The sequence below is a fragment of the Mauremys mutica genome, chromosome 3 (genome assembly GCF_020497125.1).
Source record: "Mauremys mutica isolate MM-2020 ecotype Southern chromosome 3, ASM2049712v1, whole genome shotgun sequence".
Classification (NCBI taxonomy): Eukaryota; Metazoa; Chordata; order Testudines; family Geoemydidae; genus Mauremys; species Mauremys mutica.
The window spans coordinates 6,011,799-6,151,437 of NC_059074.1; the positions used below are offsets into that span (position 1 = coordinate 6,011,799).

At 55.6% G+C, this 139,639-nt stretch overlaps 4 protein-coding genes across 6 annotated transcripts; 3 read left to right on the top strand and 1 right to left on the bottom strand.

The window, feature by feature from the left end:
• The first annotated feature begins 15,440 nt into the window (after window positions 1–15,440).
• SLC35F6 (solute carrier family 35 member F6) lies at window positions 15,441–32,463 on the top strand. The gene is made up of 6 exons (XM_045011219.1): window positions 15,441–15,602; window positions 23,796–23,868; window positions 24,400–24,571; window positions 26,417–26,629; window positions 26,866–26,976; window positions 27,724–32,463. Exons 1-6 carry the CDS (start codon window positions 15,526–15,528, stop codon window positions 28,203–28,205), a joined length of 1,128 nt encoding a protein of 375 aa, XP_044867154.1. The 5' UTR covers window positions 15,441–15,525; the 3' UTR covers window positions 28,206–32,463.
• A 1,566-nt stretch (window positions 32,464–34,029) lies between these two features.
• Window positions 34,030–42,207, top strand: LOC123365935 (protein SPT2 homolog). The gene is made up of 5 exons (XM_045008972.1): window positions 34,030–34,584; window positions 37,132–37,215; window positions 38,799–39,036; window positions 40,228–40,434; window positions 41,212–42,207. The coding sequence occupies exons 1-5, from the start codon at window positions 34,054–34,056 to the stop codon at window positions 41,427–41,429; spliced, it is 1,278 nt and encodes a 425-aa protein (XP_044864907.1). The 5' UTR covers window positions 34,030–34,053; the 3' UTR covers window positions 41,430–42,207.
• A 577-nt stretch (window positions 42,208–42,784) lies between these two features.
• Window positions 42,785–60,300, bottom strand: CLU (clusterin). The gene is made up of 9 exons (XM_045008973.1): window positions 60,175–60,300; window positions 54,466–54,590; window positions 52,933–53,081; window positions 52,383–52,553; window positions 51,385–51,838; window positions 47,776–47,889; window positions 45,035–45,261; window positions 43,894–44,075; window positions 42,785–43,025 (listed from the first exon to the last, which is right to left on the bottom strand). Exons 2-9 carry the CDS (start codon window positions 54,548–54,550, stop codon window positions 43,019–43,021), a joined length of 1,389 nt encoding a protein of 462 aa, XP_044864908.1. The 5' UTR covers window positions 54,551–54,590; window positions 60,175–60,300; the 3' UTR covers window positions 42,785–43,018.
• Window positions 60,301–71,152: 10,852 nt separating this feature from the next.
• Window positions 71,153–102,121, top strand: SCARA3 (scavenger receptor class A member 3). 3 transcript variants are annotated; one of them, XM_045011813.1, is made up of 6 exons: window positions 71,153–71,590; window positions 81,858–81,914; window positions 83,386–83,505; window positions 92,607–92,705; window positions 93,445–94,488; window positions 100,414–102,121. In XM_045011813.1, exons 1-6 carry the CDS (start codon window positions 71,584–71,586, stop codon window positions 100,842–100,844), a joined length of 1,758 nt encoding a protein of 585 aa, XP_044867748.1. In that variant the 5' UTR covers window positions 71,153–71,583; the 3' UTR covers window positions 100,845–102,121. The 3 variants fall into 3 exon arrangements, with proteins under 3 accessions (XP_044867748.1, XP_044867749.1, XP_044867747.1); XM_045011814.1 differs by having other exon boundaries at window positions 81,861–81,914; XM_045011812.1 differs by lacking the exons at window positions 71,153–71,590; window positions 81,858–81,914 and adding an exon at window positions 81,929–82,082.
• The last annotated feature ends 37,518 nt before the right edge of the window (window positions 102,122–139,639 follow it).

Sequence of the window (139,639 nt, forward strand, 5' to 3'; positions counted from 1 at the left end):
ATTTAGTTGGGGTTGGTCCTGCTCTGAGCAGGGGGTTGGACTAGATGACCTCCTGAGGTCCATTCCAACCCTGAGATTCTAGGATTCTATTATTCTATGGCGGTGGCGTGGACCCTGGGGCGGGCTGGCATCTTCACTGCTGCTTTGAGCTGTGGTAGCTGGATGCCAGCCCAGGCATTGTGGACAGACCCTCTGATGCCTGCGGTTACTACTGTAACGCTGCCTGCGGTGACTCGAGAGCAGGGCACAAACCCCAAACTGGCTGTGAGTTCTGTACTCCGATTTCCCCAAGTGTGAACTCCCCAGGCACTGTAACAGCCCAAGCATGGAGTCCCAGACAGTCCCCTTGGGCACTCAGATCTGGCTTGACACTCAGGTGAGCCTGCCTTTGTGATGGATGGTCCCTTATGCCAAGGATTGCAGCTATATTCAGGTTACTCCCAGGCCCAAAGGATCAGTCACTTACCCCAGGTCAATTGCACCTTAGATCTCAGACCAAAGGCAACACTTGTAGCCAATCCTGTAATCAACTATATACAGATTTATTAAGTAAGAAAAGGAAACCAAGGAGTTGTTTACAAGGCGTAAGCAGGTAAAGCAACACACCAATGAGTTATCATCTTACATTTCAAAAAGTAATAGAAGCTTCTATAATCAGCAAGCGCTATACGACCTTTAGAGCTAATCCAGGCCAAGCAGCTCATAGACTCACAGACTTTAAGGTCAGAAGGGACCATTATGATCATCTAGTCTAACCCCCTGCACAATGCAGGCCACAGAATCTCACCCACCCACTCCTGTAACAAACCCCTAACCTATGTCTGAGCTATTGAAGTCCTCAAATCGTGGTTTGAAGACCTCAAGGTGAAGAGAATCCTCCAGCAAGTGACCCGTGCCCCATGCTGCAGAGGAAGGCGAAAAACCTCCAGGGCTTCTGCCAATCTGCCTTGGAGGAAAATTCCTTCCCGACCCCAAATATAGCGATCAGCTAAACCCTGAGCATGTGGGCAAGACTCACCAGCCAGCACCCAGGAAAGTAACTCAGATCCCACCCCATCTAACATCCCATCACAGACCACTGGGCATATTTACCTGCTGATAATCAAAGATCAGTTGCCAAATGAATTGCCAAAATTAGGCTATCCCATCCCCTCCATAAACTTATCAAGCTTAGTCTTAAAGCCAGATATGTCTTTTGCCCCCACTACTCCCCTTGGAAGGCTGTTCCAGAATTTCACTCCTCTAATGGTTAGAAACCTTAGTCTAATTTCACTGGGGATCTCTTGCTTATGCCTAGTAAACCTGGACCCCCAGAGTCCAAGCAGCTTAGCGATCCAGGTCCCTCTTGTTAGGAGTTTTTGTCCCCCTCCTCCCTTGTGCTCTGAGCTGCAAATTCAGCTGACAGGAGGAATCCACTGGCATGACTCATCTTCACGGCGGGGAGAGGGCAGAGCAAGCGATGCCTTTTATCCTCTTTAACACCCCACTCTAGTCTGTCTGGTGTCGATGGACCTTCCCTGTGGGGCAGGACATTACGCCTTCTGTTAGAGATCAGCGCTTCACACTAGTTTATGTCTCTCTCTCTCCTGTTTGGCGATTTATGCAGTCACAGAGGCTTACAATACAACCGCTCAGATACTACCTTGCAATATGACTCCTGAGGGCATTCTGCGCCCCAAAATTTAAAATTCTGCGCGCAATATTTTAAAATTCTGCAAATTTTATATGTCAAATAAATGGGGAGGCTCCAGCCTGGCACTGGGGAGCACAGGCCATCGGCTGCACGGAGGTGGGAGATCACGGTGCAGATCCCTCTCAGGACACGGACTCAGCAGTGAGGCTGCACCCAACCCTGATGCAGCGCAAGGACCGGGCCTGCCCCAGAAACACCCCAGGGCCTTGTCCCTCCGTGCCAGGTGCACCAGGTGTGGGCAGGATCCAAGTGTGGAGGGGCTTAGTGTGGGGGACCCAGGTGTGGGCTGAGAGGGTTCTGTGTGGGGCAATCCGAGTGTGAGCAGCTCAGTGGGGGATCCAGGGGGGGATATGGATGCACAAGGGTTTGTTGGGAGGTTCTGGATGCAACAGTAATGGGACTCTGCAGGGGGGGTCCAGGTGAAGGTGGGTTGGGGTCTGGATGTGGGGAGCTCAGTGGGGGGTCCAGATACTGGGGGAGTGGGACTCAGTGGGGTGGAGATCCAGGTGAAGCTGGTTGGGGCTTGGTGGGGTGGGGATCCGGGTGTGGGTGACTTGGAGTGGTCCAGGTGCAGGGGGTGTGGGGCTCATCAGGGGGGTTCTGAGTGCGGGGGCAGGAGGTGAGGCTCAGTGGGAGGGTCTGGGGATGAGGGGGTCTGGATGCACGGGGGTTGGTCAGATGTGGGAGCAGCTCCCCGTACAGGGATCCCTCCCCCCTGCAGCTGAGGAGTGATGGGTGCAGGAAGTGAGCAGGGGAGTTTGCAGAGCTTCCTGCAGCCGGGGGAGAAATCTGGGGGTGGGTCTGACCCAGCCCCGGATGCCGTGCAGGGGAAGAGGAAATCGCGTCCACCCCAGCCCAGCCGGGACTAACAGCTAAGCCCAGCGCAGGGTAGGAGCCACCAGTCGGGTCTTCCCCAGTCCTGGCCCCGCCCCACAGTGATTTGCCTCTCTGCCGGCTGCCCTGGGCACCCAGAACACACTGCTGGGGAGGGTCGCATGACCGCGCTTGGGGATTCCCTTTGCTTCCCCATCTGAAAGTCATTTTTCTGTGGGGAAGCAAAGAAATCTGCGGGGGACACAAACTCTGCGCATGCGCAGTGGCACAGCGTTCCCCCAGGAGTACAGTATGGGGCACAGATGTTGTAAGTGAGAGGAATTCAGGCAGCCGCTGACAAGCATTCAATAAAGTCTAAACACTAAAAACAGTCTTATAATTCTACCACCTGTTTTAACACAAGTGAGCCAGACTGACTCCAGCTAGGTATCTGTCAGTGCTCCACTGAGCTTGTGGCATGAGCTGGCACCTGGTCTGCCAGCATCACAGCTACCAACAGTCAGAGATGTTAAGGTAAGCGACAGTGCTGGCAAAGCCTAAGACTCAGTTGTCACTTTTTTGTCCCCTACTGTTGCCCCTTTGAACTTTCAGGCAGCAACAGGGACCAGATCTCGCATCCTCCTGCCCCCAAAGCACATAGTTTAGCTCAAGGGAAATCTCTGTTAGCAGTATAGGGCATATGACACACAGCTGAGCAGTGCTGAATCTCTGTAGTAGAAGGAAGTGGTAACACACATGCAGGGGCCAGTCCATCAGGGTATTTTTAGCAGCTGCTTTCCCTCACAGATGGCTGCTCTGTATTTTTATAGCTCGCGCAAGACAAACAGTGGAAGCTATAAATAAACACTAGCAGCCCGGGTTACTGGAAAGCTACTAACCATGTGGCGCAACTGCACACACATTCCTGTAGCTAACCAAACCATTGACCTTTCTGCCTCTCATTGCGGTCTGGCCCACCGGCTTCTTGCAAGCCACGGTCCCCACGGGAGCTCTCTGCTCTGTTCTCTCCAGCTCAGCTGGTGCTGACTGAGGCGGGAATCTGTACAGGTGCCACAGTATGTGGCTAGGCTACCAAAACCCAGGCTGGATGGCTCGGCTACCTAAGGTCTCCTACCTGGCACTGCCAATGGAGCCTCAGTGCCTATCAACCCCTAGTGGCTAGGGCCAAAGATGTACATCACCGAGCTAGAACATAGCATCTAAGCATTGTGTCGGTTCTCCCACCCAGCCCCAGCCCCCCGAGCTTTGGAATAAGCAAGCCGAGCGCCCCAGGTGGCAGAGCGCCCCCTCAGCGCTAGAACGGCAGCTCCTGGGTTCCTATATCATCCTCTGTTTACACATTTTCTAAATAGAGCCATGCTGCCACTTCTGGGCTATAAAACCCAGCGCTTATGCAGTGCTTTCCACATTCAAAGCGCCCTGCAGCCATCAACATGACCCGCCTCCCCTCCCGGAGCCGGGCGTAATTAATTAACGCATTCACGTTTTCATACGTGGTGAAAATTCACCCCAACCTAAGCAAATCCATCTCCTGTTACGGTGAACGCCCTCCACTACGTAGTCTCTAGCCAGACTGTGTGGAATAAACTGAGGCAAGCGTGTGTTACTATTGGAATAAATCAAATCTGCCCAGCCGTGTTTCATATGCCCTGTACTGCTGATCCCAAGTCAGACCCTGAAGAAGGCACCAGACTTGGAGACTGGGATTCAGCTCTTGGCTTTGCCACTGACTGTGTGTGGGGGATGTAGGGTAAGGCCAGGCCTGGGTTTTCCCTCTGCAAAACAGGGATGTGAGCACCAACCTCCCTCAGCAGGGTGCTCTGCGGCTCAGTTCGTTAACGTTTGTGAGGAACAGACGCTGCGGTGGCAGAGAGATGGATGCCCATGTGCCAGCAGGGTCTGTGCTTCTGGAACGGGGGGGCTGATTTTTCACCATGAAGTTCCACACACAGCAACGCGACAGCCGTGAAAGCCCACGGGCCACAGCTTTGGGATTTCCCCTGCCTTTCCCAGAGAAGACGAACCGGGGGCCCCGAGCCAGGCGGCTCGTGCCCCTTTGGACGTCGATCAGGTCCAGCATCGGCTCCACCCTAGCCGCACGAAATCCCACCCCTCTCGCTGTCTGAGCAGCAGGTTTTAATCAAGTCGGAGCTAATGAAATCCCTGTGCAAACACGTCGCTAGCTCCACCTGGCACAGAGCAAACAGCCACGCTTTGCCTACCAGACCTCCCCTCTCCCTGAGCGCTTCGTCCGCCGCCGGCTCCCCCCACCCCTCTATGGATAGCGGAGGGACCAGGGCTGATCTTATCAGCTTGTTATTTTCCACTGGTTATAAATCTCTAAACCCGCTTGTCTGTGTGTTTGTCTTTCTGTCTCGAGTGAGAGATTATGAAAAATGAGTGTGCACTCGGTGTCACCAAAGAAGGAGAAATCAATGAGGCTACAGGGCCAGGGAGAAGCCGTGAGCTGGAGTGGGGGGAGAACACCATACATTTTGATTGGTTTTTATTTCATTTTCACTTTCCTTTAATCCACACACCGGGATGCGGCTGGCTCTGGGGGCAACTGTCAGAGTCCCATGCCTCGAGAGAAGCACAGGGTCAGCAGCTGGGCCTCAGAGCACCCCAGGGGCCTTGGAGATTGGATAGGGACTTGAGAAAGGAGCAGAGAACGACCCAGTTCAGCAGGAGAAAGGGGAACAGGTTCGTGGGGTTTGCCTAGAACACTCCCGCCCTGTTAGCAAAGGGTTTGGCCCGGTGGGAAAGGGTTAAATGGGTTCTGTTGACTCCCTGAGGCAAGTGGCCTGGAGATAAGGGAGGGGGGAGGGGTCTCTGAGGGAGAGAGGATCTAGGGTGTGGGCTGAGTCAGCCCGAGTGAGGAGCAGTGCAACCCAAGGAGACAGTTTCAGCTGAACTTTATGCAGTTGTTACTTTCTTGGTTAATAAAACCAAACCCCAAGACCTGAGCACAAAGCTGGGCCCTACCTAGCACCTGGCTGCAGAGCAAACTGGGAAGAAAGGGCACCACTCAAACCAAAGCCAGGCCACTCCCGTGTGATGTCATGGCGCCAGCCCAGCAGAGCTCCACGGCTTCCCCCACAGCACTGTGGCTGGCCCATAAGAACCACGACCACGGTGGCTCTTTGCTGCTCACGCAGCTCCCTCGTTTCGTAGCATGACACCTGCTGGGGCTCTCGTTTCGGAAGGCACCTCTGCTTGGCGTGAGAGCGGGAGCTCCCGGCATATTGGAAAAGGCAGCCAGGGCATGTAAGTAGGGCTGTGCAATAGGGCCATTTAGCCTGTGAGTCCCTGGAGACGTAGTTTTCTGTGAGTTTTGTACAGCGCTGAGCACCCTGCACTAAGTGGTGACTGGATGGCCGTGTGGGAACGTGTTGGTTCCGCATTGCGCACACAGGATCACGGGGTCAGGCCAGGTCTGGACAGCAGCAGTACTGTGCCACTAAGGGCTGGGATCACTGCAAACCCTGGAAGTGGAGAGAGAGACCTCCAATGAAAACCCAGGTGCTGCACTGGAGAGCCAGCAGGGGGCGCTCTTCACTCTGAACCATCACAATGCCCCATCATGGTGGTAGGAGGTGCTGTGGTGTTGGAGGTGAGACATGAAACCAAAGCTGTGACTCTCTGCAGTTGTTAAAGAATAATCGTATTGTTTAACATTTGGATTGCAGTGGCAGCTACAAGGCCACAGCCAGACTGGGCCCTGTTGTGCTAGGGGCTGTACAATGAAACCTGGGGCTTTTATCAGGGAGTTAGCCCTGCGTCCTGGCTCAAGTCTGGTGTGGCCATTGCACACTGCCTACCAAACCTTTGCTTTCAGGTTCACCTGTATACAGTATCCTTTTTCATGTCCTGTTAGCCTCTTAGCCAGCGTTATTGTATGCGGGTAAACAGCTGCCATGCTCCACCCTAGAGGTGGCCGCATTTCAGTGGCAGGCAAAGCGATCTGTGTAAGTGAGCAAAGCCCGTTGGGTGATTACATTCTGCCTCCCTAAAATCTCCCCTTCACTTCCTGTCCTGCACAGTCACTGTGAGACAGCTGCGGCGCCAGTGTCCCAGCCCAGAGGTGCCGGATCCCGGGGGCCGAAGCACGGCAGGCAGAGGGGGAACGCCGTGTCTCACTCGTGGGCCTGAACACGCCTGCTGCAGCAGGGACCCTCACTCAGAACCTGCCGCGCTGCCCTGCCAATCGCTCCTTTCGCCGCTGATGGAAGCCAGGGAATGAAAATAACCTTGGCAAAGGCCTTTTTAGTGTTTTTTCCATGTTTTTCCCCCTGGCCTCCTGCAGGTCATGGCCCAGGGAGGCTGACGTTGGATGGAAAAACAATTTATCTCTGGGCTGGTGCTGTCGGGGGAGGTAGGGGGGAGTGTAAGACAGCAGCGCAGTTCCAGGGGGTTAGCTGCTTGGCTGGAAAAATCCACACCAGGTGCAAACACAGCCTTCCCAGGCCCCTGGCGCGTGAAATACTCCGGATCCCAGCTCCAGGGGGGTCTAGCTGGAAGCCAGGGGATGAGACTGAGCGGAGGAGAAATCTACACGGACTCGGAGCAAATGTTTCCTGGCAATGAAATCTGCTAGGGGGCAGGATGCTGTCCCGGGGCGAGAGCCCCAGTGCACGGGTCCTATAGAACCACACTGGGGGAGGATGAGCCGAGGGGGAACTTGGCTGTAAAGGGTGATCCTGCCCCCCCATCCCGTGGGAATGGGCTGGAGGGGGTGAGCCTGACCCCCCCTAGGGGAAAAGGCTAGAGAGGGTGACCCTGTCCCCCCAGGGGAATAGGCTGGAGGGGGTGATCCTGACCCCCCCAATGGGAATAGGCTGGAGGGGGTGATCCTGTCCCCCAGGGGAATAGGCTGGAGGGGGTGATCCTGACCCCCCCAATGGGAATAGGCTGGAGGGGGTGATCCTGCCCCCACAGGGGAATAGGCTGGAGGGGGTGATCCTGCCCCCCCAATGGGAATAGGCTGGAGGGGGTGATCCTGCCCCCACAGGGGAATAGGCTGGAGGGGGTGATCCTGACCCCCCCAATGGGAATAGGCTGGAGGGGGTGATCCTGCCCCCCCCAATGGGAATAGGCTGGAGGGGGTGATCCTGCCCCCCCAGGGGAATAGGCTGGAGGGGGTGATCCTGCCCCCACAGGGGAATAGGCTGGAGGGGGTGATCCTGACCCCCCCAATGGGAATAGGCTGGAGGGGGTGATCCTGACCCCCCCAATGGGAATAGGCTGGAGGGGGTGATCCTGCCCCCCAGGGGAATAGGCTGGAGGAGGTGATACTGCCCCTACCCCAGTGGAATAGGCTGGAGGGGGCTGTTCCCCGTGCTGGCATGGATGACAGGGGACCGGGCTGTCCTCTGCAGGCAGAAATTCTCATGCAGCCGTTTGGTAGCTTGGGGCATACAGGTGGGCTCGTTGGGGGTGTGATCCCATCTTGCAGGTGCCAGACCCAGCAGCGTGGGTCAGTGTTCGAATAGGAAACCACGGAGAGAGATGCTGGTGATGCCATGGGGAGGGGTGTTCCTGGCCACTCTGAATCGGCGTGGAATTGACACCCGGGATGGTGCCATGTTGCAGAGATTAGTCCCGAAGGGGCCAATCTCAGATCTGGCCAGGGGCGGCTCTAGCCATTTTGCCGCCCCAAGCACGGCGGCCTGCCGCGGGGGGCGCTCTGCCGGTCGCCAGTCCCGCAGCTCCGGTGGACATCCCGCAGGCGTGCCTGCGGATGCTCCACCGGAGCCGCGGGACCGGCAGACCCTCCGCAGGCACGCCTGTGGGAGGTCCACCAGAGCCGCCTGCCGCCCTCCCGGTGATCGGCACAGCGCCCCCCGTGGCATGCCGCCCCAAGCACACGCTTGGCGTGCTGTGGCCTGGAGCCGCCCCTGGATCTGGCATTAGAGCACCGTGATTCTCCCCCTCTGGAGAACTCCCCCCCACACACCGAAACAGCATGCTCTTTGGCATCTGTGGAGCCCAGCAGAGCACGATGCAGCGGTGCTGGATGGAGATGGATGGCAGGAGAGAGATCACTTGATCACAAGTCTCCTGTATCCAGTGCATTTCTTAAAATCCCAGTTTCTGGAGGCCTGAGATTATGGTAGAATCTCAGCTTTCATTTTAAAGCAAATGCCTAACCCTGCTGGTTGCATGGGGAAAACCTAGGGAAAAGAACACACACACACACACACACACACACACACACTCACAGACAGAAAAAAGAAAGCAAAGAAATAGAACTGATGGTTATTATTTTTTAAAAAAAATCATGATTTTTAAGCCAATCTCACAATATGTTGGGAGAGGCGGGGAGAGGGGATGGGCTGATTTGTGGTTTGCGAATGCGATACTCATTACTCCTTTTCCTGGCAGCCCAGATCCTGAGCAGCCCGCTCTATAAAGCAAAAGGGGGTTTGCTGCTGTCTGCTCTCCAGCCAGCAAGCGAGGAAATAATGACTTCACAGCAGCAGGAGAAAGAGATCAGCTCTGGACCGCAGGGCTGGCTGCTCCCAAAGCTGCTGCAGCAGTGCCATCTGCTGGGGTAGAGAACACAGGGGTGGAGGAGAAGCCAGCCAGGGCCTTAAAAACCTCCATGGATGGAGATTCAAGTACCTCCCTAGGGAACCCAGTCCAGTGCTTCACCACCCTCCTAGTGAAATAGTGTTTCCTAATATCCAACCTAAACCTCCCCCACTGCAACTTGAGACCATTGCTCCTTGTTCTGTCATCTGCTACCACTGAGAACAGCCGAGCTCCATCCTCTTTGGAACCCCCTTCAGGTAATTGAAGGCTGCTATCAAATGCTGCCCTTCACTCTTCTCTTCTGCAGACTAAACAAGCCCGGTTCCCTCAGCCTCTCCTCGTAAGTCATGTGCTCCAGCCCCCTGATCATTTTCGTTGCCCTCCGCTGGACTTTGTCCACATCCCTTCTGTAGTGGGGGGCCCAAAACTGGACTCAATACTCCAGATGTGGCCTCACCAGTGCCGAATAGAGGGGAATAATCACTTCCCTTGATCTGCTGGCAACGCTTGTGCTAATGCAGCCCAATGTGCTGTTCGCCTTCTTGCCAACAAGGGCGCTCTCCAGCCAGATGCCCCGGCATTAAGCCCAAAGGGAGGCTCAGGCCAAGCTGTGTGTCACAGGCAGGCGAAGGAGGTGACCAAGCGGGTACCAACACCCCCGGTCCCCTGCCAGGGCAGGTGAGACATGCTGGGATCAGGCGATCCATGCTCCATGCTGTAGAGGAAGATGAACCCCCTCCAGGACCCCTGCCAGTCTGGCCTGAGGGAAATTTCTTTCCTAGCTGCACGTGTGTTTTTAGCCCTGGAGCAGTTGAGCGAGATCCACCAGCCAGGCATCGAGGACTAGTGCCCAGCACATGGCACAGAACGAGCCCGCTGACCAGGAGGATGAGATAACTGGCTCTGTGGGTATGGGGAAAGCGGTGGATGTGATATATCTTGACTTCAGCAAAGCTTTTGATCCGGTCTGCCACAGTATTCTTGCCAGCAAGTTAAAAAAGTATGGGCTGGATGAATGGACTATAACAAGGGTCGGCAACCTTTCAGAAGTGATGTGCCGAGACTTCATTTATTCACTCTAATTTAAAGTTTCATGTGCCAATAATACATTGTAACATTTTTAGAAGGTCTCTTTCTCTAAGTCGATAATATAGAACTAAACTATTGTTGTATGTAAAGTAAATAAGGGTTTTAAAATGTTTAAGAAGCTTCATTTAAAATTAAATTAAAATGCAGAGGCCCCAGACCGATAGCCAGGACCTGGGCAATGCAAGTTCCACTGAAAACCAGCTCGCGTGCCGCCTTTGGTGCACATGCCAGGGGTTGCCTACCCCTGGACTATAAGGTGGATAGAAAGCTGGCTAGATCATCGGGCTCAACGGGTAGTGATCAACGGCTCCATGTCTAGGTGGCAGCCGGTATCAAGCGGAGTGCCCCAAGGGTCGGTCCTGGGGCCGGTTTGGTTCACTATTTTCATCAGTGATCTGGAGGATGGGATGGACTGCGCCCTCAGCAAGCTCGCGGGTGACACTACGCTGGGGAGAGAGGTAGAAGCTGCACGGTGTGGTTAGCAGAGTGTTGAGCTCTGGGGCTGTGTCCTGGAGTTGGTTCCCAAGAACTTCCTTTTGGAGCCCAGTTCATACAGTGAAACTCGAGTCCTGCTTAGCTCTACCGTAACCCATCTTTTTGCTAAAATATTACTCAACAATTTTCTAACCAGTCCTAGCATATTGTAAAGCAATTCTTTAACCAACCCGACCCCACCACCTTTATTAATGTGCACCTAACAAAACTAATTACGTAACAGACAGAAACAATCGAAGAACCAGACTGAGACCAGACAGATAAACAATAGAGAAGTGGGGACCATACGGACAAAACAAGAAAGAAATGAGGATGTCACAACCATTGATAAGTGATTCCTTGCCAGACCGGATGCCGTCAAACTAAGTTTTCTTTAACCATCTTAAGATCGGTTTCTTTATCTGGTGAGGGTGGGGTGACAAGGCACCTTCTCGGGCTCACCAGCCTACACGGTGTTTAGCCCTGGTGAGACAAGCCTGGGTAAAACAGTCCCTCCTGGTTGCACAGGGGAAGCCCATTCCTTCTCTCCACCAGTCTTGTGGGCTTGTTTTTCTCCCTTAGGAGAAGGAATGCAGCCTCCCCTCCTGGTGAGGCTCACTGCTCCTAACCTACCGGCAGCATGGCTCCTTCTCTCTCTCCCCCTCTTCACCCAAGGGGGGGGGGGGTTGTTAAAAAGGTCTCAGGCAGCCCTTAGTTGGAACCAGCTGATCCTAAGTGACCTCAGGTAACTACCTCTCAACTGATCCTAACTGATTCTCTGGTAACCCCGTCTCAGCTGAACCTGACTGACCTGTAGTTACCCCTCCTCAGGTTTGTTTTGTTTCCACAGGTCCATGTATTTAAATATACCAAAGCTCTATACATGGGGGTGTAACATACCAACCAGCTGAGGGGGAAGGACACAGAAGCGGGGCTAGGGAGCAATCCGGCAGTCTGTTTTCAAGTAACAAGGATGTGAGGCAAGACTGTGGAGGGTGTGATCCTTGAGGTGCAGTCAGGGGAGACGGGGGTGGCTTCAGAAATCCACATGGGGCAGAGAGATGACCAGCTCCCCGCGCTGTGTTCTGGGTCTAAAGGCAAAGGAGCACATGGATTTTTGGCTCTTGAGGTCTTTGGTTTCGTGTAACTGAGACGAATCGCACCGCTGCCCTTCGATAAGGCTGGGATGTTTAGAAGAGGTCACCAAGGCAGTAACCAAGGGCGCCTCTGGGCTGATGTGTAGGTTCCATTCAGGTGGATCATTTGATCCAAGACACAGATCTCTGGAGAGCTGACGGCTCACCGAAGTGCTCTGCTTGGCTGCCCCTCCTCAGCTGATCGGGAGGGGGCCCATTTAACCTTCTGGGACTGTTTCCTCCCCCCTCCCTCCCGCCCTTGCAGCGGTCTGTCCTGAGTTCATCACAGGACAGGAGAGTCTCCATCATGGCCCAATATTACATTGTTTGAATGTTATTTAGATGGAATCTGAGGCTGTGACTTTCTGCTTCTTGCCTGATAGCTGCTGCTCTCTAATGGCTGCAGTCAAAGGCCTCAGGCCTTGCAATATGGCTGCAGGAAAAGGCCTTACCCTTCCAGTACCCCATTGTGCTAGGCACTGTGCAAGCACAGGACAAAAGGACGGTCCCTGGCCCCAAAGAGCTGGCAGTGGCAGTACCGTATAAGACAAGAGGCATCAGATGGAGGCAGACAGATGGGGGAGTACAAGGAAGCAATGAGACACTATCGATCCCACGACAGGCCATGGTCTGGGCCCAGCAGCGGCCTGTCATGAGGTTTTCTGCAGGCATCGCGGCCCAGGAGAGTTCTGCAGTGGAGGAGGAGAGCGAGGTCGTTTTGTGGGTGTTTGTGGGGAGCTTGTCCCAAAGGCGAGGAGCAGCAGGGGAGAGCTCGTATGAAAACTGAACAAGTGGGCGGTGGACCCTGGCATCATGGGCTAATCGGAGGTAAGAACATAAGAACGGCCACGCCAATGGTCCACCCAGGCCAGTATCCTGTCTTCCAACAGCAGCCAATGCCCAGTGCTTCAGAGGGAATGAACAGAACAGACAATCATCAAGTGATCCATCCCCTGTCGTCCAGTCCCAGCTTCTCGGGACTCGGGACACAGAGCATGGGGCTGCATCTCTGCCCATCCTGTCTAATAGCCATTGATGGTCCTATCCTCCGTGAACTGATCTAGTTCTTTTTTTAACCCTGTTATAGTCTTGGCCTTTACAACATCCCCTGGCAAGGAGTTCCACAGGTTGACTGTGCGTTGTGTGAAGAAATACTGCCTTTTGTTTGTTTTAAACCTGCTGCCTATTCATTTCATGTGGTGACCCCTAGTTCTTGTGTTATGAGAAGGAGTAAATAACACTTCCTTATTCACTTTCTCCACCCTAGTCATGATTTTATAGACCTCTATCATATCCTCCCTTAGTCGTCTCTTTTCCAAGCTGAAAAGTTCCAGTCTTATGAATCCCTCCTCAGATGGAAGCTGTTCCATCCCCCTCAACATTGTGTGGCCCTTTTCTGAACCTGGCTGGGAGTCGATATCTCAGCAGTGAATGAGAAAAGAGGTGGTGAGGATTGACCGTGAAGATATGCTAGAGAAAGAGGAGCCAAGGGAGGGCTGCACAGCGATGAGCTGGGGAAATGATTTTGGCAGCAGTATTCTGAATGGGCCTGAGTAGGGCAAGCTCGCGTCTGTCAAGACCAGAGAGGAGGATGTTGCAGCAATCAAGGTGCAAGAGGATGAGCTGGGATGAGAGCAGTAGCTGTGGGCATGGATAGGAAAGGCCAAACCTTAGAGATGTAATGCAGAAAAAACCCAGCAAGATTTAGAGAGAGTCTGGCTGTGAGGGCCTACAGAAAGGTCTGAGCCAAAGATGGCAGCCAGGTTACAGGACCGCGATGGTCACTGGAACAAACAAAGGAAGTTTGATGTCTTCATATCAAGACTGAATGCCTTTCTGGAAGATATTTCCGGATAAATTGCTTCCAAGAGTTGTCAAAGAGCTGGCTGAGGAGCTCACTAGGCCATGAATGATGAGTTCCAGTAAGTCCTGGAACACTGGGACAGTTCCAGAAGACTGCGAGAAAGCTAATGTTGTGCCAGTATTTTATAAGGGACAATAGGATGACTCAGGTAGCTACAGTATGGGTGTGTCAGCCTGACACTGAGCCTAGGCAAGACAATGGACCAGCTGATATGGAACTCAGTTGCTAAATAATTAAAGGCGGGTGGTGTAATTAATGACAATCAATGAGGGTTTATGGAAAATAGATTCTGTCAAACTAATGGGAGATCTTTCTGATGAGATTACGAGTTGATAAGGCTGATGTAATATACTTGGACTTCTGTAAGGCATTTGACTTGGTACCACATAACATTTTGATTAAAAAACTAGAATGATACCAAATTCACATGGCACACATTACATGGATTAGAACTGGCCAAGCGATAGGTGTGAAAATATAATTGTAAATAGGTAATCATCACTGAGCAGGTGTGTTTCTAGTGGGGTCCTGCAGGGATCAGCTCTTGGCCCTGTAATATTTAGCATTTTTATCAATGAATGGGAAGAAAGTGTGAAATCACCACTAGTAAAGTCTGCAGATGACACAAAGATCGGGAGAGTGGTAAATAATGAAGAGACAAGGTCGCTGATACAGCGAGATCTGGATCACTTGGTAAGCTGCCAGGGGTGGCTCCAGGTCCCAGCACGCCAAGCGCGTGCTTGGGGTGGCATGTCACAGGGGACGCTCTGCCGGTCGCCGGGAGGGCGGCAGGCGGCTCCGGTGGACCTCCCACAGGCGCGCCTGCAGGAGGTCCACCGGAGCCGTGGGACCGGCGACCGGCAGAGTGCCCCCCATGGCGTGCCGCCGTGCTTGGGGCGGCGAAATGGCTAGAGCCGCCCCTGTAAGCTGCTAAATGTAAACATGTACATCTGGGAACAAAGACTGCAGGCCGCACTTACAGCATGGGGGACTCGATCCTGGGAAGCAGGGACTGAAAAAGATTTGGGCGGGGGTCATGGTGGATAATCAGCTAACCCTGAGTTTCCAGTGCAGAGCTAATGCGATCCTGGGAAGCATTAACAGTGGGATCTTGAACAGAGAGGTTATTCTGTCTCTGTGCTTGGCACTGGTGCGACCGCTGCTGGAATCCTGTGTCCAGTGCTGGGTGTCCATAGTTCAAGAAGGAGGTTTATTAATTGGAGACAGTTCAGAGAACAGCCCTGAGAATGATTAAAGGACTGGAAAACCTGCCTTGTAATGACAGCGTCAAGCTTAGCAAAGAGGTTCCAGAGTGACTCGCTCACTGTCTGTATTTACCTACCTGGGGAACAAATATTTGTGCTAAGAGAGAGCTCTTCAGCCTAGCAGGGAAATGGCTCCCACGAGCCAATGGCTGCAGATGGCCAAATTCAGAGGCAAATACTGCAAGTGTCAGTTCATCAGAGGGGGAGTGTTTAACCACTGGACCAATTTACCCCGGGCCTGGCGGACTCTCCCCCACTGGCAGGTTTTAGAATCAGGACGGGCTGTTTGCCTAAAGGATCAGCTGCTGGAGGGATTATGGGGGGGCAGGTTTCTGGCCTGTGTCGGCCCCCAGGGGGGCCCGGCTCCTCGGCGCAGGGCCCCCCAGGCGAGCCTGCTCCGGCGCACCCCATGGCCCGTGGCCGGGCACCCCCCGCCCCGCTGCTCTGGGGGGCCGGGCGCGGCAGCCGGATCGGGGCCCTGGGGGCGGGGAGCGCGGGCTGGGCGGGGTCTCTCAGCTGACTGCGGTCATGTGACCTCCCTTCCTCCTCCAGCCCGGGGCTCGCTGGCTCCTCCCTCCCTCCCTGCCGAGCGCTGCGGCCGGGCCCGGCGGGTGCGGAGCGAGCCCGGCCCCGAGCATGGCCTGGACCAAGTACCAGCTCTTCCTGGCCGGCCTGATGCTGCTCACCGGCTCCATCAACACCCTCTCGGCCAAGTGAGCCGCCTGGGGGGGGGACTCCTGGGGGGCTGCACCCGGGGAGCAACCCGGGGGGGCGCTGCTGGGGGGGGGCTGCACCCGGGGAGGCGCTGCTGCTGGGGGGGGGGCTGCACCCGGGTCCCGGGGAGCAATGCGGGGGGGGGGCTGCACCCGGGTCCCGGGGAGCAATGCGGGGGGGGGGCTGCACCCGGGTCCCAGGGAGCAATGCGGGGGGCGCGGCTGGTCCCGGGGAGCAATGCGGGGGGGCGCTGCTGGGGGGGGGCTGCACCCGGGTCCCGGGGAGCAATGCGGGGGGGCTGTTGGGGGGGGCTGCACCCGGGTCCCGGGGAGCAATGCGGGGGGCGCTGCTGGGGGGGGCTGGTCCCGGGGAGCAATGCGGGGGGGGTTGTTGGGGGGGGCTGGTCCCGGGGAGCAATGCGGGGTGCCAAGCGCTAGAGGGTGCTTCCTGTGGGCTGCCCGCCCCCTCGGATCTGTCTGGTGACGGGGGGGGGGGTTAGGAGATGGGCTCTGATCTGGGCCCTCTGTCTCCCTCCAGCCCTCAGTAAATGCGGGGGAGGCTGGGAGTCGAGGGGACCCTATTTCTCCTGGGAACAGGGTTGGGGGAGCTGGAGGAATGTCCCTCCCTTCCCATAGGGGGCGCTGCGGTGGGATGGGCCCTTTTCTCCATGTTGAGGGGGGGTTGTGCCCCTGTAACTACCCCAGTGTGGTTAAAGTCCGGCTGCCGTGCGTGTGGACGCGGCCCGTTCGGTGCCTCAGTTCTCCACCTGCTGCGCCGTGTCTGGCCGGTGCATAGCCCACTGGCATGTGTGTGGTGTGTTTGGCTCCACAGCCGGATGGCTCTCGGGGGTGGGGGGGGGGGCGGCTCTGGCCCTGGCCCTGGAGAAACCTGCCTGCTCCACAGGGGCACGTAGCCATGCCTTTGATGCGGAGATAATGGTTGGCCCAGAACAGCCCCCTGCCAGGCTCAGCAAAGAGAGTTAACCGGTTGCTGAGTTCGAATCCTGACTGGGTTGGGGTTCTCCTTGCACAAGAAGGCTCAACGTGAGGAGTAGCGCCCGCAAACAGAACAGTCCCTCCTCTGAGGCTGGCTAATGCCCGGTTCTGCAAGGGAAGCGGTGCTATCCCTCGCTGGGCAGCGGTGCACCATTTGAGGAGGGGAGATTTCTTCTAGCCATTTCTCTGCCAGGCCACTGCCAATCCGGTATGTGCTGAGATCGCTGAACCCGGGCTGCACACCTGCACCTGTTCAGCTCTACAGCTACGACTTACGCAGAAAAGCAGGAGACTGAAAGAGCCTCGTCTGTCCATGGGCTGGTCCCAGCTGTGGGGTCTGACTCTTCACCAAGCCGGAGTTCATTCCCGCCGTGGGGCCGGGTGTAAACTCGCTGTTAAGTCGATACTGGTCCCTAGGCTTTGCAAAGGGTGCAGTGCTCTAAAGCCAAGGACATGCAGTAGGTTAGAAATGGGGCTTCCTTTCCCTCTGCAGCCAGTGACGGAGCTGAGAGTGGGGATTCGACCACTTCCCTTCCTGCAAAGCCCGCCTGCAGAGGGAAATAGGAAGCCAGCTCTGATCTCCCGGCTTCTTTTGCCCTCATGCGAGCAGGGGGACGGAGCGCTAGCTCTGAGCGTCGGCTGTCCGCTCGTCTGTGCCCCGTCTTTGTTGTATCCAAGCGCTTTGCCGCAATTAATGAAATACCAGATGGGGAAACTGAGTCACGGGGAAATTAAAGCAACTTGCCCAAGGGGGCCCAGGAAGCGACCCCCCCCATCTCCTGAGTCCCTGCCTTGACAAAGGTCTCAACAGAAACCGCTGATTAGCCTTTTTTTTTTTTTAATGCCTCTTGCAAAATGCAGAGCTGAGTCAGTGTGGTGGTCAGCTGGGCTGGGTTGTTGGTGTGTCTGGTCATGTGGCAGGTGAGGTCAGGCTCTGCCCTGACTTGTGCAGAAATTCTGCTGACTTAGCATGAAAGACACGAGCAAAGTCAAGAAAGCGGCTTCTGCTCTGTGACGTACCGGGCGCCTTCCACCCCACGTCCCCGCCCTACTTCAGGACTGTCTGGGTTGTGACCTCTGCTCCCTCTAGGTTTTCCTGCTGAGCTTTGAGGCTGAATTTTACATGTTCCCAACACATCCTTCCTGGTGCCCAAAGCACGAAGCAGAATCCTACCTACTTTCATGGTGCAAGATGCAACCCCTGCTCTCTGCTTTCCCACAAAACATCTTTGCCTCTCCTGATTTCCCCACCCTGGTTAGAAGTGACCTCAAATCCAAGGGCAACTTAATTTGCATGGTAGATTTTTAAATTCAGGCTGGTGGCACATGTATCCTGCACAATGGAAATTCCAAAATATTTCCTCTTGGGAGCAGTGAAACCTGCTTTGGATCCCTTTCACTTTCACACAAAACTATAAGAAAAAGCCTCAAATATCATGACTATCCCTATAAAATCGGGACATCTGGTCACCCTAAACGGGTTTGACTTTTTCCTGTTTGGGAAACTTGGTTGAAATCCCCTTGTTTCTGTGCTGTACAGCAGATGCTGGTTAGTTGCAACTGCTCCGTTCCCAGCAAAGCGTTGTTAGCCGGAGGTTGCCAAGGAGTGAAAGGCCCCTGCCTGGGACAGCAGATTGGGGTGGCAGGGGGCCTGCCACCTGCACAGGAGGTAACGCAGGAGTCCTGTCACTGTGGATTGGGAGGGGAGGCCAGGGGGGTGGGGGGCTGCAGCCTCGATACTGGGGCTTTCCACTGGGGATAGGGGTGCTGGGGAATGTGGGACTGCATGGTACCTCCCCTTGTTATCTCTGGGCTGTGCCCTGCCCTGGCAACTGGCTGCCTAGGCTTGGCCTGTTCCAGAGCTTCCTTCCCTGGCTGCAGCCCTACAATCCTGCCTGCAGCTGGGGCTTTCAGTGGGGAATGGGGGCCCGCGGGCCTGCACGGCACCTCTCCCTGCTCAAAAATGGTGCTAATATCTGACTCCTGTTAAAGTCCATGGGACGGGATCAGTTGCTACTAGCAGAAAGCTGTCTTCATCAGCATTGCCAGCGCGAGGCCCACTCATGCCAAAGCCCCAGGCCTCACTGAACGCTGACAAATGCAGAGCTGGAGGCCAGATTGATTTGCTCGTCTATTGGCTCAAAGCGACTGTGTTTGGTTTATAAACTTCCTGAAAACTAGTGGGATGTTAGCTGCGTTCGTAGGCGCCAACTTCCTCTCTACCCAGGGGGTGCTCCCCACCCCCCCACACGCCACAGAACAGCTGATTGCAGCAGGTGAGGTGGGGAGCTTGGATGCTGGTGGGTGTTAAGCCCCTGCTTATTTTTGTGTGTAACACTGACAGAACCTGGACGTTGGCAGGTGGGATCGAACCTGGGACCTTTGGAGCTAAATGCATGAACCTCTACTGCATGAGCTAAAAGCCCCATGGCTCTTAGCTCAGGCTGTAGCGCAGACTCATTAACCTCTCTCTAAGTGGTCTCAGTGCCACTAGATGGGACAGGACTAGGGTGACCAGATAGCAAGTGTGAAAAATCGGGACAGAGGATGGGGGGTAATAGGAGCCTATATAAGAAAAAGCTCCAAATATCGGGACTGTCCCTATAAAATCGGGACATCTGGTCACCCTAGACAGGACACCACACCCAGCAGGTGTGTGGGTTACAGGTGCTCAGAGCCGGTGCCTATGCCGGTGTTGTTTTCTCATCTCTGTCTCCCATTATAATGGCGCAGCAAACGTTTCCACGGCACGTACCCCTGTCACTAAGGCTGGGTCTACACTGGCAATTGAACAACCAAACTTTTGTCTTTCAGAGGTGTTAAACCCCCTCCCCCGTGAAAGACAAAAGTTTTGCCACGACAAATGCCAGTGTGAACAGCGCGTGGTCGGCAGGAGAGCCGACAAACACCGGCTCCGCTGCGCGAGCGGCTCAGACCCAGCCATGTCCGTGTCGCTAAAAGCTGTGTAGTGTGGACATCCCCTTAACCTCTCAAAGGAGAGAGAAACCTTGAGATGCAAATGAAGAACTTCAATGGAAATGTCACTTTCAAAGCACGTGGCCATTGTGTGTGATGATCGGAGATAAGAGGCTAGATGCATTTCTCACTCTCCTTCCTCAGAGCCCACCTGTGGGTAGCGACCCTGGCGGCTTTCTTTCTGGGAGAAGTGTGAATTCAGGGAAAGATCCTTGTCTCTGGGCTGTTCGGATTCTAAGGGACGGCTCGAGGCGAGGGAGAACCCCAGAGTTATTCTGGGTAGCTCTGAGCGGCTTTGGGGGAACGGGCAGATTGCTACAGCTCCACTACCATTTGGAATGATAGACTCTGACTCGCCTGTGCATGTATTGTACCTGCTTTAACCCCTCAGTAACTCACCTTTTCTTTGCTAATAAGCCATTAGTTAGTTAACACTGGGAGCCAGTTCCCGGGTAGTCTTTGGTGTAAGATCTGTGGTACCAAGTGCCTGGTCTCTTCGGACTGGGAGCAGCCTGCTGGGGTGTGGGTTTTGGTGTAAGCAACCATTGATCACAAAGGCCAGTTTGTCTGGGTGGCGAGATGGACTGGAGAGGCCGAGGGGCACGTCTGACTCCGTGGTGAGACCGGTCTGGTGACCCAGGAGTTCGGATTTCCCCACGCCAGTAACTAATGTGATTACAGACCACCCCACCCGTTTGGGGGGTCTGCCCTGTTTTCCGACAGTCTGCCCAGAGGTGGGCACTCGGCCGCTCCAGACAGCACGTAACCGGCATCCACTGCAGGAGCCTGCACGTGTTTTCCACAGACTAGGAAGGGTGAAAACATGTGTAGCGAATCTTGGGCTCTTAAAGATGCGGAGGGGTGTGGAAAAGATGGGGAGGGGTGTGGAGAAGATGGGGAGGCTGGAAGCCGGGTACTGAGTGTTTGCCTGCCACTAGCTACTACCCTTGTTTTGTGGATAAAAGGGCCTTGGCGTCTCAGGCTGGTAACTCAGCTCTTCCCGGCAGCTCAGCAATCTAAGATCAAAGCCCTGGAAACATCCCCTTTCCCCACATATCAAACCTCCCTTCCCCAGTTAGGCACTCCTGAACCTCCCTGCCTCTGTGTAATGACCTGGGTTTTGACCGTGTGAAATCCTCAGCTAAGCTAGCCGGGTTTATCTTGGCTCTCTGATGTGCGGGTGTCTTGAGGGTGGAGTGGGGCTGTTAGGCGCACGTGGGAACTAATTAAACTGCTGGCAAGACAGATCCATCCCTAGACCCATCACCCACCTCTCCTGGGCTCCATAGTCTAGGAACAGACTGGGAGTCCCGCAGAGGCAGGCCCTAAAGCACGTCAGATCACAGGATAGAAAGTTAGTTGTGAGACCTTGGGTCTGAATTGCAGCCACCTCTGGGGTGGAGGTGGTTGTGCCAGCGTTGGAGGGACAAGGGAGACCATCGGCTTGAAGCAACCTCCTCCACGGAGCAGGTAGAGCCTCGAACATAAGACCGGCTCGGCCCTGCGTCTTTCCAAGGCAGAGACGTCGCAGCAGCCAGGATTCTGATCTGTCGCATGGGGCGAGGCTGAAATCCAGAGCTGGTGCCTAGATCCCATAGCTGTTCCCTCTAGTTTGGCGTAACTGGATGCTGGGCCGGCAGCTCCCACTGAGCAGCGCCTGCTGGCAAGGGAGGCTGCAGCCGAGCGTGGACGTGGCATAGAACGAACGTGCTCGGGGAAGGAAGCTAATCACGGGCCCTTGTCTCTCCCTGCCCGGCATCTGCGTAACATGGGTGTGACCGCGCGGGGCGGGGGGAATCGGGCCCAGGATCAGCCTCCGCCCATCTCGCATCCCGGGGCAAAGGCAGTGCCGTTTCCTAGGGGAAGAACGCTCTCCCCTTCCTGGCCCCTGCCTGCAGCTGATGCAAACCTCCGGGGCAGCCGATGGCGCGGGTCTGAAAGCTGCCCTTGGGCAAGCAGTGCTGGGCTGGGGCTGGTCACCCTGGGGCAGAGGAGTGGCCCCTCGAGCTCGCTAGCCTGTCTCTGCTGGATGCAGAAACCTGCCTCCAGATGGGTTAATGTTGGGGGGAAGGGGTGGGGAGGTGGCGGCACCCCCTTCACCTCCCAAAGGGCAACGCTGCCATTCCTGCTCCCTCATCTCCGTGTGCACAGGATCGCCTGTCTGCAAGGGGGGTGCTGCTCCCTGATTCGCGGGATCCCCCGGCTCTCACTAGACACCTCTCTTTCCACGACTGATCTAGTGAAGATTAATGCTGGGCTGACATCTGATTCCCAGGGGCCGAGGCTCCCTTACTCTGTCTGTTACATAGAGGTGTCCGGTTCGCCTCACTGTCACTCCCGGCCAGGGAGGGGCTGGAATCGGTGCCAGGAAGCCTAAGGCTTTGTGCTAATCACTGGGCTTGCAGGCAAGTCTGTGCAGCGACTGGCCAAGTGACAGCACTTGCGTCTGCAGGCCCCTTAGAAAGCAGCCTTTTCCTTCCTGGGAAGTATCTGCTGCTGGGGTGGTCTCCAAAGAGCACTTTACCTTGGCTGCATGTCAGGAGTTTTGTAAACTGTAACACTGGCTGGGAACTCTTTGACAAATCCCTTTTTGTCCAAAAAAAATGCTAATTTGTCAAAGCAGAAAGGGGTCACAAGACAGGGCCAGCTTGGACGAATCTCCCAACCTGGGAAAAAAGTTGCAGAAAAGTTTGGGAATTGTTCCTTTCGACCGCAGCAAGTTTCCCGTTCAAAGCGACTGTTTCAAAACGTAAGCTCGCTAGGCTGAAAAGAAAAAAGAGAGACGATCAAAATGAAACACTTGGCTTGACCCCAACAAAAGTCTTCTGACGACTCGTTCGGCCACAGACGTTGTCAAGATCTTTGTTGCGGTTCCAATTCGGGATGGTAAAAAAAATGTAAAACTCTTGAAAATATTCCTGGGATGGGAGAAGCGTTCCCCGCTGAGTGTGAACTGCGAGACACCTGCCCCCTAAGGCCATGGCTGCCAATCAGCAGCCCCTCTGCCAGCTTGCCCCAAGGGAGGGCAGGAGTGGGCAGCCCAGCTGCGGTCAGTCTCAAAAGCACCGACAGCAGTGTAGGAACTTGGGGCACTGTGTTGCCCACTGCTGGGAGGTGGCCCTGATATTGGGTGTCACGGCTGGGGGGGATTTGAACCCGTGACTCTGCTCAAACAGTGTGCTGTGGCTCACCTCTGCTGCTAGAGCTCGGACAGCGTCTCAGAGCAAGACTCTTCCCTTCGTTCCCCACCGGACTGAGCCCACTGCTGCTCCTAACTGCTTCCCCAAGTCTGCAAGCCCGTGCAGCATGCCCAAGGGCTCCCATCGAAGAGCTCTGAGCGTCACTGGCCCAGACTAGCTGGAACAGCTCCAGCCTAGTGATCCTGCCCGAACAAGCTGGACTTACTCTCCAGGAACAGAAATCTGGGCAGCCAAGGTGGCTGGAGTGAGACAAACGCAGTCTCGTTCTGTTCTGATTCATTGCCCGTTTAGTTCCGGTGACGTACTAGGCTAGATAAAGCAGCAGTATGTGTCCAATAGGCCAGGCCCTGTGTATTCTGCGGCAGACTCCTCAGTTGCAAAATCTATCCTTTGCTCCAGAATTGCGAGTGGCTGGTATTTATGGCTGTCAAGTAAGCCTTCCAAATGCAAACAGATGCAGTGTCGTCTTGCTGGGGTGGCAGCCAGGTTGAAACACCCCCTAAGGGAGGGGTGGATTGCCCCCTTCAGCTTGACATGTTAACTCTGAAACCTAGTGATGACCGTGCCGCTTAAATTGCCAACTGTTTCACTGCTGATTGCTTAAAAGCCATCCAGCTGGTGGGTTTATCCTACACTCTCAAACTACTAAAAGCCCCAGCTGTTCCCTCCAAAAACCTCTAGCCTTCCCCCTTGCAATCTAATCTTCAGCAATGTGAGGTTTATGTTGTCAGTGCACGAACACGTAACGCACGGAGAACTTGGGTGCAGCTTAAAACACATAATGTCAAAACACCTAGTGCAAAGGACATGCACAGATTGGATTAATCCCTTTAAATTCAGTGCCCTTACCCCGTCTGTGTCCCCCCGCTCCTGGCCCTGGCTTGGGGGGGGGGGACCCTGGCTTAGCGGTAGCTGGGGTCACTAGCACGTCCCTGGTTCGTTGAAGAAAGGGGAAGCGCCGGGTTTCACTCTCTGCAGGTTTCCCGTTCTAACGGCAACCCCCGCTCTGTCTCGGTTCCAGGTGGGCTGACAACTTCACCGCGGGGGGCTGCGGCGGGAGCGCAGAGCACAGCTTCCAGCATCCCTTCCTCCAGGTACGGCCCTGGGTTTCGCCCGGGGTGTGGGGTCAGAGCGCGTGCACACCCCGCTCGTGGCGGCTCTCTCCTCCCAGCCCCCCGGGGGGGAAGGGAGATGAACCCAGCAATACAGAGCCCCAGGCCAGCGTGTTGACCATGCGTCCTCCCTGGCCCGCCCTGATGGCAGTGCCGTTCGGGGAGCAGAGGGGGTTATTCTGGGTAAGAGGGGTGTCCTGTCCTCCCCCGGCCTCTCCACCCCTTCCCGGATCAGCAGGTTTGCGTAGCAGATCGTGTAAGATTTTACGCTCTGGCCTGGCCTGCCATCCAGTGGCTCCGGGATCCACTGGCCCAGCTGGAGGGGAGGCTACACTTTGGGACTGAGGGGCAGGGCTGGAGCTGTGGGGCGACAGAGCTTCCTGGGTCTGCCCCGCTCCAGGGAACGGTCACTGGGTGAGGAGCTGCGGTTGCCCCCTGAGATACCAGCGCCAGCCTCTGCCGAGCCGCCTCCCCAGGCGCTGTCGTTACAGAGCGGCTGTGTCCGTGTTTCAGGCCGTGGGGATGTTCCTGGGTGAATTCTCCTGCCTGGCTGCCTTCTACATCCTGCTCTGCAGGGACCGGCAGAGAGCAGAGCCCAGCCTGGCCCCCGCGCAGCCCTTCAATCCGCTGCTCTTCCTGCCTCCGGCGCTGTGTGACATGACCGGGACCAGCATCATGTATGTGGGTAAGTGCTGGGGGCTCCGACGCAGCTCCGGGCTTGGGGGGCGACAGTGGAGTTGTCTTTAAAACTCTGTGAAACGTCACGACTTTCTGCAGGGGGTCCTTCCTGGGGGGTTAACCCCCCACCGTTTGGTTTTTTAAAAAGGCAAAGAAAACGCCAGCTTTGAACATGGCTTAAAAGTGACACTTTTCATTTGGAAACTACCCCGTTACTGAGCCAACCAAACCAAATTGGCAAGGGGGGGAGGGGAGGAGAAAACCCCTGATTTTCCCCACCACCACCCCTCATTGCTCATCTGTTTTGCAAAGAGAACAAACCAACAGGCCACCAAGCAATGTATGTTCCCCTGTCAGCTCTCCAGAGATTGCGCCTTCTCTCGGAGTGAGGCCTGCTGCCTGTAGGGGGCGCCCTCTCCTAGGTGGGCAGAAACCGAAGTTATCTTAAGTACGTGTCTGACCCCGTTACTGTAGTGTCTGAGCACCTCACACTCTGGAATGCCGCTTTCCTTGCAACCCCTCTGTGAGGCAGAGCTAGTCGCTCTAGTGTACAGAGGGGAAACTGAGGCACAGAAGGGCAGCGACTTGCCCACAGTCTCACAGGGAATCTGGCGGAGCGAGGATTTGAACCCCGGCCTCCAGGTTCCCAGGGTAGCCTCTTAACTTTATCACAGTCCTTCCTCTAAGCTAGCCATCCCCCGAATCATCTGCTTTGACCACTTCCTTCCTCCAACCAGTCAAAGGGAGGCCAGACGCCCTGTGTCCGCAAATGGCAAAGAAGCTCTGACGGTCCAATGTCCTTTATGTAAATAATCAGTTTTAATAACCCCCCCTAGAAACTCAGGGCCCGATTCCCCACTGCCCGGCACCTTGGTCATCCTCATTCGCCCCCGGGCAGAGTGGGTGGGAAATCCCGTGAGGTGCGCTCGCTTTGCCCAGCTGTAAATAACACAAGGAGGGTGGGGGCACGCATCTCTTTCTGGCTACTCCTGGACCGAGTGGCGTGAGGAGATTTTTGGCCCGTGGCACTGACCCACAGCCGTGAGAGGAGGCTCTGAAAGGGGTTCTCGCTCAGCTGGTGCGGTCACGTTTTATTTCCTGATTTTAACCGTCCACCACAAAATGTGAGCTGTCCTGCCCACAAGCAGAGGGGGTGGGGCCCTTTCCACAAGGCCTCAGCACAGAGCTCACAGCTCCAATTAAAGTCACCCCCAAAAACTCCCTGGCTGGGAGCGACCCCCCCCCCCATGCGCGATGGATGAAGCGCAGTTAATTGTGAGCACATCAAAGGAGACGTCACTCAGACTGATGCTGATTAAATCCTATTTAACGACCGGTTGTTGTGTTCTCCGGCCGCATTGTCCCGCAGGCGGGAGCCGTTCGAGGGAGGGGGAGCGCGGGAAGCTTTGAATGCAGGCTGGGAAGGATGCCATGGCTGAAATATTCTGCCTGGGCACAGTCGCTACCTCTATCCCTCCCAGATTTAAAATGCCTCATTGTGTTTGGGGGACTAGAACCAGGACCCTCAGCTGTGATAAACCAGAGCTCTAGTGCCTGAGTAGGAGGAGACGCTCCGCAAGCTGTACTGGTATAAAGGCTTTTAGCCTCTGGGCTTCCAGCCACCAGAGGTGACGTAGTCACCCACCCACGAGCTACTCTGCAGGGGTACGAGTCCCTGGCTTACTGGGCTCCTAAAATGGCCGGGTCTGGAGACAGCTGGTGGGACAGGACTAGCAGGGGGGCTGGGGTGCGTCTGGGGGGGAGGGGAGGGGAGGAATGGACTAGCTGGGGGTCAGAACTGAGGCGCGTCTGGCCCGGCAGCTCCACCCACAAGCACGTTCTCTCGCCGTAGCCCTGAACATGACCAGCGCCTCCAGCTTCCAGATGCTGCGCGGGGCGGTGATCATCTTCACCGGGCTGCTCTCGGTCGCCTTCCTGGGCCGCAAGCTGGTGCCGAGCCAGTGGCTGGGGATCCTGGTCACCATGGCCGGGCTGGTGGTGGTGGGGCTGGCGGACATGCTCGGCACCCGCGATCAGACGCACAAGCTGAGCGAGGTCATCACAGGTACGTGGGGGGTGTCCCGGAGTAAGGCTGGGGGGAGGGGACGTCCTGGGAGGGCCACGAAGGAATCTGAGAAGGGGCCGTCGCTGGGGATAGATTTTCCGAGTGGGACTGGCTGCGGGGACGCCGGTCCGGAATGCAAGAGGTTCCTGCCCCGGTTACGCCGCCCGGCGGGTGGGGGGTCTGGGACGGGGCTGCGTCTGGAGACCCCCACGTTCTCTCTTCCCCGCCCCCCGCAGGTGACCTGCTCATCATCATGGCCCAGGTGATCGTCGCCATTCAGATGGTGCTGGAGGAGAAGTTCATCTACAAACACGACGTGCACCCGCTGCGGGCCGTCGGCACAGAGGGTAGGTGGCAGCAGGGGGCTGGGGCCGGGTGGGGGGGACCCCATACCGGGTGCACGGACGGGGAGGGGGAAGTGTCTCTGATGCCCTGTGGGCAGCTCTGGGCTACTGACTCCGAGCAAGGAGCCTGTGGCGGAGTCACTCACGCTGGGAGATGCGGCGGGCGGCCTCCTGCATCCCAGCCTCCGAGGCTGGCGCTAGGCTGCGGGGGCTGAAGCTTTTATGGGGGGCACCGGAAGTGTCCCTGTCCGCTGAAGACACGGGGTCCGGGGTCTGCGCCCAGGCAGCAAGGGCAAACTGGCAGCTGGCGGGAGGGGAGCCAGGGTCTCTTTGCTGGGCACGCACCCCTCCAGTCCACGTGAATGGGGCTGGGGGGGCTGGGAAGAGCGGTCTTTAGCCAGGCTGCTTTCCGTGTGTGTGAGACAGCGGCGGGGGCAGATACTGCGGCAAGGGGCCGGAATATAGCGACTCGAGGGGAGGCCCCGTGGTTCATTGCCCACCCCTGCGGCTCTCTTGTGCCTGGCCGGGGGGGGCGACTAGATCCTCCTGGCCCAGGACAGCCTCTGAAACACTGCAGCTTTCTCCCGAAATCCGGCCCCCAGCAAAACCCGGATCCAGCGTTCAGGGGTCTGGGGCAGGAAATGCCACGTGTTGGGGAGGGGGACGGACGGACCATCTTCCGGGGAAAGAGCCCCAACCAGCAGCGCCTGGCTTTTCTGCACCGCCACCCGCTGCCTTGCTCCCTCCCAGGTTTCTTTGGCTTCGTCATCCTGTCCCTGCTGTTGATCCCCATGTACTACATCCCGGCGGGCAGCTTCAGCAGCAGCCCGCGGCAGGTGCTGGAGGACACGCTGGACGCCTTCTGCCAGATCGGCCGCCAGCCCCTCATCGCCCTGGCCCTGGCCGGCAACATCAGCAGCATCGCCTTCTTCAACTTCGCCGGCATCAGCGTCACCAAGGAGATCAGCGCCACCACCCGCATGGTGCTGGACAGCCTGCGCACCGTGGTCATCTGGGCCGTCAGCCTGGCCGTGGGCTGGGAGACCTTCCACGGCCTGGAGATCCTGGGCTTCCTCATCCTCCTGACCGGCGCCGCCCTCTACAACGGCCTGCACCAGCCCCTGCTCGCCAGGCTGCCCTGGCGCCGGCCCCCAGCGGGTGCCCTGGGCTCTGAGGCCGAGAGGGAGAATCTGCTGGGAGGAGGGAGGGCACCCATCAATGCAGACGGCTGAGGAGCCGGACCCCACGGGGCATGGACGCCAGATCCCAGCACCCCCTTGTCCCCTGGCACGGGCTGGGACACCGGAGCCTGCCTCGCTGTACTCTGTCGGCTCTCCAGGCCTCAGGCGTTCTGGGCACGGCTCCTCTGGGGCTCAGTCCAGCTCCTCCGGGATGGGAGGTGGGATTCGGAGAGCGGAGGTCACTAGAGGTGCTCCCCTCCTGATTAAAATGCCTCTGCCCACCCCCAGAGGAGGCCCTGCCATGTCACTGGCGCACACGGGTTATCCACCCCTTTCTCCCAGGGGGTTGCAGTGACATCCTGTTCTGTGGGTCCCCCCCACCCCGACCCCTGCCGCCTGCCTGGCTGCACGACCCAGGGCTGTGCCAGGATGGGTTTCTGGACCAGCACCGGCGAATGCACATCAGACCGATGCTGGGAGCTGCTGCCTCTGAAGGAGACACCTGGGCTCAGGGCCGTGCATGCACTTCCTGGTGACCTTCATCGGGGGGCATCTTTACCTTCTCCCCTGCCCCCCAAGGAGGAGGACTTGCTCTACCCACCTAGTTCCTGCGCCACCTGCAGCGTCTAACAGTGTAACTGTTCCCAGGCTGGTGGGACAGGCCCACGACCCCTCTTCTGTCCCGCGTGCAGATGGAGCCTGGAGGAGCACTGGTTACGGCCGTAAACCCTGGACGCTCTTTGCCTCGGCCGTCTCCTTGCGCAGAGCTGAAGCCGTCTGCAGGGTGGGGCCCTGTTTGCTGCACCCGGGGTGGCATTGGGGGATTTTAATGCTGCCCGTTGCCTCCACCGGCCCCTGGGCTGCCGGGGGCCAGTGGAGCATATGTGGGGGGCAGGGTCGCGCTATGCCATGTGCAGTAAAGTGTGAAATTCCACACCTGCCTGCAAGGCGTGACCTTGTGCAAACCACATGTGCAAGGTCACGCTGGGCGCAGGGGGCCATTTTGTTCTACAAAATGGCGTCGTCCCTGTGGGGGCTGGGTGGAATCGGCCATAGGGCTGGGGCATGCAGTGTGTGCATAGGTGGCTGGTTCACTCCCTGCTCCCGCTGTTGATGGGACGCTCCGTGGGCTGTCACCTGGCAGGGAGCAATGGAAGCTGCTGGACCTGCATTACCCGCCCTGCAGCGAGGGAGATATGGGCCTGGCCTGGCTGGGGGGGGCGGGCACGTGCTGCCACTCTTGCCTTGGAGCACTGAGCAGCCTCTCTTGTAACCAGTAAAGCACAGTCCCCTGGGAGCCGCGTCTGCAGCAGCTGCCTGGGGTCGGGGGAGAAGCCTGGGCCTTGTCTCCCTCTTACCTGAATCGCTCACCCTCCTGCTGGGGCTTCCTGGGCCTGCTGCAGCCAGGGGGGTTCTCTCCTCCCAGCCGTGCCTGGGCCTGCCTCCTCCTCCCAGGCAGAGCTGAGCCTTTACAGGGGCTCCCCGGTCCCTCCGTGTGCTTGAAGTGGCCCAGGGCCTCGCCACGAGGCACCGCCCCGTGCCCTGCCCCTTCCAGCGCAGGAGGGAGGTGGTCCCGTTTCACAGCCACCGCGCCTGTATCCCCCCTTCGGCGAGGACACCCGCGCTCAGCCCCCGGCTGCTGCCGCTCTGGGATGGAGACCCCTCTCCCTCCCTTCTGGCCAGGGTTCCCTGGGTTGTGCCTGCACAGCCAGGCTGCCCGGCCAGGCCTGCCTGCTTTCCCCTCTGAGCCAGTTCCCAGTGACTGGCATAGGTCTGGCACCCCTCCAGCACTTCCTCTGCCGGCCTAGTCTATGGTTCAGGTAAAGGCACCGCAGAGAAACCGTTACAAGCCCCTGCATGCACAGCTCACCCCACCCCTCCCATGGGCTCTGGGTCCTTCACCCCCCCACTCCAGGGGTTTCCAGGGCGGGGTCCAGCTCGTCACAGCTTCAGCTCACAGCAAGCCCCCCATCTTATGGGGCCTGGTCCTCCCACCCCTTCCCTGAGGATAGGGCCTGCTGTGGACCAGAGGTCCTGTCTGTGCTGACTCAGGAGGAAGGCCCCGCGTGCCTTTAAAACCAGGCTGTTTATCCAGAAATCCTTTCTTTGGGCCCTGGAGAGTGGAGTTTGAACTTGTGTTTCTCCCCGGGGGCTGGCTTCAAAGGGCGGATAACCGGAGGAGCTAGGGAGCATCCCCCCTCCAGCTGCACAATTGCATGTTTGACACAATGGACCCCGTGGCATTAACCCTCCTTCACTGCCGTTTAACTCACTTCAGTAACGTGAATCTGACTTCCCCGAGGCTTGTCCAGGATACTGCAGAAGGGGATCAGGCTGGAGGGAGCTGAGCCTGGGTTCTCGCTCTGCTCTCTGCATTTCTCCTCCCCAGCTCGCTAATTCCCTCCTTCCCCTGCACCCTCCCAACCTCCAATAAACTTGAGAACTTTTCTCCCTTACATAATGGAGTGAAAGCAGCCCCATTTCTCCCTCTATCCACTAGCATGTGCCCCCTTTGCCCACCTGCTTTCCTGTTCTGTTTGTAGGGCTCAGGCCAAGTATGCACCACCTGGCTTCTGCCACCAGGCCATGAGCTGGTCTGCCCTGTTGCAGTGTGGGATCCTCCATCCGCAGGCCCCAGTCAGCTCTGGTAGCAGATTTCCTTCCAGGTAGCCAGCTGCGTGCAGTCCCCTATGTACACCCCATGCCAGCAGCATGGCAGGCACTGGTACCAAGAGGACCATGCCCATGTTTGGGGCTCCTATGATGGATGTTACATCCCTCAAACCTTCCAGCTCTGTGGACATGCGCACTTCCAGCGCATCCCCGGGGAGAGGAGGGGGCGAGAGACCTGGGACAAGAGGGGTAGAGAAGCTGCATGCAGGGGCTGCTGGGCTCCTCTGATGTGGAACTGCAGCCTGGAGAAACTAGCGTCCTTGGAGCCGATGCTGAGGCAAAGCACCTTCTGGCTGGGTTGGCAGAGATGCCCCCCGTTAGCCTGCAGAGGTGCCCTGCCCTGTGTACCTTGGCTGGACAGGGCACTGGTGCTGCGGCCCCATGGCACCACCTGGGGGCACTGCACACGGGGCCTGCAGCAGGTGCTCAGATGTCAGGGTGATGGGCGGCTGTTGAAGCTCCTAGGATAGAGGAGGCTGCAGCAGAGGGTCCTGGAATGTCCCTTGCAATGCAATGCAGTGCTCTGCACAGCAGTGTCGGGGCCCTTTCCCTGTATCAGGGACACCCCCCCCAATCTCCTGCAGGTGGTGCTCCCAATCAGACACCACTTTCCTCCCAGTAAGAAGCGTGAGGAGGGCAGAGAGGAGGTCATGACGGAGCTGAGGCCTTGGGCTTCCTTGCAGAGCTGTGGGGGATGCACCCCTGCGTGCAATGGCTCATGCCGGGGGCGGGGGGGAATTTGGCCCTGGGGAGAGGGCCAAATGAGGGCAGATGCACATATTAAGTCCTGCTTAGGGGGCTGCCTTGGCCTTGCACTGGCCCTCAACCCAGGGCTGAATTCCTCCCCTTCCCCACAGAGGAACCCCCGTTGCTAGGTGAAGGGGGAACTTCTCCACTGACCCTGAAGAAGGTGCCCCTGCCATGCCACATAACCCCCTTCTCCTAGGAACGCCCTCTGCAGTGTCTGCAACGCAACCATTTACACACGCGCAGGTGGTGCAGCTTACTGGGATGGAGCTTGGAGCATCTATCAGGATCGTGGCCCTGTTACGCTAGGTGCTGTACAGATCCTTAGGGAGAGAGAGACCCTGGCCTGAAGTGCTCAAGCACTAAGTATAAGGTAGGAGGCAGCAGGCAAATACAACGATCAGGTGAGCAAGGAAACCATAAGCTACTTGTGAGAGGAAGGATGGCTGAGGGGTTTGGAAGACAGGAGTTCAAGTCCACTCTGACATAGTTTCCCTGCAGGCACTTAGCCATTCTGTGCCTCAGTTTCCCCTTTGCAAAATAGGCGTGATTGCACTTTGCCCTACCTCACATTTCAGTACAACAAGGATTGTGCACATGGGCTCTGGTTTAAAGATCATGAGATACTCATGCCGTGGTGGTGGGAGCCTTATAAAATAGGTTTGGAAGGGTTAGTTTATATTGGCAAACATCAGTTTCACCAGACTCACACAAACTGAGCAAGCAATGTTTTCATCAATCATCAAAATTTACCCATAGTCAAAGTAAGAAAAATGCTGCTTGAAAACTCAATTTGAGTGAAAATCCAGTGCTGCAGAGTTCTGAATTAGGCTGGTTACAAGTGGCCATGTGAATGAACAATAAAACCAGATTTGCTTTGTTGATTTAAGGGTAGTTTTGATGTGTATTTTGACCTGTGACATTGACAATTTGGGTTTGAACAGTTTATACAGTTTTCACTCCTTGAATCTTGCTGTTAACTGACATTAAATAATTGCCAGCCCCTCCCCTCCCCCCAATGATTTCCCACAACTATGAACATTTAAATTGATAAACATCAAAAAATGCTTCAGAATAAAACAGAGATTAGCCAGTGAAAATAAAAATCTGCCACACCTGAGAATGTTTGTGGCACAGATGTAGCTGTGTTGGTCCCAGGATATGAGAGAAAGTAGGTGAGAGAAAATCTTTTGTTGGGCCATATATTGGGAAGTACGAGCGTCTGGGCTTCCCAGAGCTCTTGTCCAGGTCTGGGGAAGGGAACCGGCGGGTCTGAGCTAAATCCAAATTGGGACAGATTATTAGTTCACACGCTGTAGGACAGCGGTTCTCAACCAGGAGCCCATGGCCCCCTGGGGTGGGGGCGTACGAGCCGGTTTCACAGGTCCATGGGGACCCATGGCTGAAACCTGAGCCCCAGCACCCCCATAGGGCTGAAACCGAGAGCCTTGGTGTCCCTCAGAGAGCTGAAGCCACAAGCCCTAGAGTCCCCCATGGGGCAGAAGTCCCAAGCCCTGGTGCCCCTATGGGTCTTGAGCCATGGAGCTGAAATGGGCCTCTCCACTTCATGGGTCTAACGCTGGGGAGCCCGGTGCCCTGCGATGCAGACGCCTGGAGTCCCTTTCCCCTCCGCCCCAGAAGCTGAAGCCCTGAGCCTCCAGTCCTGCAGGGCTAAAGCCCTAAGCCCCCCACCTGCTCCGCAGCTGAGGCCAGGTGTTTTTATAGCATGTTGGGAGGGTCGGAGACAGGAAACGGATGAGAACTGCTGTAGGAGAACACAAAATTAAGTGGACAATTGAGGGTTGGACTGTTAAGATCTGAGTACCTTCCCAGAACTGACTGTAATGGCCATATAGGGTCAGTCCAATGGTCCATCTAGCCCAGTCTCCTGTCTTCTCACAGTGGCCGGGGCCAGAAGATGCTTCAGAGAGAGTGCACAAAACAGGGCAATTTCAAATGATCCATCCTGTGTCGGCCAGTCCCAGCTTCTAGCAATCAGAGGCTCTAGACAACCAGAACATGGAGTTGTGTCCCTGATCATCTTGGCTAACAGCCATTGATGGACCTGTCCTCCAGGAACTTCCCTGGTTATTTTTTTTTTTTGAAGCTCAGTGGTTTGCGCATTGGCCTGCTAAACCCAGGGTTGTGAGTTCAATCCTTGAGAGGGCCACTTAGGGAATCTGCGGTAAAAATCTGTCTGGGGATTGGTCCTGCTTTGAGCAGGGGGTGGGACTAGATACCTCCTGAGGTCCCTTCCTACCCTGAGCTGCTATTCTATGATACGTTTGGCCTTCACAACATCCCCTGGCAATGAGTTCCACAGGTTAACTGGGTCCGGGTGGGTGTGACCAGCTCCCTGGTGAGATTACAAGAAGCTAAAGCATCACCGCCTGTTAAAGGCTCAAAGGGTTAATATCTCAGGGCGACAGCTCCAGCGTCCAGGAGTCTGCTGGTCTCTGCCTGAGGCTTTGCCGGGCGCATGGAGGGGCGGCCCCACGCGAAATCCCCGGCCGGCCGGGGGAGGAGCCGGCGGGCTGCGGAGAGCGGGGCTGGGCGCGCCGGCCCGGCTGCTTTCGCTTTCGGTTCGCAGGAGATGGCTGAGAGCGGCGAAGGGGCGCGCCGCACCCCGGCGGGGGGACGGGAGGGCGCCCGGGAGTCTCCCGGCGGCGGGGCGAGCTCCGAGCCGGGGCAGCGCGCAGGGGCCGAGCCCGGGGGCTGCCGGGCCGGTGGCACCGGGCAAGGGGCGCGCCGCACCCCGGCGGGGGGACGGGAGGGCGCCCGGGAGTCTCCCGGCGGCGGGGCGAGCTCCGAGCCGGGGCAGCGCGCAGGGGCCGAGCCCGGGGGCCGCCGCGGGCCGGAGCTGGCGCAGGGGCGAGGCGCTGACCCGAGCCCCGCCGAGTGGAGGGGACCCGCCCTAGTGGCCTGGTTACTCTCCTTAATTGCGAAGGGCCCCGAGGCGTCCAGCCGCAGGGACCCGCCGGCCGGGGAGCCGGACACCCCGAGGCCTCAGGTGAGGAGACCCAGCGTGGCCCTGGTTGTGGGGCTGGGGGGGGCAATGTTCGTTCCCCGTCTAAATAACCTCTGGGGACACCCCCCCCCCGACCCTGCCCCCTTCTAGACGATGTTTGCAGTGAGCTCCCCTTGCACCTGGGTTTAGTGCAGTCTGTGGCTAAGGGGCGGCTGCGCTCCACCCCAGAGCTGGGCGCATTGCAGGGCGGGCTGGGAAGGCAGAGTTAGGGGACCGGCCCAGCCCAGGGGTGGTGGTTCCGCTGCCAGCGGCGCTGAGATTCTAGGATGCTAAGATGCTTTGTGTGAGCACTGCAGCCCTGGGGGAGAGCCCTGGCAATAGCACCGGGGTGGGGGGACCTGTTATTTGAGAGGTGCCGAGTCTGAGCTGGGCGACAGGAATAACAGGAGAATGGGCTCCCCCTCTTCCTTCCCCCCACCCCACCTTTCTCCCTAGTTCACTAGGACTTTAAAAAAAAATAGCCAAGTTTAGATACTAAGGCCCAGATCCTGGAAGATTTTAGGCTCCTCCCCTCCGATTTTGATGGAAGAGAGGAGCCTAAATACCTTTGAGGATTTGGGCCTAATTCCCTTGACATCCAGAAATCTCAAAGAACATTATTTCATTCCAAGGCCAGAAGGGCCCATTGTGATCATCTAGTCTGACCCCTCCCCCCCCCACCCATACCACTGGCCAGAGACCTGCCTCCAGACTAATTCCTAGAGCAGAAATTGTTGCTAATTACTCTTACCATTAAAAACTGATGCCTTATTTCCAGTATGAATTTGTCTAGTTTTAATTTCCAGGCATTGGATCATGTTACACTTTTCTCTGTGAGATTGAAGAGCCCGTTATTAAATATTTGTTCCCAACATAGGTACTTATAGACCATGATCGTCACCCCATCTCCCAAAAGATACATTGGAATTGGAACAAGTACAGAAAAGGGCAGGAAAAATGATGAGGGGGATGGAACAGCTTCCAGATGAGGAGAGATTAATAAGGCTGGGACTTTCCAGCTTGGAAAAGAGACAACTAAGGGGGATATGACAGAGGTCGGTATAATCATGCCTGGTGTAGAGGACGTAGATAAGGAAGTGTTATTTACTCCTTCTAACACAAGAACCAGGGGTCACCAAATGAAATGAATAGGCAGCAGGTTTAAAACAAAGAAAAGGCAGTATTTCTTCACACAATGCACAGTCAACCTGTGGAACTCCTTGCCAGGGGATGTTGGGAAGGCCAAGACTATAACAGGGTTCAAAAAGAACTAGGTAAGTTCATGGAGGGTAGGTCCATCAGTGGCTATTAGCCAGGATGGGCAGGGATGGTGTCTCTAGCCTCTGTTTGCCAGAAGCTGGGAATGGGTGACAGGGGATGGATCACTTGATGATTCCCTGTTCTGTTCATTCCCTCTGGGGCACCTGGCACTGGCCCGTTGGAAGACAGGACGCTGGGCTAGGTGGACCTTTGGTCTGACAGAATATGGCCATTCTTCTGTTTTCTTTGCTAAGCTAAATAGACTCAGGGAGCTCAATCTATCACTACAAGGCAGGTTTTCTAATCCTTTAATCATTCTTGTGGCTCTTCTCTGACCCCTCTCCAGTATATCAACATCCTTGAATTATGGGCACCAGCATTGGACCCTGTGTTCCAGCAGCGGTCGCACCAGGGCCGTATAGTGAGGTCAAATAACCTCTCTGCTCCTACTCGAGATTCCCTGTTTATACATCCCAGGATCACATTAGCTCTTTTGGCCACATCATGCTGGGGGTTCATGTTGAGCCAAGTATCCACCACGAGCCCCAAATCTTTGTCAGAGTCGCTGCTTTCTAGGATAGAATCCCCCATCCTATAACTATGGCCTGAATGTACGTTTACACTGGGCCTGATTAAAATGCCGCTTGTTTGCTTGTGCCTGTCCTCTTCGTTATTTACCATTCCCCCAGTTTTGGGGTCAGCTGCATGTTTAGGCATGTGAATTCATCGAGGATTGCCAGGAGGCAAAGGAAGTACCATAGTCCCCTGTTATAGATGGGGAAACTGAGGCAGAAAGAAGGGATGTCCACCAGTGACAGAACCAAAGATAGGATCCTGGAGTCATGACTCTCAGTCCTGTTCCTTAACCGGTAGATAGGCTCCCTCCTTACTCACAAAAGTTAGACACAGAAAAGGCACATTAGGTCCCTCTTGCACACCCGCGTCACTGCAGCTGTGTTCCAGGGCTGTGGGTCGTTCAGATATCTGCCCAGTGGGAGACTGTCCCACAGGTTGATTCATTGGTGCTGGAACAGTTTGTATAGTGAGGGTGCTGAGAGCCATTGAACCAGACTCTAAACCCTGGATATGATAGAAACCACTTCAAGCCCGGGGGTGCGGCAGCCCCCCAGCACCCCTAGTTCCAACACCTGTGGGTTGACTGAGCCCTTGATTTGAAGCGATCCGCCGATGTCCCCTGAAACTCATGTGATGGCAAAGGACAAAGAGATTGAAACCAGGCCAAAAGACTGGGCATTATCGCTACTGTTCGATTGTCTCTTTGTCTTTAAGCTCGGCGCCAACAGTGCCCGGGGTGCAGCTGGAACGGCACAAGAGGTCCGGAAGACAGCGGAGAGGCTGCAGGCTGAGCTGGAGGTGAGGGACTTTCTGACCATTCAGATTCACTGAGACTTTGTCATCATGATCAAATCTACACATGGCGGCACGTATTAGAGACAAACCACTGTGTACCTCTCAGAGTCAGAGACACCCAGGGGAAAGTTACCCGCTGTCTCTGGGGCTCGAGCCTGTGTCCATTTGTCACTGAGCCAGTGATGAGGATGAGTAATAACGAGTAAATACATGAATCGTTTATTTCTAATATGGTAGAGCCTGGCAGCCCCAGTCCTGGGCCAGGATTGTGTTAGGTGCTGTACAAAACTGTGGTCCCTGTCCCAAAGAGCTGGTGATTGAAGGACCAGGTTGCTGGGTAGTGCGAGATCCCGTTTCTTTCCTCATCGCTGTCTGACGATTCCCGGTGGTTTGTGGGATCACTTTCTCCTGCTTCCCTGCACTTGGGACGCTCGGCTCAGGAAGCGTTTCTGTGCCTCATGCCTTGTCCGAGGCAGATAGGAGTTGTACCACATTAACTACTCCGGTCTGGTTCGAGTGGTACAACGCCCCCTAGCATGGACACAGTTATGCCAGTACTGTATAAAGGTGCTTATACCGGTATAGCTAGCTCTGTTCCAGAAGGGGTTCAGAGATTCCAAGGCCAGAATGGACCACTGTGATCATAGAAGCTCAGGGTTGGAAGGGACCTCAGGAGGTATCCAGTCCAACCCCAACTAAATCATCCCAGCCAGGGCTTTGTCAAGCCGGGCCTTAAAAACCTCTAAGGAAGGAGATTCCACCACCTCCCTAGGGAACCCCATTCAGGTGATCATCTAGTCTGTCCTAACACAGGCTGCAGCACTTCCTGGGATGAATTCCTGCTTGAACTGGAGTGTTGCTCTGAGAAACACGTAGGCTCCTAGAAATGTAGGACTGGAACGGCCCTCGACAGATCCTCTAGGCCAGGGCCCTGCACTGAGGCAGGACTAAGTGTTATCCAGCCCAGCCCTGACAGGCGTTTGTCTGACCTTGACTTCAGATTCCTGGGGAATGAGCTCTATTGATATCTGGCACCTTTATCCCGGGTTAACTGGGTCCACACTGGGGCTTTTATCAGCATGACTCCGTAAAGAATCAGCTCTGTGTCCCCCATAGTTCCAGGAGTACAAAACCCGTATGTAGGGCAGGCCTCAGCTGCTCCTTTGTCACGTTGGTTGCCCCGTGGCTCCCCTCTGGGTTTAGACAGTACTTGCTGCCTCCCAGTTTCCATCGACCTGAGCTGCTTACCTGGCCGTGGTCCCTGAGCACCTCACAGTGTTTGATGTATTTATCCTCCTAACACCCAGTGGTTCGGACGTGCTATTATCCATATTGTACAGCTGGGGAAACTGAGGCATAGACACACCATGGCACTGGGAGTTAGGCACCTAAACACCTTGGAGGATCTGGGCCTGCCTGAGTGACTTGCCCAAGGTCACGCAGCGAGTCAGGGATGGAACCCAGGAGTCCTGGTCCCCAGTCCCATGGTCAGACCGGGATATTGCACCGTCTCCCTGTGTCTCTGGCTGGTGCCTGCCCCTGTGCTGGGATGTTGAATAGCACTGAGCCCCTTCCACTCCCCGCAGGCTCTGAAAGGCTCCTCGGACCCCGAGACACTGGAATTCCTGCAGGCACTAGAAGCACCCGTTAGAATCGCCAGCCGCGTGCTCACTGAGAACCAGAGGCTACGGCGGGAGTTGGAGGAGTTGAAGGGCAGGTTGGCAGCCCCACCACCCCTGGAACCAGCCAGCCAGCCTCCAGCTCCCTGGGCATCATCCCCCTGGACCTCCCAGCCATCGCCCCCGTGGGCCACCTGGAGCACAGGTAGGCCCCGGCGCGCCCTGGGCAGGCACTTCCCCTGACCGGGTTAACACGGGGGAGCCTGGGTAGGGCTGGAATGGGGGTTCCTTTCCCTTGTGAGGAGCAGGGACCAGAGCCAGGCAAGCCGAGGGAGCAGTGGGGCTGGGGTCGCCTCCATTGATTGGGGCAGCAGTGCTCTACCTTGACTGGGCTGCGGCCCCCAAAACGGCTGAAAGACCCTCCTGCAGCCCATCCTCCCCCCATGACTGTCTTTACCCACAATCCTGTGGGACTGAGGCCGCAGGACGACTTTCCAGCCATTGCGGGAGCTGCAGGTGGAGCAGGGAAGGGTTGGCACTGTTGGGTGTGTATGGGGGGTGGGGGAGGGCTGGTGTTGCTGGGTGTGGTGGGGGGAGGGCTGGTGTTGCTGGATGTGTATCAGGGGCAGGGAAGGGCTGGCGCTGCTGGGTGTGGGAGGGGGCTGGGGGGAGGGCTGGCACTGCTGGATGTGTATGCAGGGGAGGAGGGCTGGCACTGCTGGATGTGGTGGGGGAGGGCTGGCGCTGCTGGGTGTGTATGTGGGGGGGAGGGCTGGCGCTGATGGGTGTGTATGGGGGGCAGGGAAGGGCTGGTGCTGCTGGGTGTGGGAGGGGGTTGGGGGGAGGGCTGGCACTGCTGGGTGTGTATGCAGGGGAGGAGGGCTGGCACTGCTGGATGTGATGGGGGAGGGCTGGCGCTGCTGGGTGTGTATGTGGGGGGGAGGGCTGGTGCTGATGGGTGTGTATGGGGGGCAGGGAAGGGCTGGTGCTGCTGGGTGTGGGAGGAGACTGGGGAAGGCTGGCGCTGCTGGATGTGGTGGGGGGAGGGCTGGCACTGCTGGATGTCGGGGGGACAGGGGCATATCTTGTGCTGCTAGGTAAGTGGGTGATGAGTGCCAGCGAACTCCTATCATAGCCCCAGCTTTCCCCACCGAACCCACCTGATCCTTGAGAACAGCTGGATGGATTTGGCAGGGTTAGAACAGCCAGGCCCCTGCAGCCCCCTTGGGGACAGTCAGTGTGGCAGGGGGGATTTGCCCTGACCACTAGCAGTAGTAGGGCGTATACCCCTCTGGGTTTGCAGCCACTAGGGGGCAGCGTGCCCTGCGCAGGACCAGGGCTGGGCCTCCATCCCGCTGGCTGAGCCGTGTCGCTAACCAGCCCTGTTCCCTGCCAGCCTTGCCCCTGCAGGTCTGCGTGAGCGGGAAGACGGCTGGCTGCGAGAGGCAGTTCTTGGAGCAGGTGGCCCAGCTCCTCGCGGCCCAGGGCATCTCCCTGCAGGCCGGGGAGTACGAGCCGCACTCCAGCCGCCCGCTGCTGCTCTTCTGCCCGATCTCGTCCCGCTCGGGCACAGACATCAGCAACGCCCTGGAGGGGATCCCCGGTGAGTGGCCCTTTCAGCTGCATGAGCTGAGCCGTTCTCCAGCCAGGGGCCCCTGCCGCCTCCACTTCCCTTAAACTAAGTGCAAAGCCCGTTCAAATGGGTGGACCCAAAGCGCCTGCCTGGTGCAGGCAGCGAACGGCCAGGGACTTGCCTGGCTCGTGCACCTCAATCCCGACCCACAGCCCCAGGCTCCCCACCCCAGCTGTTGGTCCTCAACCCTGCTCCTCTTTTTGTGCTCCACCCCCTAACTTAGCCACTGGGCTCACAGGCCCATGCCGGGGGGGGGGGGGTAGCACCCCGGAAAAAATCCACCACTGCTAGCGGATGCCTGGAGCCCTGGCTGCCAAGGCAGGGGGAGTCCCTGCACCTTGACTCCACTCTGCATCAGCAGCTACCAGCTTGGGTTGGGGAAAGCCCCTTCCCGTGGCCTCCGGACCCTGCCCTGCAGCCACTGCCCCTGGGCCGAGGAAGCCCCCCCTCCCTGATCCCTGCCTCCAGCAGAATCACCAGGCAGGAGAAGCCCCAGCGCCCTGACCCTGCTCCCCACAGAAGTGCTGGGTGGGGCAGGGGAAACCCCAGCACCCAGACCCCCACTGCAGCCTGGGGCTGGAGATTCTCTGGTCTTGCAGCTGCAGGGGGTGGGGGAGGAATGTGGGGGACCCTGTGTGGAAGAGGGGCAGGCCTGGGGAAGGGGCTGTAGGCAGAAGGGATGGGGAGGGCCCCAGGAACCCTTGATCTGCTGCTGCCCTGACCGCTGTTCTCTCCCCTCCGGCCCAGCGGCGAGGAAGATGATCCTGGTGGTGCTGCATCACCAGCCCAACGAGCGGGCCGAGCTCTACGCCAGCAGCAGGCGGGAGGCCCAGCACCCAGGGCTCCTGCACACCGTGGACGGCTGCTTCTCCACCCATTCCGGCTTCTACCAGTGCCAGGCCAACGCTGCTGCCGTGGCCTCTGTGTCTGCCGCCCTCCAGCAACTGGCCCTGGCCGGCCACTAGGGGGCAGCCCCTGCAGGAGGCAGCGGGATCTGTGAGCTGGGACATGGCGTGTCCATGGGGCTGGGTTACGGCCTGGTGACTGTACTGTCCTGACCAGTCCTAGCTGGGACTGCCTGGGGGGCCCCCGCCTGGGTGGGGCCAGTGCTGTAGCACATTGGACTGTTACCCGTAGGAATGATCTCTGGGCTGGAGCTGGTCCTACCAACCTCTGCTCCCCCTCCTGCCCCCCAACTACCCTCGTGTCGGTCCCTCCCCTTCCCTATCACACTTAGGGTAACGCTGTGCAGATGCATTAGTTCCTGCCACGTTATACAGCTACCCCCTGCCTGTGCTATGGGCCTTGTGCCTGGCTGTATCCCCCCCTGCTGCCCCCAGCCTGCCCGCGAACACTGATCAGTCCCCACAGGGATCTCGTGCGAGCCGTGTGATGAGACAAGCTCTGGCTCTCTTGGATTCTGTTACAGCTGCTCCCCCTCCCTGTGGCGGGGGCCTGGCGGGTGTGGAAGCGCTTCGGGCTGGACCCGGGGGCGGGAGGGCAGCCGCTGTGCTGGGCACCCGTCACTCCTAGCACAGTCAGGGCTGCAGCAGGAGACCAAGGGAGGCTCCGTGGCCTGGCGAACGAGCGGTATGCTCTGGCGAAGGTGCTGGCTTGGCCTGTTCTTGGCGATGGGCTGCTCCTCGGCCATGGGCCCCTCATCTTTCAGACTCCAGCCTGAGCTCGCTGCCTGGACCCCAGCGGGCTGTGGGGGGGGAGGGTGGTGTATGGCCAGATCGGTTGCAGGTTGGGGGGGGGGGGGGGGAGATTTGGATAGTTCTTTGATTTTCCACTGGGGGGGTGACAGCCTCTGGCTAGAGCCAGCCCCAGAGGGTGTTCAGGTGGCTGGGGGGGGGGGGGATTTCAGAGAGCTGTCCTAGCCCGCACTCCACCCACCCCCAGCAGGGCTGCTGCGGTGCCCATGAATATGCTACCTCAGGGCTTCTCTGTGCCACAGGGGGGCTCCTAGCTCGGCCCTGGAGGGCCCACATCTGATGCTGCTGCCGGCGGTTGGTGGAGCTCTGCCACTGCAGGCTTGTGCTTTTCAAACGCACAGGCCCCATGCTGGGTTCCTGTCTGCGACCCACCTACAGGGAGTGCTGCATGTGGAAGATGTGATAGATCTGGGCAGAGCGCGTGGCCCATATGTTGGAATATGGACCACACTGATATGGACCGGGGGTTGGAATGCCCTGTAGAGCCCACCTCACCTGCAGCCTCCTTCAGCCACTACGGAATCACCGCGTTTCCCTCACCACCTGCTCCTTGTGCCTTTTTGGTCGCTGAGGCCAAGCCAATAAACCGCACCAAGCCAGGCAGCTTCTCCGCGTCAGATCTAATTTTATTTCCCCTTTTGGGGCCCTACAACCCAGCAGCAAAGTGCAGGCAGTACAGTGTTTAACCTACTAGTGCAGACAGCGAATCAGGGCTGCGCGCCAGGCCGCGGGCTCCTCTGCAGCGCTAGGGGGTCTATGCAGCATGGAGAAGGGCGGTGCTGAAGGCTATGGCTTCTCTCTTCCGAAGACAAGACGGAGGCTCAGGGCAGACGAGGGCGTCACTCGCTGGTGGCAAGAAGAGACAGTGCACGGAGTTTAGCACAGCACAGGTTATGGGGCAGCGGAGCAGGGTGTAGGGTGGCATGGGGCCAGGAGAGGGCTGAGGAGATCCTCCTCAGAGGAGAGCTGGCCTGGTGATAAAGGCCCTAAGTCTGGGGCTCAGCCCTAGGTTTAAATCCCAGTTCTGCTACAGGCTGCATAGCTAAGCACTGAAATAAATTGCCCAGGAATAAACTGTAAAATCTCAATCATTGGAGGGTTTTAAGAGCAGGTGCGACAGACACCTGTCAGGGATAGTCTGATAAAGCTTAGTCCTGCCATGAGTGCAGGGGGACTGGACTAGATGACCTCTCAAGGTCCCATGAATCTATGGGCAAGTCATTGAGTCTGCCTCAGTTTCCCCAACTGCACAGCAGAATAGTTCCTTCCTTCCCCCTCATCTTGTGTCTGGTCTGTTTAGAGCATGAGCTCTTTAGGGCGGGGATGGTCTTAGTGGGCTTGTGCAGTGCCGCATACAAAGAATAATATAACCCAGCCTGAGTAATGGGGGAGGTTGGATCAGAGCACTTCAGGGGATGAGCAGGGTTCCTTTTGATGGCAATTGGTCATTTCTCTGGCCTTTTCCATCCCATGGTCATTTATGAACCTAACAGTTGCAAACCTCTGCCCACCTGCCACTGAAATGCAGCCATTTCTGGAGTGGAACACAGCACTACACAACATAGGGTGGGAATGGGAGAAGCAGCCGCCTCTAGCTGTTGAGACTGGGGGAAGGAGTTTAGGGGAGAGGAAGTCTGACCCTGCTTAGCTTATGAGCTCTGACGAGCTAACACCCCAAAGCGCCATGGCCTACGGGCCGCGGCTGCGAACTCACATGGTATTCTGCTTGTAGCGCTTCAGAGCCTCGTCTGCCACCATCTCCATGAACTTGGGGTCGTCCCAGGGGATCTCGCCCGGCACGGTCAGGGACAGCGGATCTGAGTCGAAGAGCTGCACGGTCACCTGGGTGTCAGAAGGGCTGGAGGAATCCTTGCGGTTGGGGGTCTTGGAAAGCACCTAGGAGAGGAAGCGGGAAGGAGCCCGTTAGCACAGACTCAGGGCTTTAGGCATCCGGCACCAGGGGATGGGCAACTTGGGAGCTCTGCTGGTGCCCTTGAATCCCATCCCTGCCAGTCCAGCCCTGAGCTCCACCAGATCCACCAGGACCCCTCACTCCTGACCCACAGCCTGGAGCCCCTGAAGCATGGTGGACTCTGTTCACTGGGCTGGTGGCAGCAGCCCTGAGTGACCCAGCTGTGCCCCTGCCCACAGCTGCCCCTGTGCGGCTCAAAGGCTTGTGTGAGGCTGTCAGGGCAGAGAAGCACTTTTGTCCCGGAGACAATAGCCCAATTATACACATCCTGCTCCTGACCCACTCTGCCTCTTCCCGGCTCTCTGCTATTCTGGGGAGGGAACGGGGGGAGCAAACGTTTGCAGCTGAGCCGAACTCAGGAGCTCCATGCCCAGCTGGACGCATGGGCATCGTGACACAGGATCCATGGGGTGGGGCTGTGGGGAATGGGTCAGTCTTGGCAGCAGAGCCACTCAGATGTCTGTTTCCCCAACAGGCTTTGATGCCTTATTCATTTGGGTGGCACGAGCTGGTGCCATTTGGGTGGCACCCAATGCGAGGCTCCAGTGAGCCACCCCGCACCCTAGTCCAGAGCATGCTCCCACCCCACTCCTCCCCAGCCCCTGCTGCCCCATTCCCCTCTCCCCCTGCTCTCTGGGGAGCATCTCCCAGCCCCCTGCTCTGCCCCACAGCTGGTCCCTCCTGGCCGTCAGCTGCCTCCAGTCCAGGCTCTGTGTGACAAAGAGCGAGTGTCACATGCCCACCGGCTCTCCGGACACCAACAGGAAGTGCCCCATGGGCCAGCGGAGGGAAGTCAGTGGACAGCGTGGGAATCAGATCTTGGTAGCCCATGGCTCCATCTTGGTGCCCCCCAGGCGGCGCAGGAAGGGCAGTGGGGACCCACCGTGGTGACCTGCAGCATGCCGTCGCCTTTCTGGGTGAGGTTGGCCAGGCGGGACACCCAGCCGAACTGCTTGTTGAGCTGGTCCAGGAGGCCGGAGGTGTTGAGCATCTCCTCCTGGAAGGTCCTCAGCAGCTCGTCATACTTGCGGGTGAAGCGCTCCGCCAGGCGCAGGGCGTCCTCAAACTGCTCCCGCAGCTGGGCCTGGGCCGGGTCTGTCTGGGAGCAGTCTTCAGCCCGGGGGAGGAGGAGGAGGAGAGGGCATTATAAACACAAGAAGGGGTCAAAGATGACCTTGCCAGGATCCCTCAAAGCAGGAGGGCAGCAGGACACCTGGGTCCCTGCCCATTGCCCTGACAGTGGATCTAAACCCTGTGGAGACCCCCCCACCCAAATCCCCAAGGGATCGAGTGGGACTCTGGCTCCTTGGCTTTGTCAGCCCTCGGTTTCTCCACCAGCAAAGCCAAACCAACCAGTGCCACTGCTGGTGTTAGGACATGAGAACGTCCAGTGATGAGCTGCCAAAATCTTAACAACGGGTTCCCTATAAAAAGTTCTGATTTAACAACGGGTTCCCTATAAAAAGTTCTGATTTAACAACAGGTTCCCTATAAAAAGTTCTGATTTAAGGGATGTGCGACAGCATGTATTTTTTGTACCAATAGGGTTACCATACGTCCATATTTTCCCAGGAGGTGATTAAGAACCGAAAAGCCTGACATGTCCAGGAAAATACAGATGTATTTTAGCCCTACCTAAAGTTCTTTTTTAAAAAGATGGGGCTGAACTAGAAATGAGCTCCGTTTCACATGTGAGGGTGGTGATCAGGGACAGTCTCAATTTTTGGGTCTTTTTCTTATATAGGCTCCTATTACCCCTCACCCCCGTCCCGATTTTTCACACTTGCTGTCTAGTCACTCTAGGGTGTGCATGTGTGGGTCCCAGCTGCTCCCTGCCCCCCCCCTCATTAAAGCAGGTGTGCAGGGTTACTGCCCTGGGAACTGCAGGGCACCAGTGGATGTGGGGCTGGCTGCAGATAGGGGCGTGGGGCAGGGCTAGCTGGAGGCAGGGAGTGACACGGGCTGGCTGTGGGCAGGTGATGCAGACGGGCGGGCTGCGGGTGGCTGTGAGCAGGGGGTGGCTGCGGGCAGGGGCAGGGGGTGGCTGGGGGCAGGGGGGAGGCTGGGGGGCAGGGGCTGGCTGGGGGCAGGGGGGCAGCTGCGGGCAGGGGGGCAGCTGCGGGCAGGGGGGCAGCTGCGGGCAGGGGGGACTGGCTGGGGGGCGGCTGGGGGCAGGGGGTCAAGTATCAGATGGGTAGCCGTGTTAGTCTGGTTCTGTAGAAGCAGCAAAGAATCCTGTGGCACCTTATAGACTAACACGTTTTGCAGCATGAGCTTTCGTGGGTGAATACCCACTTCTTCGGATGCAAGCAGTGGAAATTTCCAGGGGCAGGTGTGTATATATAAGCAAGCAAGAAGCAAGCTAGAGATAACGAGGTTAGATCAATCAGGGAGGATGAGGCCCTGTTCTAGCAGTTGAAGTGTGAAAACCAAGGGAGGAGAAACTGGTTCTGTAATTGGCAAGCCATTCACAGTCTTTGTTTAGTCCTGAGCTGATGGTGTCAAATTTGCAGACGAACTGGAGCTCAGCAGTTTCTCTCTGGAGTCTGGTCCTAAAGTTTTTTTGCTGTAGGATGGCCACCTTAAGATCTGCTATTGTGTGGCCAGGGCAGGGGCGTGGCTGGGGGGGCTGCAGGTGGCTGGGGGCAGGGGGTGGGGCAGGGGCTGGCTGCGGGTGGCTGCAGGCAGGGGGGCGGCTGCGGGCAGCGAAGGCGGGGGAGGGGCGCAGACCAGGCAGCAGCAGCAGGAGCCCCAGGGCCAGAGGTCCAAAGAGCAGGAGCAGCAACAGGGCCAGGAGGCAGCTCACATGGCTCTCACAGCACAGCGCAGCGCCCCCCGGCGGCCGGGAGGAGGAATTACAGGCTTCCCAGGCAGAGCCCATCAAAGCTTCCCTCGCAGGGAAGCTAGTTAACAAGCGGTTCTAAAACCGCTTCTAAATTTAACAACGGGTTCGTGCGAACCAGCTCCAGCTCACCCCTGAGAACGTCTCCCCTAACAGCACCAAGCCCTCCAGCCCTGCTGGCTAACTTGGGGTGGGGAGGTTAACAGCATGCGGTCACCACCCGAGTCCACTCGCACCCCATCACTAAACCTGCAGCCAACCAGCCGCCACCTGCTCTGAGAACCACAGGCTTCTCAGATCGAGGCCTGAGGGCCTGGTGCAGGTGGTCTCCCCTTCCATGTTACACATGGGCAGTAACTGAGCTCTAGGGCCAGCTCTGAGGTGTTATTGGTTGGCCTGACTCCCATGGAGCTGTGCCAGCTTACACCACTGAGAACCTGGTCCTGGATCTGGTGTGGGCCTAAATGCTGGTTACACATTAGAGCCGAAGATACTGGAGCGGTACTGAAACGTGGGATATTCTGCACCGAATCTGCCTAATCTAGGAACACAAAGTACATATGGGGGGGGGTAGAAGAGATGCAACACTGCCCCCTGCTGGGGGGAAAAGGGGAAAAAAATCACATCTAGAGAAGACCCCATTTGCCCCAGTGCCAGTGAAAGGCGTTCACCAGGCAGGGATGGAACTAGAGGACGCAGGTTCTACTCCCCCGCTGGTGTGTTTATCTATGAAACTACAGGCTGTTACCAGCCCCTGGTTATACTGCGTCTCCTTCGCTCACCTACAGACAGAATTTCCTGGCATTTTTCACACTTATCCTTCATCTTCAGGCAGCCAGCAGAATTGCGGCGGATTTCCTGGCACACCATGCGGTCATCGCTGGAGTTGCGGGTCTCTGAAGGGATGAGAGAGGGAGGAGACACACCACAGTGGTATAGCTTTACTTCTCAGCACAGGCAAAACCACCCGACACTGCCGGATGCACCAGCTCTCGTGCATTCGTACAGCACCTTGCACTCCAATGCTCTTTACAAAGTACTAGTCATGTAGACAGGAAAGCCTTCCTGCCCCACTGAAATGCAGCTGCTTCTGGGGTGGAGTGTGGCAGCTGTTTGACAGAGCACAGCAACTCTGCACAACAGCTCAGGATGGGAAACAGAATACTGCAGCCATTCAGAACCAGGGAAATATCACAATTAACCAGACCCTGGAGTCTTAATTAACAGCTATCCCTAAGACACCTGCACAAGAATTTAAGGTTTATAGTCTATCCTGTTATTCCTATTAAGCCTGGCAAATGATTCAAGAGCCTGTGAATCACCTACTGAGGAGTGCAAATAAGCTTCTCATTGCTTTTGCCATAATTCCCTGGCTCTGACATGTATTTATTCTACAAGGCTTGAAAATGCTCCTGCAATTGCTTTCAAGCCAAGCCGGGATGAGGCAACACGTAACCACCTGGCTCCTGGAGGGAAGACATATACACATAATTCCAGTGGGATTGTTAATAGTCTGAAGTGTTAATACATTAACTAATCAAGTCTCGCCCACCCGTGTGAGGGAAGTGAGATGACCAGCACTGCCCTCTACTGGACAGAATCAGAACTGCCCATCTGTGTGTCCCAGGCCTTGCACTGCTACGAGCATCTCCTTTAGCTCAAATGGCCAGGGCCTGGGTTTTATCAGGGGCGCGAGGCTCTGGGTTCTAGCTTTGCTGCAAGCTTCCCGAGTGCAGCATAGAGAATCTCGGAGCCCTACGCAGCCATGGATTTGTCAGAGTCAGACCCACTCTATGGCTAGGGAACACGAGGCAGAGACATAAAGCAACTCGCCCAGTGCTGGAGCAGAAGCCAGCATCCCCCCCGCCTTGCCACCCTGTGCTCAGATCACAAGAGCAAACCTCCGTCATGGAATCCGGGGGCAGCTTGTGCGGTTTCCCTGAGTGGCGCTTTGAACCAGAACGGCCACCCCACTGCTCAGCAGGAAGCTGACCAGTGTCCTTTTCATTCCATGAGAGCTGCTGCCTTGCAAAATAAATCCAGGGATCAGAGCGAGGGGGGGGGGAAGATGGCTCCCCCTCCTTTGTTAACAGCAGATGAGAGCAAACTTGGATGCTGCAGCTCCCCACGGTTTCAGTCTGCTTTGACCATTGCTGAAAGTATAACAGGATCGGGGGCGGGGGGGAAGAAACAGGATTGGGGTCGGGGGGGACTCAGTCTTGGGCTTGCTCAGTCCAGAGACTGGAGCTGGGTGGAAACTGGACATTCCATATTGCGGGAAATTCCAGGATTTCAACATTTCTTGGTTTTCCTCCAACCCGAGACAAAAACAAACAAACAAAACTTTGTTCGAAGTTTCCCTTGAAATGGAATTTTTCCAAAATAAAAAAATTAAATTAAATTAGTTTGGGGTCAATTTAGACTTTCTTTTTTTGCGGGGGGAAGAGAAGGGGAAGAAAGAATACAGAATATAAACAAATTTCAAGACAAGTCAAAACGTCCCAACCAGAAAGCGTCAGGACGGAATGTTTTGACCAACTGCGGTGAAACCCTTCCTTGAATCCTCCCCCCCCCGCCCCCCCCCAATAGTTTTTAAACAAAACTTTGCTAAAATCAACATAGAAAGTCCCCTCTCCCCCCCCCCCCCCCTTCGCTGAACCCAAACATTTGGTTGGAAAGTTTCCCACTAGCTCTACTTTGGCCCTGCCAAGGCAGCCAGCTGGGGGGCCAGCTATGTGAATCGGACTGTCTGTCCCCAGGGAGGAGCCCTTCTCTGGGAGGACAGAGGGGGGAAGACACCACAGATTAAGGCCAGAAGGAACCACTGTTATCACCTACTCTGACCTCCTGTATACACAGGCCATGGGACTGCCCTGATTCATAGACTCTAGGACTGGAAGGGACCTTGAGAGGTCATCGAGTCCAGTCCCCTGCCCTCCTGGCAGGACCAAATACGGTCTGAACCATCCCAGATAGACATTTATCTAACCTACTCTTAAATATCTCCAGAGATGGAGCTTCCACAGCCTCCCTAGGCAATTTATTCCAGTGTTTAACCACCCTGACAGTTAGGAACTTTTTCCTAATGTCCAACCTAAACCTCCCTTGCTGCAGTTTAAGCCCATTGCTTCTTGTTCTATCCTTAGAGGGGAAGGTGAAGGAGTTTTCTCCCTCCTCCTGATGACACCCTTTTAGATACCTGAAAACTGCTCTCATGTCCCCTCTCAGTCTTCTCTTTTCCAAACTAAACAAACCCAATTCTTTCAGCCTCCTTCGTAGGTCATGTTCTTAAGTCCTTTAATCATTCTTGTTGCTCTTCTCTGGACCCTCTCCAATTTCTCCACATCTTTCTTGAAATGCGGTGCCCAGAACTGGACACAATACTCCAGCTGAGGCCTAACCAGCACAGAGTAGAGCGGAAGAATGACTTCTCGTGTCTTGCTCACAACACACCTGTTAATGCATCCCAGAATCACGTTTGCTTTTTTTTGCAACAGCATCACACTGTTGACTCATATTTAGCTTGTGGTCCACTATAACCCCTAGATCCCTTTCTGCCGTACTCCTTCCTAGACAGTCTGTTCCCATTCTGCATGTGTGAAACAGATTGTTCCTTCCTAAGTGGAGCACTTTGCATTTGTCTTTATTAAACTTCATCCTGTTTACCTCAGACCATTTCTCAATTTGTCCAGATCATTTTGAATTATGACCCTGTCCTCCAAAGCAGTTGCAGTCCCTCCCAGTTTGGTATCATCTGCAAACTTAATAAGCGAACTTTCTATGCCAACATGTAAGTTGTTGATGAAGATATTGAACAGAGCCGGTCCCAAAACAGACCCCTGTGGAACTCCACTTGTTCTACCTTCCCAGCAGGATTGGGAACCGTTAATAACGACTCTCTGAGTATGGTTATCCAGCCAGTTATGCACCCACCTTATAGTAGCGCCATCTAAGTTGTATTTGCCTAGTTTATTGAGAAGAATATCATGTGAGACCGTATCAAATGCCTTACTAAAGTCCAGGTATACCACATCCACCGCTTCTCCCTTACCCACAAGGCTCGTTATCCTATCAAAGATTTAGTTAGTTGAGTTAGTTCCGGTCTGAACTAGAGCAGATCTTTTAGAAGAACATCCCATCATGATTTAAAAATGGCCAGTGGTGATGAATCCTCCTGCCCCCATCCCTAGATGGGCTGTTCCAAGGGTTAACCACCCTCCCTGTTTATAAAAGTGCCTTGGGCACAAGGATAGTGCTGGATAAGTCATCTCAATTCCTTCCGGACTCCCCCCGGTGACCAGAGCCAGGGCCCTGCCCCCAGGCACACGCTAGTCATTACCACCCACCAGCTCTGCTGAATCTGCCCCTAGAGGCCCCTGAATATCCCCCACCTGTGGTGGAGCCTCCCAGCAGAGGGTCCTGGCTGCCTTCGAACCACTGGCCATCCCGCTCCATGGCCTTCTGGGCTCCCTCGAACATGCGCTGGGTCATCTCGAAGAGCGGCTCGAAGAGGCGGTGGAAGCCGTGGTGACGGGGTGGGGAGAAGAAGGGGTGCGTGTCCCGGACCACCCTGGCGTTTGAGTAGGGGAAGCGGAAGCGGAAGGGGGTGTGCATGGCCCTGCGGGAGCCCCCCCCAAAGGGCATGCGGAAGAACGGGCCCATGTGGCCGTAGGCCCGCGTGCTCTCCTGGAACAGGTCGTCCACGCTGTCCTCCACCAGGCTGTAGCGCTCCTCCAGGTCCTCCAGCCAGCGGCCCTGCTGCTGGTCCTCCTGCAGCAGGGAGTCGATGCGCTCGCCGTTCACCCAGATGGAGACGGGGGAGGAGCGGTTCAGGAACTCCTCCAGCTACCAGAGCAAGGCAGGGACAGGACCCGGTGAGCTGGGCAGGCTGCTGCAGACCCACCCACCACCCACCCTACACAGCGCTGGGGCCCACGCTGCTGCATCGCAGGGAGACCCGCTCCCTACCGGCCTCAACTGGGCCGAGTCGGTGACGGCTACAGACCACCGGGAACATGTGCTGCAGACCCACGCTCCATATGGACGATGTGGTGGACAATGGCTGCCAGCTAATTCCTGTTGGCTCTCCAGCGGCTGAGAGACAATCAAGGCTAGAGCCCTCCCCCGCCCGGTGCCTTCTGTTCATCTCAGAGTTGGAGCCATTGAAGAAATCTACCAAGAAAGCACTGGCACATGGGTCTCCTGGTGCCACGGAGCCCTACAGGCTCCGTCCTCAGCCACATCACCTAGTTCACGTGCTAGCCCACTCTCCCATACAAGCCCTGCTGATCTTTCACAGCATCCCACACCCTGGCGGAAAGAGGTCCTGGCTCTCCTATACCACGATGCTGAGCGCCAGAGACGGACCTAGACCAAACAGCTCACTCACCTGCCGGCCAACCAGGCCCGAGCCGCTCCTGCACGTCCTGGAATAGAACCTCATGCAGGTCTGCTTCAGGCAAGGCTTGCATTCCTCCCACAGGGCCAGCATGGTCTCATTGCACACATCCGGCTTCTCAGTCAGCTTCTTCTCCGTTTCCTTGGCTAGTTGCATGGCTTGCTGGAAGCGAATGCATTAAAACCAGGACTGTGAGGGGCTGGGCCACTAATGGGGAATTCTCCCTTAGCTCGAAAAGCAGGAGCCTGGGTCTTTAGAGCAGGAGAATCAGAGTTCTAGCCCCACTCTTGATAGGAAGTTGCTGCTGGCTAGCATGGGAAGCCCACCACCACCTAGGGAACCTCAGGGGGGCTGTGGATTCATTAGAGATTGTCCCCAAGCTCCCAACGCAGAGAGGACAAGTGACACAGCCATTTTGCCTGGTTCCATGTGAGCGTCAGCCCCGTGGCCCAAATCCTGGTGAGATTCAGCAAAAAGCTTTACAGGGAAAGCTTGGGTCCTCCCATTGGTTCCCCCGCCTGCGTTCCTGCCATTTACTCACCTCTTTCTTCTGCTTGGTCTTCTCCAGTGTGGTCAGGATCTCCTGGTGGTCTTTGCTGGTTTTGTCCATGAGGCTTTTCATCTGCTTCACCCCGTTGATGGCATTCTCGATCTCAGTGTCTATGTATTTGCTCCCAGTTACAGACATTTCTGAAGGGGGGCGGGGGGGGGAGAAATTAATTGCCTCAGGAGAGCTATGCTAAGATGGCCTTCAGCTGAGGACACCTCTTCCAAGATGGCCACCCAGACTCCACAAACACCATCTTCCCCACCCAAATATTGGTGTCTCCAAAGCCTATTTGCCCCCCCCCCTCCAAAAAGGGTCAAATCCAATTCAGCTGAAATTTCACACAAAACTTATTTGCCCAGCTCCATTCTCAGGCCTTTCAGGCCTGAACCTTGCTCAGATTTGGGCTGGGACCATGCCAGAGGGAGGTAGCCAACAACAACTGAATTCCGGTGCCAAAGATTTAGAGTAAAGACTGATCTCACCCAGTCCCCCTGAACCCACTCCCCTCTGAGCTGCAACAGCCTTCTCTCAGGTCTGCTACTCGGGTGCGCCATTTTCCGCAGGACCCTACCTAGCGAACCCTGAAGAGTTGATACTTTGCAGTGTCACCTGGTGGGGAGCTGTGGGAGACATGATCTCATGATGCAATCACCTGGCTTGGACCCACGACACTCCTGATGCCAGGAACTTTGCGGGGGGGGGGGGTAGTTTGTTTAGATGGGCCTGATTCACACCACCCAGCCCCAGATCCAGATTTCCCCAGGGCTTGGGGTCCTGGCCTCAGGGGTTTGGACCACAGATTCATAGATCCCCAGGCCAGAAGGGACCATTGTGATCTCCTATACAGCACAGGAGAGAGTACTGCCCCTCAATAATTCCCAGAGCAGAGCTTTAAGAAAAACATCCAGTCTTGATTTAAAAAACAAAAACAAAAACAAAAAATCACCGACAGAGAATCCACCACGGCCTTCAGTAAATTGACTAGGTCCGTCACAGACCTTTTGTTTTGGTTCCTGGGGACTCTTGCACCCTGTTTCTAGGTTCTTTCCAGCCTAATCCAAAGAGAAATTCAGCCAAAAGCCTGGAGGTTTGCCACATTTCAGATCTAAACCCACATCAGCCTAGCTCCCTCCCCTGCTCGTCCCACACAAACACTGGGGTCCCACACCCCGATTTAGCCCCTCATACACATGCTGCTCCCCTGACTCTTACAGGTGGTCAGTACAATGGTGATGGGAGCCATAGAATAGATCCGCTTTCTGGTGGGGGTTCTAGAAGCAACCCCTAGCAGCAAAGCCCGAGTAACAGCCGTGGTCAGTGGCTGGTGAGGCACCTGTCAGCTGAAGCACAGGTCACAAACCAGATAAACTCATCCCTGTAACAGCCTGCCTGGCCCTGCAGCAGAGCTTCATGCAGTCCGTGGCGCTGTGTAACCCGTATTACTCTGCATGTGCCGATCCCACCAGCCCCAGCCACCCGGGGAGTTTCCGCCCCGGCACACAGAGCCTCCCCAACGCCACTTACGTTGCAATTCATTGGGAGGAACCAGGGCCTGGCCTTCCTCCCAGGACAGCAGGAGCCCCAGCAAGGAGAGCAGCAGCAGCGTCATCTTCCTCACCCCCTAGCAAACTCCAAGGTTGTGTGCAGGCCTGAAAGACAGAGAGGAGGAGAAATCAGACAGGTTCCCCCAGGCCGAAGGCACGTTGTACCCACGGGGCCTACAGATCTACCCACACAGGAGCTCAAGCTGTCACAAGTATGTGGACGCTCCTAGGATGTTACAATAGCCTCAAAGGACAAGTGGTGCCGGGCCAAGGGCCAAGGAGACAGAGAGACTGAATGAATCTAAACCAAAAGGCCAGTTGATCTGATTCAAGGACAGTGTTGCAACTATGCTGGTTAGCAAACAGGACCTAGAGCCAGAAATCAGTACGTCAGAGATTAGGCCTAATTCATGGACAAAATAGTGAGGGGGGATGGGCTGTTCTGCCCATCACTCGCTTTTGGGGTCCTTAAAGCTTTTGGTCAGGCTTGACAAAGCCCTGGCTGGAATGATTGAGTTGGGGATTGGTCCTGCTTTGAGCAGGGGGTTGGACTAGATACCTCCTGAGGTCCCTTCCAACCCTGATATTCTGTGATTAAAAGAAAAATAGTTGAATGGCAAAAAGTACAAAAGGAAAGAAAAAATAAGAACAGACCAGCTACTCCAGCAAGCGTCCCCATCCCGACTGGCACCCCGCCATCCCCTAGGCCCCCTTCAGCCTCACCCTGAGGGATGTCCTGGCCAGAACAGGCCAGAGAGCAACCCAGCTGAGATCGCCCCCTCCAGATGTGTCCCAACCACCATCTGCCATGGGCGCGATCAGCATCTGATACGGGCAAAGACTGCAAAACTGGGGGCTTTTCCTTCTAAAAATGGTCTCCAGGTAAAAGGAACAAGGGATGTTGTTCGAACGAAAGCCTGACTCGATACTTGACATTTCAAAGGCTTCTCTAGATCTTTAATAGAAGGTTTTAAAAACAATTACTGGTGGGTTTGCCAGGGCGCTAAGCAGGCTGACATCTCTATATAGCAACCCCCCAGCCTGGTTTAACACTGGACAGTGACTAGTTCTGTTGACAGCTTCAGCCCTTGCGTTGCAGCTAAGTGAATACAACAGGCTGCTCCAGCCCAGCTGCCCGAGAGAGAGAAAAACGCATTCAAGAAACGGGGCTAAAAATGGTCTGGGATTTAACAAGAAATCCCAACTCCACCAGCCTGACCAGAGGCCTAGGAGCCAGGAAGAACTAAGTTCTAACTTCTGCTCTGACCCAGGCTCCCGTCACGGCCATGGGCATGTCCCTTATCCCCACACGACAGTGGAAGGCAGAGAGTTTACCTCACACAGGTGTTTGGGAAGCACCATGAAAGCCTCAGGCCTTTCCTAAGTGCTAGACATTACAGCAGCGCCTTTATCCCTCTAGCACCGTGGCTATGCCCAGCACTGACCCCGGATAAGTCCACGTATTGAAGTGATTGTTCAACCCACTGGTTCAGCGTCTGATACCTCCAGGGCTGGTCCACACAGAGGCTAAGAGCCTACTACTGCTACAGCTCATGGAGTTACTCATTTAGCTCAAGGTCCATGTTCTTTGTGCTGAAGGTCCCAGGTTCTATCCTGCTAGTGACCCTTTGGGGAGGGATTTTGATACCAGCAAGTTGGAAAAATAAGATCTAGATTCTGAGTGCTCAGCAGCGTGAGGTGTTTGGATCCAGCGCCATCTCTAGCTTTATCCGAGCCACAGAGACTTGCTGGGGTGGGTGGCTGGACTGGGGACATGGAGTAATGCTCGGGGGGAGCAGGGCTGTTCTGGGCTCAGGGGAGACTGCTCTTTGGCCACAGGCAGAGTAGGGTCTGCACCCCAGGAGTCCCGGATTCGAGTGAACCCACAGATCTCAAAGCAAGGGGACTGAATAAACGAGGACTATTCAGTGACTGCTCCAGCCACAAGCAAGCCATGCTGGAGCTCAGAATTAGGATGGCTTAGTAGAGCTTTGCCCCGAGAACCAAAACAAAAAACCGCAGGAGAAAAATGAGCTATGAGTCATTCTAATGACTCAACCCCCACCAGGGTTATCTGCTTATTTATACATGCACAAGGCCCCGGTGTCCCTACTGTGACCCAAATGCCCATGAATTTCTGGCCGGGGGGTGGCGACCGCAGCCCTGAACACAGGCCGGGATTGGATGCCAACACTTGATGTCTGGGAACGTCTCTATTGTGCAGCAATCAGAAGATCTTACATAAGAGCCCCCAGCCCACGTTGCGAGCAGCTGGAGGACAACCAGTTCCAGCACTGCTTTGGGGGCCGGGCTCTTTCCCGACAGGTCAGTGAATCACAGCGCCGTTGGCATGGGCCTGGGGAGTCTGGGGCCAGGCTGCCTCAGATTTCTCGCCCGCAGTGTTAGTGAGCAGCTCAGTCAAATCCTGCCAGAAGCTAGAGAATAAAGTAGGAGAAAAAACTGATCCGCAGAGGCCGATCTCTGCCGTCTCCAATTCACTACAGCTGTGTGGGACGCAGGCTCGGAGCATCGCTCAGCCCTCGCTCTGGTACACCCCAAATCCAGCCGGATTGCAAGCCCAGCAGCCCAAGGTGCATAACTGGAGCCCTGGAGGCTAAGCAAAGCTTCCTGTGCTTTCCAGCCAGGAGAGAACATGAAATGTTTTCCTCCACCGGCGAGAGCCCAACTAGCGGGTTTGCCTTCAAGCGTAGCGCCCGCTGCCGGATACAACAGGGGCAAGTGCGTCAGACACCGGGAGAGCGGAGACCATCAGCAGAAATAAAGTGAATGGTCAGGACCTCTGATCAGCAGATCTCAATGATGGGCTGGCAGCACGATCCCCATGCAGCGGCTGGGGAAACTGAGGCACAGGTCTCCTGCCTCCTAGCTCCGTGTTGTAGCCACTGAACGGCACTCGCAGGTCAGCGGGTAGCACGCGCTTCACTGCGTTGTCATTGCCTCCCTGGGCTTCCCTCCCAGTCCTAGGCAGCAGGGGAGGCTTTGAATTACGCCTTTGGCATAGGGGGCCTTTACAGGGGACAGGGGCTCGGGACTGTCACACCTGGCAACAGCAGGAATCAACGCAGAGTCCCTCATCAAGCGAAATGCTGCACAGGCGACCCCATTCGCCAGCAGCACCGGGGAAGGGGGGCCTAGGGTGACCAGACAGCAAGTGTGAAAAACCGGGATGGGCGTGGGGGGGTAATAGGAGCCTATATAAGAAAAAGGCCCAAAAATCAGGACTGTCCCTATAAAATCGGGACATCTGGTCACCCTAGGGGGGCAGCACCCAGACGGGTTCAGCGCCAGCTCTGCGGGGGGGCTGGACCCAGCCCAAGCGAATGACGCCAAAGCGAGAACAAGACGCTGAACGACCTTGCCAGAGACACCAGATCCCGCAGGCCAGAGGCAGCGGGATCCATCGATCGGAGCTGAGCAGCAGGAGCCACACGGCAACCGAGGGGGAGGCGGAGGGAAGTGTAGGAGTCGGGGGTGTAGCAGCTCTCCCAGGGAGGGGGGACTGGACAGGAGGACAAGGAAAGAAACACAGAGCAAGCCAGGGCGATCAGACCGTGGCCGGTGCAATGGGCTCCAGGGTTATTTAGAGCTGTAGAAAGTGAAGGAATGAAGCTACCCCATTAATCCAGCCCGCGCTCCCCACAGTGCTGCAGATGCCCCCCCAGTCCTGACCCACAGCCCCCTGCTAGTCCAGCCCTCAGCTCCCTGCGACACCTCTGTAGATGTCCCCCCCCTCCCAATCCTGACCCACAGCCCCCCTACTCCTCCCGGCGTGGCCTTCGCCCGCACAGCTCTGATGCTGCAGTCCTGAGTGAAACAGAGACCGCCAACCCTGCTGAACTGGGGGGTAGGTTTCATCTGACGTTGTCCAGCATCGAGTCGGGGTGAGGATAAGATCGGAGACTCGTCTTGCCTGTGATCTAAGCCCGGAGCACAACCTGACTGGAGCCCTGGGCATTACCCCGGCGGTCCATGGGTCCCAGGTAAATATCTTCAATATGGCTTAGGAGGGGGAACAATATTCCCCCTACAGAGCAATCGCTTCACAGGCAGACAGCGGCATAGCCGTACAGTGTTGTGGTCAGAGCTTTTTGCCGTTACCTGGAACTCCCACTCCCCATCAGCGCAGGCTCCCCGCACCAGGCGCTGCTACGGAACTTCTCCCCGTTTTGACCAACATCCATGCATTCCCCACCCCCACACTAGGCAACTAGCCAGGTGCATTGTGGTTATTCCCCCCCCGCCCCACACACACACACAGCTCAATTGGTGAGGTGCATTGTGGTTATTTCCCCAATGTTTAAATACCATGGGTCAGAGCCCCAAGAGATTAGTTTAAAACAAAATCTGGAGATGAACAAACAAACAAAAGCTGGATTTTTTTTTTATTGGCCTTCCAGGCCTCTAGCAAAGGTCCCATTTTCAAGCTGCTCTGCACCTAGGAGAGCTAGAAGTGAACTCTGAAAAGAAAGCCAGGCTGAGACTCGCTGGGGTTTTGAAAGAAAACAGCAACTATCACAAGACCTGCAACAAAACAGTCAGTGGCAGCAACATGGTTTCCCTTACTGCATTGCACAAGTGGCCTAGTGCTCTATGGCTAATTTTGCCTTCCTTTGAAGCATCCAGCATTGGGAACTCCTGGAGGCCAAGTTCCCAGGCCAATGGTCTCATGACAAGAACCAACCAAATGCCAAGAGCCACTAACTGCATCACTCTCTCTCAGTCAGGCCTTCTCTCCCATACGTTGTTTATTAGCACCTCACTTTCGTAATCAAGACATGCCAGTGAAAAGCTGGAAATGGCCATGACATGCCAATCACTAGGGCCTGTAGCCCAGTATGACATATCCACGGGCAGCCCATTCCCACCCAAGGGACTGGCCAAGATGTAGGAATTCCCTCCTGACCTCAGGTGGGGAGCCCTGAAGCATGAGGATTCAAAACCATTAAAGAATTCTCCTGCAGAGAAGGTGGAATTACAGGGGACACTGCTGCTTGCAAGGAGGCCATTGTGGGAGCTGGGAGGGGGACAGTTAAATGCCCCCACCCACCGGACCAAGCTGTGCTCAGACCTTAGTTACCAGGGCCAACTTCATTCTTCAGCAGCAATTCGGCAGCCGGTCCTTCCCTCCGAGAGGGACTGAGGGACCCGCCACTGAATTGTCGCCGAAGACCCAGACGTGCCACCCCTCTCCATTGGCTGCTTCCTGTGCTGGTGCCTAGAGCCAGCCCGGTTAGTTACACCCACCCCTCTGTCAGAGAAAGCCCTTGCAAGCCCACCCCTGCTTTGAGCTGGAAAGGGGGGGGGTGCCGGTCCTTTCCCCAGGCGGGCAGGGCTCCCTCTTCCCCTAGGGATCGCTGCATGGATCCACCCCTCCCACCCAGGACGGCTCAGGATCCTCCACACCCCCTAGCCCGTCTCTCTCCCCTCCCCAGGAGCGCGCACTGCCCCGGACGCTGGAGAAGCGCGCAGCGCCCCTCACCCGGAGCCTCCAGCACCAGCTTCGCGCCCGGCGGAGCTTTGCGCGGCGGCCCTTGCGGAGCCCGTGGCGCGCACACCCCTCGCCCCGGCAGGGCGCACTGGCAGCTGCAGGCGAGCCGCGCAGTTTGCGCAGCTAAGGGGGTCAAACGAGCCCGCCCCAGCTTCCCCGCGCTCTCCCCGCGCAGCTCACCTCTGCGGCTCCGCGTCCTGCGCTGCGCAAGCGGGGACTGCAGCGCGGGGCACCGTATTTATACCCGCGCCGCGCTCTGAGTCACGCCCGCAGAACGGCCTGGAAAGGGGCCGGCCCGGCCCGGCCCCTGCGTCTCGGCGGCAGCCAGTGGGCGCCCTTGCACCGCGCACGGCCGGGCTGCGTCCTCCCGGGGGCTCCCAGGCTGGAGGGGGCCGCTGGAGCGAGGCTGCGGTGAGGGGCGCCCCCCCCCACCGCCACACACTCTCTGGCAGCGCCATAAATGCGCTCCTGGCTGGGGCCCACCTAAGCCAGGGTCCAGGCGGCTGCCTTGGTCTGCTCCAGCTACTGGGTGCCCCCGAGGCCCTGCCCCATCCATGCCACCCCAGCGCAGCCCCCTGGGGGTCACCCAGCCCAGCACGGGGCCAGCAGCGATCCGGGGGGCTCACGGCCCCCCTTTTAACGGGCGCTGGGTCTGCTTGCAGCCCCGCCCCATACCCTGGTCTGGGAAACCCCAGGCCCGTCACTGCCCCTTTCCTCGCCCACCCTGCCCCTGGCCGGGAGCTAGGAGCTCAGATACCCCCTTCTGCCAGTGGTGCCTTAGGGGAGATTAAAGGCCTGATCCTGCTCCCCTGCAGAGCTCAGCTTTGCCTGCCAGTCCCTGTCTCCGGCTGCCGGTCTCTGTCTAGCTCTGGGGTCTCATGCAGTGACTCCGCCCGTTTGGCCATCTAGGGGTATGTTACCGGGGATGGTGCTACACTGTGCTCCTTCTTCCAGCCCCCTTCGCCCCCAACAAATGGGTCAGGAAGAGAATCCCCCTTTGGGAAGGGGGAAACTGAGGCCCAGAGTTAGTGGTAGAGCTGGAACTAGAACCCAGGAGTCCTGCCCACCCTCCATTAACCACAAACCCATTCAGGCCTCTCTACCATCTACATCTTCTCCCTTCCCCTCCCTTCTTTCTCTACCCACGGCCTCCCCCTTCTCCTCCGTCCTCCCATAGCCTCTCCATACAATGTCCCCAATGGCTCCCCCGGCCTCCTCCCTTCTCCTCCGTCCTCCCATAGCCTCTCCATACAATGTCCCCAATGGCTCCCCCGGCCTCCTCCCTTCTCCTCCATCCTCCCATAGCCTCTCCATACAATGTCCCCAATGGCTCCCCCGGCCTCCTCCCTTCTCCTCCGTCCTCCCATAGCCTCTCCATACAGTGTCCCCAATGGCTCCCCCGGCCTCCTCCCGTCTCCTCCGTCCTCCCATAGCCTCTCCATACAGTGTCCCCAATGGCTCCCCCGGCCTCCCCCTTCTCCTCCGTCCTCCCATAGCCTCTCCATACAGTGTCCCCAATGGCTCCCCCGGCCTCCCCCTTCTCCTCCGTCCTCCCATAGCCTCTCCATACAATGTCCCCAATGGCTCCCCCGGCCTCCTCCCTTCTCCTCCGTCCTCCCATAGCCTCTCCATACAATGTCCCCAATGGCTCCCCCGGCCTCCTCCCTTCTCCTCCGTCCTCCCATAGCCTCTCCATACAGTGTCCCCAATGGCTCCCCCGGCCTCCTCCCTTCTCCTCCGTCCTCCCATAGCCTCTCCATACAATGTCCCCAATGGCTCCCCCGGCCTCCCCCTTCTCCTCCGTCCTCCCATAGCCTCTCCATACAGTGTCCCCAATGGCTCCCCCGGCCTCCTCCCGTCTCCTCCGTCCTCCCATAGCCTCTCCATACAGTGTCCCCAATGGCTCCCCCGGCCTCCTCCCTTCTCCTCCGTCCTCCCATAGCCTCTCCATACAGTGTCCCCAATGGCTCCCCCGGCCTCCCCCTTCTCCTCCGTCCTCCCATAGCCTCTCCATACAGTGTCCCCAATGGCTCCCCCGGCCTCCTCCCTTCTCCTCCGTCCTCCCATAGCCTCTCCATACAATGTCCCCAATGGCTCCCCCAGCCCATCTCCCTCCCCACAGCTTGTGCAGCCAGATCCCAGCTCCTTGGGGCTAGCAGGTAACTTGTGCTCCTCCCTCCCTGCTGCCTGCCCTTGTGTATTGAGAGAGGTGGGGTGGGGGGATGACACACAGACACAAGGTCGGGGGGGGGACAGGGACAGGGACACAGAAGGGGCGGCACAGCAGCCCTTAGGAGGTGGGTGGCTCATTCCCAGGTGAGTGAAGTCCTGGAACCGCCTTCCAAGGGGAGAGATGGGGGCAAACCCTAACTGGCTTCAGGACTCGGCTTGATAAGCGGATGGAGGGGAGGGGACGATGAGACGGCCTACAATGCACCTGGCCCGTCAGCCGCAGCTAGCAAAAATCCCCAGTGGCCGGAGATGGGCCATTGGATGCAAAGGGCTCTTAGTTCCTACAGAGGATTCTTTCCTAGGTGTCTGGCTGGTGGGTCTTGCAGACTTGCTCAGGGACTGACCAATCGCCGTATTGGTCAGATCGGCCGTGATTGGGTTGTTTTTTCTTTCCTCTGTGTGTGAGCACGGGTCACCTGCAGGTTTAAATGAGTGTCAATGGCAGATTCTCTGGAAGTCTTGACCTCATGATTTGAGGACGTCAGTGACTCAGCCAGAGGTTCTGGGTCTATCACAGGAGTGGGTGGGTGAGGTTCTCTGGCCTTAAAATCTCTGTGCAGGAGATCACACTAGATGATCATGATGGTCCCTTCTGGCCTTAAAATCTGAATCTGAAGCACAGTTCAGGGTAATTTCACCTGTACTTCACCCTTATAGGCACCCACTGTTGGGCTTCTAATTCCCAGCCATCACCTCTCTTGGGTGGAGGCCCACATCTCTCACCCTCCTGACGGGGGTTTTCCCAGGCTGGACACTTCCCTGCCTACACTGCGATATCCCCAGCAAGCCAGACTGCCTAAACAGCCCAGCGTCTGCGCTTTGCACTCTCTTCAGAGGCCATAAAGAGTGCAATTGCCCCCAGTTAGAAGTGACCACCCCGCCCTTTCTAAGCAAGTGCCTTTATTCTTAAGGTGAAAGCATTACCAAGAAAACGTAGTAAAAAGACTCAAAGAACCGACACTCGTGCTAACCAAAGATCACCCCAATTCCAACCAGGGCTCCGGGAAGAGTCAGTCCTTCCAGCCCCATCACAGCGTTTTGCAAGTTTGCAACAGCCTCAACTCAGTTTAGCTGGGCCGCTCGGCCTGTTTCTTTATATCACCTGGACCTTTGATCTTTAGGAACAGGTAATCCGCAGACAATCGCCCCGCTCAGGGGGTAGCTTCAAAGCCTGAGGTTTTGCGTAACCGGAGGCAGAAATTTGCATTTGCATTCGCCTCCTGCTAGATTTTCCCCAGGCATTTGATACCCTTTGTCCCCAGAGTCCCTTTCGTCACTGTCGAGCCCTTTGAAGTTCAGAACACTTCCCAGAGTTCCCGTCCCATTGATCCCCTGATCCTCGCCCACAGTAAACACCCCCTTTGTATTTAGTACAATGGACTCCAAAGAGACTTAAACTTCGTTCAATAAGGTTTTCCAAGCAGATTGCAGGAAACTGCCCCCTTCTGTCACTCCGGGCAGGGCTGCGGACAGGGGACGCTCGGCAGATGCTCGGAGGCTGCACATGTGGCTTTTTAACCCTTCCCATCCCTCCGCTGCACCATGTATTTTTCCAGTCCTGCTGCCCTTTCTCCCTGCCCCACCCTCAGCCCTGCCTGCTTCAGGCACCTTCCCAGACCAGGAGGGCTCGGGGTGTTTGAGGCTGTTGGTAAATTTCATAATGTAACCCCCCCCCCACCCACAGGTAGACTTAGATGAACTAGAGGGTGCCCTTAGGGGGCCTGTACATTGCCTGGCCTTGGGCTAGTGAGCTGGGTTATAACCCAGCAGTGAAGTGACTGGGCCAAGAGAATAGACAGGCTCTAACCCCTCCCTAATTAGCATAAATACCACACGTGAGTGGGGCTTGTGTTATAAAACGGGTGGGGCCTGATGGTACCTGTGTATAGGCCTGTGGCGTCTAATGGTGCTTTGCGGTACAGGATCAAGTCACGTTCCGGCCAAACACTGCAGGAATCTGGGAACGCTTGGATGAAAGCTGCTGGTGAACTCCCCGGCTCAGGCCTAGAGCTGGATCCATTCCTCCAGTGCAGCTCGCCTCCCCTGGCTCCTGAGGGAGCTGGGGTTGCGTCTGGATCTCGGTCGTGGGGTTGGCTAAGCGTGCATCTCTTGGGAGATGGGCCGTTAGGGGTAGCATGCCCCTAAGTCATGGGTTCAAATCCAGCCCAGCTTGGGCCTCATGCAGCAGCTATTGATCAGGCAAAATTAGTCAGTGGGGTCTTGTTCGGGCCTAGGAGAGAGGTGTCTGAGGCCCATATCCTCAGCAGTATTTAGGTGCCTAATTTATAGAATCATAAGATTAGAAGGGACCTTGAGAGGTCGTCTAGTCCAGTCCCTGCACTCGTGGCAGGACTAAGTATTATCTAGACCATCCCTGAGAGGGGTTTGTCCATCCTGCTCTTAACATTCACTAATGATGGAGCTTCCACAACCCGCCTAGGTAATTTATTCCAGTGTTTAACCACCCTGACAAGTTGGATTTTAGAAAAATCTTTCTAACCCCCCTTCTGCCATTTAAGCCCATTGCTTCTTGTCCTAGCCTCAGAGGTTAAGACAACCAGTTTTTCTCTCTCCTTGTAAAACCTTTTATGTACTTGAAAACTGTTATCACGTCCCCGCTCAGTCCTCTCTTCTCCAGACTAAATAAACCAGATTTTTTCAATCTTCCCTCGTAGGTCATGTTTTCTAGACCTTTAGTCGTTTTTGTTGCTCTTCTCTGGATTTTCTCCAGTTTCTCCACATCTTTCCTGAAATGTGGCGCCCAGAACTGGACACAATACTCCAGCTGAGGCCTTATCAGCGCAGAGTAGAGTGGAAGAATTACTTCTTGTGTCTTGCTTACAACAATTCTGCTAATCCATCCCAGAAGGATGTTTGGTTTTTTTGCAACAGCGTTACACTGTTGGCTCATATTTAGCTTGTGATCCAGTATGACCCCCAGACCCCTTTCCGCAGTGCTCCTACCTAGGCAGCCATTTCCCATTCTGTATGTGTGCAACTGATTGTTCCTTCCTAAGTGAAGTACTTTGCATTTCTCCTTATTGATCAAACTGGAACGGGTATCAAACTTGAACGGGTACAAAGAAGGGCCATTAGAATGATCCGAGGAATGGAAAGCCTGTCGTATGAAAGGAGACTTGAGGAGCTCGGTTTGTTTTCCTTAACCAAAAGAAGGATAAGAGGAGATATGATTGCACTCTTTAAATATATCAGAGGGATAAATACCAGGGAAGGAGAGGAATTATTTCAGCTCAGTGCTAATGTGGACACGAGGACAAACGGATATAAATTGTCAGTCAGGAAATTTAGGCTTGAAATTAGACGAAGGTTTCTAACCATCAGAGGAGTGCAATTCTGGAACAGCCTACCGAGGGAAACAGTGGGGGCGAAGGACCTCCATGACTTTAAGATTAAGCTAGATAAGTTTATGGAGGGGATGGTATGATAGGATAACGGGTTTAGTCAATAGGTCAATAACATGCCACAATGGTAATTAGTACAAAGGGTCAATGATAGGATATTGTTAGCCTTTTTCCAGAGGGTCTGGCTGGAGAGTCTTGCCCGCATGCTCGGGGTTCAGCTGATCGCCATATTTGGGGTCGGGAAGGAATTTTCCTCCAGGGTAGATTGGCAGTGGCCCTGGAGGTTTTTCGCCTTCCTCCGAAGCATGGGGCTGGGGTCGCTTGCTGGTGGATTATCTGCTACTAGAAGTCTTTAAATCATGATTTGGAGCATTCAACAGCAGAGTCAAGGGAGAGAATTATTTCAGGAGTGGGTGGATCGGCTTATGTGGCCTGCATCTTGCAGGAGGTCAGACTAGATGATCATAATGGTCCCTTCTGATCTTGAATTCTATGATTCTATGAATTTCATCCTATTTACTTCAGACCATTTCTCCAGTTTGTCCAGATCATTTTGAATTTTAATCCTGTCCTCCAAAGCACTCACAACCCCTCCCAGCTTGGTATCATCCACACACTTTATAAGTGTACTCTATGCCAGGGGTCTCAAACATGCGGCCCGCGGGCCGCATGCGGCCCTCGGAGCTCTTCCCTGCGGCCCGCGGAGCTCCCCCAGTTACTTCCTGTCGCCGCCAAACTCCCCCCGCCCTCCTCCCCGAGTTATTTTCTGTGCCTAAGCTCCCCGCGCGCTGCTCCCCAATGTTTGGGGCCGGGTCTCTCCCCTGGCCCCACCTGCCGCCCCCACGCGCCTCCCCACAGTGTCTCCCGGCCCCCACTTGCTGCCCCCTCACCGCCCAGTAGCCTGCCCGGGAGCTCACGCTGACTCCACTCCTCCTCCGCTATGCCGGCTTCCGGCATCACCTGCTGCTGCAGGGTCCTAGCGCCCCCCTGCACTAGGGCCAGGGCAGGCTGCCCTTCCCCTAGTCCTGAGACTCTCCAATGCCCCGAGCCTCTCCAATGCCTCAAACCCCTCACCCTCAGCCCCACAGCCCTCACCCCTGCACCCCCTCCTATCCCCAAACTCCGTCCCAAAGCCTGCACCCCCACCCCCTGCCGCAGCCTGGAGCCTGCACCGAGCACAGAGCCTGCACTCCAGACCCCCTCCCTCACCCAAACTCCCTCCCAGAACCTTAGGCAGTAAATCTAAGTGCGTGTTTTGTCCTTTGAGTGAGGTGTGCATTACTGAGTGTATATATTTATTAAAACTGCTTGGAAATGACTTCGTCAAAAAAAAGAACACTCATGGAAGAAAAGAGAGTTTTCCAAGACAAATGGGAGAATTTATATTTTTTCATAGAGGTAAAAGATAAAATTCAATGCCTTATTTGTCAGCAAACGATTGCTGTTCCCAAGGAGTATAACGTGCGTCGGCACTATGACACGATGCACCGTGAAAAATATGATGCATTCACCAGAAAAATCCGAGAGGAAAAAGTTCAGCAACTTAAAGCAGCATTTGCCAAGCAAAGAAATTTATTTTCAGGGATTAACAAGTCTAGCGAAGATTCAGTAAGAGCAAGTTTTGTGATAAGCGAAATGATAGCTAAATCATCGCGACCTTTTACAGAAGGCTTATTCATAAAAGAATGTCTTATGAAGGCCAGTGAAATTTTATGTCCTGATAGGAAGAAAGTTTTTGAAGGCATAAGCTTGTCTGCAAATACAGTTGCCTGCAGGATAACGGATTTAGCTGATAATGTGCAAAAACAATTGATTCAAATGGCAAAAGACTTTGAAGTATTTTCAATTGCTCTTGATGAGAGTACAGATGTATCAGATACCGCACAGTGTGCAGTGTTCATTAGAGGTGTGGACTGCAATTTGAATATAACTGAAGAATTGCTAGACTTAATGCCACTGAAGGGTATCACAACGGGACGTGACATATTTCAAGGATTGGAAGAGTGCATTGAAAAAGCTGTTGGTGGCGCTTAGCACTTTCCAGGAGGGAGGGGGGAGGAGCGGGGAGCCGCGCGCTTAGGGGAGGAGGTGGAGAAGAGACAGGGCAGGGGCAGGGCCTCATGGAAGGGGTGGATTGGGGGTGGGGCCAGGGGCAGCAAGGGGGCGTGTCAGTGATGCGGCCCTCGGGCCAATGCACTAGTCCTCATGCGGCCCTCGGGGTCATTTGAGTTTGAGACCCCTGCTCTATGCCATGATCTAAATCAGGGGTCGGCAACCTGCAGCATGCGGGCTGATTTTTAGTGGCACGCTGCTGCCAGCCGGGGTCCCAGCCGCTGGCCCCGCTCAGCCTGCTGCCGGCCTGGATTACGGAACCGCAGATCAGCAGTGGGATGATCTGCTCAGCCCATTGCTGGCCTGGGGTTCCATCTGCCGCCTGCGCTGCCGGTCTGGTACGTGAAACCTTTTACTGGCACGGGAAACCTTAAATTAATGAATATTTGGCACACCACTTCCCAAAGGTTGCCGACCCCTGATCTAAATCAATGGGAGTTACGTAGGTGCCTAAATACCTTTGAGGATCAGGGCTGAACTGCCCAACCCCTTGCACCATCACAGGCATGGCGCATGCTCAGCCCTAGAGCAGGGTCCCTCCAGTGGGGAGGCCCGTGCTGCCCGCGCTGCGTCAGGGGCCTTCAGTCTGCAGAGCCATCAAGGGAGCGCTGGACTTGAAAGGCTGCGTTCTGTGCTCTCGCTTCCCTTTCCCGCAGCAGAGGGCAGCACGGGGTCCCGCAGCCCTGCTCAGGTCTGGCTCCAAGGCTAGAGAGAAACATGCAGCGACAGCATCGGCCTCTTTGCCTGGCTCCCACCCCCCCGCTAGTGTGGGGTTCCTCGCTGGCAGATGGGGTCAGGTGTCCCCTGGGACCCTGCCCGGAGCAAGGAGGGCTCGCTGTGCCCGAGGTGCAGGCCCAGAGACACCAGCACCCCAAATCGGAAGTTTAGGGTTCCCTGACTGTGGAGTCCAGGCCAGGGCTTAGGGAGACCCTGCGCGGTGACACCAGGCAGCAGGTATCATGAGTCAGAGAGAGCCACCAGGTCTCTCTGTGCCCAGCGCCCCTGGTAGAGCCATTACAGCCCAGGCCTAGCTCTTCACTGCCATGGGGGATTGCTGCCTGAGACACCCCCTGGAGTTCTCAGCCGGGTCCCACCACGGCCCGCGAGCTGCCCAAGTCCCCGTTGCCCAGAATCCCTTCCTGTTGCTGCAATACACTAGGAGCGCTGGTGCCTGTTGGTGGCTGTTGTGACGTTATTGATATAATCTGGGACCATATAGAACATGGTTGCAACCAAGGTCCTGTAGTGGCACCAAATCTTATGTAAACGGGGGTCATATAAGGTGACTAAGACCAGGTTATGGGTTGCTGGTTATGATTATGCTGTCTGTGTATCTGTATCATTTTGTAGTTGAAGTTATGAGTATTGACTCTATACTGTCTGTATTTCAAACTTGACACCGCAAACAAGTTGGTGTTAGCTCTGCCTAGCCTGCTTGATGGCCCATTAAGAACCATCAGCTACACAATTGACCCATTGAGAGAAGGCAGATACGCCTTGTAACTCAGCAAAGTATGCAGGGACGGGCCCATGTGACTCCAGACTCCATTTTGCTGTAATTTTCCACAGTAAGAACAGAGAGGTGTTCTTACACCTGGAAAAGCCTATATAAGGCTGATGCCTCATCTCCATCTTGTCTTCAGTCCTGCTTCTTACCTCGGGAGGAACTTTGCTACAGACTGAAGCTCTGAACAAAGGACTGAATGACCCATCCCAGCGGGGGATGTTCTCCAGAGACTTGATTTAAACCTGCAGTTTACTCCATCACTGCTACAAGCCTGAACTAAGAACTTTGCCATTACTGTATGTAATTGATTCCATTTAACCAATTCTAGCTCTCATCTCTACCCTTTTCCTTTTATGAATAAACCTTTAGATTTTAGATTCTAGAGGATTGGCAACAGCGTGATTTGTGGGTAACATCTGATGTGTATATTGACCTGGGTCTGGGGCTTGATTCTTTGGGATCGAGAGAACCGTTTTCTTTTATTGGGGTGTTGGTTTTCATAACCATTCATCCCTAGGACGAGTGGCGCTGGTGGTGATACTGGGAGACTGGAGTGTTTAAGGGAATTGCTTGTGAGACTTGTGGTTAGCCAGTGGGGTGAAACCGAAGTCCTTTCTGTCTGTCTGGTTTGGTTTGCCTTAGAGGTGGAAAAACCCCAGCCTTAGGCTGTAACTGCCCTGTTTAAGCGATTTGTCCTGAATTGTCACTCTCAGTTGGGTCCCGCCAGAACCGCATTGTCGTCACAGCTGTGCCATCTGGGGTCAAAGTCACAGCTAGAGTGCTTCCAAATCCGACCATTTCCCGTGGCCACGGTGCACTCGCTAGCCCAAGCTGTCGTCGACGGAGTGGTCAGACCGGCTCTGCCTCGTGAAATGCACCAGGACATAACATAGACCCCCAGGAATAACCACATTTGCCTGCATTCTTCTTCCCGGGCTTTGTGCGCTTGTCACGACTTGCTACAAACCCACAGATTGTAATTCCTGGGGGGGGGTCCCTTCGCAACCAGAAGAGCCCATTTTTAGATGCACCCTTGGATTCCGTCGCCATCCCCAGCAAGTATTGGCAGGGCCTTGGTGAGACACTCCAGACGGGGACTACTCAGAGCAGGGAATCCTAGAAACCTGGAACCACAGAGTTAGAAGGGACCGCAAGGGTCATGTAGTCAACCTCCCTGCCCCCCGAGATGCAGGATTTGTTGTGTCTGCAAGACACTGGGAACCACTTCCAAACTGGCTTGGGGGCAAGCTGCCCATTCCCGAAAAGCCGTTGCTAAACGCTGGTGACCGTGCTCCACCGTGGAGAACAGCACATGTGGGAGCTGCTCAGCGGGTGAGGAACTGCAGCTGCCATTTCTCTGCGTGCCAGCCCCTCTGTTCACGTGCTGACCAAACACCGCAGCAGCAGTGAAAGGGTTAACGCGGCTCCGCTTCCTCCGTCTTTGTGCCCGACAGAGCCAGCACCCCAGATCTGACCATCGTTCCCCCAAATGCCCTGTTGGCCCCTATTTCTATAAATGGACTGAGCCAGGAACCCAGATGGGGAAACCTGCCCTCCCCGAGCCAGGTGCCAGCTCAGGATCTGGCCCCTATGATTGGCAGGATCAGCATCACTGACCCAGCTCCCTCCCCCCTGAATTTGGGTCTGCACTGGATCCCAACGGTCCCCCGATTTCTTAGACGGGCAGACACAGCCCCCCAGCTCCAAACACTCCTGGAGTTTTGTAGATGCTCAGGGCCAACCGAACTTTGCAGCTAGTTAAACTCCAGCTCTGGGGAGGCCCATTCCCCATCCCCACCCCAGCTGCCCTCCGCTCCCCCTGCCCGGTTCCTCCCACACAGCAGAGTCCCCGCTCTTTGCTGGAGCCTGGACATTTGTTAGCAATTAGGGCTGGCGGGAGGGAGCGGGGAGCAGCCTGTCTTCTCCAGCACATACTTTGTGTGTCGTACTCCGGCGGGCGGGCGGGCGAGCTCGGGCGGAGAGAACTCCGACGCCGGCTCGCCCCAGCCAGCTCCCCAGGCCGCGGCCATGGGAGGAGTGGAGGCTGCCGGGGGAGACCCGCTGCTCGGGGTGGTTTTGAAATAGCGAGGAAGTTGATCTGGGCTGCCGACCAAGGAGCGAGAGGGAGAGAGGAAAGGGGGAGCCGGGAGGAGCCAGGATCATGCACTCGGCTCGTTGAAGCCCAGCAGGCCAGACGGGGATGTCTGTGAGGAGAGGCGACCCCAGTGCAGAGCGCTAAGGAGGAGTACGTGTCCGCAGGGAGGGGGCTGTGGGGCCTTTTCCATCCGGGGGCTGACCAGCCTCCCTCTCCCCAGACCCCGCTTGCTTGGACTCAGCTGCAGCTCCCGGCCCCTCCGTGCCCCTGGCGAGAGGACCATGAAAGGTGAGTTCTGCCCCCGGGTACTCTGGCGAGGTGCAAGGGGCCCTTTTGTCTCCTGGCAGCCTCGGGCGAGGTGGGAGTATCCAGCCCGGGGTTAAGGGGACCGGGGTGGATCCAGTGACCTGGGAGTGCTGAAAGTGGGGAGGTTGAGGAGAGACAGGCAGATTCACAGATCCCAAGGCCGGAAGGGACCCCCTGCTCTGAGCCTCCCTGTCTAATGGAGGCCAGAGACCCTCCCCTGGTCTAGACACAGCACTGAATTCAGATACAGAACTGGGGACAGCAAGGGAGGCAGCCGGGGTGGGGGAGAGAGGGTTTGGGAGCAGAGAGAGGAGGGGGCAAGGGATAGTTTTGTGGGACAAAGTGGGGAAGGGGCTGAGACACTGGAGTCAGGAGCTGAGAGGTGAGAAATCCCCTCCGACCAGCCCCTCACTGTCTGTCCCAACCCCCCTGCTCCGTCTGCCTGTGGCAGGATCCTGAAGAGGGAGCCCCCAGCACGGATCCAGGGCTTCCCCATCCCTGTGCCAAGGATGTCGTCCCCTCGGTGCAGTGCGTGTCCACGGGGACTGGTGCAAGATCAGCCCCACGAGCAGCTGCCTCCCCATCCCCCTGGGCCAGCCGCTGTCCCTCCCCATCAGCCCAGCCTGTGTGCCACCGGGCAGTGGTGAGCAAGGATGCTGCTAGCCACCCTGCCTAGCGGGATCCATCCTTCCTGGTGCGCAGGGGAGCATGTGGCAGGCTGCCAGCTCCGGGACGGGGAGTGAGAGTGAGTCTGTTCCGTGCCTGGGTACTATGGGGACGGCTAGAGATTGATCCCGCTCCCACTGAAGCCCTGGGGCAGGAGACAGAGGGACAGAGAAGGGACAGAGAACCAAGGCCAGGAGAACAGCGTGGAAGCTTCTCCGATTGCATCTTAGCTCACGGGGATTTCGGAGTGCCCGCCTGGCAGCCCCCTGCCGCCCCATAGCCCTGCTTAGAGACACTGGAGAGCATTGCGTACCCCCGGAGCAGGGTGCTTCGAGGGCTACGTCGCAGGTTTGGAAGGTCCTAAAGCCGCAGTTTCCCTGCCCAGGAAGGGTCATACAGGAGACAGGGTTAGTGATTGTAACGTGGTTGGAGGATGCCATGATAATGGGTAAGGACTTGACAGCTGCATGGGAGGGTTGGCTCAGCCTTTTGTCTTTTCAAGGCAGATAAACTGAGTTCCGTGCAGCAGGGTCCCTCCTCCCCAGAGCGGGCCGCAATTCAGGCATGCTGCCTGCCTGCATACAATGTGTAAAGCTCGCTAGGGTCAAAGGCAGAGTTTAGGGTGATGGCGGGGGCTGATTCTCATCGGAGCAGGTCCAGCCATTCCCCGCCCCCCCCCACGCACACACACACACCCTGCAGCTGTAACGCAGGCGCTTGCAGGGGATCTGAGAGCAGTGGGCACTGGCTCATGCTCTGCTGCGGGGCAATGGGCGGCAGCACGGCCATGTTCCAAACTGCCCCCCCAAATAACCACCCGAGGGCTGAGAGTTCCAGCTAAACCGTCAGCTCGCTCCCCCCACGCCGTCAGATGGTAAATATTGGAGCCGCTCACCGTGATGCTGCATGTGATGGAGAGTCAGAGGGCAGCTTTCCTGCCTTGGAAAATGAGATGTGCCCGGCCAGGCTCCGACCCGACAGCCTCTTTCCAGGACTGTTTTATTTTGGTAAAGGAGAGGGAGTTTTATAAGCTGTTGCTAAATGCGGCCCTGTCAGAGGCTGCCATTCAGGCCTCGCTGACTATCTGTTTGCAAAGCCTGTGGAGTCACCCATGGAAAACGGGGTTAATTTAGCGCTCGAGAGCATTTGCTCAGAACACCGCGAGCATTAACGAGGAAGCAGGAGCACAGGCCTGGAAAACCTGCCTTACAATGAAAGAATTCAGGAGCTCGGGCTGTTTAGCTCATGGAAGGGCAGGCTCAGAGCGGTGACTGAATGTTCCTACGCAGGGGGAAGAGCTCTGATATTAGGGGGCCCTTCAAGCTACTGGCAAAGGCAGAACAAAGTCTAATGACTGGGAGTCGAAGCTAAGGCCAATTCAAGGGTAATTAACCCCTGGAACGATTTACCGAGGGGTGTAGTGGATTCATAGAGTCATCGGGCTGGAAGGGACCTTGGTAGACAATCTAGTCCAGTCCCCTGCACTGAGGCAGGACTAAGTATTATCTAGACCAGCGGGTCTCAAACCTCTTCGCCTCGTGACCCCCTTTTTGACAATACAAATTACGACATGGAGGGGGGACCAAACCTGAGCCAGCCCGAGCCCCCGGGGGTGGCGTGTGGGACAAAGCCGAAGCCCAAGGGCGTCGGTCCCAGGCAGGGGCCTGTCATCTGAGTGCCGACGCCCAGGGCTAAAGCCCTCGGGCTTCAGCGTCGGCCTCGGACCCCAGCGAGTCTAAACCAGACCAGACCTGGTAACTCGTTAACCCACCGCTTGAGAACTGCTGGTCTAAACCATCCCTGCCACGGGTGTGTCTAACCTGCTCTTAAAACCGCCCTTGACAGCGATTCCACAACCTCCCTCTCGGGTAACCAGATGTCCTGATTTTATAGGGACAGTCCCGATATTTGGGACTTTTTCTTCTATAGGCTCCTATTACCCCCCACCCCCGTCCCGATTTTTCACACTTGCTGTCTGGTCACCCTGCCTCCCTCAGCAATTTATTCCAGTGCTTAGCAACCCTGACAGGAAGTTTTTCCTGCTGTCTAACCTAAATCTCCCTTGCTGCAATTTAAGCCCATTGCTTCTTGTCCTGGCCTCGGTGGATAAGGAGAACAATTTACCACCTTCCTCTTTGTACATACTTAAAGGCCGTTATCATGTCCCGCCTCAATGGTCTCTTCTCCAGACTAAACAAACCAACTTTTTCAATCTTCCCTTGTAGGTCACATTTTCTAGATCTTTAATCATGTTTGTTGGTGTTATCCACTAACTTTATCAGTGTACTCTCTATGCCATTGTCTCAATCATTTCTGGAGATATTGAATAGAACCAGACCAAGAATAGATCCCTGTGGGACCCCACTCGTTATGCCCTTCCTGGACTATTGGTAACTACTCTCTGAGTATGCCTTTCCAACCGGTTGTGCATCCACCTTATAGTAGCTCCACCTAGGTTGTATTTCCCTAGTCCGCTCATGAAAAAGTCACGTGAGACAGTATAAAAAGTCTTATTGAAGTCAAGAGTTATATCTCCCTCACTTGCAATTTTTCACTTGTGAGTGGATTTTTTTTAAACAGCTGCTCTAGTTCAGACAGGAATTAGGGCCTGTGTGATGCCGGTCAGACTAGATGATCACAACGGTCCCTGCTGGCTTTAAAATCTGCAATTCTCTGAGTCTAGGCAACAGCCACACCCAACCTAATCTCAGTCGTCAGGCTCACTAGCATCGGGACACAGACGGACCACTCACTCCCCCACGCTCCCTTTCAGTTCAACCGACAGGCAGCTTCAGTCAAAAAAGCGAGCACAATGCTGGGAATAATTAAGAATGGGATAGATAATAGGACAGAAAATATCATGTTGCCTCTATATAAATCCATGGTACACCCACATCTTGAATACTGCGTGCAGATGTGGTCGCCCCATCTCAAAAAAATATATTGGAATTGGAAAAGGTTCAGAAAAGGGCAATAAAAATGATTAGGGGCATGGAACGGCTGCCGTATGAGGAGAGGTTAATAAGACTGGGACTTGTCAGCTTGGAAAAGAGACGGCTAAGGGGGGAAATATGATTGAGGTCTATAAAATCATGACTGGTGTGGAGAAAGTGAATAAGGAAGTGATATTTACTCCTTCTCATAACACAAGAACTAGGGGTCACCCAATGAAATGAATAGCAGCAGGTTTAAAACAAACAAAAGGCAGTATTTCTTCACACAACACACAGTCAATCTGTGGAACTCTTTGTCAGAGGATGTTGTGAAGGCCAAGACTATAACAGGGTTCAAAAAAGAACTAGATAAGTTCATGGAGGGTAGGTGCATCAGTGGCTATTAGCCAGGCTGGGCAGGGATGGTGTCCCTAGCCTCTGTTTGCCAGAAGCTGGGAATGGGCAACAGGGGATGGATCACTTGATGATTCCGTTCTGTTCATTCCCTCTGGGGCACCTGGCACTGGCCACTGTCAGAGGACAGGACACTGGGCTAGATGGACCTTTGGTCTGACCCGGTACGGCTGTTCTTTTGTTCAGTGCACACATCAAAGGACTGAAAATCACCCTTAATAATCCCAACCTCCCACTGTTACATTAGTTAATAACTTGAGGACCAGTATTATCTTCAGACTACACTGCCAGCTTCTCCACGCCCAGCACGTGAGCCAGAGAAGTCGTATAGAGTGGCAGGACTGCTCAGCGTGGCTCACCTTAGCAGGAATGCAGGTGTCTCCCATCCAATTTGCACGAATAGTCGATATGGATTCATGGGCCCCATTTCATAGGTGTTCATAATATGCTGTCTAAGGAAATAACCAAGGAGCGAGGTCTGAGTTACGGTTGGGCGTTGGCACGTAATTTGTCACTTGCTTGCTGCTTTGCGTGTCCATTGGTACAGTGTTTGGCTTGGCCTCCTCATATGTGTTCCTGGATGGATGCAGAGAGAGGAGATAGACCTGAGAGGGGAAGCATGCCTAGTGGTTAGGCCACAGACAGGGCATAACAGCTGTTGGATTCTATTCACAGCCCTGCCATTGATCTTACTTTGTGGCCTTGGGCAAGTCACGCCCCCCCATGCCTCAGTTTCCCCATCTATGAGATGGGAACAATGACACTGGCCTCCCAGTCGTGGGCTGGGAGGCTCCATGTTTGTCGTGACAGCCCTTTGCCATCTTCCGGTGGCAGTGCTGCGGAAACGCAAAGCATTATTCTTTGTGGTGGCAGTTTGCGTCTGGGATTTTTTAGATATGAACGCTAAAAGGGACCCTTTATGATCATCTAGTCTGACCTCCTGAGAACCTCACCCAATACTTTACCCAGCCCACTACTGCTGGCGGGAATCAGCCGCAGAACCCCGCTTCTCTCTCTGGCTATGTGCGGGGAGAGCACAGTCGGAGCTCTGCTGGAAGGAGCAGGTATGTTGTACCCTGCAATCGGTTATGGTCAGGTCTTGCTGGGGCAGGGCATCTGGCGCCAATGACCAAGGCCAAGCACCAGGGTTAATGCCAGGGCAAACTGACCTCATGGCTCTCGGGTGATTACAACCTGCTTTGGCCTGGCCTGCCAGCTTGGCACCGTGCCCTGACACCACTGAGAGGTGGGGTGCGCCCATTCGGAGCTGCAGGCTGCCTTGCTGGCGTCCACAGAGGGGGGACAGGTGGTGCAGGAGCAGGACGGTTGTGCAGGTGACTGTGAGCAATATGTGCACCCTAGGGAGGTCTATGGTGAGATCACAGGAATCAGCAGAGCACGAATCAATTGGCTTTTTGATTCAGTCACAACCAGGAGACCAGACTGTCTTGCTGGGTTGTTTTGTTAAAAATACCTGACTGACCACTCATTAATATAATCACAAACAGGTTTAAAACCACAAACATTAATATCTTGTATACAAACAGTTTCCTCTCCCCTCCTGGGTGTGTTTGGTAACATTTGACCTTGCTTAGAGAGCTGGTGTTGCAAAGAGAGACGGATGAAATTTTTGTGCAGGAGCCTGTAAACGTGCAGAACTCACCCAGTTTTGTGAGTGGTCATAAAGCCACACTTGGGCTGGGTGCCCTCGCAATGTGGGTGTTATGCATCCGCAGAGGATACGCGCTTACTACTGGCACCAGATAAGGGAGTTACTCCTCTAGCTCAAGTCTGTGCTTTGGTGCTGAAGGTTGTTGGTTCAGACTAAGCTCTTGGACCATGGCGCAGGAGGCTTCTCCATCTCGTGAACCTAGACCTAGCTCAGAGCAAACCTGCAACTGATTTATGGGTTCCCATCAATTATATGGGCTTGTTCTCAGCTCACCTTTCTTAATCATTCCCAGCATTCTGGTCACTTTTTTGACTGAAGTTGCCTGTCCAGGTAGCGCTTCCAGATTCCTGCAGCGTTTGGCTACCTGGTCGGGTGGGAGAGAGACGCTGGGAGTCAGAGACCTTAAGTGGGTGCCCTCGAGGGATCCCGGAGGGGGAATACAGGAGCAGTTACCCTGAACCTGTGACAACATCCAACCAGGGGAGCATATTGTAGCGGTGACGGCACAGATACGAACTGGGCTGAGATCGCCCAGCTCGTCCTACCCAGAAGCTGACAGGAACGGCTCTCAGTCGCTCTGCCGCTGACCTGCGTCTAGAGAGGAAAGGCTCCCATTCCCTTCCCTGATCTGGACCCTATGAATGTCTCCCTGCAGGGTATTCAGTGGTGCTCTCCTTAGGCAACGTGAGGGCAGGCTGCTGGGGTGTTATAAACTACCAGTGTAGCTCTTCTGATGTCAGCGGGGTTAGTTATTCCTGAATTACACAGGTATAAGTAAAAAGAACGAGGAGTCCTTGTGGCACCTTAGAGACTAACAAACGTATTTGGGAATAAGCTTTCATGGGCTAAAACCCACTTCATCAGATGCATGAAGGTATAAGTGAGAGCAGAATCAAGCCATGTCATTGTCAGTTCTGCATGGTTCATGATTCTAGGGCCATGTCAGAGAATCACCACAGAATTTGTAAACCTCAAAAGCTGCAGGTTTGCCATTTCCTGTAGAATGAATAAAAAGTAGAGTTGGTCACAGAATGAAAACAGTAACTCGGGTTTGCGAAGTTACTCCCAGATAAACGACCGGCCTTTGTCCATAGGAAGCTATTGCGAATGTCACATTTTTCCCTCCATTATTTTTGTGCTCTTTTAGTTTTGATACGAAACCTGGGGATTTTGACAGAGTTTTGCACTTTGAGATAAGAGCTTTGGGACGGAGCCAAATGCAGATCAAAACTGCAGCAGGTTTTCATAACCCCCATAGTGCAGAACTTCCCCGGGCCATGGTTAAGGGGGAGAATCTTTTTTTAGCCTTTTCAATTTCACTTCCAAGCAGTAAATAACAAATTGTTCTTTCTTCCTGGTCTGTAGAATTCTGGCTTTGGCAGGGGATTCAGCCACTCCGCGTGAAACTGACTCTCGGCTATTTGCATAGTGTGATCCTATTGGCTAAACAGTCCTGTTTCATGGTAATTACATCAAAGCCCTGAGATGTGGCTCTTCCATGTGCTAGAGATCTCAGTGGAATTTTTTTGGACATATCTGCTAAGTAAATTTGGTTACATCTGAGGCTGACAGATGGTTCCTAGCCATCATCTGATTTCCCTGGGCACTAGGACTGATCAGGAAAATCAGTGTTCATCTAATTCCCTAATTGATTAGACACCTGTCTAGACCTTGGTAGCAAAGTGGGGGATTCTCCAAGCTGTAGAAGGACAGTGCAAATCCTAATTACTACATAAATCTCATTTAACCGCTGAGGTTTTTTTCCCCTATGCTCTGTAATTTCAAAGAAACTCCAAAGCATGTTGTTGGAGTCAATATAGCCGGCAACCTTCCTATGACTGTACTTGGGGGGAATGCCAAGAATTGGGGTTCAGGTCCAGAAAAATGTACAAACCGTGCTCCAGGTGGACGTTGATAAACGCCACTTTTTATTACCTCCCGGGTGACTTTCCAGCCCTGAAGGGGCACAGGTCATTTGTCCGCTGCAGAAACGCTCACCATCCTTTGGCTCCGTAAAGCAAAACGTGGAGAAGAAGCCTCCAGACGTGGAGTTGTCTAAAGTAAGATGCTTAGTCGGGATGAGGCTAAGCCAAAATCCTGTCTATGTTCAACATTCTCTCCCAGGCAGCCCTGGAGTTTAGTGGGAAGCGGTTTGAAAGCACAGTCGGTATTTCACAATTGGCTCTCCCGTGTTTATGACATGCCAAGGCGAAACCCCAATCCAACCACCCTCAGAACCCACTTCCGAATGTTACGGCTCAGGAAATACAGTATTTGGAAGCAAATTAGGCCTCATTAGTCCCTTTATTCAATGCAACGACTCAATGAGGAGGAGCTGAATTGTGCATATTATCTGCAGTGTCAGGGGAAATTAGACTCAGACGAGATCTGTTTTCCTCTTTCCTGTCCTGTGACCGTTCTCGTGTGAAACAAAACACGCTACAGAGGCAGCGAGCGGCCTGGATCGCTCCTTGTGTATTTCACTCTTTCCTGGTCTAATTTACCAGCCTTTCTGGGTCAAAGGGAGAAAGGAAAATGTGTCGTCCTTTCCTCGGGGTGCACGTTTGCCCGTGACAGCGTGTTGTATGTTACCAAGAGAGATGGATTTGAGGGGTGAGGGGTTCAGATACAGGTGAGGTTTAGGGAGTCCCCTGTGATGAATTCTTGCAGGATTTCGGTTCTATCTAACCGACCCTTGGGACAAGCCGGTCTAAGAAGCCATTTGTAGGGCATAGCCACAGGGACTTGACTGCATCTTCTCATTTGTGAACAATGCCACCACGTGTTCTGCCCTTCAGTTCTGGATCTGACCCAGCGGGGCTGCCCGGGGTCTCGGTCTGCGTGGGAGGACAGCCCTGCAGATTCTGAACAAGAGAGGCAGGATTTAGGGTGGGATTTTGAAAGGGGCCTTCCTCTTTCTAATGACGCTTAGAGGAGGACCCAGCTCAATGGGGCCCGATTCCTGGGGATCGGGGGAATCGCCCTAAAGCCAGCCCTGACCGTGGTGATTTCCCCAGGCCTGAGAGGGTGCAGGCGGCACATCCTCTCCCCTGGTGTTTGTTTAAATTGCAGGAGAGCCCAGGGGAATTAACGGCAAAGGGCAGAGGAGCAGGGCACTCCCTGGGAGCCCAGAGCACGAAGGGCTGAAGAGCCAGGCCTTGGGGGGGGCGGGGTCCGGGACAGGGCCCCCCTCTGACGGAACCAGCGTTCTGCACCCAGAGGGACGTCTCCTTGCAGGACAGGCTGGGAACGGTCCAAAGAAAGGGCCCTGGGGGCTCTGTCAGTGCTAGATGTGATTAAGCCAATGCTCTGCCTTGAGGGTAAAGCTCCCCCGGCGGGGGGCGGGGGGTGGAGGAGGCAGGCGCGTCTGCCTGCGGGAGGTGCCCCAGGTTCATTCCAGTGGCAAAGCGAACGTCACTCCCACCAGGTTTCCTGCTGGGCTGACCGCAGGCGAGCGGATCTCGCTCCCCCTTTGCTGTCCCACCCCGGTGACGCCTGGTTCCCAGCGCTTCAGAGCAGGGACCCGCTCTCTGCCGGGCGCTGCAGCGTGGGGCCCATTTACAGCGCTCCGTGAGGGCCAGGGTGTCACAGACTCCAGCCCCACGCCAGGGAGCAGGAGCTCCCCTTCCACCTCTTCACAGGCTCCCTGGCCCCGAGGGCTGGGCATGCGGGAGCGAGCAGGGCTCTGTGCGCCCTTACGCCCGCCCCAGAGCAGGTGGAGGGGGCGAGGCAGGGACTGGGTGGTGTCTGCTCTCTGGCCAATGCAGCTGAGCTGGGAGCTGTTAATTTACGGCTAGCGCAGACCCAGAGTAAACGGTGGATTCTCTGTCACTTGGAGTTTTTAAACCATGGTTTGAGGATGTCAGGAACCCAGCCAGAGGTCAGGGGTCTATCACAGGAGTGGGTGGGCGAGGTTCTGTGGCCTGCGAGGTGCCGGAGGTCAGACCAGATGATCATGAGGGTCCCTTCTGGCCTTAGAAGGGACCCTATGAGTGCTGCGGGAGCAAGATGGGAATAGGGAGAGGACTGGGACTCCAGAGGTATCTTAGAGACACCACGGCTCTTGGGCTACTCCTGGGCTGGCTCAGTTTCCACACTATCCCTGTGCCCAAAGGCACAATCTAGCCCTTGGTGGTTGCCACCAGGAAGAAGGGCTTTAGGACCCAGCAGATGTGTACAGGCAGAGGAGCAATGCTTTGTAACTCGTTTAGAAACAAACGGAGCTTGGAGGGTGAGTTTTCCAAAGCACCCTGCCTGGGCGTCTTCCCACCTTCCAAAATGCCTGGCCCGGGTGGAAGCCTGAGGGAACTGAGCCCAAAGGAGTTTATTGGAGAAAGGCCCAAAATAGATCATAACCATGGACCCAGCTTTGCACCTTCCACTGCCAGCCAGATTCTGCTGCCCCTACTCACCCCGAGTAGCATCTTATCCACTGGAGCTACTTGTGGAGTAAGGGGCTTCGCAGGGTGGGGGCGGGTGGCACAATCTGTCCCTCTGCCGTCACGGCTAGTGATTCCGTGGAGCAAAGTCAGGGAAAGCTCTGAAGCATCTGCCTGTCTTTCAGAAGAAGACCTCATTGGAGAGGACGACGACATGCCATCCTTCAGATACAGACCAGACGGTGAGGGCGCCGACCAGCCTGAGAAGCTCAGTGCATGAGAAGGCCCATCGGGTGTCGCCCACTCCATTCCCCGTGGGCCATTCAGGGATGCTCCCTAGATGCTCGCTCCACGTGGCAAGGCCCGAGGCTGTGAAGTGCTGTACGGGGGAGAACTTGTAATGAGCCCAGGTGCCCATAACTGGGGGAGGGAGGAAGTGCCTTATCTTGGGGAAGGGTTTGAGGAAGGCGACCGAGCAGGGTTTGTTCCCTGAATGGCGGCCTTGCCCCTCTGCTGGCAGGTGTAGGAGAGCAGAGACAGGCGTAGGCTGTAGAGACCGGAGTCGGGACGTGAAAGGACCCTGGGGTTCTCCAGCTCCCAGATTCACTCTCACAGCCGTGCCGTGGCTAAGCCCTGGCCTGGGCTAGGCAGTCATGGAGGGAGGCTGCTGCCTGTATGTCAGGGGGTTCCTGTGAAGTCCCACCAGCCTCAGGCATCTGTCAGGACCATCACCTAATGGAAGGGCAGGGGCTGTCCCAGGCCCTGTGCTCGGGGGCCCAGCCAGCTGGGTTCAGAGCCCTCAGCCAGCCATGGAGAACCCCGATCTCTCCTCACTTCGGCTAGAGGAGGCGACTGAGGAGAAGCTCGGGGCGGGCTCTGACAAGTGGGCTTGGCTCCTGTCTAGCTGGGACCCTAGGCCTGGGTTTTTAAAAGTCTTTAGGCACCTCAAGGCGCTTAAAAAAATCCCCCTCGGCACCCGGCTCCGTCTTGAGCTGCACAAAAACCTGTACAAACCCGGCCCTCGTCATGGCCAGAGCAAGTTCATCCAGGCCTAGTCCTAGGCCCCCCAGTCAGGGGGAGCCTTTCCATTACGTTCAAAGGACGTTGGCCTGCAGCCTTGTGCCCTGTCTGCCGCCAGCATTGGTTGTGCTCCGGCTGGAGGGGGCCAACGGCTCCTACCCAAAGCCTGGGCCGTGCCAACCCATGGGACTGTTATCCCCGGGTGGGTGACTGCAGGTTGCAGGGCAGGATCCTCGTTCATAGCCTTTGGAAGAGGGATGGGGCGGAGGGAATCTCCAAACGAAGGACACAGAGCCAGGAGGAGGCAGAAACGCGGTGTTTTTCCTTTCTCTACCCTCTCTCCAGCTCTGCCATTACCTCAGGCTCCCGGCCTGGCCTTTCTGCTGTCAGTACCAGCGGGGACCCAGGGAGATGCCCTTAGATCTGGTGGACAAAATGGGTTGATTTGCGGGGGAACCTCTGGAGTCTACCCTCTGCTTAAAGAGATCCACCGGATGGCGCTGCGCAGCCAGCTGCTGTAAATAGGGGTAGCTGCCCAGAGCTCACAACCGGGAGGGGGGGCGTGTGGCAGGGCGGGGTCTGAGGGATGCCCCTGGTCCATGCTCCATCCTTCCTGCCCATCCCCGGAGGGTGGACTCCAGGCCTTGTTCCGGAAAAGTCCAACCTTCCCTTCTCGCCTTTGTCCCTGTTCAGGCAGGACACGGACCAACTGCAGCCGGTGCCAGAAGAACCTGTCGCTCCAGACCTCCGTCAAAGGGCTGTACGTCTTCTGCGTCTTGCTGATCATCGCCGTGATGGTGCTGGCGTCCCTGGGTAAGCGCAGCCTCGGGGGACCCGACTCCCTTTTCCTTCCTGCCTGCCCCTCCCCAGGAAACACGAGCGGACCAGCGTAACATGGGCTTTCCCTGCCTGGGAAACCCACCTGGTCACCTGGGGGTCTGGAGGATTGTAATAATAATGGTATTTAGCTCTTGAAATCCTCATGTCACAAAGGCGGGCAGGGGAGGACAATCACCCCCATTTTACCCATGAGGAAACTGAGGCACAGAGGGGCAGTGACTTGCCCAAGCTCATGCAGTGGATCAGTGGCAGAGCTGGACTAGAACGCGGGTCTCCTAATGCCAGTGCCCTAGCCACTCGCCTGCTCGGGTTAAGTATGCGTGTGCACCCCGATACCACTAGCAGATGGAATCCAAACTTCTTTGCTGTGTGTCATAGCTACTCTACTGCTAACAGAAATTCCCCTTTAGCTATGGCAGCAGGGGCCTGGGCTTTGGAAGCAGAAGGCTCTGGGTGCTGTCCCCGCTGCCGCTGTGAAGTTCTGAGTGTGGCTGTAGGCAGCCAGTCACAAAGCCCAAGATTTGTTACAGTGTCTGTGTTCCCCCAACTGCTCCAGGAGCCACTCGTAGGTAACGGGGCTTGCTGCTGCAGGGACCTGGTATGTGCTGCAGAGCTCCCGTGCCATAGAGACATAAGAGCGGCCAGACTGGGTCAGACCAAAGGTCCATCTAGCCCAGTATCCTGTCTGCCGACAGTGGCCAATACCAGGTGCCCCAGAGAGAGTGAACAGAACAGGGAATCATCAAGTGATCCATCCCCTGTCGCCCATTCCCAGCTTCTGGCAAACAGAGACTAGAGACACAATTCCTGCCCATCCTGGCTAATAGCCACTGATGGACCTGTCCTCCATGAACTTATCTAGTTCTTTTTGAACCCTGTTATAGTCTTGGCCTTCCCAACATCCCCTGGCAAGGAGTTCCACAGGTTGACTGTGCATTTTGTGAAGAAATACTGCCTTTTGTTTGTTTTAAACCTGCTGCCTATTCATCTCATTGGGTGACTCCTAGTTCCTAACAACGACCAGCTCCAATCCGCGGCCCGAACACTCATAATTCAGTCCCACCCCAGAGCCCCCTTATATCATAAAGGCTCCCCTTTGCTGCCTACCCTCACCGTCTAGCTGTGTCCGTTCCCTCGCTGTCTCTCAACCTTTGCAGGGCCAGGAGGAGAACCCAGGTCTCCATTGCCCCGTGCACTAGAGCAGCCCCCGTCCATACCAAGCCAGCGTCCAACCCCCTCTCCATCCCCTGATTCTCAGCACAGAGCTCGTGGTCTGAGACCCCGCCAGCATCCCGGCAGGGCACCGCTCACCAGTGAGCCCGGCATCTCGGTCCTCTTGTGGCTGCTTCAGTGGGAAAGCAGCGCGGCTCCCTTGACCTGCAGCCCACCGAGGAGCAGAGATCTCGGAGAGCACAGCCTGGAGAAATCCCCAAGTCACAGGGTGGGTTCCCGCCTCTCACGACGAGGGAAGACCACCCACGGTCCCTCAGAGCCGTGCGCCAGCAGCCTTGCCCGGGGAATCTCTTGTTTGGCCTTCGTGCCAGCTAAGCACAGTAATTGGCATGGTGGTTTCCTTTGGGCTTTTTTTGCAGTTTCATTTTGGGCAGAGAGAGCTGCCAGATCCCACAGCCCTGGGTATCGGAGGAGCCTCTGTCTGAGCCCTGCTCTCTCTCCCGCCCTGAGGAGCTAAGCATGGGTGGCCTGGAACAGCCACTCCTCCTCCCTGCTCTCTGGAAGTTCCTACACAGAGCACGCGTCACACCCCGGGCTTCTCCTCCTCCCCAGCTAGGGTGGCCCACCAGAGCACAGGTCTTCTCCATGGGCCCCTGCCACCTGGCTGGCCCACTGCACCAGGGGAGTGGAGACCTGCCAGGCTGGTCCTGCAGCACCAACTGGCTGCGACGCTGACAGGGTGATGCAACCTTGCTATGCTGTGTGACAGCTGCCCGCGGAGACCAGCCGGCTGGACCTCACCCAGCTGCCCAGACACGCCCACGGCACGGTGCCGTTAGACAGGGCCTCACCCGGCACTGGGGTAAAGGGGCTTTCCCTTCCCTGGGCATCCCCGAGCAGGGGGCTGGCACGTTCCTTGGGCTCCAAGAAGCTAGCAGGAGGAGGGGCAAAGAGAGGATAAATCCATTAACGATTGTGAGGAGCCCAGATACTACGGTGATGGGGGCCCTGCGAGTACCTGCGAGAGATTAGAGAGAACAAACAAGTTGTTTCATCACAGACGTAGAGATGGGGCCAAACCAAGAGCAGGATCCAAACTCACCACCTTTGCAGCAGAACGCCAAACAGGTGGCAGCTGGGAACTCAGGCCTGGCCGGGCCCATCTGGGTCATCGACTCTGGGTCCCTGGTCTCCTGGGTGCCTCCATCCTGGAATCCCATTTGTACACTTGACGAGCTCCGTCATCAACCCAGCGACGTTGTTAATCCCGTGTCTCTGCAATAGACCAAAGCAGAACCTAGCACCCTCAGCCTGGGGGGCACCTGTGCTCAGATCTGAACCTGAACATGTTGTGACGGGTGGGATCACAGAAACCCCCTGGGAACTGCCAACTGATGTGCCAAGACTACCTCTGCCCCAGTTTTCCCTGCCAGCTCGGGAACCCAGCACCCTGTCTTGCTGAGCCAGATACTCCCGTCTGCTCCAACACAGACCCAGGGTCTGAATTACATACCCCAAAGCTGCAGGTTTACCTGAAAGCAGCTCACAGAAGTGTGCTTGTCTTTAGCACTCAGATGCCCAACTCCCAATGGGGTCTAAACCCAAATAAATCCATTTGACCCTGTATAAAGCTTATGCAGGGTAAACTCATAAATTGTCTGCCCTCTATAACACTGATAGAGAGGTATGCACAGCTGTTTGCCCCCCAGGTATTAATCACTTGCTCTGGGTTTAATAATAAACAAAAGTGATTTTATTAAGTATAAAAAGTAGGATTTAAATGGTTCCAAGTAGTAACAGACAGAACAAAGTAAGTCACCAAGCAAAATACAATAAAATGCGCAAATCGATGTCTAATCAAACTGAATACAGATAATCTCACCCTCCGAGATGCTTCAGTAAGTTTTTCCTCAGACTGGAGACCTTCCAGGCCTGGGCACAATCCTTTCCCCGGGTACAGCCCTTGTTCCAGCTCAGGTGGTCGCTAGGGGATTCTTCATGATGGCTCCTCCCCCCCCCTTTGTTCTGTTCCACCCCTTTGTATCTCTTTTGCATAAGGCGGGAACCCTTTGTCCCTCTCTGGGTCGTCCCCCCACTGGAAAAGCACCAGGGTAAAGATGGATCCCAGTTCAGGTGACATGATCACATGTCACTGCAAGACTTCGCTGCCCACTTGCCATTACACACATATACAGGAAGACTCACAGGTAAAACACAGCCATTTGCAGACAATGGTCCTAGTTAATGTGAGTCATCAAGATTCCAAACCACCATTAATGGCCCACACTTTGCATGATTACAATAGGCTCTCAGAGTTATATTTCGTATTCCTAGTTTCAGATACAAGAATGATACATTCATACAAATAGGATGACCACACGCAGTAGATTATAAGCTTTGTAATGATACCTTACAAGAGACTTTTTGCACGAAGCATGTTCCAGTGACATTATATTCACTCATTAGCATATTTTTATAAAACCATATAGACCGCACAGCGTCACACCCGCCCAGTGTCAGGGCTGAGTTAACACGCTTGAGACAGCGCTTTAGGCTGGTACCTCCGATCCAAACCCAGAACCTCTCCTGACCCCGTCTGCCCGCCAGCGCCCGTCCATTCTCCCCAGCCTGCTGAGCCCTGGTGCAGCAGTTCAACGAACGCCCCAGCGTAGGTGACCTTCCCCTGATCCGTAACCTTTCCCAACTCCTGAAGAAGGGCTGGCTTCCCTTGGTGGGTCTGATTCCAGCCCGCTCTGGGCTCCTTGCCCATCCCACACTCCAGAGCGGCAGGAGGCAAGTGTCGTTTTAGCCTTTGGCTGCCGCTCTCATTTGTCATCCCATGAAAATTGCCTCCATAATCAGGTTTGGACGGGAAGAGGCCACCACAGAGCAATGATACGGGAGAAGCTCTTGGCAGAGGGAGGTGATGCAGGCGACAGCGTTTCTGCAAAGCTGACGCAGAGGTTGGCTCACTTGGCAAGGGTTGGAAACGCCAGGTGGGCCTTTGTACAAATAGCATCCATGGGCCAGACCCCCAGCTGGTGCAAAGTGGCTGAGCGCCATCGACTTCCTCGCAGCTCCCCCCGGCTGAGTGTGCAGCCCTGTCGAATCCCACCCACCCGAAGGATTCGAGCAAACCCTTTCCAATGCTGGCTCTGCTTTCTCCTCCCCTTGTTATGCTCCAGCAATGGCCGCCGCTCCAGCGCCTTGGAAGGTTTCCCGCGCGTTCAGCGCCCATTACAAATAGTCATTCACTGGGCATGTTCGTCGCTTGTAAATTACATCTGGGAGGAAATCAATAGAGGGAGATGAATGGGAAGCTGCCGCCGCCCACACTGGAAAGTTTAAGCAGCACGGAAATGGCTCCTGCCTCCGGGGGCCAATATTCACCCCCCACCCTGCTCTGTCTTACCAGGGACGTGGTCGGGATCATGTCTGTGCTCAGCTGCGCAGATCCCGGTGCCCATCCCCAGTGGCTGATCCGATTGCAGGGTCAGACCTGCCTTAGCCATACTATAGACACACGGTAAGAGAGGCAGAGGGGAGAGGAAGAATCTGCCCCAGGTTTAGGGTTAGGCAGATTCTCATGCTTCAGAGCTTCCGCTGATCACCTGCAGGGGTCAGGAAGGGATAGTTTCCTTGAGGGAGCTCTATGCACCTGGCAAGGTCGGGACCCTAATGAACAAAGCAACAAGGGGAGAGGCCATAGATTCCAAGGACCATTGCGATCATCTAGTCTGACCTCCTGGGTAACACAGGCCAGAGACCTGCCCCCCGATAATTCCGAGAGCAGATCTATTAGGAAAACATCCAGGCTTGATTTATAAATTGTCAGTGATGGAGAATCCACCATGACCCCTTGGGAAGTTGTTCCAGTGGTTAATTACCCTCCCTGTTAAAAAATTACAGTTATCTCAAATCTGAATTTGTCTAGCTTCAATTTCCAGCCATTGAATCTTGTTAGATCTTTGTCTGCTACACTGAAGACCCCATGATTAAATATGTTTTCCCCACATAGGTACTTACAGCCTGTGATCAAGTGACCCCTTAATCTTCTCTTTGTTAAACTAAATAGATTGAGTTCTTGAGGCTGTCACTAAAAGGCAGGTTTCTAATCCTTTAATCATTCTTGTGGCTCTTCTCTGACCCCTCTCCAATTTATCAACATTCTTCTTGAATTGTGGTCACCAGTGCTGGACATAGGATTCCAGCAGCGGTCGTACCAGAGGTAAAATCTCCTCTCTGCTCCTGCTCAAGATCCCCTCTTTAAGAATCCAAGGATCTCTTCTGGCCACAGCATCTCACTGGGAGCTCCTGTTCAGCTGATGATCCACTACAAGCCCAAAATCTTTTTCAGCGTCTCTGCTTCCCAGGATAGAGTCCCCTGTCATGTAATGTGTCCTACAGTCTTTGTTCCTGCGTGTAGACATTTACATTCAGCCCTTCTAAAACGCATATCGTTTGCGTGTGCTTGGTGCAGCAAGCTATCCAGATCGCTCTGTGGCAGTGACCTGTCCTCTTCATTATTTACCCCTCTCCCAATTTTAGTGTCATCTGCAAACTTTATAAGTGATGATTCTATGTTTTCTTCCAGAGCATGGATAAAAATGTAAAATAGTGAAGGGCCAAGAACTGATTTTTGCAAGACCACACTAGAAATACACCTGCTCGAAGTGAAGATTCCCCATTAACAATTACATTTTGAGACCTATCAGTTAGCCAGTTTTTAATCCATTTAATATGTGCCATGTTCATTTTATATTGTTTTACTTTTTTAATCAAAATGGGGGGGTACCAAGTCAAATGCCTTACAGAAGTCTATTACATCCACGCTATTACCTTTCTCAGCCAAACTTGTGAGTGCAAAGTAATGTACATTGGAAAACATAATCCCAACTATACATACAAAATGATGGAGTCTAAATGATCTGTTCCCACTCAAGAAAAAGCTGTTGGAGTCTGTCAGGGTTCCCTCCCCACTCTGAACTCTGGGGTACAGATGTGAGGACCTGCATGAAAGACCCCCCTAAGCTTATTTTTAACCTAAGCTTATTTAACCAGCTTAGGTTAAAAACTTCCCCAAGGCACAAATTCTTCCTTGTCCTTGGACGGTATTGCTGCCACCACCAAGTGAGTTAGACAAAGATTCAGGAAAAGGACCACTTGGAGTTCCTGTTTCCCCAAAATATCCCCCCCAAGGCCCTTCACCCCCTTTCCGGGAAAGGCTTGAGAATAATATACCAACCAAATGTGTAAACAATGTGAGCACAGATCAGACCCTTGGGTTTTTAGGACACCAAAAACCAATCAGGTTCTTAAAAGCAGAACTTTATTATAAAGAAAAAAGTAAAAGCAGCATCTCTGTAAAATCAGGATGGAAGCTAATTTTACAGGGTAATAAGATTTAAAACACAGAGGATTCCCCTCTAGGCAAAACTTCAAAGTTACAAAAAACAGGAATAAACCTCCCTCTTAGCATAGGGGAAATTCACAAGCTAAAACAAAAGATAAGCTAACGCATTTCCTTGCTATTACTTACAATTTTTTGTAATCTTGGATGCTTATTTCAGGTAGGGTTTTAGGAGATGGTTTTTCCTGCCCTGGTCCCTCTCTGTCCTGGAGAGAACAACAAAGAGAAGCACAAACAAAATCTCCCCCCACAGATTTGAAAGTATCTTCTTCCCTTATTGGTCCTTTTGGTCAGGTGCCAACCAGGTTATTTGAGCTTCTTAACCCCGTACAGGTAAAGGAGGGATTTTATGCTACCCTTCGCTGTATGTTTATGACAGAGTCGTGGTTAGTTCTCTGAAAACATCCGTTCAATGTGCAGCGGCAGTCAAGAAAGCTCACAGAATGTTAGGAACCATTAAGAAAGGAATAGATAATAAGACAGAAAATATCATAATGCTAGTATATAAGTTTGTGGTACACCCACATCTCAAATACTGTATCCATTTCTGGTTGCCCCGTCTCAAAAAAGATATATTAGAATTGGGGAAAGTACAGAGAAGGCCAAAAAAATGATTGTGGGTAAGTAACAGTTTCCATATGCAGAAGACTGGGACTTAGAATAGAGATGACTAAGGGAGGATATGCTAGAGGGCTATAAAATGATGACTGATGTGGAGAAAGTGAGTAATGAAGTGTTATTTACTCCTTTATGGAACACAAAAGCCAGGGGTCCCCCAATGAAATGAACAGGCAGCAGGCTTAAAACAAACAAAAGGAAGTATTTCTTCACATAACGCACAGCCAACATGTGGAACTCAATGCCAGAGGATGTTGTGAAGGCCAGAAGTATAACTGGGTTAAAAAAAGAATTAGGGTTTGGCTACACTTACAAATTTGCAGCGCTGCAGCAGGGTGTGAAAACACACCCTCTCCAGCGCTGCAAATTGCGGCGCTGCAAAGCGCCAGTGTGGTCAAAGCCCCAGCGCTTTGTGTCCGTTATTCCCCACAGGGAGGTGGAGTACGGACAGCGCTGGGAGAGCTTTCTCCCAGCGCTGGTGCTTTGACTACACTTAGCGCTTCAAAGCGCTGCCGCAGCAGCGCTACCACGGTAGCGCTTTGAAGTGCTAAGTGTAGCCAAAGCCTTAGATGATACATTTATGGAGGATAGGACCATCAGTGGCTGTTAGTCAAAATAGTCAGGGGGTAGTCCCATGCTCTGGGTGTCCCTAAACCTCCAACTGCCAGTAGCTGGGACTGGATGATGGATCACTCAATAATTGCCCTGGTCTGTTAATTTCCCCTGAAGCGTTTGGCATTGGTCACTATCAGAAGACAGAATACTGGGCTAGATGGACCATAGGTCTGACCTAATATGGTAGTTCTTATGATCTCTGTTCTTAATCTCATCACAAAAAGATATCAGGTTAGCTTGACAGGATCTATTTTCCGTAAACCCATGCTGATTGGCATTAATTACATTACCCTCTTTTATTTTTTTATTAATCGAGTCTCATATTAGCTGCTCCATTGTCTTCCCTGGAATTAGTCAGGGTAACTGGCTTATAAATACCCGGGTCATCCCATTTACCCTTTTTAGCTATTGGGTAAAACTTCCTCAGTGTTCCAAGACTTATTGAAAATCTACATTAGTGGTCCAGCGAGCTCCTCAGCCAACTCTTTTAAAACTCTTGGACCCACTGATTTAAAAATGTGAAACTTTTGTAGCTGCTGTTTAACATCTTCCTGAGATACTAGTGGAATGGAAAGAGTGTTATCATCATCATATATTGAGACTGCATTATCTGCTTTTTTCCCCAAATACAGAATAGAAATATTTATTGAACACTTTTACCTTTTTTACATTACTATTGACAGTTCTAACATTTCCATCTAGTAATGGACCAATACCATTGTCAGGATTTTTGTTGTTCCTAATATACTTAGAATCATAGAATCATAGAATCTAAGTATATTAGGAACAAGAAAACTCATTGTCCTTAACTCTGCAGGCCATGGATTTCTCCACGTGTTCCTTTGCATCTCTTATCATTGTTCTACAATACCTAGCTTCTGATTTATTTTCATTACTCTCAACTTCCACTTTCTTCCATTTCTTATATATTCAAAAGATGAAAGGTCAGGACTTTAGCTGGTGGAAATGTATGCCAGCTGGGCATCTGACCCCATTGATTTAAATGGAGCTGTGCTTATTTACACCAGATAGGGATCTGGCCCCATTGAGTTCAGCGGAGCTTAATCAGTTTCTACCAGCTGGGGATCTGGCCCAAAATGTCTGCTAATGCTAAAACCGACTAACAGCTCTTTCTATTGGAAGAGGATCCGTTTCAGACAGTTTGGTTTCCAGAAAAGTATCATTATTCACTCACTTAACCTAGAAGAGCTGAAAGCACAGACCATCCCCCATATTCCCATCTCTCTCTTCCCCGCAGTCTTTAAGAAGGTCAATTCCATAGCTGATGACATCAGCTCGGCCCAGACTTACTACGAGAAGAAGATCGTGTCTGTCCAGGAGAACCTCCAGGAGCTCGGTGAGTGTTCTGATCCCCATGGAGCACTGGCCCCATTATATCTCCTGACCATGGGCTGCGATCCCTCAGGCAGCAGAGTAGGGATTTTGCGGGGTCACTAGTTGGATGGGATTAGGGGGTTTGGTGGTCAGGGGAAGCTGCTGTTTGCTCTAGCAGATGGAAGAGGGCTGCTGCAGGGATGGTCTCACAGAGCCTTCAGTGTGAACCTCTATCCTGACTGGAGGAAGAACTAAGAGGAAGTCCGGAGGGGACGAGGAAAGGCCTACATCTCTCCTACAATATCCTTGTACAAGTTCCTGTAGGAAACATGGGAAAGCTGGATCATAATAATCCTGAGAACACTCTATGGGTCGATGGGAAAGTGTGTTCCAAAGGCAAGTTAAGTATCACTATCCTTGTTTTACATGTGGGGGAAACTGAGGTACATAGCAACTAGGTGACTTGCCCAAGCCTGTGCAGGGAGTCAGTGTCAGAGTGGGGATGACTGAGAACCCAGGCAATCCTGGTTCTTGGGCCTCCCCCGCTGGAGAGATCTGCAGTTCGCCCACATGTAGCTTAGCAGTACCTGTGTCCAACTATTAGGAATAATCCCAGAGCACATGGGGAGAAGAACGTGTTGTGGAGAGAGCCTCGCAGACCCCGGGGTCTAGTCCAAGGGGGAACGTGTCCATTCTCCACAGCTGACTCGTGCGTCATTGCTTGGCACACAGCATGACGGAGCTATGTATCTCTCATTCAGATCAGAAATCCTCGGGGAACTGCTCCTTCTGCCATGACACAGGGCAGCTGGGGCAGGAGATAAGCAAGTTGCAGGAAGAACTGGAGGAGATTCAGAAGATGCTCTTGGTCCAGGAGATCCTGCTGGACCGGACCTCGCAGGGGTACCAGCAGCTCTCATCCACCAGCAGCAAGATCACCAGTGAGATGGACGGCTGCTCGTTCTCCATCCGGCAGGTCAACCAAACCTTGGGGCATTTCCTAGCCCAGGTGAGAGGCTGGCAGGCGGCCACCTCGGCGCTGGATGACTCCCTGAAGGGGCTGCTGCAGGAGCGGTACGACGTCAAGGCGGTGGTGGAGCAGATGAACTTCACGGTGGGGCAGACCTCGGAGTGGATCCAGGCCATCCAGCGGAAGACGGACGAGGAGACGCTGACTCTGCAGAAGATGGTGACCGAGTGGCAGAACTACACCCGGCTCTTCGGGAACCTGAGGGCCACCTCGTCCAAGACCAGCGAGCTGGTGAAGAGCATCCAGGCCAGCATGAGCTTGGCCTCGCAGAGGATCAGCCAGAACGCGGAAGGCATGCATGACCTGGTGCTGCAGGTGATGGGGCTCCAGCTGCAGCTGGATAATATCTCCTCCTTCCTGGACGACCACGAGGAGAACGTGCACGACCTGCAGTACCACACCAGGTACACACAGAACCGGACGGCGGAGCAGTTCGAGACCCTGGAGGGGCGCATGACCTCGCACGAGATCGAGATCAGCACCATCTTCACCAACATCAACGCCACGGACAGCCACGTGCACAGCATGCTCAAGTACCTGGACGACGTGCGGCTCTCCTGCACCTTGGGCTTCCACTCCCACGCCGAGGAGCTGTATTACCTGAACAAGTCTGTCAGCCTGATGCTGGGCACCACGGACCTGCTGCGGGAGCGGTTCAGCCTGCTCAGCGCCCGGCTGGACTTCGACATCCGGAACCTGTCCATGATCATGGAGGAAATGAAAGTGGTGGACGTGAGGCACGGGGAGATTCTGCGCAACGTCACCATCTTACGAGGTGAGTTGCATGTGGGTACATCCTGTCCGGGGCTTGAACCAGGGACTGCCAGCGGTAAAGGACCAGGGCCCTTGGGTGGAAGAAGTAGCAAGCTCATAAAGCTCTTCTGTGGTAGTGACCCACGTGAGTGTGTGTGCATTCACCAGGGAGCCCAGAGGGGAAACTGAGGCAGCAGACCGGTGACCCAAAGCGAGGAGGGTGTATGTGTCTGAACTGGAGGATTTTGGCTGCAGACAGGGGCTTTTGGAGGTATCTTGGGCCGCTGGTTCTGCCACAAAAAATCTCAGGGCTGTGATTTCAGAAGCGATGAGTGATCTTTGGTGCTTGATATGAGACACTTGAAAGGGCCTGGTTTTCAATGATGGGGAGGGGGCTCAGTGCTTGCAGCATTGCAGGCCCCTCTATGGTGTCTCCATCGGGGCTAACCGCTGTGATGCGCTCAGCCCCAGGCAGCTGGGGTTACCGCTGCTGCTGCTGTGGGTGCCACACCTAGGAGATACCAGTTGAGGAGGAAGCCATGACCTGCCAGCTCCCTGGTGAAAACAGGGCTGAGTTCACATGTCATAGAATAGAATCATAGAATCTCAGGGTTGGAAGGGACCTCAGGAGGTATCTAGTCCAACCCCCTGCTCAAAGCAGGACCAATCCCCAACTAAATCATCCCAGCCAGGACTTTGTCAAGCCGGGCCTTAAAAACCTCTAAGGAAGGAGATTCCACCACCTCCCTAGGGAACCCATTCCAGTGCTTCACCACCCTCCTAGTGAAATAGTGTTTCCTAATATCCAACCTAGACCTCCCCCACTGCAACTTGAGACCATTACTCCTTGTTTTGTCGTCTGCTACCACTGAGAACAGCCGAGCTCCATCCTCTTTGGAACCCCCTTTCAGGTAGTTGAAGGCTGCTATCAAATCCCCCCTCACTCTTCTCTTCTGCAGACTCAATAACCCCAGTTCCCTCAGCCTCTCCTCAGAAGTCATGTGCTCCAGCCCCCTGATCATTTTCGTTGTCCTCCACTGGACTCTCTCCAATTTGTCCACATCCTTTCTGTAGTGTCTGTAGTGTCATCTTTCTTCGTGTGTGTCACACACACACACACACACACATCACAATGCACCTCCAACACCCCCTCCACTCTACACCCATATACAGTCATCCACACACTGTAGCGCACACACACATCACAACACATCCCCCACACCCACGCACCCTCTCTCCTCCACACCCACATACACTCACCCACACACTGTAACACACACATCAAAACGCATCCCCCCTACACAATTCTCCTCCCACACCCACCCACACATAACACACACACACACACACACATCACAACACATCCCTTCACACCCAACCCACTCTCCCTTCAACACACACACTTATCCACACACCGTAACACACAGATCACAACGCACCCCTAAACATACTGAACCCCCTTCTCTCCACACCCACCCACACTCATACATCATCAGACACACAACACCTCCCCACACCCACATACATCCACCCACACATCACAACACACACATACATCACAGCACACCCAACACTCTCCTCCTCCCACACCCTCATACACAGGCTATGTATTCAATGGGCCACTTGTTTCTCCCTCCGCATGACAGGGGGTTGCTGCTGGTTGGGGCTGGGGCGTGCCAGCATGGGGTAGCGTGGGGACGGCTTGCATGGAATCCCACCCCCCCCCCCCGTTCTGTGGCTAGCCAGAGGCCCTCACTCCCACTGCAGCTGCTTGAAATGCCCTGAGGACAACACTAACCCCAGGGTGCTGTGATGTGTGGGGGTGGGGGACGGCTGTGCGTTGTGATGTGTGGGTGTGTGTTACAATGTGTGGATGGGAGTTGGTGGATGTGGGTGTGGATGGATGGGAGTGTGGTGGGAGGAGGGGTGCTGTGATTTGTGGGGGTGGGGGACGGCTGTGCGTTGTGATGTGTGGGTGTGTGTTACGATGTGTGGATGGGAGTTGGTGGATGTGGGTGTGGATGGATTGGATCTGTGATGTGTGGGTGTGGGAGACAGCTGTGCGTTGTGATGTGTGGGTGTGTTACGATGTGTGGATGGGAGTTGGTGGATGTGGGTGTGGGTGGATGGGAGTGTGGTGTGTGGGGGTGGGGGACGGCTGTGCATTGTGATGTGTGGGTGTGTTACGATGTGTGGATGGGAGTTGGTGGATGTGGGTGAGGGTGGATGGGAGTGTGGCAGGGAGGAGGGGTGCTGTGTGATGTGTGAACACCAGTCCGGTTGTCAATAAGTAGCTGGCAGGCTGAGGTTTCCCTCTCAGCTGGCGTCCCGTACGTGTGGCACACACCACACCAACAGCTGTAACCCCGACTGCCCTGGGCTGAGCGGATCACAGCAGCTGGAGACCTGATCTGGGACCTGATTTGCCGAAAGCGCTGAGCCCCCGCCCGCGGGAAAGCAGCCCCTTTAAGGTATCTCATGTCCCGCACTTATCGCTTTTGAAATCTACACCCTGAAATTTTAGTGGCAGAATCACTGGCCTGAGAACCACCCAAAAACCTGTGTCTGCAGTCAGAAACCTCCAGTTCAGACATGTACTAGAGTCAGCTCCCCACTTCAGGTCACCTGTCTGCTGCCTCAGTTTCCCCTTCTGCGCACCATGGTGAAAGCACCCAGACTCAAACGGTGCAGGTCACATCCCCTTTGGCATTGACCTGTCTTGGCCAGCGTTAGCTGGTTCTGAAATGGCTGGCATGTGTCACACCCTTGTCGCTGACTGGCGGGGACTCAGGAGATATCTAGTCATAGCCACTTTCTTCTGCACGGAGCATTTACAACAGAGAAGAGGGGCTGGGGGTGGCCAGGGACAGGGCTTAGCAGAGAAGGAAACCTACTTCCGAACCAGCTAACGGCCGCAGAGACGTGTCATTTGGGGTGACCCCAGACATGTTCTGTCCTTGCCCAGGGCCATTCACTGGACCCACATCCAGAGCCTTTTCCCTTTCTCCGGGTCTCTGCAGCCTCTGCCTGTGACACAGGGCACCTTAGATCTAGTTTCCTGGAGGTGACATGCATGAGCCTAGCATGTGCCTTCTGACTTCCAGCCTGATAGCCCAGCACCCTGCTACAGGAGGGTCTGGGGAACACCCGTCCACTAGAAACTGCTGGAGGCCCAGCAGCTCATTTCACTACGTTATTGCTTATTAGAGACTGGAAATCCTTTGGGGAGGGGGTGGTAGTGCCAGGCCTGGATCAGAAGCCATGCCCTGTAAATTCATTGGCCGCTGAATCCATGTCTTCAGGGCCGATCCTGATGGCAGGGCTCGGGCGCCGGGACAGCTCCGAAACCAGCAAGGGCCCGTTTTCCCGTCTCTGAGCTGGGAGCCTGGTTACGGAATACGGTGATGGTCGCATCTCCTCCAGCAGCATTTCAGTCCCGTTATAAGAGGGACAGCAGTGCTGTGAGCAGGGTCCCCGCCCCCCAGAGCTGTGTGCTTTGGGGTCCCCAGCATTGCCACCCGGAGCAGCTCCTCTGGGCTGCCTGGGGGCCGGGAGTGGGCGCGAGGAAGGTGGAGGCTGAGGGCTGCTCACCTGCAGCAGGAGGGAGATACCTGCACAGGTTTCCAGCACACTGACAGGTACCTTGGCGACAATACAAGCAAGTGGAAGTGGGGTTTGCGTTTCCCAGGGCTGTGTAGCACATGGAGAAGGGGCGCGTGTTAACACAGCTGGGTGTGACCCCAGGAGACCAGGACGGGGCAATCTTGTCAGGGCCGGAGGTTCTGTTCCGAGCCCAGACCTAGATCTATGTGGGTTTGAAACCCAGCTCTGAATTCTGAAGCCAGGGCCCATTTCAGGTCTGTGGTGTCTTGCTCTGGGATGAGAGGGGTCTGACCCGCACTGGGGTGCTAGAAATAACACTATCATCAATATCCCCCCACACACACTGCAGCTACAGACCCTCCCTCCCCATCTCCTGCCCCCACCCCCACCGGAGAAGTGCCTAGGCCCAGTCTCCCACCTCAGACCTTCCCCAGCCTAGTCCCTCTTCCCCCAGCTGCGCTTGCAGAGACTTCCAGCCCCCGCCTCCCAGCTGTCGCATGATCCCCGTTCCCTGCCCCAGCTCTCCTGCCTCCCCCTGCTGCCGAGCCAGCCCCCGCTCGCCTACAGAGGCTGGTGTGTGTGCGGTGAGCCTGGGTGCCTTTTGGAAACCGCTTTGGGAACCTGCTGGGCGAAAGTCAGGGCACAGGAATGACTTTAGCTGGCGACCACTGAAATGCAGCCACCTCTGGGATGGAGCACAGCAGCTGGTTGGCAACACACCGCAGCAAGGGCAAGAGAAAGCTGCAGGAGGGAGTACAGAAAGGGAGAACATTGCCCACGCTGGAATTTGGACAGGATGCCCGGGTGCGCCAGCCATGAAACGCACCGGGGAACCGCCTATTGACATCCCATGTTAGCTAACCCCCCTCTAGCAACATGTTGCAGTCCAGAGACAGAGCGTGAGTCTATTGCTTAGAGGTGAAGGGGGAGCAGGGGTTAATCCCAGCTTCCCAAGAGCAGGAAGCCTCCCTGGCACAAACACACCCCGCTCTCCTGGCTGCCATGGAAAAAGGGAGCAATGCACAGCGAGCTGTGGATCTGGCAGGGCCAGGCAGCGGGTGCAGCTCCTCCCACAAAGCCCCTGGCCTCAGACAGTGCCTAGCTGTGTGTCCCTCTGCGGGCCGGGCCGCTGGAGTCAACACATGACGGCATCTCTAGTGGGCAGGGAGGGTAAACAGGAGGCGCTGGCAGGGGATGGGCACCCGGCGCCTGCCCTTGGCTCCCGCTGGTGGAATTCTCCACGTGGTCCCCCGGTGCTGCCAGTCAATTCCACAGCAGCCTCCCCCAGCGGAGATCGGACAATTCCTCGGACACCAGCCGCTCCCTGGGAGCTGGACGATTAACCCCAGCGATTCCGGCAGAGGGTCAAGCCGCTCTCCGAACCCTGGGGCAGGGAGCAGGGGCAGGAACGATGCTGCCCTCCCCGGGCGCGCTGGCTGGGCTGCCCCTCCCCCGTGACACTGAGCAGGGTTAGGACGGGGTAGGCATCTCCCACGTGATTGGTGCCCCGTAGGGTGACCAGGCAGCAAGTGTGAAAAATCGGGACAGGGGGTGGGGGGGTAATAGGAGCCTATATAAGAAAAAGACCCAAAAATCGGGACTGTCCCTATCAAATCGGGACGTCTAGTCACCCTAGTGCCCCGGGACTGTGTGGGCAGGTGTCAGCGGACCTTGGTTCTTTGTGGCCTTAATGTGTCACCTGCCTGGGGGTGGGAGGGGTCTCCAGCTGCCGAGCTCCATGCTATCCAGTGGCATGTCCCCTGCAGGGCAGGAGGACCACTCAGGCTCCCACTGTAACCAAGGTAACACTGGTTAACGATGTGCTGTGCTCCTCACCTGTTCCTCTCCCGTTGCCTGGTTACTGTAACCAAGGTAACACTGGTTAATGATGCTCTGCACTCCCCACCTATTCCTCTCCTGTTGCCTGGATACTGTAACCAAGGTAACACTGGTTAACAATGCTCTGCACTCCCCACCTGTTCCTCTCCCGTTCCCTGATTACTGTAACAACGGTAACACTGGTTAACAATGCTCTGTGCTCACCACCTGTTCCTCTCCCATTGTCTAGATACTGTAACCAAGGTAACACTGGTTAATGATGCTCTGCACTCCCCACCTGTTCCTCTCCCGTTCCCTGGTTACTGTAACCAAGGTAACACTGGTTAACGATGCTCTGCACTCCCCACCTATTCCTCTCCTGTTGCCTGGATACTGTAACCAAGGTAACACCGGTTAACAATGCTCTGCGCTCCCCACCTGTTCCTCTCCCGTTCCCTGGTTACTGTAACCAAAGTAACACTGGTTAACAATGCTCTGTGCTCACCACTTGATCCTTTCCCCCAAGGTGTGCCTGGCCTCCCTGGACCCAGAGGACTCAAAGGCGACGTGGGAGTGAAGGGGCCTGCAGGAAGCAAGGGGGAGAAGGGCGACGCCGGGGGCCTGGGCTCTCCCGGCCCGCAGGGCTCCAGAGGACCTCCAGGCATCCCAGGCCCTCAAGGCGAGAGGGGACCGATCGGCGTGAAGGGCGTGCCGGGCTTTAAAGGCGCTAAGGGCAGCTTTGGGCAAGCTGGCCTCAAAGGACAGATGGGCCTGAAAGGCGACATAGGCCCTCAGGGGCCGGAGGGAGCTCCGGGGCCGGTGGGGCCAGCAGGGCCGCGAGGGAAGCCAGGGATCCCAGGGAAGCCAGGGTCTCCAGGCCAGCTTGGCCCACCAGGTCCAAAGGGAGACCCCGGTGTGCGTGGGCCCCCAGGCTTACCGGGGCCACCGGGTGTCTAAGCCAGCCCCACCCGCAGCCCTGCCCTACGGGATGCTGGCCCAGCTGGGACGGGGAGGGGAGGTCTCTGCAGTGCTGAGTGAACGTGCCAGCTGGCCGGAGGCGCATCCCAAGGCCTGTCACTAGCATCCCCCTGGGAGATTCAGCCGGCGATCCCGGCAGGGAGCCCGACCCCCCGCACCCCTCCCGGGACGTCCTGCCTGAGCAGAGCGGCTGGGATCCCCGCTCGCTGTTAGGACCTGGGTCCACGCTGACCTGCACAGCAGGCAGCCCCCAGAGACAGCCGAGGGCAGCACGGCCCCCTGGATGGGAAACCAGTGCTGCCCACGTCCCGCCCTTCCCTTTCCAAGAGCCTGTTTGTACCTGTTTGACCCAGACACGCGGGGCTGTTTGAAAGGCAAAGAGCTAAATCTCCGTGTGTGTGAGAGAGACTGGGCTAGGCCTTGCCAAGAACGCCCTGCCCTGCAGCTGGGCCCAAGCAGGCCTCCCACGTCTCTCGTTCCCTGGCAGAGCCTGGGCGTTTTGCTGCCTGGCACAGACCGACGTGCCTCCGGCCGCTTCATTGCCTTGGTTTCCATCATCCGCTTCTTTCCCTGCATCCTCTGCTCCAGCCCTCGCTCACTGCAAGTGGGTCTGGGCCCCGCGCTCTCATGCCACACCTGGTCGGGGCTGTCTCTGTGTATTCGGACACGTTGATTCTCCCCCCTGGCCCACATGGCAGCCAGTTGGGCGTGGTCCAGATGGCCTCAGCTGCTGGTACCCGTTCAGCTCCTGGTGGGCAGAAACCCATGGCACAATCACCCCCTGTTGTCAGTAACTACCGGTGCGGTGCTCTGCTCTTGTGCGATGATGATAACAGTCGGCTGCGTGCGTGTTCCCTCGGTGTGCTGCCCCGGCTCTGCGCAGATCGCTGACCCAGCAGACCCCGAGAGAACCCCCAAAGACACAGACTCTAGTAAGGTACGAAGGAACCCGAGCCAGGTTTATGGTCAAACGAAGCACAGTAATACTTTCCCGTAGACTCTACAAGACATACTACGAATTTGTGCCCCCTGACAATGGACCGGCTCAGTCAGTGACGGGACTCTCCACTGCCCCTAGGCTGGCCAAAGACGCGCACTCCGGGCCCTACTTTTATACAGATCACTCATCCCTATTGACGTATTGAGGTACAGCCCCTTGGCTCATTAGGGTGCTGTCTCCCTCTTTGATCATGTTGTTCCAGACATACAGATCTATCCATCATGCTGTCCTGTCTGTAAGATGCACCTGCCTGTTCCTTGTTATGTCTATGGAGTGTCCTTGTATCAGTCTGTCCAGGTGCCATCTTGGCACAAGTTGCCCTTATGTGTGAACGCACCTGCTTCTAACAACCCTCTTCTCGCTAAGTTCTGTGAGCGGGGCCTGCCTCTGGCTCACAGCCCAGCTTTTGCTTAGCAATGCCTGGAAGTACTTTGGTTCAGGCTTCAGGCCTCAGACTAGGCCTCTGACACAAGAGTTTATATTTCAGGGCCTCATCTTACTACACCCACCATCTCCGCTGGCACCCTCACTGGCTGCTTGCAATAGAGGGGCCAAGGATCGAACGGGCCCTGGAATCTCTGCTCCCCCCAAAGAGGGCTCCCTCCAAGTCAAGATCGAGGGATTTGGGGAGCAGACACTGTGCCCTAGGCAGCCAAGCCCACAGGCTCTGAATTCACGTTTAAAACCTCCAGCCCCTTTGCATCGAGAGCCCCTAAGAAGGATGCTGACAGATTGCAGCGGGGTCAGAGAGGAGCCGTGACTGATTAAAGAATCAGAGAACATGTGCTATAGTGATAGACGCAAGGAGCTCGATCTATTTAGCTTCACAGAGAGATGGCTAGGGGGTGACGATCCCGGTCTGTAAGTATTTAGTAATGGGCTCTTCAGTCTAGCAGAGGAAGGTCTAACACGACCCAACGACTGGGCGTTGAAGCGAGACACATTCAGACTGGAAAGAAGATGTACAGTTCAGAAAGTGAGGGTAATTAACCGTTGGAGCAGCTTACCATGGGCGGTGCTGGATTTGTCATCAGTGCCATTTTTAAATCACAATTGGATGTTTGTCTAAAAGCTCTGCTCTAGGAATTATCTGGGGCAGGTCTCCGGCCTGTGTCATGCCAGGTGGGTGGGGAGGAAGGGGTCCGACTAGATGATCACAGTGGGCCCCCCTGGCCTTGGGATCCATGAAAAGCTCCTTTGACAGCTACAGAGGCCCTGGGTGACCTGCCGAAAGCCACGTGCTGAGCCAGTGGTCAGGGTGGAGTTAGAACCGAAGCCCCCGACTCACTCCCAGGCCGGTGGCTGATCGAGAGGAGCACGGCTCCCTCTGTGGCTGGGCTGAACAGCTCAGCTCATTGCTGTTCAGGAGTTGTATTTAGATCGCCCAGTGCTCACGGTCTGGCAGAAGCTGGGGGGGAGTCAGTGAGAGTCTAGGAAGGGGTCACGCAGCAAGTCAGCACAGTTCAGCTGGGAACCGAACCCCGGTCTCCGAATTCCAGCTGCGGGAAGCGGCAGCACCTGGCAGTGCTGCAGGACCTTGCGCCCAGCGGTGGGAGCCAGAAGACTGGGGTTTCACAGGAATTGGCAGACTGGCTCAGCCCAGCTAGCCCAGCGTCCTGGCTCAGGCAGCAGTAGCACTAGATGTTTCAGAGGAAGGTCTGAGACACCCCCACACACACACACACAGCTGCTGATGAGGGAGAATCTGCCCCTGACATAGGGCGAATCCTGATCCCTAACAGTTAGGTAGAAGGCTGGATATTCCTGTTACCCATAGACATGCCCAAGTCCCCTTTGACTCATGCTAAGTTTTTAGCCTCAGTGACCTCCAGTGGCAGTGAGTTCCACAGACTAATTGTGCTTTGTGTGAAAAAAATATTTTCCTTTGATCAGCTTCTGAATCTGCCCCCTTCTAATTTTCTTTGCATGTCCCCTTGTTTATGTCTCATGAATCAAGGAGAACAGAAGCTCCCGATCTCCCTCCTCCAGATGAGTCATTATTTTATAGGCTTCGATCAGGTCCCTTCTTAGTCGGCTCCTCTCTAAGGTGTCATTTGAAGCTCTGTCAGTGAGCGTGGTCAAGTCCCTTCCACCGCTCTGCGCCTCAGTTTCCCCATCTGTGAAATGGGAACAAGAAGGCTCCCCCCAGCTTCGAGAGGTGTGGCTGGAGAGCACTGCTTGTTACTGCCATTCGGGCCTGTTTGCAGGGGCAGTTTAGAGATGTGGAGGGAGATCCGTCCTCATCCGTTCCCATTCAGCAATCCATCACCATGGGGTCAATGACTAATGGAGCATGGGGGCACCAGGCTTGGGGAGGGGGGGCTTTACGTGGCTGCAGCAGCTGGGGAAGGAAGGGGAGGCCTAGCGGAGAGGCACCACGTGGGTTTTGGGGAGCACCCTGGGTGGTGGGAGAGGCTGAGCTGTGGGGCCGGGGTCATGAGCCAAATGGAAGAGGAAGGGTTTGGGGGAGACGGAGCTGGGGAGCCGTCTGGCCGGGGGTCCTAGAGGTGAAGCAGGCTGGGGGAGGTCTCGGGCTGACTCGGGAGCCGGGAGGGATTGGGAAGCGGAGCGGTGAAGAGGCTGGGGAGATCCTGGACCTGAGCCCCTGACTGGCAAGCGGCCCCAGCGCCGCACCAGGATGACGGGCCCAGGCCCTGCCTCTGTTCAGCCACAGGGCCCACGGTTCGTGGCAGGCACAAAACTGGGCAAAACAGCCTCCCAGAGGCCCGTGTGAACACAACGCTCGGCCTCACTGTCTGAGCCGACCCTGCCCCAGAACAGTCACTGTGTTACGGTTCAGACCCTGCCTCTCGCGCACCGAGCCTGGGCTGGCGCAGGCACCTACCTGCAGGACCATCCCCTGGCCTGCCGCAACCCCCCAAACCCACCCAAAGCACCAGCGCTCTGGGGAGTGCCCGGTCTGGCTGCCACCCCTGTGCCAGGCCCGAAGGAACCAGCCCCTAGACAAAGTCCCCTGCCCTTGGCTCTGGGCACAGGCGTGGGAGGGGGTCTGGCCCCATTCCTGCTGAGCGGTGATGGTGCCTTACGCGATGAGACGTGGCGCAGGCCGGTGTGATGTCGCGTGCGTGCTACATGGTGCAGCTGGTTTGCGTCATCTCGCTCCTGCCCTTTTCACCCTGGTATCTACCCGCGCTATAATGGCAAATGTATTCCTGGATCAATAAAGATACGACTGTATGGGGAGCGCCCGTGCCCTTCCGTTGTGTGTGCTGCATTTCCCATTGCTTTGAGGTTTCGGCGAAGGGACGAGTGCCCGACGCATGGCTGGATCCTGGAGACACCCCACTCCCAGCTGGCACCTCAGGGGGTGAGGGGCTCCCCTCCTGAGGGGGAGATTTCAGCATCAGTCACGCTGGCAGGCCCAAGACTGGTGCTGACCAGCTGTTTAGGGCACAGCAGGGGTGGAAGGGTGGCCCCTCCCCACATGAGGTCTCGGAGTGCCGGGGAAGGGAGCAAGAATTGGGGATCCAAGCGGAGACACCTCCCGCTGCCCCCAAATGAAGCCAGGACTCACTGGCTGTGTCTATACCAGGGTTACTCAACCTGTGGGAGGGCCAGAGAGGTGGGGGAATCAGGTCCGGCCCCTGGGGGGGCTGGGAGAACCTGGGTGGGGGGTCAGGTCCTGTCTCTGGGGGAAGGTTGCAGAGCCTGCCCTGCACAGCTCTTGTCCAATGGGGCTGGCTGGACTCGGCTCCCCACTGCGGGAGCTGCGACCTGGCGTGTGGGGTTCCTGCACCGCTCAGCTTCGGCCAAGCCACCCCTCCGGCATGATGACAGGAGATCGGCCGGGCCAAAGTTGGGCGAGTGGCACTGCGCCCCCGTGCATCCGGGCACACGCCGCTCACACACATTTTGGCCCAGCCGCCCTGATGCGGGGGCCTTGCTTGCAAACCCTGGCTGCAGCGGTTGCAACGCCCAGAAGAGCAAGCCACGCCGAGCCAGCTCCAGGCGACAGGAGCCCCTGGAGCTGTTGCTAGGGAACACATGGTGCACTTATTACGTTACCGCCTGTCTTACCTATTGGGGGAAAAAATATTTCATCCATCAGATGGTTTTTGCACTAAAGCTATTTCCAGGGGCACGACCGACCATCAAGGTTTACAAGAACCACTGGCCGACCCTGCAGTCCTGGAGTGTGATTGCAGCTGAGGTATTCACAGGGACCTCAGTGGCAAAGCTCCCAAGATGGGTCACTCACCACTACAGCAGAACTTCTCCCTGACGGGACCTGGGAGGCGCTCCACCACTCCCAGCTCCTGTGGCCGCTCCGGCGCGGCCGGCTCCCACCAGGAAGAGGTGGGCAGTGATCAGCTGGTGTGCCTCAAATGACTCAAGTTGTTATGGGGTTCTTCCCCTCCAAGGGAAATCGGCCTTCGAAAACCTCTGTCCACCCCCCCCCGCCCCACCCCACCGGGCACCAGCCAGATCCAGTCCCTGGGAATGGCAGGCATCAACTGTGCCCTGGGTATCAATTGGAGATGGAAGGTATCTGGGCTGCCGGATTGGGGTGAGGGAGGATGGTCCCCCAGGGCATGTTGGTGGGTGTGACACTTCCTGGGGGTACCCAGCGTTGCCACCTGCCCTTAGCGTGAGGGAGCCTTGTCTGTGCCTGCCAGGAATCAGCTCCCCGACTCCACCGGCCCCCGGCAACTCAAGCACTGCCCTCCCCCAGCCTATGCAGACCCTGCCGCCTTGCTGCAGATTAGCGATAGGCACACCCCGACCCCAAACCCTCTGAGCATCACCCTGGCACGCCCTGCCCCTGGCCCACTGGATGCTCCTCAAATTCACAGACCCGCTTGTCACACTGTCCGGAGGGGCTCACAACCACGAGTCCCCACCTCCGGGCAGACTGTCGAAAGCAGGTCAGACATCCCAAACTGGAGGTGGGAACTCCTGGGTCACTGCAACAGTCTTACCATGGAGTCAAAGACAGTCCCCATGCGCTCTCTGGATCTATGTTGCCACCCAGACAAGCTGGATTTAGAGATCCCATGTCACTTACCAAAAATCACACCACATTTAGGTTGTTCCCAGTGCCAAGAGACCAGTCACTTCCCCAGATCAACTGCTACCCTAGATCTTACACCAAAGACAACACACAAAGCCAGTCCTGGAATAAACTAACAGTTTATTAACTAGAAAGATGAAATGAGATTTATTTTCATGTTACAACAAGGAAACATCTACATGCACCTGAGTTACCATCTATGGTTCCTAAAGGTGATGGAGCTGTAATAATCTGTCCATTCAAAATGTCTTTTAGGGTGGACCTAGGTTGAACCTCATAGAATATCAGGGTTGGAAGGTCATCTAGTCCAACCCCCTGCTCAAAGCAGGGCCAATCCCCAGACAGATGTTTGCCCCTGATCCCTAAATGGCTTCCTCAAGGATTGAACTCACAACCCTGGGTTTAGCATATTTATAGCTTCTACCATCAGAAATCAAGCTGATAGCAACAGTTCCCACACAGGTCCCTGATTCATGAAGAGGGGGAGATGCATTTAAAAAAGTCTTTGATCCTCGATCTAGAACAGTGATTCTCAGCCAGGGATATACATACCCCCGGGGGTACGCAGAGCTCTTCGAGGGGGTACATCAACTCATCTAGATATTTGCCTAGTTTTACAACAGGCTACATAGAAAGCACTAGTGAAGTCAGTACAAACTAAACTTTCATACAGACAATGACTTGTTCTTACTGCTCCATATGCTAGACTGACATGTAAGTACAAGAGTTATATTCCAATCCATTTATTTTATAATTATATGGGGAAATGAGAACGTCAGCCATTTGTCAGTAAGAGTGTGCTGGGGCACTTGTATTTTTACGTCTGATTTTGTGAGCAAGTAGTTTTTAAGTGAGGTGTAACTGAGGGGTACGCAAGACAGATCAGACTCCTGAAAGGGGAACAGTAGTCGGAAAAGTTGAGAGCCACTGATCTTGCACAACGGCTCATTTGTGTTTAATGAACAGGATTTAGCATCTTCTAGTTAGAGACCGTCAGCTGCATTCTACAAGGCTTTATCCCTGTTCCTAAATGATCTGGAAAAGGGGTAAACAGTGCGGTGGCAAAATTTGCAGATGCTACAAAACTACTCGAGATAGTTGAGTCTCAGGCAGACTGCGAAGAGCTACAAAAGGATCTCACAAAACTGGGTGACTGGGCAACAAAATGGCAGATGAAATTGAATGTTGATAAATGTAAAGTGATGCACATTGGAAAACATAATCCCAACTATACATATATAATGATGGGGGCTAAATTAGCTGTTACCACTCCAGAAAGATCTTGGAGTCACTGTAGATAGTTCTCTGAAAACATCCACTCAATGTGCAGCGGCAGTCAAAAAAGCGAACAGAATGTTGGGAATCATTAAGAAAGGGATAGATAACAAGACAGAAAATATCATGTTGCCTCTATATAAATCCATGGTACAACCACATCTTGAATACTGCGTGCAGATGTGGTCGCCCCATCTCATAAAAGATGTAGTGGACTTGGAAAAGGTTCAGAAAAGGGCCACAAAAATGATTACGGGTATGGAACAGCTTCCATATGAGGAGAGATTAGTAAGACTGGGACTTTTCAGTTTGGGAAAGAGACAACTACAAGGAGATATGAATGATAGAGGTCTATAAAATCATGACTGGTGTGGAGAAACTACCTGAAGGGGGGGTTCCAAAGAGGATGGATCTAGGCTGTTCTCAGTGGTACCAGATGACAGAACAAGGAGCAATGGTCTCAAGTTGCAGTGGGGGCGGTTTAGGTTGGCTATTAGGAAACACTATTTCACTAGGAGGGTGGTGAAGCACTGGAATGGGTTACCTAGGGAGGTGGTGGAATCTCCATCATTAGAGGTTTTTAAGGTCAGGCTTGACAAAGCCCTGGCTGGGATGATTTAGTTGGGGATTGGTCCTGCTTTGAGCAGGGGGTTGGACTAGATACCTCCTGAGATCCCTTCCAACCCTGTTTATTCTATGATACCCAGTACTCAGTTTACAGCCAGCCAGACAGGGAGATAAGCATGAAAGAAACTCGTTTATCACTGTCTGGTGACCAGCCCCAACTCACAGCCCTTAAGCCCGTAGCGTAGTGGGGACACGTAACTCCTTCCCTATTATCCGTACAGACAATTGGCAATGACCAGGCTTTCAGGAGAGACCTTACTTGACACCCTTCGATGGTTATGTTGAGATCAGACCCAGGGGATCCCTGTAAACTCCTAGGCTGCCCCTGTGCCCTTTTGCCAGGGGGCATCAAGGGGTCACAGTGGGGCCTCGGCGGATCTTGACTTCCCCATGGAAGCGCCGATTGGGGATCGCTAGGGGAGCGCCCCTGTTCGTCTAACACCAGGTGGGGGGCTCACAGATCAGGGGAGCATCTCCCACGTCATCAGTTCCCCCATGATTTCAAGGGGGGCAGCTGTCCTCCTTTCCATTGTCTTCTCTGGATGGCCTAGTGGCCTCCACACAGGCCTGAGAATCAGGAGCTCCTGGATTCTACCCCCGAATTTCTGTGTGGCCTTGACAACTGATCTGACCACCACATGCCTCATCGGGACAGGGCGAGGCATGCGGGGACGGGCCGTGTTAGAGAACAAACCGCAGTCTGTGGGCGCCCTGAGGTGGGGAAGGGGCAGGAGCAGCAGTGGAGATCACAGGCTGGAAGGGTCGAGGAGCATTGGCGGAGCGGAGGGCTCAGCCCCAGGGTAGGCCCCGGCTTCATTCCCGATATATCCCTGCCTCATTCGCTGGGCATCACCCACCTGGTGCCCTGAACAAGGCAGGGTCCTGGAGAAAAAATAGCTTGTGGCTGTGAAATTAAAACATAACTCATAACACACACACAAGGGGGCAGAGTTAAGGGTATACAGGCTGTCTGGACTATAGCACTGATGGGCGTTTGGTATTCTTTCTTGGATGGAAACACACCTGTTCTGATTCCTCACTTCCATCCGTGTATAGTACAGTACTCAGGAGTGCAACCCCACTGATTTCACTCGACTTGTGCTCATGGGAGTAGAGAATGTGCACGTGTGTGTGTGTGTGTGCATGTGGGTGTGTGCTTGTGTGTGGATGTGTGTGTAGGCGTGGGCATATGTGTGCATGTGTGGGTGTGCGTGTGCACACATGTATGTATGTGAGTGTGCATGTGTGTGGGTATGCATGTGCACACACATGTGGGCGTGCGTGTGTGGGTATGCATGCACACCCCACACAAAAAAGTCTTTAACTCACAGTTCTGATTGCTCATTTGCTGTCCACATAACCAGTAAACACCCAGGAAACTGCCATTTTAGGCAACGTTACAATCCAGACTGGCATTGCCCGCCCAGCTACTTAGAAGAATGTATCCCAGAGCCCTCAGCACCACAGCAAACTGTGCCTCCCGCAACACACCCACCAGCTCCCTCACAATAGCATTCAAAGAGCCCACCTGAATTCAAGGCCCTGCCTCCATTCTGAGCTGTGCCCTTCAGAGCACTCAGTGCAAGCACATTGGGTGGCATTAGGCCAGATCTGTATCTCGAAGGAGGCCAGGCCTGGCCCCTAGTATAAATTAGAGCAACCCCCAGGCTGCTCTAACTGCTTCAGAGGCCAAAAGGGGCCATCAGATCATCTGTCTGACCTCCTGTCGATCACAGGCCACTGACAGCATGCAGCCCCCGCACACGAAACCCCAGCTTTGAATGGCTGTCCATGGGCCACCCCGCTGCCCCAGAGAGCCGGCTGGCCAAATTCACCCTTCCCATCCCCCAGCACACTCTGTACCAGAGGATGCAAGTTGTGGGGGACGGGGGCAGTTAGGGCTTTGGGGCTGGTCCTGCTCTCGCCGACACTGGGCTAACTCAGTGCCCTCGGGCCCGGTTTGCACCAGCGCCCGTGAGAGGAGACCCAGACCCCGTGCCTATCTCTCTATCGCGACGTGCTGCGTGGGCGCAGCACCCTGATCAAACCAGCCGGGGAACTCAGTCAAGCAAACGGAGCCTTTCCACATTGTATCCCTCTGACCCCACTCCTGCGCCAGCTGTCCTGGTGCCAGCTGCTAAGTGAGTGACAGTCAGAGGTCGGGAGGAGTCGGTTTTCATTGCTGGAGCCACCAGTCTGCTGGCCCTGGCCGAGAACAGGCTCCGGGGGCTCTTCGTGTGCTGGGAATCTCTGCCGTGGCTGCTAGCTTGGCCTGGCACTGGAAAGGAAGAGGAGCCGAACGAGTCCCCCGGGGAACAGCCTTTGTAGTACTGTGACATTTGGTTCTGTTTACGCAGGGGCCTGCATCTGTGGTGCATGAAAGGGAAAGCGAGCGGCGTAACCACTAGCCGCATGGATTAGGGGGAGCCAGAGCTGGAGACGGACGGGGAGCGTAAACGCAGCAGCACCCCGCTGGGATAAAATTACCGGGGGAGAGCACCCCTCCGGCTACAGGCACAAGCCCAACAGCTGCTGAGACCAGGAAGCAAAGTCCCTGTGTGTTGTACAACCAGCCAGAGGTGGAGATCGCCAGTGGAGGCAGGACCCTGCTGTACGTCATCTGCACCCTTGGCCTGGTCCTGGGACGGCCCCTACGTCCCTGTTTGTTTCCAGCTGGGATAGAACTCACAAAACTGGGTGACTGGACAATGAACCGGCGGGTGAAATTCAATGGGTACGAGTCTGGTCCAGCGCCCAGCCCAAGGAGCTGCAGAAGCTCAGGAAACCTCCTCTGCATGGTCCCCACCATCTCCCTTCGGCAAGGCTGCTAAGCAGGGGGCCATGAGTTCAGTCCCTGGGGCAGATTGGAACTGGTGAACAGTGGGGGGAAAATATCCCCCAGGGGCCACACAGGGTGGGGGTGGGCAGCAGCTGTCTCCACACTGAGGGGTTTTCCTGGGAGTCTGGTCATCACGGCTCCAGTGAGTGTCACACCCCACCCCGGCTGGATGGGCAGGTCGCTCTCCGCTGTACAAAGTCTGTAACAAAGTCCAGCTGGCGAAACCCCACGTCCCGCGGCAGGAAGCTTGCCGGGATCAAGTGACCGGCCTGCACCGAACCCGGACGCTTTTCCCAGGCGTGACGTCACCGCTCGTTCCCAGAGTGCCACGGGAAACAGGCGACGCCGGGAGGGAATTACGCCAGGCCCAGCAGCCTCCTCTCCAGAGAGCTGTGCGGGCACCCGACGGCTGGCAGCGGCAAGGGGTCGAGGCTGTGCAGTAGATGCCGGGATCCAGGCAGCTGGCTCCAGGCTGTCTTTCAGTGGCTCTCCTCCTGGCGCTGGGTGCCCAGCGGGGAGGTGGGTGGGGGTGGACAGAGAGCTCTGTGCACAGAGGCAGCACGTGCCAGGCAGGAAGGGTTTGGTGGCAGGGAGAGGGATTTGGGCAGCCCGCCCCGGGCACCCAGCGACAATGAGACACTCTGAGGAAGAGTCTCCCGGGAGTAGCTCATCTACTGGCAGCGAGATGGAGGAGACAGGGCCCAGCAGGCCTTGGCCAGCTCCAGAGGCCTCACTTCTGTGCCTGGAGGAAACGCGAGCTCTGGGCTGCAGCGCCCGGCCCCTCGCTCGCCCCCCACCCCCAGCAATCTCCCCTCAATCCCTGCGCGGCAGGAAGACACCACTAGCGCTGACACAGAATTTCTACCTGGCATGGAAGCCAAGCACCCCCCTCCCTTTGCAATGGGAACAGCAGATGCCATGGGAACCAGCAGCCCATGAGCTGCAAATGGCTGCAGCCAAATAAAATTGCGGGTTTGACGCAAACCCCTGAGATCCAGCCGGGCTCGGCGCTGTGCGAGGGACTGACGCTGTAAATCAGCTGGGGACGGGGGAAGAGGAGCCTGGGAGGGGAACAAGGGAGCAAGGACTCAGCTCTGTTGCTCCCACAGATGATCTGAAATGCCAGGAGTAAGTTGTATATCTCCATACGCACATAACACACTGGCCCGTGTGTGTGTGTGCACGTGTGTGTGCAAGTGAGCATATCCCTGCCCTATACTGGGAGGGGTCCTCATGGATCTACTGTGTGTCATAGGCCCTATAACTGCCAACAGCTAGTGGAGATTCTCCTTTAGCCCCAGTAGCAGGGACATGGGCTTTTGGAGCAAGGGGATCTGAATTCAAGACGGTCCAAGTGACTGCAGGCCAGTGACAGCTGTCAAGGTGGCCCCAGAGTTGTTATTCTGGACAAGCATGTTTAGCTCAGATTTTCCACTGGAAAATCTCCTTGCTGGGTCCCAACTGCCCAGGTGCATCCTGGGATGCAGGTCTGATTTTCACCCACAATTCCAGTTGGCAGCAACAAGGACAGCGAGGGGCCGGCGCCGCTGGAAAGCAACTCCCGTGTGTCTCTAGCTGGGCTCCCAGAACTGGGGGCAGCCAAAATCTAGGGCCTCAGGTCACACAGCAGCTTGGCCGAGCCAGAGATAGAACCCAGGAGTCCTGGCTCCCAGATGTCTGCTCTCACCACTAGACAGCTTTCCAGCAGCACTTTGGCCCCATGTTGGCTTTTAATGCAAAGACTCTAACAAGCCGTGATCACCCCACAGCTCACCCCTTTGCCAGCCGAGCTCAGCCCAAGCCACGCTGGCCAGTTCCAGAACCGGAGCTGAGTCTAATGTCCCCAGAGCTCGGGGCGTGCGGATCGGTGTGCACAGTCTGGCCCAGTGCCGAGATGTCTGGCTCTGTGCCATTCACACACGAGAGAGCTGAGCTTCCCCAGATCCAGGTCCGGGGCCTCATCCTCAGTCACTGCGTTGCTGAGCCGGGGGCGAAGATGGGATGGGAGGGGAGAGGTGGCACTTTTGCACTCCCAGGGGTCTGGGGCCATGCGGGCTCCTGCTCGGCCCCTGCTGGGAGTCAGAGCAGCCTCAGGATGCTCGAATTTATGCGGTGCTACCTGTGGCCCCGGACGGTCACTGGGACGCGAAGAATAGCCATGGTGCATTGCACCAGGGACTGAGAGCAGAACCCTGACGTACTGTGTGCTGGAGCTATGGTCAAAGGGCTGGTTCCACCCACGCTAAGGCCCTTTGAGATTCCTAGCGGGACAAAGCGCAGGCCCCAGGTGTCTAGGCTGGGCTGAACTCTGGGAGGTGGGTCACACAAGCCATGCCACTAGGAGACTGTTGTCCTGTCTCCTGCCGTGGCTTTGAAAGCAAGGGCGACCCGGTGGAACAAAGGCATTTCCCAGAGCTCAAGTGCAACCTTCATGCCTTGCGGGAACCGATACGCCGGCAGCTCGGATTTCATACGGCAAAATGTTCATCGCCCACTATCAAAGGGAAACAAACACCCCAGGCAGCCGAGCCAGAGGCTGGTTCTAATTAGGGGTGATTGCAGCACGAGGCAGAGGAAACGGCCTGGGAAGATTCTGTAGAAAACTCTTAGAGGGAAGGGGTGAGCAGCCTCTGACGCTGAATGAACAGGAGGTTTGGCGCATTCTTCTACCTAGAGGTTGTAGCTCACGGCAGGTGATGGGCCCAAGCCGAGCATTTCAGCCCCAGATCCAAACCACCCCAAAATCCAGGCGTATTGCATCCAGGATTCTGGTTCAGCCCATTATAAAGCTGCAGGCCAGCTGGGAACTTCAGAGCCACACCGCCCACGGCCATCTCTCCTGTGGTGGCTGCTTGCCTCGGCTCTGCGTGGCCTAGGGGCTGGCTGTGCCGGGAGTGCGGTATAAGTGAGATGCTGGCGTAAGCTGCCAAGGGCTAAGAGGGAAGGTCCTCTCATGGTGCGGGCACTGGTAGCTGGTTAAAAGACAGGAAACAAAGGGTAGGAATAAATGGTCATTTTTCAGAATGGAGAGAGGTAAATAGTGGTGTCCCCCAGGGGCCTGTACTGGGCTCAGTCCTATTCAACATATTCATAAACGATCTGGAAAAAGGGTCAGAGGGGTAGCCGTGTTAGTCTGGTTCTGTAGAAGCAGCAAAGAATCCTGTGGCACCTTATAGACTAACAGACGTTTTGCAGCATGAGCTTTCGTGGGTGAATACCCACTTCTTCAGATGCAACAGGATTGCATCTGAAGAAGTGGGTATTCACCCACGAAAGCTCATGCTGCAAAACGTCTGTTAGTCTATAAGGTGCCACAGGATTCTTTGCTGCTTCTGGAAAAAGGGGTAAACAGTGAGGTGGCAAAATCTGCAGACGATACAAAACTACCCAAAATAGTTAAGTCCCAGGCAGACTGCGAAGAGCTATGAAGAGATCTCACAAACCTGGGTGACCGAGCAACAAAATGGCAAATGAAATTCAAGGGTGATAAATGCAAAGTGATGCACATTGGAAAACATAATCCCAACTAGACATATAAAATGATGGGGGCTAAATTAGCTGTTCCCACTCCAGAAAGATCTTGGAGTCACTGTGGATAGTTCTCTGAAAACATCCACTCAGTGTGCAGCGCAGTCAAAAAAGCAAACAGAATGTTGGGAATCATTAAAAAAGGGATAGAAAATATGACAGAAAATATCATGTTGCCTTTATATAAATCCATGGTACAACCACATCTTGAATACTGCGCGCAGATGTGGTCGCCCCATCTCAAAAAAGATCTATTGGACTTGGAAAAGGTTCAGAAAAGGGCCCCAAAATGATTAGGGGTATGGAACAGCTTGCATATGAGAAGAGATTTATAAGACTGAGACTTTTCAACTTGGGAAAGAGACAATTAAGGGGGGATATGAGTGAAGTCTATAAAATCATGACTGGTGTGGGGAGAGTGAATAAGGAAGTGTTATTTACTCCTTCTCATAACACAAGAACTAGGGGTCACCAAATGAAAATAAAAAGCAGCAGGTTTAAAAGAAACAAAAGGCAGTATTTCTTCACACAACACGCAGTCAACCTGTGGAACTCCTTGCCAGAGGATGTTGTGAAGGCCAAGACTATAACAGGCCAAGACTAGATAAGTTCATGGAGGATAAGTCCATCAGTGGCTATTAGCCAGGCTGGGCAGGAATGGTGTCTGTAGCCCCTGTTTGTCTGAAGCTGGGAATGGGCGACAGGGGGTGGATCACTTGATGATTCCCTGTTCTGGTCATTCCCTCTGGGCACCTGCCGTTGGCCACTGTCAGAAGACAGGACACCGGGCTTTGGTCTGACCCAGTCTGGCTGTTCTCATGTTCTTACAGGAAAATAGGCTGTGACTAGAGCTGGCTCCAGGGAGCAGCACTCGGGGACACGGCGTTCGTGGGTCCCCGGTGACCAGTGAAACTTGTGCTGCCCCTTTACAGGAGTTTATTAACTCCTGCCATGTCGCCATCTGCTCGGCCCAGCTGCACTTCCCTCCACGCCCCATGTCTTTCTCACACTCTCACCGCCGCACCCTCAGAGACCCCCACCCATCATGCACCCACGCGACTCCAGCCCTCCCCCCGCCTGGGGAATGTCTCCTGGCCAGGCCTGGGCCTGGGAGGGTGTGTGTGAGCCATGCTGCTGTGGTGCCCCACATGGCGAAGCTCGTGACCTTTGACCCAGGATGGCCACCCCTGGGGCGAGAGGGGGACGAGGTGTCTATGGCCCGTTCGGTCTGCTATCCCCACCGCTGCCACCAAAGGAGCCAGGTAGTTCCAGAAGTGATTTGAGTTTTGGTGAGGAGGAAAAACGGGGGCTCTCTGCACTAGGACACAGACGGAGACCCAGCAAATTCATTTCACATATGTGGGCCCTCACACGCTGCTGGAATGACGCTTTTAGTTCAGAGAGGCCCTGGGTTTGTTTCCCCTTTGGGTCACCACCGAGCTGGCTTGAATGCCAAGCAGACTGATCACTACCAGAGCCCGTCCATGTCCCTTATGGAGCACAGGTCAAGGAGGCGGCGATTCTTTTACCTGAGGGTTTGAGACCAGTCCAGCAGTGTCAGTGCCGGCTACACAGATCTGCAAACACAGCATCCTCTCCGGCACCTAATGCTACCCCCGTAGGTTACAACAGCAGACAGAAAGAACGCAGCATGGTCCAGTCAAAGCCAACAGCGGTTCTGGCCTCTGAATATTTCCTAGCAAGAGAATGGGGATCGGGTGTGATTTTAAAGCGGCTATTCGGAATCGGGGGGGGGGCGGGGATCGCTCCTTTAAAGAAGCTCAGATCTGGGATGTAAACTACCTGACGGCGCAATCCCTTCACTGGGAGAGAAATCATGTGAGGGAGTTTGGAGTGTTTGCTGATAATGAAAGTGGGAGAAATCGTAACCATGATCTCCCCCTGAGCGCTGATCTGCTGGACCGGGGTGGGGCAGTAACGAATACGGGATCGGGGAGCCCAGAGCCGGCTAGCAGGAGGTACATCGTACCAGGGCTGGGGCCATCGGCAGAGCTGCGTGGGGGGAACCCAGCACCGGAACAGCAGGGGACTGCAGGGCAGGTCTGAGGTTCAGTGACTGAGCCATGTGGCACTAGACAAGTGATCCCCAAACTTTTCACAAAGTACCCTCCCCCCCCGCCCCTGTCTGCCCCCTCCCTCCTGGAAGCCACGATCCGGAGCCGGTGGGGGAGGAGGGGCAGATAGGGATACGGGGGCCGAGGCTGGGGCCAGGTCTGGGGCCCCATGCGGAGCTGCAGCCGGGGGCGAGGGTGGGGCTGGGGCCTGGAGCCAGGGGCTGGGGCCAGGGCTGGGAGAGGAGCCGCGGCTGGGGCCAGGGCCGGATCAGAGCGGGGTTGGGTCGTCGTTCCTCTTCGCTCCCCATGGGGGTTGGCCCAGGCCCCGCCATGCCCCCATTGAACGTTCCTCTGCCCCCCCCCATGGGGGCACACCCCACAGTCTGGGAACCACTGGTAGACCCAGGACATCTTCCCGCCAGGCTGAGTGTGTCGGCTCTTCCTGGCGCTCCGTCGCCGCTACCCCAGGGCTGGGCGGAGACGAGGGAGGTCCTACCGCCGCAGTCTCCCTGGGAAGCACGGGACAGCTCGGTGGCCTTGGGTGCAGTGCACTGGCCCCCGGAGAGGGGAGTGGAACTGGGTCGGTTTTGTCCATCTCTGTTAATTCACCCATAATCCTCTTCCCCCCAGGACTAGCACAGGGAATCGCCCCACGATGGGAGAAAATGGCCTCGCTTCTCAGCCAGGCAGAGCCCGTGAATCTCCCACAGGCAGCGGCAGCCCCTTCTCGAGTAAGACGTCCCCAGGGAGTGGAGCGCCGCAGGCAGCAGTACTGCCCACCCATCCAGCCGAATGGGAGATGTTCCAGCAGCTGCAGCCAAGCCAGCCTGCTGTGGCCAATCTGTGGCTACCTAAGACTTCAGGGGAGTCACTGCCCCACCTGTCATTGGCACAACTCACATTCTCCTGCTTCAAAAACACCAGCACTTATGCTAAAGGAGAATCTCCACTATCTGGTCACTGTACAGAGCCTATGACACACAACAGGGCAGTTCTGATTCCACCCAACAGAGGGCAGTGTTCCACATACGATAACCAGCTCATTACATGAATGCCTGGCTGGTAAGAAAATTAGCAGCGACAGAGGCAGCAGCAAGGCAGGGCCAATGCTACAAGCCAAGAGAAAACAGGGGAAATGGGAGCACCGGAAGCTCTCACAGACTCCATTAATAACTGGAGATGATGATGCTGGGACAGGCCAGGTGTCGGCACTGGGCTAACCGAACCCGAATTCAGGGGGTAATGCTGCATCCTTGGGGTGGCCTGCGGGGACAGGTCAGAAATTAGCCAGTCCGAGCGAGTGAGTCTCAAACAAACTCAGAGACAGGCTACTGGACCAGATGCCCTTGGGTCTGATCCAGGCTGGCAGCTCCTATGTCTTATGCCTGGAGAACCAGCGCGTAGACAGCAGCTCCTCGGTGATGGAGCAGAAGCCCCCACACACACTTTCCAGCCACCCTGCCATGGGGCATCTGTGCAGGCAACAGCGTATGTCCCATGCACAGGAATCACACCGTCCTGGCCAGGGCCCCCAGCAGGGGAACCGTGTGACAGCAGGTCTCAGGAGGGGGCTGGGAAGTGACTGAGCTGCCACTAGGAGAGAGGCGGGAGCAAGACACCCCCCCCCCCCGACTGAAGTCAGCGGGAGCTGCGAGTGCACAGCGACCTGCCAGCCAAGCTGCTTATTTAGCCACCTCAAGATGGCTGTAAGTGCCAACTTCGGCACGTTGGCCTTAAATCCCCCCGTGCCTCAGTTTCCCCACTGGTGAAAGGGGGTCAGTGGCACTGACGCACCACACACGAGGCTTTGTTTGGGGGGTTATTTAATAGTGTTTTATTTCTCTCCGTTTTAATACTCAAAATGCTGTGAAGTAGGCACAGTAGCTAGCTCCTCTGTAGCACTTTTTATTCTTAGCTCTTAGCACACAGCGCATGGGAAGGCCAGGATCAATCTTCCCACTTCACAGATGGGGAAACTGAGGCACAGAGCGGCAAAATGACCTCCCTATGGTCACAGGGCCAGTAATAGAACTGGGAAGAGAAGTCCGGTTTCCGAGACCCAATCCAGAACAGTAGCCATTGCCTGTGCTGTCTAGAGTTGCTTTTGGTTTTAAATATACAATTGTTACGATCAAAGAATCATATAGAATCATGGAACATCAGGGTTGGAAGGGACCTCAGGAGGTGTCTAGTCCAACCCCCTGCTCAAAGCAGGACCAATCACCAACTAAATCATCCCAGCCAGGACTTTGTCAAGCCTGACCTTAAAAACCTCTAAGGAAGGAGATTCTCCACCTCCCTAGGGAACCCATTCCAGTGCTTCACCACCCTACTAGTGAAATAGTGTTTCCTAATAGCCAACCTAAACCTCCCCCACTGCAACTTGAGACCATTGCTCCATCAGGGCTAACCGCTGTGATGCGCTCAGCCCCAGGCAGCTGGGGTTACCGACAGTGGCCAATGCCAGGTGCCCCAGAGGGAGTGAACCTAACAGGCAATGATCAAGTGATCTCTCTCCTGCCATCCATCTCCATCCTCTGACAAACAGAGGCTAGGGGCACCATTCTTACCCATCCTGGCTAATAGCCATTTATGGACTTAGCCACCATGAATTTATCCAGTTCTCTTTTAAACATTGTTATAGTCCAGCCTTCACAACCTCCTCAGGTAAGGAGTTCCACAAGTTGACTGTGCGCTGCGTGAAGAAGAACTTCCTTTTATTTGTTTTAAACCTGCTGCCTATTAATTTCATTTGGTGACCCCTAGTTCTTCTATTATGGGAATAAGTAAATAACTTTTCCTTATCCACTTTCTCAACATCACTCATGATTTTATAGACCTCTATCATGTCCCCCCTTAGTCTCCTCTTTTCCAAGCTGAAGAGTCCTAGCCTCTTTGCCAGAGATCGATCCAGGCGGTGCTCGATTTCCAAGGAGGACACGTCCCTTTGGAATTTGCCATGATAAAATGATCAAAGAGCCGCCTTCGCTTTGATGGAAAGTGAATTTTGCAAGGTGGCGTTACACCACGGTGGGTTCGGCTCTGGTGGCTACAGTTTTAAGACTAACGGGGTGAAAGTCACCGCCATAGGCGCCAACTCCGTGGGTGCTCTGGGGCTGGAGCACCCATAGAAAAAAAATATCGAGTGCTCAACACCCCCATGGATCAGTGCCTCCCCCTCCTCCCCAGCACTGCCTGCCCACCGGTGGCCCCACCGATCGGTGCCTCCCGCGCGCAGCCAATCAGCTGTTCAGCGGTGTGCAGGAGGCGCTGGGAGGAAGAGGGAGGAGCTGGGGCAGGAAGAGGTGGGGGAGGAGGTGGGTAGAGGTGGGATGGGGGCAAAGTGGGGGCGGACGGGGGGCAGGAAGGGGTGGAGTGGGGGTGGGGCCTGGGGCGGAGCAGTGGTGGGAAGAGGCAGGGCGAGGATGGGGGTTTGGGGGAAGGGGTGGAGTGGGGGGCGAGGCCTGGGGGAGAGCAGGGGTCGAGCACCCCCACCCCCGGGAACAGAGGAAGTCAGCGCCTGTGGTCACCTCTGCAACTTGCTTCAGATTTCGAGCCTGCAGGAACACAAAGCCCAAGGGTAGTGACCACACAGACGTCCACAAGCACAAGGGCTAGTCTGGTTCACAAGTTTTATTAAAGTTACAATTCAAGTTTTGATGGGATGCAAAGATAACAGTGACCTGGCACAAGAATGAATAAAACCAGACTAAAAGACCCACCCTTTTCAACTGACATTTTCTTCAAACGGAATAAATCAACGGGCACAAGAACAATTTATTAATAAGACTTGGGATAAAACATAGTTTTCTGCCTGGACTAATAATACAATTTTGACAATACATAAGGTACCGAGTCATATGTCAAGTCTGTATAGATTGGAATATGGTTAGCATTAAAGAATACGTGAAAGTTTGTATTGTGGAAGGATTTTCCACTGGAGGTCCAGAAACTCAGAGGAAGGTATGTACATTATTTTCCAAATTTTATCAAAAGGTTAAAAGTAATAGGTAAAAAAAGCTTGTTCCTAAATATGACTTAAAGAAAATGAGCAAATGCCTTTTGTGGGTTGAAAAGAATCTCTCCCTTAATTAAGGACTCCTGGGGTGGGGAGGATAGCGAACATATTACAAGGGAAGGTGAATCTTCACCAGTAAGTGATGAAATCCCATATGGATTATGGAAAACCAAATGTCAAAGCTTAGTAAAAAATGGAACATTGACCATACCCATTTAGCATGCAATGATTATATGACATAACATGTTAGTTAACTGTAACCCAGTAAATGAACAATAAACTCAAATAACTGGCTACAAAAGGTTTAGAAAATCTGACCCAGGAGGGAAGAACCGGGGCATGTTTAGTCTTGAGAAAAGAAAACTGAGGGGGGGTCCTGGTAACAGACTTCAGATCCGTGAAGGGCTGTTACAGAGGCTGCTGATGGAGTGTTCTCCTTGCCCACTGAAGGGAGGAAAAGATGTAACGGGCTTTATCTGCAGAAGGAGACGTTAGTTATTAGGAAAAACTCTCTAACTCCCAAGGTAGCTAAGCTCTGTGCAATCCCCATTACTGGAGGTTTGTAAGACCAAGCTGGACAAACCCCTGGGGGGGGGTGGGCCAGGTTTACTTGGTCCTGCCTCAGCGCAGGGGGCTGGACTAGACGACCTCGCGAGGTCCCTTCCAGCCCCGCGTTGCTATGACGATTACCCCCATTTGGAAAGTGAATCCCAGAGAGACTCAGACGTGAAGTTCTATTAGCAAAGCTCTGCTGCTTCGGGGTCTGATTTCTCACTGACTGCTCCAAACCCTCGCGTGGGTACCATTATCCCGGGATAGCTTGTGCCAGTCAGAACCGCCATCAGCGCTTCCATAGCCCTATCACTGCATAGACGTCCGAGGGGTTAGCTGGCAGAGCTTCACCGCTCGGGCCGTCCTCACCTCAAAGGGACTAGCCCGCGGATGGTCGCAGAGGGAGCCTGTAACAGAGCCTTGAAGCCAGGTCTCCTGCTACCAAGCACGGCGCCCCGTGGGGAGCTCTTTGGCTGGCAGTGTATGAGACGTCAGGGAAAGGATTCCCTTTGATTTCAACAGGAACTGAATCAGACCTTAAGTCTAGACATGCTGACACAGAAGCCTGCAGAACTCCGGTCAATGAGGAGGGTCCTGGTGTAGATGAGGTGCTGGCACCGTGACAACCTTGTCACCTAGGCTGAGGCAGTGTGGCCTAGCGGATAGAACCCCAGACACATGGGTTTCTAGATCCAGCTCTGCCATTGGCTGGCTGGGTGACCTCTGGCAAGTCGTGTCACTGCTCCGTGCCTCAGTTTCCCCATCTGTAACCTGGGGATAATGACACCGATCAATCTAGAACCCTGCTCAGAGCAGTGGTTAAAATCCCAGCTGGCTGTCGCAGCTCAGGCCCCTAGCATAGAAATGCCAGGGTAGGCAGGTGGGCGTGAGTTGTTTTCCTCGCTCTCTAAGTGGAACAGATGGTGTCTGCTGGCAGCCATCCCTCCCCTCTCTGCCACCAAGCCAACTTCACTCCATGTTCCAGGTTCCCCTGGCATGGAGATCTGGGCTACAGCCGCCGGTGCCAAGAGAAATACACGGCTCAGGGGAAAAGCTGTGTTTGATGGCTCTCCCCATCGGCAGCATGGCAGAGGAGTTGGTTTATTTCAAGTGGCTGGCAGCACCTCTCCCCACGCCTGACCCCACTTAGCAAAATTTATGGGCTTGTTTCACCAGCTTCCTGGAGGCTCTGGGGGCCTGGCAGCAGCTAGCCCTGATCTCTAGTTTTTGAGAAGGAGAAGAAAGAGGATGGTAAGTAGCACAGGGCTGGCTAGTATCCAGAGCCGGGTGCTGGCAGCCAGGACACCTGACTATTCATAGCTCTAGGAGGGAGAGTTGTCTGGTATATAGAACACCAGGCTGTGAGTCAGATCTCCGGGAACTGGCGTTGGGAGGGTATCAAAGCCAGAGTCAGGACGCCGCCTGGGTTCCGTTCCTGTCTCTGCCACTGATTTCCTGTATAACCTTAACCAAGAGTCCCAGCCCTTCTTTATGCCTCAGTTTTCCCATCTGTAAAATGGGGATCAATGATGCTCACCTCTGAGAGAAGGGATGGAGCTTACATTTGCAAAGTGCTTAAAGAGGCCACATAAGTGTGAAGCATTTGTATGATGCTGCATTACTGCTCTGCTACGTACAGTTATTTTCACGCATGTATGTCCATTGGCACTCGTGCCATTTTACAACAGCGTGGGCTGGTCTGGAAGCACTTCCCATTCTAAGACCCAGTTTTCAGCTGCTTATAACTTTGTCAAACTTCAACCATTTAGGCTAAAAGTTTCCATGTTGAGTGTCGGCCTCAGGCTGAATGATCCTGGAAAAGTTCAGAGATTTGGAAACCATAGCACGTGAGCATGTAATTAAAGACTATATCATACTGCACACACACAAGGGGGCTGAATTAAGGTTACACAGGCAACCTTAATTCTGGCATGCTTTATCTTTAGAGCGCTTGACTTTGCAGCTTTAATAAATGTTCTTTGAACATAGTTTTGTGTGTGTGTAATAACACAGAGTGCGAGAAAGGCTGCTCCGGTGCTGAGATCTGAATTCAATCCCCAGTTCTCCCTTTGTGTGGGGCTTCCCCGTCTCTGTTTAGACCACAAGGTCATTGGGGCAGGGGCTGTCTCTCCCTCCATGTCTGTGCAGCACCTAGCACAATGAGGTCCTGCTCTCATTTGGGGCCTGTAGTCATTTCTATGAACTTCGGCTGACTTCCTCTGGTTCTGCCTGCTGGCTGGGTTCACCCCATGTCCCCTTTGCGGGGTGTCCTCCGTGCTCTGACTCCCATTGCTGGAGCCTCACATCCACTCACCTTGCAGAGACCTCGGTAAGAGACAAACAAACAGATGCAGAGGCAGCACCTTGCGCTGAGCTGAGTGATTCCAGGAGGCCTTGGAGAGAAAGAGCAACGGCTGCAGTCTGGGTGCACCTGTGAACACAGGGGGGCAGAGACCCGCTATGGGAAAAAGCAGCAGGGTACATCAGAAAAGCTACAGAGCCCAGCCTCTTGCTGCTCCCGGGTAGACACGGGGCTCCCTGCTTTCTACTGTTTGGCCTCGCCTTGCCCTGGAGGATAAACAACCTGGTGGAGGTGGATGTGTGGCCAGATGGTGTCGATGGTTTGGCTTGGCCAGGCTGCCATATTTGCAGAGCAGGGCGAGCTTGGGAAGCGCGGGCAGTGGGAGGCCATTGAGGGTGAAAGCAGGAGGAGATCACCACACGAAGGCACCTCCAGAAGGGTCCCCAGCCTGGTGGGTTGTGGTGGCCAACCAGCTGTGTTACAGACCCTTCTCTGTGCTACCCCAGCCCTGGGCTCCCCCCACAGCTCTGCCGATGCCCCTCAATCCTGAACCAGAGCCCCCCTGCCCCACGGTGCCAGCCCCAGGCTCCTCACACAGCTCTGCCGATGCCCCTCAGTCCTGGCCCAGAACCCCCCTGCCCCACTGCGCCCGCCCTGGGCTCCCCACACAGCTCTGCCGATGCCCCTCAATCCTGACCCAGAGCTCCCCTGCCCCACTGTGTCCGCCCCAGGCTCCCCACACGACTCTACTGATGCCCCTTAATCCTGACCCAGAGCCCCCTGCACTAGTTCCACCTTGGGCTCTACCCCACCCCAGCTCTGCCGATGCCCCTCAATCCCGACCCGCAGTCGTCCAACACCCCCCCACAGAGGCGCCTTTGCCAGCTATCAAGCAATGGGCCATGCTGCCTGCTCCTGCTCCTCCAGTGTCACTGCCTGCATCTGCTGAGCCGCCCTTCGTGGTGCTCTCCCGCCCACCTACTGGCCAGGCACAGCTCTGCTCAGCTCAGAAGAGCCCGCAAGAGCCCAGCGCACAAATGGAAAGGCTGCAGCACCTACTGTCTCTGTTACGTACACACTGCCCGGCCCTGTACCAGCAACCCTTCCACGGGAGCTGGGTCCCGCATCAAGGGCCACTGGGACCGTCGCACTTGTCACTTTACCGCAGCCTTTTTGAACGTCACAGGGACAGCAAGGGCAGAACTCAGCCCCGCCTGCTCCACAGGCCCCTGGAATTGGATCCTCCTCAGTAGCTGTGTGCAGTATAGGGCTTGGGACACACACTGGAGCAGTTCTGGTTCTCTCCAGTAGTGGGCAGTAGAGACATCACTACACCAGTGAGGCCAATACATGTGAAAGGGGAAGCCAGGCGGCTGCCTAGCTCTTCAGTTCCCAGCCAACAGATTGTGCTGTGTGCAGCTGTGCTTTGGATAGTTCATCGGCCCCTCTCCATTTCTTTGGCCTGCGGCTGTTTCAGTGCCCCGTTGAAGCCCCAGCGCCTGCTGGTGAACGTCTGCCCGCAAAGGCTCAGGCAGGAGTGTCACTTGGCTCCAACTTGCCCAGCTGAAGGTGTCACCCTGCCCCTAAGAGTCCCGCTCTCTTGGAGGGGCCAGCCCCTCTCCCTGTATCCAGCAGGTTGTGTGTGTCCCCTGTTCCCATCTGAGGGTGCTCCTCCCCAGGTAGCTTTGCCCTAGCAGCTCCAAAGACCCAGGCCTCTAGCTCTGGAGCTACAGGACAGCTCCCTTAGCTAGCAGCAGTAGCAGGTCCTTTATCCTGTCCAGGGGCTCAGCCACTAGAGGACAATCTCGACCCATGACGCCACCCTCCAACACCCCCATGTTACATTTTCAGACAAGCCCCCTTGTGCTTTCCCCCCTGCTGCCCCTCACGCGTGGGAGGCGCTCCCCATAACCCGCCCCCAAACTACCTACTATCTTCCGTCAAACCCCTCCTTTGCTATGATGCCTTGACAACGGTTCGGCTGCTGGTGTGCCGAGACCACTGTCAGGCTGACCAGTAGCATCTCAGTGTTTCCTTGGACTCCCCTGTGTGTCTCCATCCATTGTCTCTTTGGGGGCAGGGACTGTCTCTCTGTTCTGTCTTTGTACAGCGCCTGGCGCAACGTAGTGCTTGGTCCCAGGACCAGGTCTCTTAGAAGCTACAGCTCAAAAACTCCTCCAGAAGCTCTGGGCCACCATTCACTGGCCTGCCCCCTTTCCTACTGGTTAGGCTGCGTCTTTGCTGCTGGAAGACGCTCGGAGCATTGCAAAGAGCAGGGACGGAGCGACGGCGATTTGCGTGGCACTGCCAAATCTCGTACATGTGGGGCTGGGCCGGACCTCGAGAAGAGGTGCTTGGGGGGAGGGGCTCCCCGCCTGGCTCCTTTCCTTTGTCAGGGTGTCTGCAGACTCTCGTGGGCAAGGCAGTCGCTCCCCACCCCTCTGCTCCCCCGCAGGGCAAGGGATCCAGCTCCCCAGGCTGTTTGTTGCTGTTGGCAAGGCTGCTTCCTGTTTTCTTCCCAGAATTACTAATTGCCTAAGCCTGGCTGTGGGGCTGTTTGTTAAGTCAGTCAAATAACCCACGTCCTGCCATCCCGCTGCCGAGCGGGGGTGGGGGCGGCAAAGAAAAGATCCGCCGGCAGTGGGAGAAGTAAGGAACTGGGGGAATAAGAGAGGGAGAGACGCCAGCTGCTCCGCCCTCCCATTGCAGCTGCACTGACCACGTGTTTGAGCCCCAGGGGACCCAGGTGTGTCACAGACCTGCTGCTGCGCCCAGCTAAGGGAGCTGCTCTTTAGCTCAAGCTCTAGGTGTCTGGGGCCCCGGAGATCAAGGGTTCGAGACCTGGGCTTCCCCACGGCCAGTGCGGTTTATATAACAGGGGTCTGTAGCAGGTGCTTCATCACCCGTGGAGTCTGATGCCTGGCCCGACTGCTAACCAGAGCCCGTTGTGGGCCTGCGAGCTCATTACACAGAGGCCACCAAACAGCCCAGCTGGGCAAATAACTTTCAGTGTCTGCTGCTGGACTCAAACATGCAATCAACCCTCCACCCTTCCTTGTGGGTGGATTTCCTGTACCCGCCAGTGCCCTGGGCTCAGGGCGGCCCTTTGTATTGCAGCCAATGATTTCCCCCTGTAACGCTGGCTCTCTCCCGGCCGGTGAACCCAGCGGAGTTCAGGCTGAACGGAGAGGCTGAGTCATGTGAGGAAGGCAAAGCAAACAGGGCTCTGGTGACGGTTTCATGTAACTGTGGCTCGCTGGACTGAAATGTTCCGACCAACCTGCCTGGCTGGACGTTTGTGTGGGGAGCCAATGCAGGCAGTTTCCCCTTTTGCAGCGCTTCCAGGAGGGTGAAGCTAGGAGCTAGCGAGGTTTGCAGTCAATGCTCTTTCTCCTCCACCCAATCGTGCCAAAGTCTCCCTGTCCTCATCCGCAGCCCCACCTGCTATTCCAGTGCAAGCGCACCCCTGCGGCTGCCCCTCAGTCCTGACCCAGGCCTGGCTAGGCCAGTCCTGGGCCTCCCCTAGGTCTGCCCACGTCCCTCAGCCCCAACCTGCTACTCTAGTGCTGAGCTCCCAACCCTCCTTAAGGCAACCGCCACAGTCTGTCACTGCCCAGCCAGCTCCTCCCTTGGACTCGGCCGACGTGGGTAGGACCGGGCCAGGCAGCTCCGATCGCTCTGGTGCAGAAAGTCGGTGGCACGTTCTAGTCGCCTGAAGCTGCCCAGCTGGGAGCGAGCGGAGTCGCCAAGCAGGGCACCTCCTGCGAGCTGCCTGTGTTTGTGTTGCGGGCTGAAGCAATACACCTCGGCAGCCCGTAGCCTGCCAGCAGGATGGCTGAGAAGCGGCACTAGGGAGGTTAATGATGCCCTGGCACTTCTGATGGCCATGGAGTTTATGAGCCTGAGTGTTGTTATAATGCTCTGATTCACTGTATGATTAAAGGAGGCTTCGGCCCAGGCCTCTGGTACAGAAATAGCTCGGAGGGCTGCGAAATAGGTTGGGTAATTGACAAAATGAGTCTCCCAATGCCATTACTTTGGGGCCTGCCTTTATTAGTATCTGTTATTTCAAACGTCTTGCAATTATTGTCCACTTGCTAGGGAATTGTTCTGGGCTCTCTCAGCCCATCCCAGCTCCTCTCGGCCCCAGCTCCGAGCTCGCCCTCGGCCCGGCCCGGCTCCTCTCGGCCCCAGCTCCGAGCTCGCCCTCGGCCCGTCCCAGCTCCTCTCGGCCCCAGCTCCGAGCTCGCCCTCGGCCCGTCCCGGCTCCTCTCGGCCCCAGCTCCGAGCTCGCCCTCGGCCCGGCCCGGCTCCTCTCGGTCCCGGCTCCGAGCTCGCCCTCGGCCTGGCTCCTCTCGGCCCGAGCTCTGAGCTCGCTCTCGGCCTGGCCCAGCTCCTGTTGGCCTGAACTCCGAGCTCGCCCTCGGCCCGTCCCGGCTCCTCTTGGCCCGAGCTCCGAGCTTGCCCTCGGCCCATCCCAGCTCCTCTCGGCCCCAGCTCCGAGCTCGCCCTCGGCCTGGCCCAGCTCCTCTCAGCCCGAGCTCTGTGCTCGCTCTCGGCCTGGCCCAGCTCCTCTCAGCCCGAGCTCTGTGCTCGCCCTCGGCCCGGCCCGGCTCGAGTCTGGGTTTAACAGGGTGACACAAGGGGAGTGCATGCGCCTTGGAGGTGGCATAATTGTGATAAATGAAGGAGCTACATGACACACAGCGCAATCATGGCATGCGTTAGGGGAATGTAGGTGGCATGAAAGGCCAAGCCCGAGGAGAACAGAACTTGGTGAAAGTTGGCATCTCGGGTTTGGATCTGTTGGGGGATCCCAAGGGAGAGCCCTGCACGTCCCAGCCCTGAGAAAAGGCTGGACCTAGAGAAGCGGTGGGAGAGGCCTGCGGGCAGGCTATGGTAGGCAGAAGTCCAGGGAAGCCGCAGCAAAGAGTCTGAGGGAGCAGCTGGTTCTAGGGTCTCTGGACTGGAGCCCCGTATAGTGGGAGGGCCTGGGCCTCCCCAACCAGGGGATGCGGATGACATGAGGATCCTGGGTCCCAGAGTCAGGGCTGAAGATCTTTTTGTGAGGCTGTTGGACTGGTTGGTTGGACTGGTTGTTACCCTGGAAGGAGTGGGACTAAAACCCGTCCAGAAGCCCAAGTTGTGAGAAGAGGCCGATTGCCACGGGCCTGGACTGACTGTCAGCAGAGGGCACTAGAGAAGGAGAGTCTGCTATACTACACCCAGCCATGAGGGGGCGCACCAGCAGTGGGTCTGCCCTTCTACAGCTTCCTGTCCTAAACTGTTGTGTAGTGTTGCTATGGGCTGTTAAACAGCTGCCGTGATACACCCCAGAAGTGGTGAGATGCCCATTCTCTTCCATGCCAGTGCCCCTCAGTCCTGACCTATGGCATCTCTGCCCCTCTTATTCCAATCCTGCCCTCGTGACTCTGTATCTGTGGAACTCCCTCAGGCTGTATCTGTGGAACTCCCTGCAATTGTGACAGTGTTGAAAAGCCACCTTAAATTCTGAGCCACGGCATTCCCTGTTAGCCCATCTGGGACTCCAAAGCTTGAACTGCAGCTCCTTCTGCTAGCCCAGCCCCGGGCTCCCTGCATGTACCTCTGCTGCTGTCCCTCAGTCCTGGCCTGCAGCCCCCCACCGTTATCCCACTCCTGGATGTCTTCGAAACAGACCCTTCCGCCAGTACTGAACTGTGTGCGGTTGTGGGATGCACGTGGCATCAGGTTGAGAGACCAGCAACCTCATCCTGCCTTACGACCTGAGCGCCTCTTCGTCCTTCAAACAAACCGTCTTCCATCCCAAACCGAAGCAACTTGTTAATTTTTATTTTGCAAAAAATGTCACTATGCTATAAACCCCACCCCTGTGTACGATGGCAGCTGGAGCCGGGTCTGGCTGATATGAAAGGCCAGTGACTTGAACCAGCTGCCTGCTGGTGGCTTCTGCTTCCATAGATTTCGTTCTCCGTTGCTGAGGAAAACCGGGTCTGGATGATAAAAATATTCATCGATCCCAAGGCCAGAAGGAACCACTGTGATCATCTAGTCTGTCTTTCCATATAGCGCTGGGCAGAGAATCCACCACAAGCCTTGGGAAACTGTTCCAGTGGTTAATTACTCCCAGTGTAAAAATGTCCCCTTGTTTCCAGTCCAAATTTGTCCAGCTTCAACTTCCAGCCATTGGATCGTGTTAGACCTTTCTCTGCTAGACTGAAGAGTCCACGATTAAATATTTGCTCCCCATGTAGGTCCTTATAGACTGTAATCAAGTCACCCCTTAACCTTCTTGTGTTAAGCTAAATCAGCTGAGGTCCTTGAGTCTGTCGCTCTGAGAGATGGTTTCTAATCCTTTGATCCTTCTCGTGGCTCTTCTCTGAACCCCTCTCTTGAATCGTGAACACCAGATTCAAACTGCCCAGGCTGCATTTTATTCCTTTGTTGTTTTTTGCTGAAAGTATTGCCTAGGAGTTAGAGCAGGGCATTGGGAGACAGGACGCCTGCATTCACTCCCTGCCTCTGCCACTGACTCCCTGGGCAACCCTGTGGCAAGTCACTGGGGCCAGGGGTTTCAAAAGTGAGCTCAGAGTCTGGATGCCTCAGTTTCCCAACTTGAGCCTGGTTTTCAGAGGAGGCTGAGCATTCGCAACTGCAGCTGAAGTCAATGGGAGGCTGACCCAAAATCAGAGATCGCTTTGGAAAACATTGATGTGCCTCAGTTTCCCCATAAAATGGAGATAACCTTTTCCCTGTCTCCCATCTCCCACTTCTTCAGAAGATCCAGTCCCCTCTCTTGGAGCCAAGAGAGCTTACTCACACTTGGGAGCACCATTGATTCACCTGTTTGCTTTCCCTGCTGAGCTGGGTCTCCTTCCCCAGCATTTTGGATTGACGACACTAGAAGTAAACAGCCAGCGGAAAGGTCCCAGGACGCTTGCAACTTGTCTGCTGATGCCAATGAGTGGGTCAAGCAGATTGCTATTTATTTATCAGGATGATGATGGTGAAACTTCTTTTTCCCCCCACAGGACGGATGAGAAATGACACAAATTAATGAGAGTTCATGTAATAATTCCCAGCACTTATACAGCACTCCTCATCCACAGATCTTAAAGCGCTTTACAAAGGAGGTCAGTGTCATGATCCCCATTTCACAGATGGGGAAACTGAGGCATGGGGAGGGGAAATGACTCGTCCAAGGTCACCCAGCAGCAGAGCCGGGAAGAGAACCCAGGTTTCCTTAGTCCTAGTTCTCTATCCATTAGGCCATACTGCCTCTTAAGGACAGACTAATCCAGAAGTGAAGTGTGACTGGAAGCTGTAAACAGCCCCATCGGTTTCTATGGTCTGCTTTCATTTGAACTTGTAGTATACTAGATGGTGTGTGCTGTACCGCTGCCCTCTGCTGGTTGGAATCCAAACAGCTCACCTGTGTGTGTCATAAACCCTATACTGCTAAGTGCTAATGGTGGTTCTCCATCATCGCAACAGGCAGAAGCCTTTGGCACAGGAGGACCTAATTCTATCCCTCCTGACCACCACGGATGTATTATACATTTTATGGCAAGAAAAAGGGAATTGGAGCGGGGAGAAAGTAGGCAGGAACTCAGGGTCAGCAAAGAGACCAAGGACAGAGACAGCATGGAGACTAACTCCTCCTCTGTCCCCCCCTGAAGGGTACGTCAGTGGAGGGCAGCGTGCAGCAGGATCTCGTAGAGCCATGGGCCGGGGGCAGGCACAGAGCCCTGGAGAGCTGGGCGTACAATGGACCCTCCTCCCCCAGGGCGCAAGTCCTCTGGACGTGTGGAGCAAAAGGCCCCCCCCAGTCAGCCTGGATTTTCCCTGCTGGTGTCGCCGTCCAGGGCTGAGAAGCCTCTTAATGACCCGGCGAGTGGGGAGGTTGCTGGGGTGTCGGCTTGCTCCGGAGATCTCTTACCGGGAGCCGAGCGGGTGTGTGCGTCTGTGGGTTTTGAGGGTGGGGTGGGGTCATGTGCAGGAGCCGGGCGTTTCTGCTGCTCTCAGCAATGGCGCCTCAAGCCAAAGGTACGTTTGGTTTTTCTAAAGAAACAACCACAGAGACCAAACAAGCCCCCAGCTTTCCAGAGTGTGCGTGTGTGAGGTTTTTTTCCCCCTTTGAGTCCCATGAAAGACAATGCTCCCACCCAGGGTGGGGCCAGGGCAGGGGAGTGGGGCGGAGGGGTTCTTGGAGAGGTTTGGGAGGAGCACTTTTTGTGCACGATCCAGCGTCGTGATCCGTCCATTCATCCTGTGCCTGGAGGCCTCTATTCTGCCCTTGAGAAAGAACTTAACAAAGTCTCGTCCCTCTGATCTCATGCAAGATTGGGCTTTTGATCTTGCATGGAAGAAAACCAATGGTTTTCTCTCCCCACCCAGCTCTATTTATAGCGTCACGGTGCAGCCACAGAGCTTCCTGCCCTTTCCCCAGGACCCTCAGCCCCTGTTTTACAGATGGGGAAACTGAGGCACAGAGCAGGGCTGTCACTCATCCGTGGTGGAGCTAGGATTAAAACCCGGGTCTCACAGCACAGCTCCTTCTACACTAGCCCACTCTGCTGCCTCCGGCACAGACCAGAGCCCTGCCACTAAATCACAGGCAAAAGGGGCCTTCGCTCTAGTCCCTTTGCTGACAGTCCCTCCGCAGGGCTGGAGCCAAAGAGGAGCAGCTGATCCTGTACCCAAGCCCTAGGAGGTCTCCCCGCCCCTTTCGTTCACCCCAGCCTGCCCTTTAAGAGGTTCAGGTTGCGCCAGGGCGGGTAAAGGCCCAGCTGGCAGGGACAGGAAAGCGTTTCCTCTCCCCACACAACCCCGGGGAGCTGTTAAAGGAGCCGGCAGCCTCTTTCCCAGGAACTCCTCGAGCCCAGGGCAACTTGCAGGGCCTGGATCACAAACGCCCACTGGAACCGGTGTCCCGGGAACACTAGGGTGACCCGATGTCCCGTTTTTTCACAGTTGCTCTCTGGTCACCCCAGGGAACGCGCTCTCTGCTGGGGGTCGAGAGCCCCTCTGGCGGGAGGGGCCTGAACCCCACTTGATGAGAACACCGGGCAGCCGACGGGTTAACGCTGCGGCGTGGACGCCGTGCAGGGCCTGGCTTGGCAGCCTCCCGTGGGCAGCTGACAGGGTGTTCGCCTGCGGGGGAGGGAGTGTAACATTTCAAATGCGTTAGCAAAACCCAGCCGTGGCGAAGCACAATCTGCGGGGGCGGGGCATGGGGCTAGTGGCCTTTGGTCTTCGGGTGACCAGATGTCCTGATTTTATAGGGACACTCCTGGTATTCGGGGCTTTCTCTTATATAGGCTCCTATTCGCCCCTCCCCCGTCCTGGTTTATCACACTTGCTGTCCGGGCTGTCTCCGAAGCTGTGAGCGGTTGAGGCCGCGGGAGCTGGGCTGAGGCTCGGAGGGTGGCCAGTGGGACGTTAGGCCTGGCTGTGGTGAACCGGGCTAGCCGGAGAGAACAGGTAACGCTAACAGAGATCGAAGCCGCCTGCGTCAGCCAGGCTCTGTGGCGGGTTCGACCTAGATGATACGGCAGGTTCTGGCCTTTCCTCCGAAGCTGCTGGTGCTGGCCGGGGTCAGAGACAGGCTAGTTGGCCAGACGAGGCTCAGGTCTGAGTAATTCCTATGTTCTTAGTGCAAACCTGATCGCCTCCAGGGCCGGGTTCGGCTCCCCCCGCCCCAGCGGCCGGCTTCCCCCACGGCTCAGCTCCCAGCAGCCCCTGTTGTGGCACGAAGGGCTGGATTTGAAGCTGGCCCCGGTTCCTGTCGACCCCAAGGCGTTGCTATCTGAGCGGGTGGGGTCTCAGCTCTGCTCCCCCCAAGCAGCCATGTCCCTCGCGAACAGACATCTCGACTGGGAGCGAGGAATGGGCTGTAGATTTGCTTCCTAGCAGGGTTCTGCCCGGATCCCAGAGCTGGGGGGCTGTGGGGGAAGCTGCTCTGGGGCAGCCAGCGATCTCCAGGGCTGTCGGTCTGGTGCCGGTGCCAAGAGGACGATGCAGCTGGGTTATTTGGTCCAGAGAAGTGGGGGTCAATCGCCAGGACTCCAGCAGCACCCTGAGGGTTAAAGGCACGGCTGGGATTCTGGGCTGGGCTGGCAGAGAGCCTGGCAGGTATCCAACAGCAGCAACAGGTCAGCAGGGAGGGAAAGGGTGAGGCAGGGCGCCAGGGACCCGGGGGCGTAAGAGGGGCTGGCAGAAGTTGAGCACCATCTGCTAACCAAGCCCAGATGTGCGCTCTGCAGCCGCTGCCTCGGGGCTGTCACTGGGGAGTCACGGGCCGTACCAGACCACAGGACAAAAACACCTCCAGCCACAGGGGTCCCTCCGGCGCTGGCTCCAAGCCCCCATCACAGCCACCCCCACTTTGGGCACAGATATGCCCAGGGCTGCCTCCGGGCTCTGCCAACAGTTTTGGGTCAAGCCCTGGCTGTGACAATGGGCAGAACCCGGCCCTGCAGGAGGCAGGCCCAGACTGGCACCTGAATTCCAGCCCCGCCAGCCTCTGGGGCTCCCGACTCATGAGTCAGAGCCCAGAAGATCGCGAGATCGACTTTAAAAATCATGAGATTTATATAATTGATGTTGGGTTCTGCTTCACTCCCTTCTGGCTCCAGAGCCGGTAGGGTTGCTCGCCATTTGTGTTTCCAAGCGGTGCTCCGCGGCAGGTGGGCTAGCAACTTCCTTTTCTTGGTGTAATGCAAGCTGAGAGTCTCACCTAATCCCATGACTCCAGCAGCTGGGGCTTGAGGGAACCCTCCCAGTGTTGCAAGACTGGTGACAAACTCACCACCCCCTGGACCCCAACACGCTTAGCAAGGAGGAGAGAATCAGCCGTAGCTCAGGCTCTTGGCCCATCCCTCCTCAGCGAGGATATGCCTGAGCCAGAGGCCCTGGGAATAATCAGATGATCGTTTACATACGCGGGGAGGCAAACCTCCCCCTCGGCACAAGAGCCTCTTTCACCTGGAGCCAAGAGAGCGGCTGGTAACGTTTATCACTCGTGTTATCGCTGGATGCCAAGCACGGCACGCAAGAGCCGCTCTCCTGCCAAACCAAGTGAGAAGGGGTGAGAGATATTCCCAGTGCAACCGGTGTAATGGGGGTGAGAGCACTCCAACCCCCACCAGATTAACCCCTTGTCTCCTGATCTCTGTGCCCACTTGCTGGGAGATGAGACTCAGAGATCCTCTACCTGCATTGCTTCAGCAGTCTCCACCTGGCTGTTTCACACGGTTATTGTGCCTAATTTGAGGGACTTTTAGACCTCAAGAAGAAATACCAGGCAAACTAAAGAGGCACTCTCAGGTTAAATCACTGATGAAGAACTAGCTGGGTGTCTGTTTTACCCTGACCCGCTTTTGGAAAAAATCAGAACTGCTGAACTGTGTGTCATAGGCCCTGTACTGCAAACATCTAATGGAGAGTCTCCTTTAGTTCAAGTGGTAGGAGCATGGGATTTTGTAGCAAGAAGGTTCTAATCCTGCTGCCATAATGGTCCAAGTGGTGATAGTGGGCAGAATCCGTGATGTCCAGATTTGCTCCAGTCCTATGTATTTTATTTCATGGGAGGGTCTCACAATGCTTGACAAGCATGAACAAAGCCTCAGAGCCCCTCCTCCCCTCTGAATGTGGTAATATCCCCATTTTACAGCTGTGGAAACTGAGGCACAGAGACGGTGAAGGAAGCGCCCACGGTCACAAGGTAAGGTAGGAGTAGCACTCAGAACACCTGACGTCCAGCGCCCTCCTCTAACCACTAGACAACCCTCCCCCTTTCCAGGCTGGCATTACTCCAGCCGGAGCACTGGAGGCAGCAGAGGGCAATTTGCCATAGCCAGGGGCCTGTTCATGGGCTTAAAGGCTCACCCCCCGCCCTGCCTTGTCCCCTCAGTCAGCCTGCGACTGAAACGTGCCTCTGATGGCACCAGCTCAGCAGGAAGGTGGGCGATTACAGAAAGATAAGTGCCGAGAGAACACCAAAGCCTTGGGCCTTGGAGACTTTTCCTTCGAGCCGCCAGAGCCAATGTCAACATTTTCCCAGCTGCGGCGCTGGCACCGGGCATTTCTGATGACCAAGTAACTTTAAAAGATGAGCTTTCAATGCGCGGCCACTTGAAAAACCCGGCCCGCTCCATGAAAGAGGCTATTGACTCCGGGGGAAGGATGGGAGTGAAATCTGCCTCGCTCGGCTAAGCAAGGACCGAACGCAGGGGTCGGGGAATGGCTGCCAGGTGCTAAGGGGGCTGGCCCCCAAGGAGGGGGCTGGGTGGTTTGGGGTGTTCCCGGAGGGCTCCGGCCCGGGGGGAGCGGGGAAATGAAGCCGGGCGTGCTGGGAAAGCTGCCTGACAGCAGCAGGCTGGGCTCAGAGGAAGGGGATAAGCCCCATCACTTGGCACATATACAAACTAAACCAGACGGATGGAAAACACCCCCCTGGGGACGACCCCGCCCCAGCCCATTGGGGACGGACTACGGCCGGGGTCTCAAATCAATTTCCTTAGGGCCACGGCCAGTCCTCACATCCTCAGCAGGCCAATAATGTCACTCATGCCACCCAGAACCCCCACCAACAACTCCACCCCCCACCTGCCTAAGGCTCTGGGGGGAGTTTGGGGGCGGGAGGTGGTGTGGGGGAAGGGGGAGGGGGTGCAGGCTCTGGGGGGGAGTTTGGGGGTGGGAGGGGGTATGTGGGGAGGGGGTGGGGTGCAGGCTCTGAGATGGAGTTTGGGGGCAGAAGAGGGTATGTGAGGAGGGGGTGGGGTGCAGGGTCTGGGAGGGAGTTTGGGGGCGGGAGGGGGTATGTGGGGAGGGGGTGGGGTGCAGGGTGTGGGAGGGAGTTTGGGGCAGGAGGGGTAACTGCGGGGGTGCAGGCTCTGGGAGGGAGTTTGGGGGAGGGAGGGGGTATGTGGGGAGGGGGTGGGGGTGCAGGCTCTGGGAGGGAGTTTGGGGCAGGAGGGGGTATGTGGGGGGGTGCAGGCTCTGGGAGGGAGTTTGGGGGTGGGAGGGGGTATGTGGGGAGGGGGTGGGGGTGCAGGCTCTGGGAGGGAGTTTGGGGGTGGGGGTGCAGGCTCTGGGAGGGAGTTTGGGGGTGGGAGGGGGTATGTGGGGAGGGGGTGGGGGTGCAGGCTCTGGGAGGGAGTTTGGGGGCGGGAGGGGGTATGTGGGTGCAGGGTCTGGGAGGGAGTTTGGGGGCGGGAGGGGGTATGTGGGTGCAGGCTCTGGGAAGGGGTCATGGGTGTGGCGATTACGTGGGGCTCCAGGACAGGGCAGGCAGGGGGCCCTCCCTGTGCTGCTGCCCCCAGGCACTGCCCCTGCAGTGTCCCATTGGCCGCAGGGGCGCTCGGGGTGGGGGCAGCATGCGGAGGCACAGCCCCGACCGGCCCCGGGGCCACAGGGCAGGGCTGGCAGAGACGTGGAGCTGCCGGGGCCCCGGGCCATTGTAAATCGCCTGCGGGGGGAGCGCCTGGGGACGGCAGGTGGGGCCAAGGGAGAGACCGGGCCCAAACCTGCTGGAGTCCCGGGGGCCACACTGGGGAGGTTTGCGGGCCGCAGGTGGCCCGTGGGCCGGGAGTTTGAGACCCCTGCCGTAAGGGCCGACACGCGTCAGGCTCCAGTTACTGGGTGGCTGTTGGTAACTCGGGGAGGACGACTGCGACTCCTTACAGGAGAGTGACGTAGAACAGAAACGCTGTAGGTTGTGAGCGCTTCCGCTGGGTTTGTCCCGTGCCTGGCGCAATGGGACCCGGAGCCTGAGCGGGGGCCCCCCATTGTGTTGCATCACAGCTGGGCCCTGAAGCAAAACCTCCCACATGAGCACCTCCCAAAATGTAAACATCAGTCTCACGGCACATTTTGCAATGACTCTTTTCTCTGCAACAGACCCAATGAAAACCCCGGTGCCAAACACCCCTAGACCCCGTGGAGGTTCTGATCCTGGTGCAAATAGCCCAGCTCAGTCTCTGCTGAACGAGCCGTCATCGTACCGCTGAGCTCTTTTGAAGCCTGCGCTTTATCTCTGAGTGGCACAAATACCGGTTTGGCTTCTACGGGTTACAGGTTCAAGTCCCACTAGGGGACAGATCATCTTACAGTTGCCTCCAGGCAAAAACCACCTGGACCCATTGAATGCTGCTCATTTGATACAAAGCTCCTTGTCCACAAAAAAGCCTTTGTGTTTAAACAAGTCTGGGCAGAGCAGGTAGGGTGACCAGATGTCCTGATTTTACAAGGACAGTCCCAATTTTGGGGTCTTTTTCTTATATAGGCTCCTATTACCCCCCTTCCCCCTGTCCCGATTTTTCACATTTGCCTTCTGGTCACCCTAAGAGCAGGATCCAGCCATGGCATAACCAGGTGTGAGGATCTAGGGCCCTGCATGGAGATGCAGAGCGATTCTACTGACTCCCGGGTTGCTTGGAATTATACTTAGACTGGAAGCTCCTGGGGCAGGGACTGACTGGTTGTTCTGTCCGTGCAGCGCCTAGCACATGGGGTCCTGGGGCGTTAGCTGCGAGGAAAGGGGAAGGCTCAGGAAGAAGGGGAGGAGTTAGACGGTGTGGGTGTGGTGTGGGGGATACACAGGGGAGTGCCAGGATTTGCGCTATAAACAAGGGCTGGAGCTGTAACCCGGAGCCAACGTTTGCTCCAGTCTGGGCATGTTGAGTCCAGGTTCTGGCTCCTGCTCATGGAATTTGGGGCTGGATCAATGAGTTGGTGATGGCAAAATCTCCACAGCACCAGCTCAGGTTAACCCGGCTCAGTCACACTGATGATCTCTCTCTTCGGTACTTACATGGTCCCATCACCGTTAGCATCTGAGCACCTCAGCGTCTCTCCTGCATGGTGGTGCAGCAGGGCAGGGCTGGTACCCTCCCCCCCATTTTACAGATGGGGAAACTGAGGCACAGATCCTCGGGGTAGTGAGTGAAATCAATGGGGGTTAGGCACCTAAATTCCTTTGAGAAGCTGGGCCTTGGTGACTTGCCCATGTCAGGGGCATTGACATCACCAGTAGAAAGCAAAAGCCGACCCCGTCCGATGGCGGCTGGCCTGGGCATGACTGGTTCTCGTTCCAAGCCATGTGAGACCCCAGCAGGGTGGTCGGCCTGCCCGCGGCTGGCCTGGCACTGAGCGATCCCGGGCTGAGCCTGACCAGCTGCAAAGGAGGGATGGAGGCACCAGAGAGCTTGAGTCACTCCTCGAACTGAACCACCCACCCTGAGGGACAGGGATGGGCTCACAGGCTCATTCCACCATCCTCCCTGCTAAGAGGCAGTTGCTTTGGCCTGGGTGACAGTCACGTCATCTGTTAGCTCTGGTACAGTGAGGCCTGGCTGTGAACTGAGCACCAGTACGCGCCTGCTCCAGCTACGTGCTGCTGGGCTCCCTGCTCTGTGCAGTGCTCCTTCGCCGTCAGCTAGAATACCTGAGCAGGTGAGAGCAAGGAGGGTTAGGAGCCAGGACTCCTGTCTCTGTGTGACTGCAAGGAAGCAAATTCACCTCC

Bases quoted from the DNA above. Each gene is read 5' to 3' on its own strand.
- SLC35F6 (XM_045011219.1), top strand. From the start codon at position 15,526: ATGGCCTGGACCAAGTACCAGCTCTTCCTGGCCGGCCTGATGCTGCTC. The intron at 24,572-26,416 runs GTAAGTGCTGGG...CTCTCGCCGTAG, and splicing joins GACCAGCATCATGTATGTGG to CCCTGAACATGACCAGCGCC. The intron at 26,630-26,865 runs GTACGTGGGGGG...CGCCCCCCGCAG, and splicing joins GCTGAGCGAGGTCATCACAG to GTGACCTGCTCATCATCATG.
- LOC123365935 (XM_045008972.1), top strand. From the start codon at position 34,054: ATGGAGGGGCGGCCCCACGCGAAATCCCCGGCCGGCCGGGGGAGGAGC. The intron at 37,216-38,798 runs GTGAGGGACTTT...CACTCCCCGCAG, and splicing joins GGCTGCAGGCTGAGCTGGAG to GCTCTGAAAGGCTCCTCGGA. The intron at 40,435-41,211 runs GTGAGTGGCCCT...CCTCCGGCCCAG, and splicing joins CGCCCTGGAGGGGATCCCCG to CGGCGAGGAAGATGATCCTG.
- CLU (XM_045008973.1), bottom strand. From the start codon at position 54,550: ATGACGCTGCTGCTGCTCTCCTTGCTGGGGCTCCTGCTGTCCTGGGAG. The intron at 53,082-54,465 runs GTAAGTGGCGTT...GCCCCCCTTCAG, and splicing joins TCCTCCCAATGAATTGCAAC to AAATGTCTGTAACTGGGAGC. The intron at 51,839-52,382 runs GTGAGTGAGCTG...TTGCTCTGGTAG, and splicing joins CGGGCCTGGTTGGCCGGCAG to CTGGAGGAGTTCCTGAACCG.
- SCARA3 (XM_045011812.1), top strand. From the start codon at position 82,013: ATGCTCGCTCCACGTGGCAAGGCCCGAGGCTGTGAAGTGCTGTACGGG. The intron at 83,506-92,606 runs GTAAGCGCAGCC...TCTTCCCCGCAG, and splicing joins GATGGTGCTGGCGTCCCTGG to TCTTTAAGAAGGTCAATTCC. The intron at 92,706-93,444 runs GTGAGTGTTCTG...TCTCTCATTCAG, and splicing joins GGAGAACCTCCAGGAGCTCG to ATCAGAAATCCTCGGGGAAC.